The sequence below is a fragment of the Acomys minous genome (genome assembly GCF_964271855.1).
Source record: "Acomys minous genome assembly, chromosome: 8".
Classification (NCBI taxonomy): Eukaryota; Metazoa; Chordata; class Mammalia; order Rodentia; family Muridae; genus Acomys; species Acomys minous.
The window spans coordinates 80,410,531-80,554,709 of NC_140489.1; the positions used below are offsets into that span (position 1 = coordinate 80,410,531).

Here is a 144,179-nt window from a genome sequence, read left to right on the forward strand (position 1 = left end):
ACATGGTCTGCCTACTCACAGTTCCTGCACTCGACCTAATGTCCTCCCAACTGCTTCTCTTCTGCAGACTCAAGGGCTTTTGTGGGAGGTGGTAACCTGTGCCATTCAGAAATTTGATAACACAACAAATGTTTAGTCGCAGAAGAATACATGTGGAGCTGAAGAGTTGGCTCAGCACTTAAGAGCACTTACTGATCTTCCAGAGGACCTGGGTTCAATTCCCAGCACTGGCAACTATCTGTAACTCAAGTCTCATCTGCTGGCATGTGCATGCACTACATACACATTGTACACAGACATGAATGCATGTCGGCGCCACACCGTCCAGCGGAAATAAGACACCAACAACCAGACTTCTTCTTGAGATCTTTACTCAGGATTAAGCTCAGTGGGAATGGCCCCGAAGAAGGGAAGGGCCAAGCTTAAGTACAACTCAAGGGCCAATCAGCTCATGCCAGGCGCCACCTCCTCATAGGTCCGCGTCAGAGCAGGACTGCTCGTCATCAGATCACCAGTTACCCTTGCACAGCCTTTTGCCATATAAGGACTTGTTTATCTTAGAGAGTGCTCGCCATTGGGATGGCGGAAGGCAGAAGCCTGCGCCATGTTAAGGCGTGACACTTCGCAGCTCTCCACAAATGCAGGCAAGACACCCATACACATAAAGATAAATATGCTCTAATTTAATTGTGTGTGTTGGGTTTTTTGTTTTGTTTTTGTTTTGGGGGGTTTGGGGTTTTTTTGTTTTGTTTTTTTGTTTGTTTATTTGTTTTTTTGAAACAGGGTCTCTTTGTGTTAGCCTTAGCTGTCCTGGACTCTCTTTGTAGACCAGGCTGACCTTTAACTCACAGCAATCCACCTGCCTCTGCCTCCTGAGTGTTGGGATTAAAGGCATGCCCCACTACCAAGCCCAGCTGGGGTTGTTGTTGTTGTTGTTGTTGTTGTTGTTGTTGTTGTTGTTGTTGTTTTAAGACAGGGTTTTTCTGTGTAACCCCGCCTATCTGAGAACCCACTTTGTAAACCAGGCTGAACATAAACTCAGAGATTTGCCTACCTCTGTTTTCTGAGTTCCGGGATTGAAAGCAAGTACCACCACACCCAGATGTTTTAAAGAGTAAACAATTTTAAGGTCCCCTAACAATCAAATTACATGTTACCCTCTATCTAAAAGGTCTTGAACAATATCCAGAGAAAATTCTAGCATGCTCTCTTGTTTCTTGGTGGTCTTTTTTTTCCCTCATAGGCAAGTGTGCCCGGCTTCCTTTGTGAGTTGGTTTTCTCTTATTGCCTAGTTCCAACTAATTCTCCATTCATTCACTCAGCAAATATGTGTTGAGGACCTATAAAGTGTTAGACATGTACTGTGCTCTGTGGAGAAAACATACCACTCAAATCCTGGAGCTTGCAGTCTTCTGGAGGGACACTGATTAACCAAGGAATATAACAGGGACATGACTCCCAGCAGGAGCAGGAGGAAAGAGCAGTTTTGGTCTGCTGTGTGTGAGGAAGAGACCAACGTGCAGGAAAGAAGAGGAGGGAAGGAAGAAGGAAAGGAGGAAGATGCAGAAGGTCAAGGCATTTCCAAGATCCCACGTGGCCTCCTGATGTTGTTATCTCCTATTCAGTGAGGAAGAAAAGCCACTGAAGAGTTCTAGAAGAGGAAGTGTGTGAACTTACGGGAGCAGCCTGTCGACTACAGTGGCTGCCACCTCTGAAACTGCCCACAGGAGTGGGGAGACTAGTTAGAGTCTGTGGCTTTATCAGGGTAATGGCAGGTGGGTTGGGGGAAATCACAAGGGTGGTGATAAAACAGGGGTGGACTCAAGCCTCAGACACACTCTTCTAAAGAAATGGAACATAAATCCTGTGGGGTGTGAGAGAAAGTGACAATGACTCCAAGATGTCATCAGACCCAAGATGTGTCCGGCAAGCCTGGAAGTTCATCCTGTGGGATGCTGATGGTTGGTCAAGCCAGCAGGACAAGGGAATGTTCTAGATAGATGTGTGGATCTCAGGGTGGTGTGTCCATGATTATTATATTTTCTGCGGTAGCCTCCTTGAGTAGGTGTCTAATCTTTTCAGAACATGCACATGGTGATTTGAGATTTTAGACTTCCAAATGGAAAGTTACGGGATAGGATATAGGATACCAGCCTAATGCTCAGAAAAAGTAATACCAGAGACATCACATTGAGGGGTGGGTAGCATTTAGACACACAAGACTGACTGAGCTAGCTAGCAGACAGAGTGAGGATGAAGACAAGATCTCTATAGTGTACAGCCCTGGGGATTTAGAGACCAAGAGAACAGGTGGCACCAGCCAGCACAAGTCTGGAAGGAAAAACCCATTCCTGTCTCCTGGCTTCTGCACCCTTAGATATCCTTAATAGATATATACAAGAAATGCCCATCTCTTGACCAGCAGGGTGTGCTTGCCAACAGTCAGACCAAGGAAGTCCATATACCAGTAGGGGCCAGCACAGAGATCATGAGGGTGATTTGTTTGTGGCTGCTTGACTAGCCTTGGGGTGCCCAGATTGAGCATTACTTCTGGGCCTGTCAGGGAAAAATGTTTCTAAATTAGCTTCGAATGGGTGGACTCAACAATGCCAATATACCACCTAATCCACTGAAGGCCAGGGCAAAAAAAAATCAGAGGATGAAAAAATAAATCCCTGCTTGCTTCCTACCTGCCTGCTTATGCTAAGACATCTCTCCTCAGTTTCTTCTCTGGGCCCCTGAGTGAGAATTACCCAGTTAGTGCTCCTGGGCCTGAGCATTTGACCCACACTGGATTAAATCACCAGAGTCAGTGGGCCCCAGCAGTTCACAGATGGTGGGAGTTCTGAACCTGTGTAATCACATAGGCCAGTATCTTATAATAAGTTAATAATTCTCTCTCCTCTTCCAGCTCATGATCTGAGATACTAGTAACTGTCTACACAACTGGCTCTCAACCTTCCTAGTTCCTCATGTTGTGGTGACTTACAACCATCAAATTATTTTATTGCTACTTCACAACTGTAATTTTGCCACTGTTATGGATTATAGTGTAAATATCTGATATGAGGCCTCCAAAGGGCTTGTGACCCACAGTTTGAGAACTGCTGGGCTACACACAGCCAGAGGCCCTTGAGCCCTCGCATTCCTCACACATGGGATAGGATATAGCCAGAAGATGCCCAAAGCATGGGCAAGAACACTCTGGCCTGGATCTAAGGCTAGTAATGCCCGTGATGGGGACTTTTTGCTATTGTTGTTCTAGCCTCTTTAAGTAGCAGTCTAATTTCTGGAAAACAAAGTCTAGGAACAGCTCCAAGAAAGGCCCACTAATATGATTCTGTGGCTGGAGTTCCCAGGAATCTACATTATGAAACAATCAGTTTAGATGACTCATTAGAATTCAAGAACTGTTGGTGGATAACTAGAAGGAGGTATTAAGGGAGAATAGCAGCCCTGTAGCCCACGGGAGTAGACCCCTGCGTGAGTGGCGCCCATTCTAAAGCCGTGGAGTATAGTAGCCCTGTAGCCCACGGGAGTAGACCCCTGCGTGAGTGGCGCCCATTCTAAAGCCATGGAATATAGGAGCCCTGTAGCCCACGGGAGTAGACCCCTGCATGAGTGGCGCCCATTCTAAAGCCATGGCCATCCAGACAGCTTGTTGGTCCTCTTTGACCTGGACTCATCATAGTCAAATAAACGCTGATCACTCTGGCTCTGTAGCTCCAGGAGACCTATGACTGAATTCCTGGCAAGCTTCCAGACAACTCAACATGCTGTTTTCCTAGCCAGTCTGCCATCCAGTTTCCTGGAAATACTACAGCCTCCTGATGGGAGAGCTTTTCCAGGAACCCATGGCTTCCCAACTGAAATGGGACAGATTTGTCAATTGTTTGACCAGCGGCTTTTTTTTTTTTTGACCTGTCATTTTCCTTTTCACCTCCATTCAGCAGTTGGCAAGCAATATCTATATAAATCACCTTCAGGGTTGGATCACCCAGGTAGAACAAAATCCTTGGACAATAGCCCCCAAAAGGAGTGGCTGGCTTTGAGAAGACAGAGAGGATTGCTCCTTTTTCTTTCCTTTTTTTTTTTTAAACTTCAGAGACTAACTTTAAATATCAAGATCTCAATCCAGGGATTCAGAGAACCTTGTATAATCCTTGTGTTGGGATTCTCCAGAGAAATGTGACCAATGGGAAATGATGCATGGATGGATGGATGGATGGATGGATGGATGGATAGGTGAGGTGGATGGATGGATGGATGGATGGATAGGTGAGATGGATGGATGGATGGATGGATGGATGGATGGATAGGTGAGGTGGATGGGTGGGTGCGGAGATGGATGAATGGATAGCTGGATAGATGGGTGGGCAGTGTGGGCTGGGTGGGTGGGTGGGTAGGGTAGTTGGATGGGTGTGTTGGTGGCTGGGTGGGTGGGTGGGTGGGTAGGTAGGGTAGATGGATGGGTGGGTGGGTGGGTGAGTGGGTGGGTGGGATAGACGGATAGGTGGATAGACATATGAGTAGACAGATAGGACGATAGATGATAGATCCTATCTATAGAGTCAACTTAAACAATTAAGGAGTAAATCCCTCCAACTGTAGCCGAGAAGCTGAAGATCCAGAAGAGTCTAGAGAATGATTCAGGTCAAGTCCAACGAGATAAGAACTAGAAGCAACAAGGGAACAGGAGATGCAAGTGTCCCAACTCCAAAAACTCAGTAGAGTGAATGACATCTACACATGAGGGTAAGGGTGGTTTTCTTTTTGCTTCAAATTCCTTGTAACACAAATATGGAGAAAGAATTTTTTTAAATACCTCATTCAAAACTCCTTGTCGGGACTGGAGAGAGAGCTGCAGCTACTAAAGTACTCCGCACACAAGCATGAAGATATGAGTCCAATCCCTGGGTCCCACGTAAAGATGCTGAATTTGCAGGTAAAGCATGCCTGTACTCTCAGCACTGTGGAGGCGGAGGCAGAAGGGGTGCTGGGGTTCGCTGGCCAGTCAATCTAGACACACTGGCAATCTCCACGTTCAGTGAGGTAACTTAGTTCAGAAAGTCATGGAATGACACCTGACAGACCTCTGGATTCTGCATATGATCACCTTGTCATTTCTTTCCTGTTTATATTAATTCTTCTTTCTTCTGGCCTTTTTGGTTTTGGAGTTTCTTTTTTATCAATCATTCCTGTATCTCTAGGAATGAGTGCAGAGGCAAAACATACTGAAGTAATCATAACTTTAATAATAGAATTTTAGTTTTCAACATAATTAAACTCATAAGAAGAGAAAATTGACTTCAGTGATATGCTTTGCAAAGTTCATAAGTAATGGACTCTCTCCAGTTATTAGTCAAAACTAAAAGCTGGAAATTATGTGCTATATCATAAATTTTTAAAATTCAAGTCTATTTTTCTTTCATAAGAATTATTATCAATATTATATTTACAACTGCCTTTTTATGCACTAGTTTTTCTGTTGTACTCCTTTTCCATGAAGTTTGTCACTATCAACTGTAAAAACTGTAAAGATTTGATGAACTAAATCCATGGTCTTCAAATTTTTTTCTCTCAAATTTCTTAAAGGAACTTTGGAAATTTATGTCTTCCCTACACACACCCTACATATTTTCTTCTTTTCTCTAGGGACACTTGTTTCCCTTATGTATTTGTGTGTGCATATGGGGAAGGTACACACACACACACACACACACACACACACACACGCCAAGCATAGTGCAAGCATGGAGGTCAGAGGTCAGCTTGTGGGAATTCCTTCTCTCCTTTCACCTTATAGATCCCAAGAAACTAATTCAAGTCAAAAGCCTTGGCAGCAATCACTTTTACCCACTGAATGTCTAACCTCCTTTAGCACATTTTCAGTAGATAATTAAAATTTTAATCACGAGTTTAAACCACTGCAAAAAATCTTTCTATCATATTATAAATACCATGTTTTAAGTACATGTTTAAATGCATTGTTTTCTGTGAATTTACATGCTGACCTTTGCTTACTTAAAAATTCTTTCTTGAAAACCGGAAACTGTATACCTTGTCTTCTTGGAATTTTAAAGTTTTATAGATTTACTTTACAATAATTTTAGTACTCAACTGACAAAATCAACATAAATATATATATGAAATTTGATAATTAATTTTAAGCCCAGTAGTTTTATTAGAATAGTTACTAATAGAATAGTAAATGAATAGATGTATCTTGTTTGATCAGTTTGTTTATTTATATCTATTACTGGTCAAAATTAAACAGAAGTAGGTATCAGCTCTACTTCTGTTTTCCCTCTTATACACAGAAGTCTTAAGAAAGCCTGTTCAACTAAGTAAGTAATGGGATGCCAGGCATTTCCTAGGCATGTTTTACTCTTTGGTTTATTCTTTTATTACATCTTAGTTATAAGTCAAAAAGTGCACAGTTATCAAAACATTTTAAATTACATATTCACTGACAAGTTGATTAGATCTCATTTGAATTTCATTAAAAATAAAAGATTAAAAATCATCTAAATTCTGGGATAAGTAGATGATAGGTGACTGATTGAGATGGACAGACACAGATGATGAGATAGATATTTACAAGCCATTAGAGTGTTGTCGCTTTTGGTTTTTAGAAAGTATAATCTCTCCTTCAAAAAATAATTAATTTCAGAGTGTGGTTCAGTGGTAAAGCACTTGCCTAACATGCTCAAGGCCCTAGATTCCATCCCCAATACAGAAAAAAAAGAAAAAGAGAAGCCTTGAGTCCTAGTATGTGAGCGTTGACTATGCTGGTCTTCTTTGACTTACAAGCATTTTCCTTACCGGTCTAAACTAGATGAAGCAGGAAATAAAAAGAAAAGCATGGACTTGTAAATGGGGCACAATGCCAGACTTTATTTTTAGAGAACACTTCATCTTTATGTGACAAGCAGGACAAACAATGACAGTTGAGGACATGTCTACATATGTCAGTAATTTCTTCCAAAAGATGATTGAAGACAATTAGATTTATATAATTATGTACTTGAAATAATTGGACTCAGCATATTAACATCTGAAATGGAAAGATTAAGCCTGGTTAAGTCATGCCAGTTGCCTAATATGCTCACAGAATACTAGATTTGCATTAGAGAAATCATTTATTTGTTCTTTTTAAAAATACTTATTCTTCTTCCATATTTTACATCCTGACCACAGTTTCCCCTCCCTCTTCTCCTCCCAGTCCCTCTCCCAGCATGCCTTCCCCCATACCATCTCCCTCCTCACTCCACCCCCTTACCACCCACCTCCAACTACTCTTTCTCTGTTTCCTCTTCAGAAAAGAGCAGGTCCCTATGGATATGCCAAACATGGCATATCAAGTTTCAGTAAAGCTAAGCACCTTCCCTTGTATTAAAACTGGATAGGGCAACCCAGTATAACGAAAAGGGTCCCAAAAACAAGGAAAAGAGCTAGAGATAGCCCCTGTTTCCACTGTTAGGGGTCCTGTTGTTGTGCCAGGCTTAAATGAAACCCAACAAACACTAGGAGCCGATATGGATGCAAACACACAAGGGTCTTTTAATTTTCAGCGTAAGCTGGGCCCACACTATCACTGACACAGCAGATCAGGTGTGAGCCCTGAGTATAAGTAAGAAAGAACTTTTATAGATTGTAAGTGGGTTTCTTGCTTGGCAAGCATCCGATTGACTGTGCTTTGAACTAGTTGGTATTTGTCTGGTACAAGTCCTATATCAAACCACAGACAATGAACTTCTAAGGAATAATCCTTGGGAGATCTGGGGGAGCATCCGGACTTTTAGTACTTTTCTGTTTTCCAGCTGATTGGTATTCTATATTTCTGTGCCAAGTGTATCTTCTGTGGGTTTTTCTAGTTCTAGAGTTCAGGAGTAGGTCACCCAAATAAAGAAATGGGAATTTTAAGCAAAATGGAGTTATTTTGGTCTATCCCTGTAAGAAGACCAAGCTACACAACTGTAACAAACATGCCAAGGGCTGAGGGCAGACCCATGCAGGCTCCCTAGCTGCAGTTCAGCTCTCTGTGAGCCCCTATGAACCAAAGTTATTTAACTCTCTGGGGTTTTGGGTGGTGTCATTGGCCCCTCTTCATCCTACAACCCTTTCTCCCCCTCTTGCCCAGGCTATGGTTCTCTGCACCTGTTTCCATGCGTTGCTGGGTGAAGCCTCTAGGATGACAATTGGGCTAGATATCAATCCATGAGACTAGTCATTTCATTGACTTTTTTTTTCCAGTCATGTTTGATTCTATCTTGGATCTCTGGGCTATCCAGCCTCTGGATCCTGGCCCTCCAGGCAGTGTCAGGAGTTGGCACCCTCTTGTGGTGGTATGGGTCTGAAGTTGGACCAGTCATTGATTGGCCACTTCCACAACTTCTGTGCCACTTTTACCCTAGCCCATCCTGTAGGCAGCACAAACTGTAGGTCAAAAGTTTTGTGTCTGGGTTGGTGTCCCAATCTCTCCACTGGAAGTCTTGCGTGGTTACAGGAGATAGCCCGTTCCGGCTCTGTGTCCCCCATTGCTAGGAATCCCATCTAGGGACACCCTCATCGATTCCTGGGAGTTTCCATTGTACTAGCTGTCTAGCTCTTCCCCGAGATACCTCCAATTTCAGTCATCTCTCCCAGTACTCTCCCCTCCAACCTGATCCATCCTGTTTCCATTCCCCACTCACCCCCCAGTGCACCCTCAAAATCTATTCCATTTCTCCACCCTGGGGGTATTCATGTGTCCCACTTGAGCTCTCCTTGTCACTTAGTTTCTCTGGGTCTGTGTATGGTAGCACGATTATCCTTTACTTTATGGCTAATATCCACTTTTAAGTGAGTACATACCATGTGTGTCTTTATGGGTCTGGGATACTTCACTCAGGATGATCTTTTCTAGTTCCATCCATTTGGTTCCAAATTTTATGATGCCATTTTTTAAACAGCTGAGTGATACTCCATTCTGTAAGTGTAACACATTTTCTTTGTCCACTCTTCAGCTGAGCAACACCTAGATTGTTTCCAGTTTCTGGCTATTACAAATAAAGCTGATGAACATAGTTGAGCAAGTGCCCGTCTGATAGGATGGAGTGTCCTTTGGGTATATGCCCAGGAGTGGTATAGCTGAGGCTTGTGGTAGATTGATTCTCAATTGTTTGAGAAACCACTGTTTCCAAAGTGGCTGTGCTACTTAGTACTCCCATCAGCAATGGAGGAGTGTTCCCCTTTCTACACATCCTCACCAGCATGTTCTGGTTTTGATATTAGTCATTCTGACAGTTATAAGATGGAATCTTAGAGTCATTTTGATTTGCATTTTCCTGACAGCTAATGATGTCAAACATTTCTTTGAGTGCTTCTTGGCCTTTAGAGATTCCTTTATTGAAAATTTTCTGTTTAAGACCTTCTCACGTACTCTGGTGCCTCACCTTTGACCATGTCCCCTGAAGGGGGAGACCTGGTGGCACTCAGAGGAAGGACAGCAGGTTACCAAGAAAAGACTTGAAACCCTATGAGCATATACAGGGGGAGGAGGTCCCCCTCAGGAACAGTCATAGGGGAGGGGAATAAGGGGAAAATGGGAGGGAGGGAAGAATGGGAGGAGACAAGGGATGGGATAACCATTGAGATGTAATAAGAATAAATTAATAAAAAATAAAATTTAAAAAGTCTATGTACCATTTTTTTAAATTGGATTGTTTGGTTTGTTAATTCTAGTTTCTTGAGTTCTTTATTTTTTGTGTATCAGCCCTCTGTCAGAAGTGGTGTTGGTTAATATCTTTTCCCATTCTCTAGGCTGCTGTTTTGTCCTCTTGAAGGTGCCCTTTGCCTTACAGAAGCTTTTCAGTTTCATGAGGTCCTATTTTAAAATTGCCAGTCTTAGTGCTGCACTACTAGTGTTCTGTTCAGGAAGTTGTCTCCCGTGCCAATGTGTTCAAGGCTGGTTCTCCCTTTCTCCTCTCTCAGGTTCAGTGTCTCTGGTTGTATGTTGAGGTCTTTAATCCACTGGACTTTGGTTTTGGACAGGGTGATAGAATGGATGGATGTGTGTTCTTCTCCATGCGACATCCAGTTAGACCAGCACCCTTAGCTGTAGATGCTTTCTTTTTCCACTGTACAGTTTCTGGCTTCTTCGACAAAAAGCAGGTGTCCCTAGGTGTGTGGATTTACTCCTGAGTCTTCAACTTGGTTCCACTGAACAACATGCTAATACCATGTGGTTTTCTTACTATAGCTTTGTAGTAGAGCTGGAGATCAGAGACGTGGCTCCACTGCAAGTTCTTTTATTGTACAGGATTGTTTTAGTATCCTGAGGTTTTGTTTTTCTGTGTGAAGATGAGAATTGTTCTTTAATGATGTTTTGAATTGATTTTTGATGGGAATTACATTGAATCTGTAGATTGCTTTTGGTACAATGGTCATTTTTGCTATGTTAATCCTTCTAATCCATAAGCATGGGAAATCTTTCCATCTTCTTATATCTTCTTCAGTTTCTTCAAAGACTTGAAGTTATTGTCATACAGGTCTTTCACTTGTTTGGTTAGAATTACACCAAGATATTTTATATATGTAGCTATTGTGAAGGGTGTTGTTTCCCTGATTTCTTTCTCAGTGCATTTATCATTTGTGTTTAGGAAGGCTACTGATTTTTTTTCTTGAGTTAATCTTGTATCCAGCCATTCAGTGAAGGTGCTTATCAGCTGAAGGTGTTCCCTGGTAGAATTTTTTTGGGTTGCTTATGTATATACTAACTTATCATTTTCAAATAACAATACTTTGACTTTTTCCTTTCAAATTTGCACCCCCTTGATCTCCTTTAGCTGTCTTATTGCTCTAGCTAAAACTTCAGGTATTAGATTGAATAAATGGAGAGAGTGAACAGTCTTATGATTTTAGTGGAATTGATTTGAGTTTCTCTCCATTTAATTTGATGTTGACTATCAGCTTGCTGTATATTACCTTCATTAAGTTTAGATCTGTGCTTTATATGCCTGATCTCTCCAAGATTTTTATCATGAAGTGGTGTCGGTATTTTTTAACAAATGCTTTTTCATCATCTAATGAGATTATCCTGTGGCTTTTTTCTTTCAGGTTGTTTATATTGTGGATTTACATTGACAGATTTTTTTTATGTTGAACCATCCCTGTATCTCTGGGATGAAGCCTACTTGATCATGGTGTATGATCTTTTTGATATGTTTTTTGATTCAGTTTTGAAGAATTTTGTTAAGTATTTTTGCATCAGTGTTCATGAGGGAAATTGGTCTGCAATTATCCATCTTTGTTGAGTCTTTTTGTGGCTTTGGGTATCAAGGTGACTGTGGCCTCATAAAATGAATTTGACAATGTTCCTTCTGTTTCTATTTTGTGGAATAGTTTGAGGACTATTGGGACTAGCTCTTCTTTGAAAGTCTGGTAGAGTTCTGTGCTAAAACCATCTGGCCCTGGGATTATTTTGGTTGGGATATATTTAACAGCTGCTTCTATTTCCTTATGTAGTTATAGGTATAATTAAATTGTTAATCTGATCTTGATTTAACTTTGATAAGTGGTATGTACTAAGAAATTGACCATTTCTTATAGATTTTCCAACTTTGTGGAATACAGGTTTTTGAAGTATGACCAATGATTCTTTGGATTTTCTCAGTGTCTGGGTATCTGTTGTTGTCTCCCTTCTCATTTCTGATTTTGTTAATTTGGATGGTCTCTCTCTACCTTTTAGTTTGTTTGGCTAATGATTTGTCTGTTTTGTTTATTTTCTCAATGAACCAACTCTTTGTTTCATTGATTCTTTGTTTTGTTATCTTTGTTTTTAATTTGTTAATTACAGCCCTGAGTTTGATTATTTTCCTGCTGTCAACTCCTCTTAGGTGTATTGGCTTCATTTTGTTCTAGAGTTTTCGGGTGTGCTTTTAAATTGCTACTATAAGAACTCTCCAATTTCTTTATGAAGGCACTCAGTGCTATGAACTTCCCTCTCAACACTGCTTTCATTGTTTCCCATAAGTTTTAGTATGTTGTGCTTTCATTTTCATTGAATTCTAGGAATTCTTTCATTTCTTTGTTTATTTCTACCTTGACCCAGTAGTCATTCAGTAGAGAGTTGTTGAGTATCCATGAGTTTGTAGGCTTTCTGTTGTTTCTGTTGTTGTTGAAGTTTAACATTAATCCATGGTGGTCTGATACAGTGAAGGATGTTATTACAGTTTTCTTGTATCTTTTGAGACTTGCTTTGTGACTAAACATATGGTCATTTGAAGAAGAATCTGTGAGATGCTCAAAGAAAGTATATTCTTTTGTGTTCGGGTAAAATGTTCTATAGCTATCTATTAGGTCCATTTGAGTCATAACACCTGTTAGCTTCATTATTTCTCTATTAAGTTGCTGTCTGGATGATCTGTCCATTGGTGAGAGTGAGGTGTTGAAGTCTCCCATTATTAATGTGTGGGGTTAGATGTGTGATTTAAGCTTTAGTCATTTTTTTTCTTTTCTTTTTTTCACCATGTGAGTGCCCTTGCATTTGGGACATAGAAGTTCAGAACTGAGATGTCATTTTGTTTGATTTTTCCTTTGATGAGTATGAAATGTCCTTCCTCATGTCTTTTGATTAATTTTGGTTGAAAGTTTATTTTAGATATTAGAACAGCTGCACCAGCAAACTTCTTGGGTCCATTTGCTTTGAAAATCTTTTTCCAACACTTTGAAATAATGTCTATCTTTGATGTTTAGGTGTGTTTATTATATGCAGCAGAAGGATGGAGCCATTTGTATCCATCTGTTTTTGCATCTATTCTGTTAGCCTGTTCCTTTTTACTAGAGAATTGAGTCCATTGATGTTGAGAGCATTAATGACCAATGAGTAATTTTCATGGTGTGTGTGTGTGTGTGTGTGTGTGTGTGTGTGTGTGTGTGTGTGTTTCCCTTCTTTTGTCTTTACTGTTGTGAATTCATTTCTTTCTTTTTTGTTTTTTTTTTAATTCCCAATTTTTATATTTATTTATATCTATTTTTTCCAAGATATATATTATTTTATTAATTTGTTCTTCTTACATCTCAATGGTTATCCCATTCCTTGTATCCTCCCATTCTTCCCTCCCTCCCATTTTCCCCTTATTCCCCTCCCCCATGACTGTTCCTGAGGGGGACTTCCTCCCCCTGTATATGCTCATATGGTATCAAGTCTCTTCTTGGTAACCTGCTGTCCTTCCTCTGAGTGCCACCAGGTCTCCCCCTCCAGGGAAAATTGTCAAATATGAGGCACCAGAGTACGTGAGAAAGTCATATCCAACTCTCCATTCTACTATGGAGAGTGTTCTGACCATTGTCTAGATCTGGGTAGGGGTTTAAAGTTTACAGCCTGTATTGTCCTTGGCTGGTGCCTTAGTTTGAGTGGGACTTGTGTTTTCTTGGGGACAGTTCACCTTGTTGGGTTGGAGTTTTCCTTCTCATACTTTCTGTAGGGCTGGATTTGTGGATAGATATTGCTTAAATTTGATTTTGTCATGAAATATCTTGGTTTATCCATCTATGGTGATTGAAAGTTTTGCCTGGGCTGGCATTTGTGGTCCTTTAGAGACTGTAAGACACGTTTTCAGGCTCTTCTGGCTTTTAGAACTTCCATTTGGAGATTGGGTACAATTCTAACAAGTCTGCCTTTATAAATACTTGGCTTTTTCCCCATGCAGCTTTTAATATTCTTTCTCTGTTCTGTACATTTAATGTTTTTATTATCATGTGGCAGAGAGACTTTCTTTTCTGGTACAATCTATTTGTAAGCTTCTTGTACTTTAAGAGGCATCTTCTTCTTTAGATTAGAATTTTTTTTTTCTAAGATTTTGTTGAAAACATTTTCTGGGCTTTTGAGCTGGGAATATTCTCCTTCTTCTATTCCTATTATTCTTAAGTTTGGTCTTTTCATAGTGTCTCAGATTTCATGGACATAAAGTTTGCTAGTCACCAGAACCACAGGACACTCTGGCCAGAGGATCAGAAAGAAAACAGAAATCAAGAGAAAAAAAATCCAACAGACATAAACTCAGAAATTGGTACCTAACCCAAATCCCAAAGGCCAGCCTAAGGACACAGTCAACAACAGCCAGGGCAATATGGCATCACCAGAGCCCAGCTATTCTACTACAATAAGCCCAGGCTATTCCATCACAGCTGAAGCACAAGAAAATGACTTTAAGACTAATCTTATGTGGAAGATAAAGGCCCCTAAAGAGGAAATGAATAAAATCCCTTAAGTGAAGAAATCTAGAAAAATACAAACAGTTGAAGGAAATGAATAAAAATGTTCAAAAATGGAAATAGAAGCTCCTAAGGGGCTTTGACAGCCTGTGTGGCCTCTGGGTTTTGGGGTTCCCATGTTGCCTCTGAGGTTCTGAGGCCCTTGGAACAGGCATAGCTTCTGGGGTTCTGGATACCAGTGTGGTCCCTGGGGTTCCAAGATACTTGTGTGACTTCTGGAGTTTGGGGTACTGGCTTGGTCTCTGGTGTTCCTAGTACTGGCTTGGCCAGTTCTAGGCATCTTCCTCCATAGCTGTGGGCCAGGACGGAGATGAGAGGAGGGTGTGCTGTTGCCGACTGCTGGGAGGGCTCTAAGGAGTGTTAGGGGCCAGTGTGTTACCAGAACCTGTGTGGCCTTCAGTAGGGCAGGAGTCTTCTGCTAGAGCTGTGGGCTGGGATCTTTTATTTGTTCTTTAACCTAAATAAGTGTTCCTCTTTTGTCGTACAATTTAAATAATCTACGTACATTGTCAACAAGAGAAAGAACTTGGTCCCTACTGACTGCAGGCTTATAAGAAAAGCACATTAAGGTGGCAATTGAAGAATACACTCTTTCATGATCTGTGTCATCAGGAAACTTCAAACACCAGAGAAAACACTACTTGTCAGAACTTTAGGGGTACAGCAAAGGCAGTTCTAAGAAGTAAGAGTGTTCTTGCGAGTGTCTGATCTAAAAGACCAGAGACAATGCAAACAACTAACCAATTCAAGGACTTGCAAAGCAAGAACAAACAGATAATAAACATCAGGGTAGAAATTAATGAACCAGAGGCCAAAAGAACAATGCAAATAATCAACAAAACAAAGAGCCAGTTCTTTGACAACATAAATAAGATTTGGCATAGCCTTAGCAAAAAATCCAAAAGAAAAGATACAACTTAATAAAATTAGAAGTGGAAAGGGGAACATTAAACAGAAACCAGTGAAATTCAGAAGACAATGAGGAGATAATTTGAAAACTTTGATTTCAACAAATTGAAAACACATGGATAAATTTCTGAATAGAACTTTTTAAAATTAAGCCCAGAGGATGTAAACAACCTCAATAGATATATAATGAACAGTAATGTTAGAGCAGAAATATGGTCTCTCAGAAGAAACAAAAAATAAATAAATAAAAAATAAAAACAAAGCAGCACAGTAGAGATTTGCTTGTGAATTCTTCTTAACCTTAAAAAAAAATAGCTAAGATCAGCCTGGCATGATGGCACATGCCTTTAGTCCCAGCACTCAGGAGACAGCAGAAGGCATGCACTTAAGGCCAACCTGGTCTACAGAGTGACTTTCTTTCTTTCTTTCTTTCTTTCTTTCTTTCTTTCTTTCTTTCTTTTGGTTTTTCAAGACAGGGTTTCTCTGTGTAGTACCCCTGGCTATCCTGGAACTCTTTGTAGACCAGGCTGTCTTCAAACTCATAGAGATCCACCTGCCTCTACTGCCTGAGTGCTGGAATTAAATGCATATGCCACCCCACTCACCCTCAGAATGTGTTTCAAGAGAGCCAGGGCTACAAAAAGAAATTCTGTCTCAAAAAAAGCCAAACAAACAAACAAACAAATAAACAAAAAACCCTAAGACCAATGTTTCTCAAAATGAATCCACAAATATAAAGGGAGAGACTTTGAAAACTCACTCCTCAAAGCTAATATCACTCAGATACCAAAACCAAATAAAGATATAATAGAAAAGATAAGTAGATTTTCCCAATGAATAGATACACAATTTCTCAATAAAATAATTACAAATCAAATCCAACAACATATTAAAAAGATCATATACCATGATCATGTTATCTTTATTCTAGGGTTCCAAGGATAGTTCAACATATATAATTAAAGAAATGTAATATAGGACTTAAATAGAATCATAGACAGAAATCTTATGATCATTTCAATAGATTCAGAAAAAACTCTTGTCAGAATGTAATACTCTTTCAGGTAAAAGCCCTAAAGACACTAGGAATAGAAAATGACATGAGAGAGTAAAGCCTATATGTGACAAAATAATGACTAGTAATAATCTAAATATGGAAGAACTGAAAGCATTTCCCCTAAAACAAGGAACTAGACAACCATGCTGTAGTTTGAAGAAGAATGGCTCCCATAGGCTCATATAGTTGAATGCTTAGGGAGTGGCGCTATTTTAAATGATTAGTAGGTGTGGCTTGTTGGAGGAAGTATGTCACAGGAGGTTTCAGAAGCCCAAGCCACACCCAGACTCTCTCTTCCTTATGCCTGCTGCTCTGGAAATAGAACTCTCAGCTCCTTCTCCAGGACCATGTCTTCCTGTGTGCCACCATGCTCCCTGCCATGTTGATAATGCACTAAACCTCTGAAACTGTAGGCCATCCCCCAATTAAATGCTTTTCTTTTTAAGAGTTTTATGGTTATGGTGTCTTTTCACAGCAATAGAAGCCTGGAAGGCAGGGATGCTGAGAGAAATGTAGATTATGATGGCCCAGCTCAAGAGGTTTCAGAGGAGAAGAATATTAGTAAGTGGCTTAGAGACCATTCTTGTGATAGTTTGGCAAAGAAAGTGTCTGATTTCTGCCATTGTCCAAAACAAACAAACAACAACAAAAACAAATCAAAGGAAAAAACTGCCTGGGTCTAAATTGAAGAGTTTTGGATTAATGGCATTGGCAGATATTTCCAGGCAGCCTAGTAATGACTATGTCATATAGTTATGAGTGGCCACACCTATGCAAATCTATAACAAGAAGGAACAATCTGAGAAAGGAAAATTACAAAATCTACAATTTGAAGAGAAAAGGAGCACCAGGACATTTAATGGAGCTAAATCCATTTCTCAAAGAGATAAAAAGATTAAAGAAAAGCTTGATACTAAATGGAATAAAGGGAGTGATGACCTCAGGCCAAGACCCCACCCAGATAAGCTTAATACTTGTGGAAAGGAATTAAAGAAAAGCTTAAGCCATGAAGGAAGTAATCAAAAACAGAAAGATGATGAAAATGTGTCTGTATGAGAGGGCCAAGTTCTAGCCTCAGCAAGCAGTAGAACGTGGCAGTTTTAGCCACTTGGTTCTGGTTTTAGACTTAAGAATACAAGAAAGGGATTGTGGAATCTTCCTCCATGGCTAAGGAAAGTCCCTAAGGCCAGGTGTCTATTCCAGATGTCCCTGTATGGGGGCCCAGAGATGCTATTACATGAAGCTGTAAAAGTAAAGCCTAGATTTTTTTATTAGAAACCCCAAAATATAGGAGATAGCAGAGACATGGGATACCTGCTAAGGAGAGCTGCAGACGAGGTTTGGAGCCAGCTCAAGAGAGAGAAGTATGTTGTAGTCAACAAAGTTGAAAACGAAAAGTGTTTTGACATCATGCATGGAGATAAAAGTTTGGAGTTTACCTATTCAGGTTTTTTACTTGCTTTGGTCCAATTTTTTCTCACTGTGTTCCTTTTCCTCAGTTTTGGAATGGTAGTGTATATTCTGTGCCATTGTATGTTGGAAGCAGGTGATCTGGTTTTGGTTTTATAGGGAATTATAGTAACAAAAAATGTCTTGAGTTTCAGAGGAGACTTTGAACTTTGGACTTTTAAGCAGTGTTAAGACTGTTACAGGCCATGGGGGCTTTTGAAGTTGGACTTGACGTATTTTTGCATTATGCTATCATTACAAGACCATGGAGGTCTGGAAGTAGAATGGGGTGGTTTGAATAAAAAATGGCCCCCATAAGCTCATATATTTGAATACTTAGGGAGTAGCATTATTTGAAAGGATTAGTAGGTGTGGCCTGGCAGAAGGAAGTATGTCACTGGGGGAGGGCTTTAAGATCTCAGAAGTCCAAACCAGGCCCACAGTCTCTTCTCCTGCTGCCCTGAGAGCCAGATGTGGACCTCTCAGCTCCTTTTCTAGCACCATGTCTGCCTGTGTGCTACCATGCTTCCTTTCATGTTGATAACTGGCTAAATCTCTGGACTCCAATTAAATGCTTCCTTTATAAGAGCTGCTATGGTCATGGTGTCTTTTTACAGCAATAGAACATTGAATAAGACACATATCTATTCTCGTGACTTTTTTTAATTTCACTTTTTTTTACATTTACTAATTGTGTGTGTTTAATCACACACGTGTGATCAAGAAATTGAAGAAGACACTAAAAGATGGAAAGACTTCATCCATGTGTCATCAGAATTAATATTGTGAAATGACTACTCTACTGAAAGCAATCTATAGATTTAATGTAATCTCCTCTAGAAGTTCAATGACTTTCTTCACAGAAATAGAGTACGTACACACACACACACACACACACACACACTTCATGAAGAATAACAAAACACCCTGATTAGCTAAAGAAATCCTGCGTAAAGGAACAATGCTGAAGGTTGAACAATACCTGATTTTAAATTGTGCTACAGAGCCATAGTGACAAAATCAGCAGGTACCAGCATAGAAACAGAAACACAGACCAATATAGAATAGAAGAATCAGAAATGAGCTCACACGCTGAAGCTACCTGATTTTTAAATAAAAGAAAGAAAATGTCTTCAACAAATGGTGCTGGGAAAATGCAATATCTGCATGGAAAAAAAATGTCTTTTACTCCTCACAAAAGTCAATCCAAAACAGATCAAAGATGACAGAGGAAGTGAAACTTTGAAGCTGTTACAAAATACTTCAAGAAGCAAACTCATTAGCATAGGCAAGGACTATCTAAATAGGACCCCAGTGGCCTAGAAAGAAATAACAAGAAAGGACAACTGTGGTTGTATGAGATTGAAAGCTCTACAGAGCAAAGGAAATGATGGTGCGAAGAGACAGAATAAAAGAAAATCCTTTCTTTATCAGACAGGGGATTAATACCCAGAATTTATAACAAACACAAAATCTAATCAATAAATAAAGTATTCAATAAAAAGTCCTTAATTAAAAAAAAAAGGAAGGCGGCAATAAGCATTTGAAGAAGTGGTCAACATCCTTAGCCATCTGGGAAATGCAACTTAAAACTAAATTGGGATTTCGTCTCACGCCAGTCAGAATGGCTATCAATCACCAGGAACTCAGACAACGGGAGTTGTTGGTGGGGATTCAGGAGGAAAAGGATCCCTTCTGCTGCTGGTGGGAATATAAATGAGAAAAGTCACTATGGAAACCATTGCAGAAGTTCCTCAAAAAGCTAAAATTAGAACTATCCTATGCTCCAACCATGCCTCTCTTCAGTAAGTACCCAAGAGCATCTAAGCCAGCACACAATAGTCTAGCCACACGTCCATGTTTATTGTGTCACTATTTAGCCAGGTTATAGAATCAGCTTAGGTGTCTGTCAACAGATGAATAGATATAATTCATGAATGGATGAATGGATATTATTTACGGCTACAAGTAAGAAGTAAATATATTATTTTCGGGGAAAGGGATGGACCTGGAGGCCACCATATCAAGCAAAATAAGCCAAACTCAGAAACACAAGCATTTCATGTATTTTTTTTCATATGTAGAATCTACCATAGATTTTAAAATAATTAGAACTGAAAGCAGAGAGTATTTGGGGAGAGTGAGAAGACCAATAGAAAGAGGAGCTTGGATGGGAGATGGCCATGAGAAGAGATGAATAACATCAAAATATATAATGTACAGTTAGGAGACTGTCATAAAGGCACCCATTATTTTATAAAAAAAAGAATATACACTAATAAAAAAGAGAAGGTTGAATGTGACATTTGGAAAACAACATGCAATGTACCCCTGTTAAGTTACTGAAACCGAATGCTATATACTGGACTGTGTGTCCCCTAACTCATGTGTGTACCCTAATTCTTAGTGTGGTTATATTTGGAAATAGGGCCTGGGTTTATAAGGGTTAAATGGAGTCATAAGAGTAGGGCACTAAGCTAACAGGGCTGTGCCTTTTGAAAGTGAAAACAAGAGGATCAAAATGGCAGCATCCCTAACCCCAAGTTTTGAAAGCAGTGCCTGCTTGCAGTGAGAGGCCATGGACTCCCCACCCGTGGCCAGAGCACAGGCTGCCAGCCGCCAGCCATGGGGTTCTGTGCTCATTTGCTTCCTTTTTCTTTTTTCCTCTTCCTTTATTTAAACACAAAGAAGAGTTTGCAGGAGGGTAATATGCAGTAGAGTGGCCACCAGCAGAGGCATGGCAGAGTACACAAAAGAGCAAGAGACAGGGGCATGTCTACTGTGGCCTTACTTCCCGTGGAATTTTGGCTCCAAAGTCCAAAATTCAAAAAGGCAAAACATTTAAAGCTGTTTCAGGCTTTCCAAAAATTCTTTGCAAGCCAGAAGTCCCCATGTGATCAGGCTCCTAAGTCCCCTGACATCGTCCTTTAGGCTGTTGTTTCTTTCTTTCCTAAAGTCTGGGCTCTGTCCAAAACGAAAAGATCACCAGAAGGAAAAACAGAGAAAGGAACCAGAGGCCTAAGAGAGTGAGTGCAGGCCTCTGTTTGGGGGAGGAGGAGCCATAGTGTTCGGAGGTGTCTTTGTAGGGCTCAGCACCTTACAAACCGGGGTAGCCACAGGGCAGAAGGAGGCATTGGGGAAGGGGGTCAGAAGTTTCCTTTTCTAGCTAGCTGTTGGCCATTGCTAAGGGTAATGGTGAGAAGTCAATTAAAGACTATTAAGTGATTGGAAAACATCTTTCCTGGTAGCCATCACTAAGATCCATGGGGCAGGGCAGTCAAGGGTCTAGAGCAGTGGTTCTCAGCTTCCCAGAGCTCATGCTATGGTGACTGTAAGGGTGTGGAAGTTGCTGAAGGAAGACCCCAGACTCAAATAGTATGTAAAAACAAGGAGCATTTATTGTGCAGAAGCAGCCTGCATGCAGGGGTCAGCCATCCATACAAAATGGCGCCAACCCCAAAGGGGAGCTGGCAGGCTCTTTCAAAGGCTTCTGGGGGAACCCTGTCTGTAGCTACAAGAACTCTGACTAGGATTGGCTGTTGCCTATGGAGGCAGGCTGCCAACGGGACTCTAGCCATAGGCCTTTTAGCAATGTCAGGTCCTCTCAGTGACCCACTCCACCCCCGCCCCAAACATAAAATTATTTTCGTTGTCACTTCACCACTGTGATTTTGCTGTTATGAATCATTATGTAAATCAGATATGCAGGATATCTGATATGCAACCCTTGTGAAAGGCGCAAAGGGGTTGTGACCCCCCAGGTTGAGACGCACTGGTCTAGAAAATCATGTCATTTTACTTCCAGAAATCAAAATTCATAGTAACTAGAACTGTCGCAGTTCATTTGAAATGGAGGATTTTATAAATGGTGTGGCCCTGGCTCACAAAAAAAAAAACAAAAACAACAAAAACAAAAAAAACAGGCTTAAAGGGCCCATGAGCCTCTTTGCTATAACTTGGCTATCTGCCAATCTTTCTCTCTTCTCATATTCGAGTCTCTACATTTCTGACCCTCTGGAACCCAGAGCGTTCCAGACCATGAGGCCTTTCAGATGCTCTGGTTTTTGGAAAAGTGGCTGATATGGAGATAAATCCTGACTGTTAGACCCATACAAAACCAGAGCCAGGAAATAGTGAAATGATTCTTATGCCCATCTGCCCAGGCGACAACTGCTTTTCTTTTTGATTAAGCGTGTTCTTTGATAGCTGCAGACGTGTACACAGTACAGCGTTAATACTCCTCCCCCACACCTTCTTACCTCCAGTCAATGTCCTCTCCTTCCTGACAAATCTTTTCCCATATTTATGAGCCATATTAAAGATAGTGGAGAAGCAAAAGTAAGAAAAAAATAGTGGAGAAAAATGTGAGGCTGGAAAGAGCAAAACAGTCAAATACATTTTAAGAGAAAAAGATTGCCCCTGCTGAATTTTTTAAAATGTATAAAATCCTATGCATATCAGAAGGAAAATAAAAAATCAAAACATGAAATATTTTAAAACTAAAAAAAAAAAAACCCTGCCCCTAGAAGCACTGTGGGTGTGGCTGTTGTGCCACATGTGCACAGAAAGGAGAGAGGCTCTGTGTACTCTCAGTGTCCTGACCTGTGCATCTGAATGACTAGTAGCCTGACCAAGCAAGCCTGAGACAACCACCAAACCAATACCATAGAGCCTGGACAAGGAGCTAGCCTGAGATGACCTTCAGTCTCCAGTGCCACGTATTCCTCGAGGATAGCAGACCATGTCCAAAATGAACCCTCCCCAGGGCCATATGCACAAGCAGGGCGTAGCATCCCTGAGACACTCAGACACCCTAGCACTACTATGAGGAACAAGTAGGTGGTGGAGAAATGGAAGAGGAAGAGAAACAGAAGGGTGTGGGCACAAAGAAGAGAGGCAGAACTCGAGACCCAAGGGCAGAGAGGAACAGCCTGATGTGAGTGGTAGGTGATGCCACCTGTGGTCTTGGTGGGGTCCTGGCCTGTGCTGCTACTGGAGGCTATGTCTGGGTCTGTGTCCCTGCAGCTGGGGTCTGTTACCATCAAGGGCTGCTGCCCAGGGACATGTTGATGGCTGAGGGCTGTGCAGAACTTGTCCTACCTTCTCACCTGGGCATCCTGGGAGAGCTGGCCCTGGCGTCATGAATGTAGGAGAGCTGACCCCACTCCTAACCAGCTGCAGTACTGGGAGAGCACCCCACCCACCCCATCCCCCAGTACCTGCACATTGCAGAAGTTTCTGGTGAGCCATCCCCCAATGATATGAGCATGGGAGAGCTGGCCTTACCACCCTGCCACTTGTCTCCTGTGTGGTGGTGTGAATGAGGAAGAGATACCATCCTCCTCCCCTTGTCTCTCACCACCTGTGGCAGATGGGAGACCTGGCCCTGGGGTTATAAGAGCAGGAGAGCTGTCCCAGTGCCTCATCAGATGCAGCACTCAGGAGAGTGGGCACTGTACCTTGCCTGGTCATTTCACTTGACCCTAGTGGTGGGAAACACAGGTGAGCAGGCCCCAAGGCCATGAGAGAGCTGGTCCTGACATTCGTCTGCCATGTGGTGACATGGGAAAGGAAGAGATGCCCACACTCTTGGCCCTTGCCCTGTGAGGGCCCTGAGGGAGTGAGCATGGGAGAGCAAGTCCTGCCTTCTGTCTGCTGCCCCTTGTCATCTATGGCAGGCAGTAGATCTGGCCCTGGGAGTCATGAGAATTGGAGAACTGGCCATGTCCCTCACAGGCTGCAACACTCAGGATAGTAGGCTCTATCTTTCACCTAGACTGCAGGGCAGACCTAGCCCTGGTTGCCAGGAGTCAGGTGGAGGTTGTTGCAGGTGAGCTGACCCCAAGGGTGTAATAGCAGAAAAGCCCGGCAAGCTGACCAACTCAGATACCTCTCAGGCCCCAGTCCAGGGCTTTGAACTGACCCAACCCAACATCACCCATCAATGAACTGCTGGGGCACAGGAAGGGGCTGGTGTTACAGACCTGAAGTTTCAGGCTTTCCAAGACACAGGCAACAACAGGATATCCGAGATGAGTTCCACTGAAGTCCCAGTATAGATAGGGTAGCCAAAGCCAGAGGTCTCGAACCAGACACTTACAAGCAAAGAAGTGTGGACAAAAGGGTAAACTGTGGGACACACTGTGACACACTACAGCTTCTATAACAAGATTTTTTCCCCTTCTGTTGGAGGGAGGTTGTAAAGGCGGATGGTGGGTATGAGGGGAGGGAGAAATGAGTGGGACTGAGGTACATGATGTGAAATTCACAAAAATTAATAAACAAAAAATAAATTAATATACAAAAGTATTTTTTAAACTAAAATAAAAAAGTCAAAATTAATGCTACTGAAAGAACGGTAACTTTGAAAGGGATGAAAAACAAGAAACAAAAGAAAGAAGATGAGGGTTGAGCAGCTATTTTCCGGGCCCTGTAAACTTTGTGTCTACTGTGTCTAGAGTCTGTTGAGTAAGCTGTGCATCTGCTGAATTCTGGGCACTGCACAGACTGTCCTGGAGAGGTTCAGAGACCCTCCAGAGTCCTCTTCCTGGTAGCTCCTTTTCTCCGAGGAGCAGGGGCCTGCCTGTGCTCGCCACACTCGGCTTTGTAGTCTGTGGCACTTACGTGGCTTATGCTCTAGACTGGGGATGGGAAAAGACATGGGCGGGGTACAGGGAGACTAAAGGCACTGATATCCATTTGGGGCGGACCCAACTTAGTATTAACCTACTAAGCATAGAGCATCCACTGCTGGAGGAATGGCTACAGCCACAGTCAGTTTTCACTCTCTACAGCAAAGAAACTTGAGGCAGATAGGTGTCTCCAAAGCTTGACTTCATGCACTGGCCTACAGGCTATCAGACTTCAAAGAGATGCAGTCAGCTGCTAGCCACTGATGGGACCACCCACTGCCACCCACTTCATGCCTGAGCCCAGCCTCCTGCCTCCTACCTTTGCCTTGTCCATGGCCAACTCCTCCCAGTTGCTTTAGCTGCTTAGCAGCCTTTTTTCACCCTGGCTTCTGCTGCAGCCACTGATTTGGGTTCTCTGACTTGTAACTGGTCCTCAAACTCAGGCCCCCAGGGGATGGGCTCATGTCCCTTTGCCCTCTCATTGTCCGGGCTCTAGTTTGTCCCTCAAAGTGGTCTGACAAGTGGCCAGAACTGTGTGAACTATCTTCCTGCAAGACACGCTTCTCCTCTGCCTGGCACTAGGGTTGCAACCTTTCCCTTTTCTTGGCAGGAGATTCTTGGGGAAGTTGAAGTTCCTCGTTTTCATACGCTAGTAGCTAAAGGGAAGGGCACAAGTGTCCCTCTTGAAAATGTCTTTCAGAATGGTTCTGCCTCCTTGACCTCCTCTCCTCAGCCTCCATTTCTCCTTTGCCCTTTCATCATGTTAGTCAAGCAGGAATCATATTTACAGTCTCCACTCCCTATTCTCTCGTAAGATATAAAGGGGGGATAAAGAGGAAAGCCTGTCTGTTCTTTATGATCCTGTAATATCAGTAACTCCTTTCCCACATGCTCTTCCATGTCCACGTTGACAGGCGTGAAGATGGAGTGTGTATGCTCCAGCTAAGGCAGAGTCTACTGGTTCCCCAGATTCACACTCCATACCTCTATCCTCCTCAATACCAACAGGATCAAACTCAATGGAGGTTGACCCTGTGTATGTCACCACAAGAGATGCAGGGCTCTCAGGCTAAAGCTCTCCATGAGCACTGAGTCAGCCATTTTCCAAAACACACATTCACACATATTCCTCTTCCCTTCTCTCTCATCTTCTCTCTTTCCTTCCCTCCTTCCCTCCCTTCCCCCTCTCTCCATCACCAGTTCTACCTCATTTTTCATTTAACACTTAATGAGCATTTTGACAAACCCTATGTTTTATTTTCCTATATCTCATTACCACTGGTCTATAAAAGTTGGAATTTAGATCTGTTGTGTTCAGTGCTCTGTTGTTGTGCTATTACTGTATAAGAGTGCAATAAATATTTGTTCAATCAACAAATCCCCCGGACCAGCTTTTAATTCCTGAAAACAAACATTATAAAGTCCAGTGCAAGTCTGAGAAGACAAGAGCAAAGCACTATTTGTGGCAAGGAGCTGTCGGGAGCAGAAAGTTGAAAGAGAGGGAAGAAGCTCGAGCCTTTCAGGACCTTTCAGAAATGGCATCTGCCATTGTGAGTGTGGGACGGAAGAGTGGATCCAAGCACAGATACAGACATGCGCGCGCACACACACACATACACACACACATACACACACACACACACACACACACACACACACACACACCAAAAAAAGTTAAGTTTGAAACAAAGAATGGAAATGACTTTGTACTCTTGATGCACCAGGAATGTTGCCACTAAATTACAAAAAGCGCTATACGTGGTGGTGCTGCTCACCCATGTAGGAGTGAGGACACAGAAGCACCAGGACTTAGGAAGTAGGCAGCTGTCACATCTGATCTGACTGGGTCCTTTCCTGTCCCTGAGTGAGCCTGTCCTATCTTGAGGCACTCACACTGCACAGTTTGTTTTCAGCTAGAGGCTATTTCTCAAAGCCACAAGTAACACAGGATAGATTCATTCTCAAGTACTCGATAAAGAACTTTGTGACACAGACACACACATTGGCTACTGTCTTCTCCAAATCAACCTTTCTTTTCCCCAGAAACATCTTGAAAGTACATTCCATGATGAAATTTACTAAATAAGCAAAAAGTACCATGAAATGGAGTTCATCAAGACAGAGCCAACTGGCACACAGAATTGCTTTATTGAGTGTTGAGCGAGTAGATCTTGACTTCAGGGAGAAAATGAAAGATGCCCTGTTTAAATAGGAGTTGGATACTTTGTAACAAAGGTCTTCTTTGGATGGTGAAACACTTGAAACAGTCTGTTGGTGTGGCTTCCTGGAAGAACCTTAAAAAAATAGCTAACTCTGGCTGCTGCTTCTGTCCTTGAGAGGCTTGGCCCTGATGTCACAGCTCCTCGCTGTGCCCATGGTTAGGTGACTCTAATATGAACAGTGGTTGCAGACCTTTCCCAGGGCTGGCTTGACTGGGACAGTGGTTCTATGGGTACGCATACAGAACTACATCAATGTGTAATAACTGTGTCAATAGAATTCCCACACTCCAGAAACCTAACCGCTAACACAGACCCCCAGGATTAAAAGGAGAAAGGGCTAAAGGCATATGATGAAAGAGTGAGAGAATTGTTTCCTGCCTCTGGTAAATTACAGGTAGCTGTTACTTTCTACCTGCCCAGCAGGTGTCAGCATAAGACAATGTTCCTAAGACTGTAAAACTGCAATGTATGTACCGTTAGAAAGTCTCAAATTTTAAGACAGATGAGTAACGAAGGTAGGGTGACAAAATTTCCACATGAGCCTCTGAATGAGTTAATTTTCTCATTCTCTGAATTTCCTCAGACTCCAGAGATCACGAAGCAAAAGTGTTGGGAGAAAGCTGTACCTGCACAAAACACAATTTTCATTCTCTAGATATTTCTGGAGATGTAAGAGTCAGAATCTGGGCTGTGAAACAAGCTAGGTTTCAGCCACCTGTCCCCAACAGGCTAGTTAAACTACCAAGTAATATTGAAAACAGAAAAGGGAAGAAGAAGAAGTAAAGAAGTCTAGAGACCCCTGAGTCCATCCTCGGGATCTCGACATGAGGGTTAGGTTTAAACCGAGGACAGAGGGATAGCTAACTAAGCAGGTCTGCAGAAGGTGCATGAGGTCCAGCCCATCACTGGCCCGTTATTGTCTAGGCTCCATCTGCCCCTGCAAATCTCTTCCTCTAGCTCCAGGTTTCAGCCTTTCCCTTCCCGCAGCATGAGATTTCTGGGGAAATTGCAATTTCTTGAGATCCATTATCTCATAGACAAAAGGGGAGGCCCAGGTGTCACACTGTAGGATATCTTCTTTCCTGCCAGGATGGTTGCATAAATGATGCACTATAGAGTTATCTACACAGCATTCGCTGGCATGAGGTGTTGTAAGTAAGCAGTGATGTCTTTAAGTATACAATAGAATGTGTGTACTCAGGATATGAGCAAATACTGCTCCATTTTAAATAAAGGACTTGAATATCTCCCACAGGCTTTGGTTTCCTGGGGGTTAGGGTATCCCAGGGCCAATGCTCAGTGACCACCAAGGAATGACAGAACAGTAACTAGTGAGCAACCCCAGGGAGGGATTATAGGAAGTGTTTCATCTGTTTCCTCTGCACCAAACAACTGCCATTTTATGGAGTTTGACTGGGCCCTCTTGAAAATGAATTATCCCATGAGGGGCAAGGGGTGTCATGAAACCCTCACCTCGGTGTCCAGACACTCTCTGCCACCTGCTCTTTGCCTTGAAAGGGACTAGAGTATGTAGGTGGGGGAGGGGCACACCCCACACCCTTGTAAGTAATCCTTCACTGCGCTCTATCAAGAAACTCAGTAAAGTCATTGGGACTTCAGAGTAATGGTGTCTCAGTTTATCAATGGGACCTTAGGAGGAAGGGTAGTTGTTTCTGCTTCCTTCTGAGAAAGGATTTAAGCTGTACACGGTGCTACACAGTTTTTTTAAGGAAATAATAAATAAATAAATAAATAAATAAATAAATAAATAAGGCAGCATCTCTGCTTCTTGAAAGCTTGCAGTGTAAAAACAGAGACCTTTGGGCTGGAGAGATGGTTCAGCAGCTAAGAGCACTGACTGCTCTTCCGCAGGACCCTGGTTCAATTCCCACCACCCACATGGCAGCTCACAACTGTAACTCCAAAATCTGACACTCTCACACAGACATACATGCAGGCAAAACACCAATGCACATAAAAAAAAAAAAACAGAGACCTTTGATTCAGTCAACATAGCAGTCTAGGGATTACAAAAGCAAAGTAAGGAAAATGAGAAGGCAAATCATGGCTGTAAGAGAAGTCTGTGGAGGATGCTGGGACAGTTTGAGAGCACTTCCCGGAGGAACTGACCACAGGGTTGATGAAGACAGTGAACTGGTCTCCACTCTGGCCTCATATTTCTTCTCTGTATCCAGAACTCCTCCTTCAAATATAAATGCCCTGAATCCTAATCAAATGTGAGCAATAAAGAGAAAGGAATCAGACAATTCCAAAAGTCCACTGTACAGAGCTATTGCTGGCGCTTTTAAAGGGATAAGGAGAGGGGCGTGTCTGCTCAGTGTGTGACATATGCATGCTTTATACTAGGTGATCTTTACTAAAGTTATCAGGTGTAAGTGGTGCTGTTTGCAGCTTTGAGTTTTATTTTTGATACAGAGATTGGCTCTAGGGCCTCTTGCATGCTAGGCTAGGGCTCTACCACTAAGCTACCAGTGTGTTTGAACATTCTGCATAAAGAGACTCAAAAACATTAGATAACTTGACCAGGAATCATGGTGTTTAATACTCATGAAGGATTATTCTTCACCATATATGAAGCTATGCGCATTCGTAGCAAGCCAATCTGTTAACTAGCACTCTGGCTTTGAAAATGAAGGAATTAAGATTCTGCTTCCTGGGTCTCGGAAGCGTACTAGCTGGGCCTCGCTTTAAACCACAGTGTGCCAGCAATCAGGCTCTTGATAAGCCAAGGCTATGCATGGCGATTAGGGAATGCTCCTGGGTTAGCACCTGTGAAGTGAGGGTGGGAAGCAGGACCAGAGGTTCCTCTGCATTGGCTAAAATGCCAGGCTTTGCTCCACCTGCCCCAATCTTACTCACTGGCTATGGACCAGTGTGGCTATGGCAGTGTGGGTGCGGCAATCCTTGCACAGCTGCCAACTGATAACTGTCTGCACTCCTAGAGTTGGGATACTTTTCTCCTGGAAGAGCGCCCAACAGCACACCACCATGTCCATCATACTGGCATCTGCATCTTAGTCCGTCTGAGCTCACCGTGGTCTTTCTGCTGCAGCCCACTTGTGGAGCTAGGGCTGTCAGGGAAGTGTTTAATGGAGTTACAGGGTTAGTGTTTGCTGAATGGTGAAGCCAGTCTCCAGAATTCACAGGGACATGAATGCTTCTGCCCTCCTTCAATGTCTCACATAACATCAGCTAGAAATAGCGAAAGGCTGATAAGCCAACCATTAAACACTTGCTTTTCCTTTAATGGCAACCTCCATGTGGCCTAGAAAGGGCAGTAGGAACCCACTCCCAGGTGCAACTGTTGGTTCAGGTATTTGAGTTCTTTGTGACAACTTAGCCACTCCCCATGCCACACAATCACCCCCCCCCCCAAAGGCTGCAGAGCTGCCAAAGGTGCTGTTAAGGACATATGCTGGCCTCCTGGCTGCACTGCAACCGTACTGTGGAAAGCGCTGCTTTTCATTTGGAAATCAAGTCAGCTTGTGGCTTTCTCAAAGTAGTGAGAACAGCAGAATTGCAGCCAGAGCGGCAAAAAAAAAAATTCTTATACTTCTGCTTGGATTCAGAGAACCGCCGAGTTGACAGAAGGCAGAAAGCCAGCCAGTTTAGCTCAGTCCGTGACAAGAGAGCAGAAAGGGAAAATCAGCTTTGCACGCTTCAGTCCTCTCCAGTAACACATGAGAGCACGGCCTGGGTTGCTGCAGAACAGACCAAGACAGAAGGAAGACACAGCCCTGGCAGTTCTTGAAGTAGGTGGTTGATTGAAACAGATCACCCCTGCGCCCCGCCCCCCTGCTGTGACAACCACTGGCTCTCTATGTTTCTTTGCCTGGCCAACCATTTCTCTATCCTGGGATACTTCCTGGTTGTTACCCTACTTAATAAAACCCAGGCTAAAGCCTCAGTTCAAATTCTCCCCCTGAAACTATCTGTCCCCATTAGCACTTGAACCCAAACTTCACATTTTAATGCACATTGCATCCATGTAGTAGCAAGGATTCTCACAGTATGGACTGTGCAGAACTATTCAGTGAGCTCGGCTAGAGGACAGGTGCCTTGGTTCAGGTTGGAGCCATTCTGGGCAATAGAAATGGACTGGGCTGTGGTCTGCATTTTCATGCCATTTTTCATGCATTTTCATGGTTGGTCTTAGTTGGCAACTTGAAATACCTGGGAAAACAGAGTCTTAACTGAGTAATTGTCTCCATTGGATTTGCCTGCGTGGCTGTGTCTTTGAAGAACTTTCTTAATTGCTAATTGATGTAGGAGGGCCCACCCCACATCAGAAGGTGCCCTCCTGAGGCAGGTGGGCCTGGTCAGTATTAAGAAGATAGCTGAGCAAGCCAGAGGAAGCAAGGCCATAAGGAGTCTCTTCTGCTGTGGCGTCCAGCTCAGTTCTTGCCCCCGGGGCTTTGTTTCATCTTTCTTGATGATCAGCTATAACCTTTAAGCTAAGTACGCCCTTTCCTCTTCCCCAGGTTGCTTATGGTCACAGCAACAGAAAGCAAATTGGAGCAATATCCAACAGAATATCCCCAGTGCATCTGACCCATGAGAGAGCTTTGAGAAGAGCTGGCACCTTTCTGACTAGGGTAAGATGAAATCTCAAAGTTGTTTTGATTTGCATTTCTCCAGTTTTTAATGGTGATGAACATTTATTGAGATATTTCTTAGCTGCCTCTTCTTTCTCTTCCTCCTCCTTTTCTTTTCTTCTTCATCTTCATCTTGGTTTCCTCCTCCTCCTCCTTCTAACTGTTCAGATCCCAGGCCCATGTTTTGAATGGGTCATTTAGTCTTTGACTCTTCGTATTTTCTGTTCTTTATATACTCTGGATACTAATCCTCTGTCAGATTTACAGCTGGCAAACATTTGTTCCCATTGTGAGGGCTTCATTTTTACTCAGTTTACTGTTTCTTTAGCCATGCAGAAGCATTTCAGTTTTATGAAGTACCACCTGTCAAGTGTTGGCCTTAATTCTTGAGCAAATGGAGTCCTATTCAGAAAGTTCTTTCCTACACAATATTCTGTGTTTCACTGCCTGCATTTTCTTCTAATAGTTTCAGCATTTCAGGTTTAGAACCTAAATCTTTGATGCATCTATCATATGACCCAACCCTAACACTCCTTGGCATATGCTCAAAGGACTAGACATCCCACTTCACAGATACTCACCCAGCCATGTTCATTGCTGCTCTACTCACAAAATCTAGGAAATGGAAACAGTCTAAACATCCTTCAACTGATGAATAGATAATGAAATATATATATATTATTCAAACTTAGAGAAAAAATGAAATTTGCAGGTAAATGGGTGGAACTGGAAAGGTAATATTGCGTGAGGTAACTCAGAAAGACAAGCATTACACTTTCTCTGTCATCAGAGGCTCCTAGCTCCATATTTTCAGATGTGAGTACATACTCTGAGTAACCATAGAAACCAAGAAACTAAAAAGTGACCATGGTGGGGGCAACAGGAAAGAGACTAACAGGGTACAAATGATCTGAATGGAAAATGAGAAAAACAAGGGGACTCTATTTAGGGAGAGAGGAAAAAGATAAATACAGAAGAAGTAAGGAGGAAATAAATGTCTGAAAATGTTGCAAGGAAGTATACTATTATCTATCTAAAAATACTTATTATGCCCTTAAGGTAATATATGTACATATGCATGTACACACACAAATATTTATATATATATATATATATATATATATATATATATATATATATATATATATGTTTTCATTTGCTCTGACAATGCTCCCTTCAAGAGCCATAGACTATCTAACAAAAACCCAACACTAGGCATGAGAAATTCTATTTAGAGTTTTTGGAGTTGTTGGTTGTTGGTCAGGGTTGTCTAAGACATGCCCCAAACAGAACAAGAGATTGCTATTGCCCTTTGTTGCCTCCAGAGGTGGATGGTAAATTGCTGAAAGCATCAGACACTTTAGACATAGGGGCCAGAGTTCCTCCCCAACCCCAGGTGGATCTGGCCTGAAAGCCTCCTTTCTGAGGTCTAGTTTTCATGGTACCAGAAGGCACTATGCAAGCTTCCAAAGAAGGAAGCAACCAGCATTCCTATACAGCTACGATGTCTATGAACAACAATGACAAGCATGGAACAATAACCCTAAGTGTATAATAGTGGTATGGATAATTTGGAAGCAACCAACAGCTCCTTGATTGATTTAATACTCAATCAACAAGAAGGAAATTGTGCCTGGTATTGGAAACCTAGCCAACTACTCAGGATTGGTGAATTCATGGATCTTTAAGGAGAACCTACACCTATTACTTTTTAAAGTCAGCATAATTCCTAACTACATTATAAAAAGTTGTCCTTATATCCATAGGTAAATTTGGTCCTCACCCTTCCACAAGGAAACTTCACTTTACAACAGACAGAGACCATCACAGAAAACTCAACCAGACAAAATGCAGAGTTGTAAAGCCCAGTCCCAACCGATAGAGCAATAAAACAACTCCTGCATCTGAGGCTCAAGGAGCATTTCAGAAGAAGAAGTGGAAAGATTGTGAGAGCCAGAGGATCAGAGAGTTTGTTGTGAGATTCTGTTTCCTGCAAATGTCAGAGAAGCTATACTCATGGATCTCAACAACATGACTTCCTAAACAAGACTTGAACAAGGATAACACCAAGAGACGAATAGGCATGCTAACATGGAGGGGGAAACCGCATGAAACCTCAACCCTAGCCAATGAGCTACAGGCATCTAAGGAATACTAAGAACAGGAGAAATAATGTTCCTCAGGGAAGAATTCCACCTTGGGAATTGGAAATTGTTTATCTAATACCAAATGATCAGCCCTAAAAATCAATAGATGATAGATGATTGACAGATAGATAGATAGATAGATAGTAAGTAGAGATATAATACACACACACACACACACACACACACACACACACACACACACACACACACACACACACGGGGCCTGAGTAGAATGTATTCATCTATTTAGAAATGTGGTGTGAGGCAGATCCAAGATGGCGGCGCTGACTACGCATGGTGTCTGAGCGGCAGGACGGAGCCTAGGAACAGGGCTGGGAGCTACAGACGACAAGACCTGGAGAGCCCTAGGTGAGATGGGTCTGGACAGTGCAGAGCACAGGTGGGTCTGGCCTTGGGCCATCCAACTGGTCCAGGGAAGATGGATGCCCAGTCCCCAGAGACGGGCAAAGAAATGCAGGTGTGCTCCGTATCTTAGAGACTGAACTGTGGCCAGTGAAACACCAGCATCTAGATCTGCTGGCTCAGAGGAGGACCCAGGAGAGCAGGTGGATCAGAACCCAGACCAGCTGCGCCAGTCCACAAAAAGCCCATCTGTCCTGAGGCCGCTGGTAGGGTATCCAAAGCCCAGTCAGTGCAGTCGGGCAGTACCTGTACTCTCTCTGACTAAACAGTATGTTACAGAGTACCAGCCTCAGTGTCTGCTGTCCGGGGTTGGGGAGGAGGAGAAGAGGAGACAAGAGTGTGGATCTGGAATAGATCTGACTTCAGATCACCATGCCAGTCCACAGAGGGATCCAGGGCTCATGCAGGAGTCCCAGGCAGCTGCAGACATGTTCTCGGCTATGGCACGGTTCCCGCTCTCTCTGAACTGAGGTTCCTTAGCAAGAGCGAGAACAGGTGGAAGCATCAGGAGGATCTTGGACTCTTTGGTAGACTGAACTGAAGTTCCAGGGCCCTAGTGGCCAAGAGCAGGGTCTCCAAAAGCATATAGTACCTACACACTATCCTGGACTGAACCTTGGGCTGCAGAGCACCAGCACCAGGCTCTGCTAGCCTAGTGGGGAGGCCAAGGTATGCAGCAAAGTCCCCACCCTCCCTCCACCCCCCGGAGCTGAAACCAGGTCACCTGCCTGATCCAGGGAAGAGTTCCGTGATCCCCACAGGTGAGGGGTCTCGACCTATAGACACTTGCCGGAGTACAGCTCCAGCTGAGGGGCGGGCCCTAAAGAAGGGTGTAGGTAAGAGCGATGAGGGAAGAAAGAATCAGACACGGGACACCATTCAATTCTTTTGATGAGAGATGGGACAGAGAGGAAGCCATAGTGGCTTTACCTGCTCTGACAACTTGTGTCTCTTGTAAACTTACACAAAATCATCTCCTTAAAAATTTAATCATTGATTACACAGCTTGAAATCTTTTTGGTTACATAAGTATATAGGAACAAGGGAAACAAAGCAAGCAAACAGCAAATTTCCTGAGAACTAAAAATTTACTTTAGGATAAAATCAGCTTTCTTTTAACTTAAGACTTTCTTCCTTATGATTGGTATCTTAAAACCTCATGGGTACGAAAGGTATTAAACAAAATGACTCTATTTGATTTTGTTTTAAGTTGGCATATAGTTAATAGATCAAAGATCAATCCCTTCACCTGGTACCCTAAACCTGTCTCCTGACCCTTAATTAATCCGTTCTTTTCCTATTTTATATTTAAAATAAAGCCATCATTTTCAAAATATTATGTAGCCTTTTTACTTGGAAGCAGCTTGTCCTTATGTCTTTCCATAACACCAGGAAAGTCCTGGCCTGCCACATTTACTCAGAAGGTCAGGCAGTTCACTGAAACAACATGCATGTCTCTGTGACTTTGTCTTGAACTTCTATATCAATATAATTTCTAACTTTACTGTAGTTTTGTAAAGAATAGAAGGCTATCTGGACTTTAGAACTGTTTCCAAAGATCAATTCTCAACTTGATATGAAAAAACAAAAACCAGAATAGCTGAAACAATCCTGTACAATAAAAGATCCTCTGGAGGAAACTCCATTCCTGATCTCAAGCTGTACTATAGAGCAACAGTAGTTAAAACGGTATGGTACTGGCATAGCAATAGGCTGGTTGATCAATGGAAAAGAATCAAAGACCCAGAAATAAATCCACACACCTATGGACACTTGATTTTTGACAAAGAAACTAAATCTATACAATAGAAAAAGGATAGAATCTTCAACAAATGGTGCTGGTCTAACTGGATGACTACATGTAGAAAAATGTAAGTAGACCCATATTTATCACCATGCACAAAACTCAAGTCCAAGTGGATTAAAGACCTCAATTTAAAACCAGAGACACTGAATCTGTTAGAAGAAAAAGTGGGAAAGAGCCTTGAACTCATTGGCACAGGAGATAACTTCCTAAACAGAACACCAACAGCCCAGGCTCTAAGGTCAACAATTAATAAATGGGACCTCATAAGGCTGACAAGCTTCTGTAAAGCAGAAGACACTGTCAACAGAACAAAGCAACAACATAAGATCTTTACCAACTCTACATCTGACAAAGGTCTAATATCCAAAATATATAAAGAACTCAAGGATTAAACCCCACCAAACCAAATAACCCAATTAAAAATGAGGTTCAAAGCTAAACAGAGAATTCTCAACAGAGGAATATGGAATGGCTGAGAAACACTTAAAGAAATGCTCAATGTCCTTAATCATCAGAGAAATGCAAATCAAAATGACTCTGAGGTTCCATCTTATACCCATCAGAATGGCTAAGGTCAAAAACTCAAGAGACAGCACATACTGGTGAGGATGTGGAGAAAGGGGAACACTCCTTCATTGCTGGTGGGAGTGCAAACTTGCACAACCACTTTGGAAATCAATCTGGTACTTTCTCAGAAAACTGGGAATAGGGATTCCTCAAGACCCAGCTATTCCACTCCTTGGAATGTACCTACTCCACCACACAACAAGGACATTTGCTCGACTATGTTCATAGCAGCCTTATTCATAATAGCCAAAATTTGGAAACAACCTTGATGTCCCTCAGCCAATGAATGGATAAAGAAACTGTGGTACATTTAGACTATGGAATATTACTCAGCTATTAAAAACAAGGAAATCCTGAACTTTGCAGGCAAATGGATGGAACTAGAAATGATCATCCTGAGTGAGTTAACCAACCCAGACCTAGAAAGATACACATGGTATATGCTCACTTATAATTGGACACTAGCCCAACATTGATGTATTCTGAGAGTCTTCATTAAGCGGGGGATTGGGACAGATGCTGGGACTTCCTACTGGGACTCCAGGTGAGAGAGGTATGGGAGAATGGGGAGATAAAAGGCCCCAGATGTCCAGGAGCCCTAGAAGAAAACCATCAATACTGGCAGATCTGGACCCAGGGGGCCTGCATAAATTACTGTACCAACCAAGGACAATTCATGCAGTAAACCTAGACACCCTATTCAGATCTAGCCAATGGACAGTGCATCCTCCACAGTTGTGTGGAGAGCAAGGACTGACTCTGACATGAGCGATTGTGCCCCTATTTGACCACTTCCCCTTGGCGGGGAGGCCTGGTGGCACTCAGAGGAAGGGTAAGCCGGCTACCAGGATGAGACCTGATAGGCTGTGATCATATGGTGAGGAAGGAGGTCCCCTTCTGTCACAGGCCTAGGGGAGGGGAATTGGGTGAAAGAATGAGGGAAGGGGAACAGGAAGATACAAGTGAGGGGATAACAATTTAGATGTAATCTGAATAAATTATTTAAATAAAAAAAGAAATGTGGGGTGTGTGTGTGTTTGTTTGTGTGTGTGTGTGTGTGTGTGTGTGTGTGTGCGTGCGTGTGTATGTGTGTGTGTGCATGTGTGTGTGTGTGTAATGATAGAGGCCATGACTGTGAGAGAGAGCAAGGCAGGGTACATGAGAGGGCTTGGAGGCAGGAAAGGGAAGAAAGAAATGATATAATTGTATTATACAGTCTCAAGAAATACAAACTTTTTTTTTTAAATAGCATACTGCCAGATAGAATTGGCACAGGCCTTTAATCTTAGAACTCAGGAGGCAGAGACAGGCAGAGTTCTGTGAGTTCAAGGGGCCTGCCTAGCCTACAGAGCAAGTACCAGGGAAGCCAGGGCTAAAAAGAGAAACCCTGTCAACAATAGTAATGATGATGATGATGATGATGATGATGATGATGATGATGATGATGACGACGACGACGACAACGACCCACTTACTGTAAGAGCTGGCTCCCCCTCTCCCTTGCATCTGACCAGGGGATGGGTACATCATCTTAGTCAGAGCTAAACTTCCAGTACCTAACAGACATTTGCATACCACAGGTGCTCAGGTATTTCATAGTCAGCTGAGTCTTCTGTTGCTGTTCTCACTTTACTTTTACATTTTCAAATGATCAGAGGTTCTTAGAACACTGTGCCTCTCCCTCTTATTTCCCAACTAACCTCTCCATCCCATATGCCCCAAGGTCTAGAGGAGCCGTTAACACCTCTTCACCGCACTCTATCTATTCCTGGGACCCTTATTGGACTGCTATTTAACTAAAAAGCTTAACATGGTCTTTTATGTTTCTTTTTTTAAAAAAAAAAATATGTCTGGCTCTGGACATTTTTTGGAAGTACGTTTGTACCTGGAGCCTGGCAGTTGTGGCACATGCCTTTAATCCCAGAGCAGAGGAAGCAGAGGCAGGCAGATTTCTGTGAGTTTGAGCCCAGCCTGGTTTTACAGAGTTAGTTCCAGGACATCCAGGGCTACACAGAGAAACCATGTCTTCACACACACACACACACACACACACACACACACACACACACACACACACACACACGAGCGCGCGCGCTGCTACTTGTATAGAAGTAGGCACAGAATAGTGTGTGCACTGCTGAAATAAAGTCATCAGCAGAGAATGGGGCTTGGCAGGACTGTGTGTGTCTGCAGTGGAGAAAGACTGGCTGGAAAGGAAACTCAGAGAACTTTTCTAGGTGGTGTTCTCTACTTAGATTCAGAGCATCGGCTCCATGTATAGATTCAAAATTGTCAAACTACATACTTATACTCTGGGCAAGTCATTGGAGGTCAGTTATATCTCAGTTCAAAGGAAGTGAGGAGCATTGTGCAAGGGGAGGAGGAGAAATCGGCACTCGGGAAAACAGCCGAGAAGAGAAGTGTGCTCTGCAGGACCGCTTCCAGTTATGGTCACCACTGATGCTGATGTCACGTATGTTATTCACCCACCACAATCAGCTGAGCAGGCTCGGGGCAGGGTTGAAGCCATGCAGGGCTGTGGTTTTGCTGGCAAGGAGTGTGAATAGAGAAAGATGGAAGGGAGTGTGATGGCTGATACCAGAAACTGAAGTTTTCAAAATAGGGCTTCTTGTAGGCTTTTTTTTCTTTCTTCATGCTTTTTATTTTATTATTTTTCTTTTTTTACATAAACATTTTTATTCTTGTTACATCTCAATGGTTATCCCATCTCTTGTATCCTCCCATTCTTCCCTCCCTCCCATTTTCCCCTTATTCCCCGCCCCTATGACTGTTCCTGAGGGGGATTACCTCCCCCTCTATATGTTCATAGGGTATCAAGTCTCTTCTTGGTAACCTGCTGTCCTTCCTCTGAGTGCCACCAGGTCTCCCCCTCCAGGGGACATGGTCAAAGGTGAGGCACCAAAGTATGTGAGAAAGTAATATCCCACTCTCCACTCTACTGTGGAGAGTGTTCTGTCCATTGGCTAGATCTGGGTAGGGGTTTAATGTTTACCGCCTGTATTGTCCTTGGCTGGTGCCTTAGTTTGAGCGGGACCCCTGCGCCCAAATCTGCCTATCATAATGGTCTACTTGTAGGCTTCTAGGACCCTCTGGATCCTTCTACTTTGCCATTCTCCCATGCTTCTCTCATCTAGAGTCCCAATAGGATGTCCTCCCCTCTGTCCCAGTTTTCTGGTAAGTGAAGGCTTTCATGGGACATGTCCCTTGAGCTAATATGCAGATATAAGTGAGTATATACCATTTGAGTCTTTCTGCTTCTGGGTTAACTCACTCATTATGATCATTTCTAGCTCAATCCACTTATCCACAAATTTTGGGAATTCCTTGTTTTTAATAGCTGAATAGTATTCCATAGTGTATATGTACCACAGTTTCTTTATCCATTCTTCTATTGATGGACACTTAGGCTGTTTCCATGTTCTGGCTATTATGAATAAGGCTGTTTGAAAAAAAATTCAAAACTCTGAAGAAAGAGATTGAAGATGACATGAGAAGATGGAATGATCTTCCTTGCTCATGGATCGGGAGAATTAACATAGTAAAAATGGCCATCCTACCAAAAGCAATCTACAGATTCAATGCAATCCCTATCAAAATACCTACACAATTTTTTAAAGACATTGAAAGTTCAATTCTGAACTTCATATGGAAAAACAAAAAACCCAGAATAGCTAAAGCAATCTTGTACAATAAAAGGTGCTCCGGAGGAATCTCCATACCTGGTCTCAAACTGTACTATAAAGCAATAGTAATTAAAACAGCATGGCACTGGCACAACAACAGGCTGGTTGATCAGTGGAATCGAATCGAAGACCCAGATATGAATCCACACACATATGGTCACTTGATTTTCAACAAAGAAGCCAAATCCATTCAATGGAAAAAGGATAGCATCTTCAACACATGGTGCCGGTCTAACTGGATGTCTATGTGTAAAAAAATGCAACTGGACCCATATTTGTCACTTTGCACAAAACTCAAATCCAAGTGGTTTTTTTTTTAATCAAATCAATGGACAGAAATTGGCCTTGGCCATCAAAGCAAGCACTCGCTCATGGCTCTGTCTTGTAATCTGCGTGATCTAAGCTAGAAATCATCTCTGACTGCATCTCTTTCTGTTAAATTAATTCATTGCTTCTTGAAGTTAGCCTGTGCCAAGGAAATGGCTCTCTTGAGAGGACAGTCCAAAACACAGGCATGTTTTCTGGCTGTCTTCCATGGAAGCCAATAGCCCACTCTGCCTTCTTGGCTTTATGTAGCAAGTTAACCTGTGTTGTTTGCCAGGGCTAACCTTTCATATAGATGAAATCAGCCTTAGCATCCAACTCCAGCAATGCAGCCAACGCATATTCCTGAGTACAGACACTCTTGCCTAATGTGTTTGCTAATGTCCAAACGTCACCAGCATGACAATCTTCTAGCATAAAGCTTTAATAATAAACTGAAATTTAAGTGGTTCGATCAGTCAAGGGCACTCTACATTTGAGTTTATCATATGCTAGCATGCTCTCCCTCAGGTGTGCAGGATGGTGACTTTAAGAGCCTCACGTACCCTCACCTCAGGAGTCAGAACATTTCAACATTCAGGTAAAATCAGAGAGAGAGAGAGAGAGAGAGAGAGAGAGCGCTTATATGTGTTCAGGTACTATAGCCCATGTGTGCATGCACATATGCAAGCAAAGGCCAGAGGTCAACCTCAAGCCTTAGGTTGAGGTTGACCTGGAACTGGCTGATGATCCCTGGACTATGTCCATTTCTCCATCTCCAGGGCTAGGAGTATCAGCGTTCATGAACACATCTTCTTGTTTGTTTTTAATTTTGGAGATAAAACACAGTACTTCATGCTTATAGGACGGCCACTTAAGCTATCTCCTCAGTCTAAGAGGGTTTTTTTGTACATTATAAAAGTATTATTGAAACAGAGCTATGAGAGTTCATTCATGTACTGTCCATAGTTAAGTTCCTGCCTCAATTGCTGAGTAGCTGAAACAGAGAGTGTAGGGCCAGAAACCCTGATACTTACTATCTGGCCCTTAATAGGAAAAGTTTGCCAAGCCTCACCCTATTGCTCTATTTACTTTCATCACACTTGCCAAAATTTTCGTCAGTGTCTATATTCTAGCTCTCGAATGTAAGCTCCATGAGCGTAGACTTTTGTCAATTTAAGTTAAAAAACCCTCTAAGAGAAAACTTCCAAAGAATGGTAGCATTTGGGAATGGCGATGAAATGGGACTAGAAGGCGTTGCCATGGAAAGATATCTCATAGGCCTATCAAAGGGGGCGGGGCAGGGGGACTTTCCAGAGACAGGAGGAAGCTTGCATCAGATAGTTTGAAACAACCATCCTTGGGCACAATGACTAGTGACAAGAGTAGTGGTGTCAGGTCAAGATTAAACACGCAGTTACTGAGCAGGTGTCCTTGTGCAGTAATTTGTGTGAGGTTGTGGTGGCCTCTGTGCAGGCTACGGCGATAGCAGCCTTGTGAGCATCGTCTCCCGGCAATCGTGTTGGAGCCCATCTTTCATAACATCTCAGATTTGCTTCCCTTATGGACGCAGTAGTTGGAGTTGACACAAAGACTCCCTTTCGATTCTGACAGCATTCACATTTACTTAGCAGTTTTATCTGTAGTCTTCACCACTGTACGCATAGCTCTTTGATCAGTAGGTGATCAATAAATATTTGCTGAGGGATGACTGACTCAATTCATCCTGACTTCCCAAACCTCCAGCAGTTTTCTATTTTCAAAAAGTTAGACAAACCAAAGTGGGCAGATGGTTAGGATGTAAATGTGGGCAGTCTGGAGCAAGTTACCAACTTACAAAAGGATGAGCCTTTAAAGATGGTTGAATCGTGGCCCCTGTACAAGAGATTCACTCTGCATTTTTCTAGCACACTCTCTGCCTTCCATGAAAGCAGAAAGCACACCAGGCAACCAAACCTGTCAGTGCCTTAGTCCTGGCTGCCCAGGCTCCTGTGAGAAAGTAAGTTTTAGTTTTGGCTTTTTGCCAATGACTCAATTTCAAGTATTCTGTCATAGGAGCACTAAATAGAGCTGAGCACTGCAGTACATGTCAGCCTCCTTTTACTTTGGTTTTTAGAATGGTATTTAACTTTAGAGTTATGAATTATTAATATGTTGATAGTGATAATAACTTTTCATTGATGATTTTTTAAAACACCTTAACCTTAACCTATTGCGCTATCGCCCCAGACTAAAATTTCTTTTTTTTTTGTTTTACATTATAAATAAACTATTATTGGAACTTAGCCATGAGCATTAATTTGTGTGAATTATCCATATCTATTTTCCTGCTCCCATTGAAGAGTGATTGGAACATAGACAGTTCTATAAGATAATATATATATATTTTTTTTTTTTTTTAAAACAAAGCTGGAAAAACTTAACTATGAAAAAAATTACACAGTGGGACAATTTTTTTCTATACCCCATCTTCTCCCTTTCCTACTAGAAAGGACCTGAAACATTTCCTATGGAGCAGAATTTAAAAAGGAGCCAGAATCTGTGGCTGCTGACAAACAATGGTTCTGTCAGCTCCTGCCTCTTGTTCCTCTCCCCGACCTGAAAGCCGGAGAGAAATTAAGGAGAGATAAGGAAATCATTGCCTGAACTTACCAGATGTGACTTCTGGGAAAATAACTTAGAAGGGAAAATAATCTAAAATTACATTTTTCAGTAAAATGCCCCACAAATATAAGTCCAGAAGCTGACAGACAGACAGACAGACAGACAGTCATTTATAAGTTTTAGTTAGTTCAGTAACCTCTGAAACCAGATGCAATATTGGACTTGGCTGTCACTTCTGCAACAACATACCTTTCCTAAGGTCTTGGATTTTCAATTAAAAACATCAAAGATAGGGCTGGGGATAGTTCAGTGGTAGAGTGCTCACCTAGTATGCCCAATGCCTTGGGTCCAATCTCCATTATGTCAACCTCCCCCCCCACAAAACCCCATCCCCACACCCCACCACTGCAAAAACAACAACAACAAAACCAAAGGTATTTTCATGTTCCAAGATAGGTAAATACATTCCCTCCGGTTTTGCTATGTGCTGTTATCCCCTCCACACAACATACAAAACCATTTCCTTTTTCCATTGCTTTCCCAAATACCTAACTGTTTAGAAACAAATGTGTGTGGATGTGGGTGTTATAAATGTCATGTTTGTTGCTCTGTGTCAAGAATACCTATTGTGAAGGCTTCATTCACTGAAGGTTCACTTCCCTTCCACCAGCGCTGGTGAGAGAAGTTCCCAGGGCTCAGGGGGAACAATGCACAATGCACAATGCTCATACTTCCCCGGGGAAGAGTCCCATAAAAGCCTGAAGCACTTTTTATAGAATTTGTTTATTCGACCTTCCCCAGTTACTCTGTAACAAAGCACCTTGATCATTCTTTCTTCCGTCCCCTGATGCTGTTCTCCATGGCCCGGATCACCCTGGCGTGGGTTATTCCTGTAGTAAATTGCTTTCATATCACCTGCCTCTTCCCACAAGTATGGAAACCCCACAACCTCCTACTCCACTGATTTCCCAGAATTTTGAAAAGTATCCAACATACAGATGGTGCCTGACACAATCATGCCTTAGCTCCCTTGGTGGGTTAGTTCAGTGACCTCCGACAGGTATCAAAATTCCAGGATGCTCAAGTGCCTATGTAACATGGTGTGGTATTTACATATAACCTATATCGATCCACACACATCCTCCTGTATATATACATAGTCTCTGCTTTATTTATTGTACTTCATACAATATAAATATCTATATGATTGGAAAATAATGACAGAAGAGAAGTCTGCACATGAGTCTGCACATGCTCAGTACTGATGCTGCATTTTGTAAGTATTTTTGGCTTAGGCTAGTTACATACAAGGATGAAGAATACGCAGCTTCTAAGAGCTGTGTGGTTATTGAACCCAACAGATGTCCTCTGTCCTTGTTCCCGATTGTACCATGTTTTGTTCTCCTTTCAATGTCTCTGTGTCCTTTTCTTCATTATTTGGTTGCAAAGCGTCCACCCATCCAATTCATCTTAGTAACACAGCTGTGGGGCTACCGCAACTGTTTGCCAGCTCTCACAGTGTACCAGGATAGCTCCCCTGAGCCACCTGCAGCCCATGTCTGACTTAAGAGTGTAAGAACTCTCTTGACCACAGGTTCTGCCCCTGCTTCCGAGGAGCCTGGCCTGAAACATGACTGAGCGAGTCCACTGTGAGATTTCACACAAATGCAATTACCCCTTGAAAATGTCTCAATAATAACAGATACTTCCATCTCATCTCCATTAATTCTATTCAAAGTGGTAACAAATTGAGATTTACAACTTGAATCCGTGCTACATTTTAGAAAGGGGTCGCCTTCATAAGTAATTTCAAAAACAGTAATTTTAAACCAGCAGGGGTAAAGGGTAAGTCTTCTTTGGATTAAGCTTGTGATTTGAAAAGCATTGCTCTTTTACCAGTAGAGCTATGTAACACAGGACATTTTCAGTGCATTTGCTTTGAGTCTGCTTCTCAGAACTTCCTGCTGATACCTTCATTTCTTAGTTAAAATGTAGGTAAAATAAGTTTACTTTGCATTCTTCAGAGCACCATTAGCAAAGCCACACACAGACATTTGCATTTTTTATTAAGTTGCACAAGCTCTGCATATCATGTTTGCTTTGCAAATATTATCTCTAGGTTTGCCTTGTCTCCAGCAGCTCACAATGGCTTGTATTTATTCATGATTTTCCAGATACTTATTGTAGGCCCAAACTTCTCCAGGTGATTCAAATTGTTTAAAATATCTTTCCTTGACTTTTATTTAATTTCAGTTAAACTGAATTTCTTCTTAAGAGAACTATCCCTGTCTATTGGTCCATGAAGACATGATTCACAGTCAGTGAGGCTCAGGGACTTCTCTGACACCAGGTGGGGCTGCCTGCCACTCCCTTATGATACAGTGGTATGAGCTTGCTAAAACTGAGAACTGAAGTGAGCCTGCTTAGTAATTTCATAGTATTTGAGATACACAACTAAGACAGTGGTTTGGAAGGAAATGTTTACAATAATTTGTACATACTGTGTTTCTGGGTTTTTTTTCCTACATAATTTTCTCATTAATGCAAACATTACGAGCAGGTCAGCCAGATAGCTCAGTGAGTAAAGGCCCTTCCTTCTTAAGCCTGACAACTTGAATTTGATCCTATGATCCCTGAAACACATGAAAGGCAAAGGAGAGAACCAACTCTACAGAGTTTCATTTGACATTCACATACACTCCATGATAAGAGCATATTCATGCACACACACACACACACACACACACACACACACACACACACAAATGATGAACTAAAAGTAAAAAAGACACGTATATTATAAATGATGATTGCTATATGTCACATATATTTGCCTATCTTTACATATTTGTATGCTATATATAAATAGCCATCAGTAAAGCAAGAAGTAGGTAGTAACTGTTTCAAACATATAGGCAATCTTACTATTAATAAGAGTCTCATAATTTAGTGACGCCTATAAGCAAGATATATATATATATTTTTAAATTTGTTGGAGGCATATTTGGGAAACTAGGTCACAAGATACAGAATAACTCCAAGATTTAATTTCATCTGCTCTTCTTGTAATTTGACAAACATTTACTAAAAATAACCAGGCCTCTCACAACCAAGTACACCATGGCTCTTAAAGCTTAAGAGAACACATTGACTCAGAAAGAACATTAAATTGCCCCAGTATCATATAATCCTCTTCTTCTTCTTCTTCTTCTTCTTCTTGTTCTTGTCTTGTTCTTCTTCTTGTTCTCCTCATCATCCTCCTCCTCCTCCTCCTCCTCCTCCTCCTCCTTCCTGTCTCCACTTCCCACATGGGAACCACAGAATCACAGGCATAAACCATCAAGCCTGGTTTCCTGTGGTGCTGGAGGTTGGACTTTATGCATGATAAGTGAGCACTCTACCAACTATGCTACATCCCCAAGCCCCAGGGGCACCATTGTAACTTGGATGTTTCAGCCAGGTGCAAGACACCAAATGGTCCTACTGTGAGTTGTAGTGATCCACTGCCACCAGGATCTTCAGGCAGAGACAGGAATTGCTGACCAGCTAGAGCATTCACTCTGGACATTTCATGTGCCAGCAAACAACTCAACAGCTTACATTTTTAAGTCTGCAGAAACTTTGCAGAAGTCCAACAAAGAGCACCTGAAGAAAGCTGAAAATCAAATTTTGTCTTTCAGTAGCATGAGAAGCAAACAAAATGGCACTCAAGGGGATGAACAAGCTAAGTGATAGCAGCACTCATGGACTCGCCTTATCTTCGTGGATCTTAAGCGGTTTCTCCTGGGCAGTCTATATTAATCCACCTGCCTTTCTGAAGCAGTAATTCTAAACCACAAACTAGGCCAAGCCTGGGTATTCTTACAGTGCAAATCCAACAAAAGATGTGGCTCAGTGTTGATTAATGAGTGGTGTGAATTATGTTGTCTGTCACACCCTCTCAGCAATGGTCCTTATGTAGGAAACTATCCTCACGTTTTTTTTTGCTGATATTGAAACCTTATGATTCCTGAGAAACGTTTTGATGGTGCTTTAGTGGGAAAAGGATACCAATATTTTGGTGTTGCAACCATGAATAGAATAATTTGATCAATCAATAACCATCATGTCAGAAGTAATCAATGCTGTATCCTCTACTAACTCACCTCAAAGTGCATGTGTTGGCACATTAATTTTTCCCCTGTGTATAAATATACTAGTATCAGAAGCAAAACTTGGTTACTCTGAGACATGTCTCTGCTGTTGTTGGCAATATAATTGTCTGAGAATAGATTTAAGGTAATTTACAATGATTTGGGAAAGATATATAAGAACTGTCTAGACAGAAGTGTTGATGGCCATTTCAAGCAAAAATCACACACGGGTGCATGCACACGCATGTGCGCATACACACACACACACACATACACACACACACACACAAACACACACACACACAAACACACACACACACACACACACACACACACACACACACACACACACACCTCTTGAGGAAATGAAAAGGATGACGTATTCAGAAGAGCATAGAGAGTTCCACACACTGGGTGTCATGGTGAATGTTCTAAGGCAGAAAAGGAGTGGGGGAGGGAGAGCTCACTAGATACCGAGGAATAAAACTTTGAATACAGATCCTGAAGGCTACAGGTAAGACTAGACCCAGGCAGGAGCAACACAGGTGCAGGAGCCAAACACAGACACTCACAGGATCACCACCTCACTCACTACAGACATCTGAATTCGTGACCTCATCAGAGAGGTCCTTTCTACTCAATTCACCTGATTAGAAGTGGCAACCTCCTTCTATCATTCTCTTTGTACCCTCTTACTGATTTATTTTTCTTTCTAGCATTTCCCTCACTTTATATCTATAAATATATATAATATAAATATATAAAATATGTGTGTAATTATGTATAAATTTAGGAAATGTATGTTAAATATATGTATATAACATATTATATATACTTATAAATGATATAAATAAAACATAAATATAGCTTTGACATTTTCCTACAGCTCTATGTTTCTGTATCTCTATTGCCTATGGAACATGAAATATGCTATCAGATAGATGGAGATACAGACATGGAGGCAATTGCAGGAAAATATTAAAACCAGTTATGGATAACCTGGAGACAAATGTGGGTGTTGGACATCTCCAAGATCTTCTCAGTTTCTAGCTCAGTTGTTGATGTCATCAAACAAGAGAGGCAGAACAGGCTTGGGAGGAAACGAAGTGTCAAGCAAGTAGAGAGATTGTGCTTGGTCTTGGACTTAGCCATATTCAGGTCACTTTCAGATAAGTGGCTCAGTGTTCAGCAAGGAATATGGATAGGTTAGGGGTTTTTGCTATTGTTGGCTTAGCTTTTTGCAACGAGGTGAGGGCCTCACATAGCCCAGACTGTCCTTAAAATCACTATGTGGCAGAAAATGAGCTTGGGTTTTTAATTCTCCTGATCCCATCACCCAAGTAGCAAGGTTGCAAGTGTGCACAATCATGCTCAGCTGGGTTTATAAAACTAGCCGTATAGAGATGATCTGAGTCCTAATTCTAGGCAAAGGTATGGGATGTTCTCAGAATATGCTTGAGGTGGGAACAGTGTCTGACTATGCTGGCAGGAGGGAAGCGCCCTCTGAAGAGTCAGCAGAGAAAAGAGAGAGAAGAAGGCTCAATGGAGGCATCAAAAGGGAAGGAACCCAGAGAGCCCTGAGACTCTGTGTCTCTATGTATGTATGTATGTATGTATGTATGTATGTATGTATGTGTGTATGTCTCTGTCTCTCTCTCTGTCTCTGTCTCTCTCTGTGTCTCTGCCTCTATGTCTCTGTCTCTGTCTCTCTCTGTGTCTCTGCCTCTATGTCTCTGTCTCTGTCTCTCTCTGTGTCTGTGTGTGTGTGTGTGTGTGTGTGTATGTCTCTCTCTCTTGTCTCTGTCTCTCTCTCTGTCTCTGTCTCTCTTTGTGTCTCTGTCTCTGTCTCTCTCTGTGTCTCTCTGTCTCTGTGTGTGTGTGTGTCTCTCTCTCTCCTTTTTTTTTCTTTTTTCAAGACATGGTTTCTTTATGTAGCCCAGGCTGTCCTGGAACTATAGTTCTGTAGACCAGGCTGGCCTCGAACTCACAGAGATCCATCCACCTTCTTCTGCCTCCTGAGTGCTGGGATTAAAGGCATGCACTGATGTGTTTTCCGTTGAGAACATGGCCAACAATTTCAGGTGCCATGAAGGTTGTCACAGAAGGACTGGTGAGGGGATCCAAAGGTAATGTCTACAGTATCCCAGTGAGGACTCTTATTAGCATTGCATACAATTTTCAGAATTCCTGTAATTTCTGAACCTTGTTCCCATTTAAAGTTTTCCTTCTGAACTTTATATATATATGAAGTTGGCAACTTCTGCCATCTCCATGAACAGACAGCACCATATTTGAGCAGTGAGTGCCCAAGATGTTTTAATAACACCACACTAGAAACTTCCATGAGCAGATCATCAGTGTTAGTCACTGTCCAATGAGCTGCTGTCTTGGGGGAGTTAATAGAAATAATATATGATATTGTATATTATATTATATTATTGTTATATACATCTATTATGTAGTTACATATAACATTGTTGAATATGATTTACAGCCAGCACTAGTTTGCTTGTCACTGAAGTAAATGAAGCATTTCAAGGGAATCAACAGCATTTCCCTTGAATCTGGGCTAATGGCGGTGAAATGTTTTCAGAATTGCAGCCATCTTTATTTTCTCCTCCACTCTCTCACAGCCACACATCTGCATCCTCCCTCACCTCACCAGGATGTCATGTCTCCCTGCTGAAATGGCTTTATGCACATCAGGATGAAACACTTCCCCCCTGAGTTCAATAAGCTATGCCCTCTGCCTCTCCCCTCGCCCCAACTCCCCGATCACTGATCACCTTCTCTGGGAAAACTCACAGCACCACAGTGGATGTTGTGTCCCCAGCCGCAGCCTCTTCTGGTGAAATCCTAACTGCTACTTTGCTAGGGGATAGGTCCTTTGGGAGGGCGCTAGGATGTGAGTGAGGGTGAAGCAGATTGATCTGGTCTGCTTCACTGTGAGGTGGGGAGAGAGCTCATCAAAGAGTCACAGGTGAGCAGGATAGGCCTCTCTCCTGCAGCCTGCAGCTGGTGCCTTCTTATCTCAGAACTCTGAGAGCGGGGAAGTTGCAGGCCATCTTCTTTGTCAATGAGCCCATGATTTGAAAAGGGGCAACCCCAAATCCCAGGATACTCATTAGATAAGGCTGTACACCCCAAAACAGTAGGATGGAGAATTTGGGATGGGGGCCCTGCTAGAAAAACACGAAGTTGAAATTGTGTGGAGTGTCAGCTCATGGAGATAAGAGGGGAGAAATTTCTTTCTTTTTTTTTTTTAATAATCCTGCTTTTATTTTTTATTAATTTATTCATATTACATCTCAATGGTTATCCCATCCCTTGTCTCCTCCCATTCCTCCCTCCCTCCCATTTTCCCCGTACTCCCCTCCTCTATGACTGTGACTGAGGGGGACTTCCTCCCCCTTTATATGCTCATAGGGTATCAAGTCTCTTCCTGGTAGCCTGCTATCCTTCCTCTGAGTGCCACCAGGTCTCCCCATCCAGGGGACGTGGTCAAATATGAGGCACCAGAGTATATGTGAAAGTCATACCCCACTCCCCACTCAACTGTGGAGAATGTCCTGTCCATTGGCTAGATCTGAGTAGGTGTTTGAAGTTTACAGCCTGTATTGTCCTTGGCTGGTGCCATAGTTTGAGCGGGACCCCTGGGCCCAAATCTGCCCATCATAATGTTCTTCTTGTAGGTTTCTAGGACCCTCTGGATCCTTCTACTTTGCCATTCTCCCATGCTTTTCTCATCTAGAGTCCCAATAGGATGTCCTCAAGAGGGGAGAAATTTCTTGAGACAGGGACTACTGTCTCTTAACCAGTCAGCACACCAGGCACTTTGCCTTTTGTCTATGCCGGTGTCCCTTTTGGCAGAATTAGTATTTTAAAAAATTGTTTCACTGGTCTCTTGGATTTGTCATTGCAGAGTGAAGGTCTCTCTCTCTCTCTCTCTCTCTCTCTCTCTCTCTCTCTCTCTCTCTCTCTCTCTCTCTCTCTCTCATACACACACACACACACACACACACACACACACACACACACACACACCTCAGATACTTTAAGAACAGCGCCCTCCTTCACACATGAGTTTTTATGACAGGATCTCTCACTGAACCAGGAGCTCACAAACTCTGTTAGAATAGCTAAACAGCACACCCCAGAGATCCTTCTATCTCTGTTGCCCCCCACCAGTACTAGTTTTACGTGCATTCTGTGCTGCTCAGCTTTGCTTTTTTCCCACACAGGCTCTGGAGGGTTGAACTCTGGCCATCTTGCTGAGGCAGCAAATACTTACCAACTGGGCCATCTCCCCAGCCTAGACTGATACCTTTATAAAAGGAGTGGAGAGCTCACTTAGTCCTTTCACCATCCAAGGGCAAAGCAGCTGCCATCCTGTCCACAGCCTTTACCAGTCTGCGAGTAGCTTGACTTTGATCTTGAACCTCATAGCCTCTATGATCATAAGAAATAAACTTGTGTTGGAAGGTTCTCAGCTCAGGATGTTTTGTTATGTGATAGCCCAAATGGATTAGATAAGTGTCCTGGCTCTATTCACTTGCTTATTTTACTACATGCTTCAACTTTATGTCATTGAGCATTAAGACTCTTAAGGGATTATATGTCTTTCATACTCTGGAATATAAGTAACAATTATCCATTTCTAAGAAGACTTAATTCTCAGTTATATCTTTTAAATGCCAATTTTATTCTGGTATCATTGTCAACAAATCCATAGAAGCATATAAATCACTGGCTTTTTTTAAAGGAGTGGAAGATAAACGGAGTCAGCTGATGATGATAGAGTCAGCTGATGATGGATGGAGTCAGTCGTGTTAGCCTTCCTGCTCAGATGGAAGGGCACCCTGGGTCTTAGAAACCTAGGAACAACACAGCTTTGAGGGGAGAAGGCTTCCTAGTGGAAGGGTATCCTGAGGCACAGGAGCCCAGGAACCACACAGCTCTGAGGTGGGACAATGTCCCAATGGGAATGCATCCCAGGACACAGAATCCCAGGAACCACACAGCTCTCCCAGGGGAAAATATCCCCAACTGAGCTGGGGAGCTCAGGACCCGCAGCCCTGCTCCACTTCTTTGCTTTCTCTCTCCTTCTCTTCATTGCTTCTTGGCTTCTTCCAAAGAGAGAGTCACACCAGGCAGAGGAGATTTATTGGAGGAACAAATCCAGGAAAAGGAGGGACAAATGGGGGGGGGGGGTATGGAGCTTTCTAGAGCAGTGACTTCCAAAGTGAGGATTGGTGGAATTTCAAGTCCTGAGCTTGGGGGATCTCAGGGATTGGTGAGTTTTCGTGTTCAGGGATTGGTGGGTTTTCCTGTTCAGGGATTGATGGCTTTTGTTCAGACTTTGCACCTAAAATTAACATAATCTGAGATGGGCCCATATATCACATTTTCTTTATTATATATTAATAAACAGCTAGGTCGATTCTGTAGATTAGCTATTATAAGTGGTGCTACACTGAGCGTGAGCATGCAGTATCTCTTTGACATGCAGTTTCATTTCCTCTGAATATATATAGTGGTATTTCTCAATCATAAGACAGTTATATTTTTAACCTTTATGGAACATCCATACTGTTTTCCGTATCAGCTGTACTAATTTGCATTCCCACCAATGGGATGCTAGGGTTCCCTTTTCTTCATGCCCTTGCCAACACTTGTTATCTTTCATCTTTTTGAGAACAGCCATTTTTACTGGGGTAAGATGGTGTTTCATTGTTACATTTTTATTGTGTCCTCCCTTAAGCCACATTCCCCAAAGGCCCTACCACATCCCAAGAACACCATAGGCTGGAGACCAAGACTTTAACACACAGGCATTAGGGGTGTATTCAACGAGACCATGCCATCCTGTGGTGGTGCCCACAGCCTAGACCAGATGCTAACTGTGAAGGCAAAGGTCACGAGCACTAAGAACAGGTAGTCTAGTTTCCTTTTCTGTGAGGAAGTGTCTTGGTTTGATGTGTTAGTCTTATCATCATTCTGACATGAGCAATTTAAAAGAGAATTTGCCAGCTCACAGTTTCAAATGTATTAGGGCGGCACTTGGTGTCTCTATCACAGAAACAGAAATGAAGATGTGAGGGCTACTTGCCTCACAGTGGACAGGGAGCAGAAAAGCACACAGAGGGGACTGTTCTAGCCCTTACTTACTTACTTACATCCTTTAGATAGGTCCCAGAACTTTCCAAAACAGAGCCCCATCTGCAGGCCAAGGATTCCATGTATCAGCCTTTGGGGATAAATGTACTAAAACAGGAGCCCTTGTAAGTAGCCACCCCGACAGTGGGAGCTGCTATGGTGAGTAGTCTGAGGGTCAAGATCTCATGGAAATTCCAGGTAGCAACACAATCTAAACATGGCACTCCAAAGTTGTTGGAAGGGGTCAGGGTCTGACCATATGACTCAGGCTGATGGCAGCTTGGGTGCTAGAACCACCCTCTGGGGCTGCACATCAGTGTGAACCTGATGACATGCCTGTGGCAACTGTGCAAATACCCTTCTTGCCCAAGTGTTAGGTTTCATCAGCCTAGCACTCATCCCACAGTAAAGCATGGTGCTGACTGCCCCGCCCACAATGGGGGGGATCTTGCATCATGTTGGCACCCCTGAGGTTTGGGCAATGTTAGTGAAGGTAGTCACTCCATCCATCGCCATGCTAGGCTGACCCCTGATGGGTTGTAACTGACTCTCACAGCTTCAAGGACTTGTCCAGTCACTGGGGTGCACTGAGTCCCCATATGGACGCTGGATGTGAAACAGAATGAAAATGGAGCCAATTGTACTGGACACAGGGCTTCTGATTGATACTGGTGCCACTCTGAAGGCCCACCTGAGGACCACTAACCTGGCAATAGCAGTGGTTCTAGAGTCTGGAGGACAGGTGGTACAGACAGTTCCTTAGCCATCGAGGCTGACACTGTATTGACACTGCACTGGGTCATTCTCATTGTCACAGAGGTCTATCTAGCTCATGAGTAGGTATGTACCAGACTGTTTCTAAAGCCAGAAATGATGAGAATAGTACTTGAGTCTGTCCTGATGCCACAAAGGTGATACCAAGGGAACTGAGAGGCCCCGTCTGTGATGTCCACCCTGTCCGTGGTTTCTACGAGCATTGAGTCTCAGTGTAATGGGTCTGGCACTGGGCTCCTAAACAAAGCATGTGCTAGCTTTAATGCCCTCCTCCCCAGCTCTTCTACCAAGACAGAGAAGGCCTAATGCGATTCCAATGGATCAGTTTAAATGATGGTAGTAGAGTCCCAGACATCTTCCCAGCATTGGGTTAAGCCCTGATGGGCAGCCTGGAGGTGAGTTCCAATTCCAAAGTCTGAACTCAGTCCTCTCTTCTTCTCCCTAAGTGGCATACTGGACTGCCTATGGCTGAAAAAGGATGATGCAGGCAATCCTTTCCACCTTCTTCAATGTGTCCTCTCATTTCCTGCTACTGGAAGTGGGCACTATGGCCCTGATTTCCTCGGCAGCCATGGAGGTCATTTGGTGTATATGCAGATGTTGAACTTGATGCTTCTGTGGAGAGGCTCTTCCTTGGTCGACATCTTGCCCGCCTCTCGTACTACAACTTGCAGACAATAGTAGGATTTTCAAAGCAGAACTGAGGAGACAAAAGGAGAAAGGACAGGAGAAGGAGATTCTGAGAAAAGCCACACAAAATCCCTGTAGGTAAGGGGAACAGATATCATGAAGAAAAAAAAAAAAAAAAAAAGAACTTGGTATAACTTAATTTTGCTAAAAGCTACCCAAAACCGAAAATGTTTACTCTTTTTAAAAGCCAATGGTGAAAGGCATATGCTAATTATTTTTATTAAAAAAACCATTTGCCTTAAATGCCACTTAAAATGTTTCTCTGCTGTAAATATCAATTTATAGCACTTTCTTATGTGCTTAAAAAGAGGTATTTTATTTAATAAATAAATAAACATTTTTATATCCCTTAATGTCAATTTTAACAAACCTCCACCAAAAAGGCTTTAAATCTCACCAAAGGAAAACTAACCTTATCAAAGTTGGTCCCAGACACGCCAGGCTATTTCTTCAAGAAGAAATGACCTATTGTGTCATGCTAAATTAGACCACAGTTTCAGAACAAGTCACATTTTCAGTGGCTGGACAAACTTGAATACATTTTTTGATCATAGATGTTTTAAGCATGGGCCAGCCTAGGAACTCTGTGGATCCCTGTATCCTACAATGTAAAGGCCACAGTTCTTGCCATGGTTTTGTCAAGAACTGGTGACCTAGGCTGGAGTGATGGCTCATTGGCCAAGAGAGAGCATATGCTGTTCTAGAGAACCTCAGCTCAGTTCCAAGAAGCGAGTCAGGTGGTTTACAGGAGTTAGAGATGGCCACCAGCTCCAGGGCATCTGACACCACCTTCTGGCCTTACCCAGCAAGCTTTGCTCATCTAGCACAGGCCCACACAGAGGCACATGATTAAAAATGCAGTAATTAGGAAGAAAAAAAACATGGCAACTTGGCTATAGTCCAATTTTTGCTTCTCTTAGATTATGAATTTCTTCTGTGAACTTTGTTCTTTCAAGAACTGGCTGTCTTTCATGATTCACTCTGCCAGAATGTTCTTTCCCACTGTGTCTGCCTACTCCTATTCTACCTGCTTTCTGTGCTACCTTATTGAGGAGTTCCCTCTGATGGGTTGACTGAAAATGACAGAGCCCTGCTTGGCACCCCTAGCCCTTTCCCTGGGTGGCTCCATGGACATCTCATGTCCCGTACTGAGTGATAATGACACCAAAGCATCACTGTCCCGCTAACTCTCAAGTTCTTTGCAAAAACTTTCCAGCGTATTAAAGCTATTCAATAATCAATGCTAAAAGAATTCATGAACAAGTGGAAATGAATTCGCTTGTCAATGGATACGTGGATGGAGCTCTACACCTTGAATGGAAGGCACCCGTCCCCATTTCCCTCCATATGAGCCCAAAAGTAATCCTGTTCCCTTCATGATACCCTTCCTAGCCCCATGGGTTTGCAGCTAATACAAAAATGTAGCAACTGTGTAGAGGTCAGGGTTGGTAAGAATTACCCCCCACTTGAAAAAAAGGACTCATAGAGGAATCTGCAAGAACAGGGGGTATGCAAATGTTTAAGAAAGTTTGGAAGTGGCTTCCTGACTGGGCCTCTGCCAGTGAATAGACCTGGTAAAATGACTTTGTGTCTAATACTCATAGAGAAAAGTGGCCATTGTGAGTGTGGTCAGATGAAGCTTACTTATCACCAGTGAAGGCAGCATCCCATCAAGAAACCACAGGACCACTGACCCAAAGGGCTCTTCCCCTTCAAGTCAGATCATACCACTTTAAAAGGAAAGGAAGGAGGAGAAGGGAGGAGAAAGGAGGGTGGACACTACAGAGAGAGAAGAGGGGCTACAGTTGCAGGAGGGCAGCTCTAGGAACCTGAAGTACACACACAAAAAAAAAAACAGAGAGAGAGAGAAAGAGAGGCAGAGACAGAGAGAAAGAGACAGAGACAGAGAGAGAGAGGGCAGGAGAGAGAGAGAGAGAGAGAGAGAGAGAGAGAGAGAGAGGGAGAGAAAGAGAGAGAACTTTCTCACATGACCAGATAGACAAAGAGTATTTCCAAACTTTTCTTAGCCGTGAAGAGGACTCCTTCTAGGTACAGTTCAAAGCAAGCAGGTACAGAGAAGGCCTTGGCCCTTAGCTACCCCTCAGTGAGTGGCTCCTTCAGGGTGGATCTCACAGTCAACTGTATTGCAGAAGGCCAATCTGGCTGTTGATGGCGGGGCTGTCACCTTCTCAAGGCCAGGAAAGTGCAGCTTTGACTAGCACCATCCGCCACACCCCAGCCCCAGCCCCAGTCACTCCCTAGAGCTCCTTTTCTGAACCTGGAGAGGCTGCATGTCTGGCTGGCTTCCAGACTCCTGCTATAATCCAAGCGGAGAATCCAGAGAGAATCCTTCTGCCAACGTCCATAGATAGGAAAGACTCCACTCATGAAGAAACCATAGCTGATTTGGAAACTACAGTCCCTTCCTACAGTTTTGTCTGTTGGGGAATGAGTGAGCAAGGGAGAGAGGAAATGGCTCAGAGGGGCACGTAAGCAGGCAGGTAAAACCCTTAGCACACTGTGGATAATCTTGAAGGCGAAGTCCCAGGCGAGTCTATGGGAAAGCTTTGACAAGGAGAAGTGTCTCTTGTCCACAGGGTATAGGAGCTGCAGTTTGGGGTCTTTAAATTCAGTCAACATTAACAGGAGAATGGCATTGAAATTTGTCAGCTGGGATGAACACAAAGGCTTTGAAAGGCTCATGGCTCCTCATAGTGTTAGTCCAACTGGGTTTCCTTCTAATTCCACAGGTTCTGACACTGGAAAGGGGGTGCATAGTGGGCCTTGAGAAAGATGCTTGGAAGGAAAGAAGGAACTATCTGGATTTTGATTGGTCTGAAAGATGTGGAACTATCCCTCACTATCCCTCGACACTCTTGTACGTACATCGAAGTCTGGTGACCTTCCAGAAATACAAACTATTCATTCTGAAAATATCTATCTTTGTATCAAACACCGGGAAACAATGGTGAACACAGCAGACACTCATCTTAAAGACGTCAAGCGATTGGCGGGGATAGAAGGATGGCCGCAGTGGAGTAAGGAGATGGCTGCCCATGGGAAAAGCAGGAGGGTGACTGCCATTGGTCAGCTGCAGAGCCACTTGACCTCTCGGCACCTGGTTTTCATCTTCAGTAAATGAAAACCATAGTAGCACTCCTCTCCTCGGGATGATGGAAAGGCTACAGGGAGGAATGTGCCGAGTGCTCACAACTGTGCAGGACACGCACAGTCAGAGGAGTCTACTCTTGCGGGGTCAGCATTACTGTTATTGCATTCACCACTGTAAGGAAAATATTCTTAAACAGTGTGCTTTGCTAAACCAGAAAGCCTTCCCAGAAGAGGTTACCCAACCTGAGCAATGACTAATGGCTAGGGCAATTAGGGAAACTGAGGCAGGGGAAAGGGAAAGGCGAGAAGGGTCAGAGGTTGCACACACAGCTGGGATGTGCAGGAGCTTAGCAAGTAGAAGGCAGAGACCAGTTTGCTTTAGTTGTAGGGGCGCTTTTGAAGATGAGGCAAAGGGCTAAGGAGAAAGAGTCTAACAGATCATGTTAAGGAATTTGGATTTTTAAAAATCCGTTTACAAAACAATTATTTCTGAAGTGCTCTTTAAGCCGTGGTAGGAAAACTGAACGGAACAAGGAAACAAAGGAAAGTCTACTTCATGGTCCATTTTGCTAATAAGAATGGAAAACTAAAGATTCAAGCGAGGGGACAACATTCAGGATGTAATCTGAATAAATTATAATAAATGAAAAAATTCAAAAAGAATGGAAAATTCAGTGTGATTAATGTCCCAAAGACACATGCCCGTGGCTACTATAGATCTCTGGGGTTTGGTTGACAATAGCTGCTTTCCTGTGTGAGTTTTGTTGTTGCTGCTGTTGTTGGGATTTGAAGTGGCTCCCCTCAGCCCACATGCCATGATCATAGCCTGCATCTCCGGTGGGTATTGTTGTATCTACTAATGGCCTGGACAGCTGGCCACTCAGGGAGAGTTCCTAATTTACTCAAATCATTTTAACAATCATCCCACTTCCTATTGACTGGCTGCAGTAAGGACGGGTACTTGCCATAACTCAGACCAGAGACCTGAGGGAACAAAGGAGCTTCTGGGAAAGTGTTTCTCACTAAAAACAAAGCACAAGATGCCACAATTTTTGCTTCCTCTTTATACTATGACTCTCAGAGTCATGTGTCCTTTTTCACACCCAAAATTTGCAAGATATTATATAGGTATAGTTAGATTAGTTTTGTTCTGTGGAAAATTAAAGGTTTCTAGCAACTTCCTAAAATGTAAACAGGGTATGTGTGTGTCTGTGTGTCTGTGTGTCTATGTGTGTGAATTTGAGCAAATTAAAAAAGTTAAAACAAATGAATTGACATACATTAGCACCCCCCGAAATGAGCAAAAATAATTATATACCACAAAAATCAGTGCCCTCGTGGTACCAGGATGACGGTGGGGCTACTGTACTAATGACATTGCATGTACTCATTTTTTTCTGCATGATGAAAAAGAAAATGCATTTGAATGATATTCTGCCTCTCCAATAATGCTGTAAACAATCTCTGGGGACCACGTGGTGCAGAGAGCCTTCCTTATATCGAACCATTTTATGCTTAACCTGTTTCTTGATGAACACTGCCTACTGTGTCTTCTGATTTGAAGCTCTTCCATCTTGCCACTCCTGTGATAGCTAGGTGACGTGTAGAAGGACAGGGTCTCTGCATTTGTTACTTGTTTGATGTCTACACTCAGAATATAGTGCTAGATGCACGAGACTCGAAGAGTGTACAGAGCGGAAACATGCTAGTGGAAGAAGGAGGAAGCCTGGGGATCTGATGACCCAAAAATTCTAGAGATAAAATTTCCTTACTAGGAGAATGAGGCTCCATGTGGAAAAGTACCCACGGAGAAAGGAGGCATGAGGTATCTCATTGCCTCTGCCCAAAAACAGTCACTACAGATAGTAAATTTTAGTGATTATGTGAGGAACTGGGGAAGATCAGGGCACTTTTAACCTCAAATCACCAATAAGCCTGAAGTATTTGAAAGCTTAGTCATAGAATTGACAATATTTGCATAAGTGAACTTAACTGAATAGTCTTCTCTGAAGAAAAGGAACCCAAGAGCTTAGTCTCAGCATTTCTGAAATTGTGTGTGTGTGTGTGTGTGTGTGTGTGTGTGTGTGTGTGTGTGTGTGTGTGTGAAGCCCAGAAAGCCAAGGCCAGCTTACAGTCCCCTCAGCAGGCCAGCACTCACTCTGAAGAATCCTACTCACATCACCTGCTGCCATGGCCCTCACAATACTTGGGGGAGGCATAGCTTGGCAAGTCTTCTCCCTTAAACAAACAAGACTACTTTGAGATGTGTAAAGACACCAATACTTTCCCAACACACAATCTCAAAGAAGTATTCTTACAAAGAAATACACTTTGGGAGGCTGCGATGCGCCCTCTACAGATGTGGAAGGCGGCCTTGGAATTAAGACTTAACCTGCTGATGTTGACTCTTAGCCAACTGTTTTAAAAGCTGAGACCAGAAGCACCTATGCTATTTTTCCTGTTGCTGTGACAAAATACCCAATAGAAGCAATTTAAGGAAGAAAGGGGTTTATTTTGGCTCCCAGTTTGAGGGCACAGTTCATCATGGTGGCAGGAAAGACAAGGCAGCCAGCTCGTGGAGCAGCCACTATCTGTCAGGAAGCAGAAAGCGACGAACAGCTGGTGCTCCCCTGGCTTTCTCCAGTCCTGAACTGCAGCTCATGGATGGTTCCACCCATGTTTAGAACGGATCTCCCCACACTTCACTTAATCCAGTCCAGAAACTGGCTTACAGCCATGCCCAGAGGTTTGTCTCCTGGATTCTAGACCCTGTCAGATTATCAGTCGTATCAGTCACAGCAAGGACTGTGTGAGAGGAGGTAGAACAGATCAGAGGCCCGTTTATCTTGATATCAGAGTAGTTCAGAGATGCTGTGCTTCCAAGGGGCATGTGAGGCTGCCTCTGTCCTTCTTGCTCTTCCTTGGGACAAGCTGGAATCTGTGACAGCCTAGTGGGGGAGAATAAGCTTTGGTAGAGATGCCTGAGACAGGGGAGTTAGCTTAGGGTTCTAGAAGGAATGGAAGTCACTTGGAAGATATAGGAGTGCTTCACAAAGACTTCAGAACCAGGCTCCTTCATGTTTTCCAAGTCTGCGGGAACTGGAAGCTATCTCTCAGTCATTACCTGCCTGGTGCTGACAGGCTTTAGCTCCCCCAAAGTCTCAATAGCAACCTCCTCCTATTTTGTCTGATTAGTAAACAATGCTTACAGTAAGCCCCACCCCCACCCCCACCACACATCAGCATGCCCAGCAAGACAGCAATTGGTACACACATGCTGCAGAACTTTCAGTTTGATATTTTGAGACCTAAATGGTGAGAGAGAAGGAGAGGGAGGGAAGGCAGGAGAGAGAGAGAGAGAGAGAGAGAGAGAGAGAGAGAGAGAGAGAGAGAGAGAGAGAATACCACTATTCGAAGGGAGAGAGCTCACAGACATTGCTCTTGCAAACATCCAGATTGAGCCCACCAGTTCACAGTTAGAGCACACACACCAGGGTTTATGTGACCTCTCAGCCGGTAACAGGTTTTTCTCAGCTCTTAACAAGTTATCTAATCCTGTGCCTGAACAGCCGTTTCTTCTACTTACAGCTGGCTACACACACACTTCATTTGTTCATTCCTTGGGTATATTTTTGGTTTGGATTTTCATCATCTGTCTGAGTCGCCCACAGTCTTTGAAAACTTAATTCACAGGGTGAGAAAACAGCAAGGTAAACAGTGCTCTCTGTTGTGAGGCTCCTCTCCGTGTGCTTCTGCAGGAAATGCATTTCTGACACTTTTAAAATGAGCAATCACATGTATAATCAACTTGGTTAAAACTTCCTTCCTGGTAACTGCAACACTTCCTCTGCATCTGGATATGAAGGGAGCCCCAGAAAAGCGGAAGAGTCGAGAGGTGCCCCGGGTAGGTTTGAATTTGTTTTCTTTTCATAAAGTAAACAAATGACCCTTGGGCAGTGTCGTCTGCAGGGCTCTAGCAGGTACTGCCGCTGTCTGTTGTTTGCTCGGGCTGACTCAGAACAGTGACGCTTCCTTCTCAGCTGGGATATTTTTGTCTAGAACCGTTGCCGGTTCACAATGAGCCAAGCGCTGACCGTCCGAGTTTCCTTGTCTCACTCAGCCTAGACTGTGTGTATCCACAAGGTTCCGGCGAGGGCCCACAGGTGCATTATTTCTCTCTGCTTTTGTTTGTGAGGAAGGGGGAGGCCTCAGAGCCCATGACGGGCAAGCTCGGTAGTCTTACAAGTGCATGCTTGGGAATTCCGTACAGTGTTTTTGTAAGAAGACAAAGCTGCTTAGCCCCAGACATGAGGAGAACCAGTGAGTATTTGGTCAGCCTCTTTTCTCCCATACCTTGTATCATGACAGAGTATGAGTTCTTGGTGTCACTGAGGCAGATCCTGAGTTATGCTTGTATGCTTAAATTTGGACATGTTTTATTTTAAATCTATGTCAGTATCAATATAGCTCATGATTCTTTTCTCTCTTAGCTATTCTATAATGTACCAAAAGACCAAAGCGACAGTTGTGTGGGACAGTTGGTTCCATTTATTTGCCAAGTATAACTTCAATGTATTTTAAGAGGAGGGAGATTGACTTTAAAAATTACTTAACCCACCGGGTGCAGTGGTGCATGCCTGTTAATTCCAGCACTCTGGGAATCAGAGGCAAGCAGATTTCTGTGAGTTCGAGGCCAGCCTGGTCTACAAGCAAGTCCAGGACAGCCAAGGCCACACAGAGAAGCCCTGTCTCAAAGTAAATAAATAAATAAATAGCTTGACCTAAGAATTGAATATAAGTTGAGATCCAATGAAACTTGTCTTTTATAGCTTTTAATTAAACTCTTCTTTGGGCATATAATTAATACTTCCCTATTTTTCAGGAAATAATGAATTATGGGTCTTATTAACATCAGTTAGAGAGTAAATGATATTTTCTGAAATGTTTTGTTTCAATATTTGAAAATGGTTTAGAATATAATGTTGTGCCAATGAAGCAATACTAAGTAGTAAAATCAAAATATTTTATGAATCAATTTTTGCTTTTAGTACTCTGAGCATTTCAGTCATTACTTGATGGGTTCCTTAGCTGGAAAGGTCATAGTTGCACTTAATCGCTGTGTAGAGGGCAAGTACTTATATATGGGTAATATGATGGGAATAAATTTATAAATTCTTGGTAAGGAGGTGAAAATATTACAACAAAAAGAAACTGAATTATCATTTAGGATCTGAACAGCAGGCCATTGGAGGGCAGCAATCATGTCCTCTGCCGTGTCTTCTCTAATGCCAAGGCAGGTCAAACCAATTGGCTCAGTTACAATTACCTAAAAGTTCACAATGGGGACATCCAGGTATGGGGACCCCTCCCTCAGCTGTAGTGTAGCAAGGATAGCTGGAATGCTCCAAGTTCCGTGTGTCTCCAAGTGGCTTTGGTTACGACCTTTGCCAATTTTGCTATTTTTGAGTTTTATGAATGAAATGACTTACTGTCTTATATAGAAAGGGAAAAAAATGAAAAGAAAAAAAAAAGACAGGAAGTTGACTAGGGAGAACATTCTGGGCTCAGACAGTTTGAAAATAGAGAAGATGAAGCAAGATTGGGTGTCTGGGTTAGAGAAGTGTGAGACTGAACAAAGGAACCACGTTGACTTGTTTCTAAAGTGACACTCAGGGTCTCTTGCACTGCACCTTAGAAACTGGGACTGTGTCCTTGGCTGTGTTGTCTCATGCTCCTGTGTACTTCGGGGTACTTAATGCCCCCTCAAATGGTGACCATTTGAGCCAGTAAATGTCAGACACTGCTAGATGAGTGTTTTTTACATATTTTTGTGCACGTGTGTGTGAGTGGGGTATATGTGTGTAGTGTAAGCACACATGTGTGCATGTGCACAAGTACACCTGAGAAGGACAAAGGAGACACTCTTCACCTTAGTGCTTTCAGACAGGGTCTCTCACTGAACCTAGAGCTGGGCTGGTGGCCAACAAGCCCCAGTGATTTCTGTCCTCCTCCCTCCTCCAGAGAGAGGGGGAGGAGAGGAAGAGGGAGAAGGAAAGGGAGAGGAAGGGGGGGAGGGAGAGGGACAGAGAGAACTGGGGTTACAGGCCCATGGTGGGCAACTTATGTGGTGGTGGGATGCAAACTCAGGACCTCATGTTTGCACAGCAAGCATTTTATCCAACGAGCCACCTCTCCAACCCGGTAGTGCTTTACAACTTTTAAATGAAAACATTACACACACACACACACACACACACACACACACACACACACGAGAAAATGTGTTGGCATGTATGCATTACCGGATGTTTTAAAAGTACGCTGCCTTATTTAACTTCTGCCTCCACTCTCTTAAGTGTAAATAACCAAACCAACATATAAGAAATAGACTCAGGAGCCGACCACGGTGGTGCACACCTTTAATCCCAGCACTCAGGAGGCAGAGGCAGGCGGATCACTGTGGAGTTCCAGGCCAGCATGGTCTACAAAGCAAGTTCAAGACAGCCAGGGCAACACAGAGAGACCCTGTTTTGAAAAGTAGAACAAAACAAAAAAGAAACAGGCTTGGAGCTGAAGTAGGCCGCGTCACCTAGGCGGTAGGCGACTGGCTGAGAGTCATGTTGTTAAAGACAGCGCTGCCTCCGGCTTACTTGGTCCCTCTAGGCCTCATGTTCACACCAACCCCACTGTACCTTCTCCCTGCCATGATACAGGAATGTACAGGGAACAGCATCTTCTAGCTCTGTTTTTCCACCCGCAGGTTGCATAGGGCATGGAGCTAGAGGACTATGAACAGCCCGTGGTTCTAAGAGAAGACAACCTCCGCAGGCGCCGGAGGATGAAGCCGCGCAGCGCAGTAGGCAGCCTGTCTTCCATGGAGCTCATTCCCATTGAGTTTGTACTGCCGACGAGCCAGCGCATCAGCAAGACTCCAGAAACAGCGCTGCTGCACGTGGCTGGCCACGGCAATGTGGAGCAGATGAAAGCTCAGGTGTGGCTGCGTGCACTGGAGACCAGTGTGTCCGCCGAATTCTACCACCGCTTGGGCCCGGAACACTTCCTGCTCCTCTACCAGAAGAAGGGACAATGGTATGAAATCTATGACAGGTACCAGGTAGTGCAGACCCTAGACTGCCTACGCTACTGGAAGACGATGCACAAGAGCCCGGGCCAGATCCACGTGGTACAGCGACACGCACCTTCCGAGGAGACCCTGGCTTTCCAGAAGCAGCTCAACTCCCTGATTGGCTACGACGTCACTGACATCAGTAATGTGCACGATGACGAGTTGGAGTTCACCCGCCGCCGTCTGGTCACGCCCCGCATGGCTGAGGTGGCTGGCCGGGATGCCAAACTCTACGCCATGCACCCTTGGGTGACATCCAAACCTCTCCCAGACTACCTGTCAAAAAAGATTGCCAATAATTGCATCTTCATCATCATACACCGCAGTACCACCAGTCAAACCATCAAGGTCTCAGCAGACGATACTCCTGGCACCATCCTTCAGAGCTTTTTCACCAAGATGGCCAAGAAAAAGTCCCTAATGAATATCCCAGAAAGTCAAAGTGAGCAGGATTTTGTGCTGCGAGTCTGTGGCCGCGATGAGTACCTGGTGGGTGAAACGCCCCTCAAAAACTTCCAGTGGGTGAGGCAGTGCCTCAAGAACGGAGATGAAATCCACCTGGTCCTCGACACGCCTCCGGACCCAGCCCTAGACGAGGTGAGAAAGGAAGAATGGCCACTCGTGGACGACTGCACGGGAGTCACCGGCTACCACGAGCAGCTGACCATCCATGGCAAGGACCACGAGAGTGTGTTCACAGTGTCTTTGTGGGACTGTGACCGAAAGTTCAGAGTCAAGATCAGAGGCATTGATATCCCTGTCCTGCCTCGGAACAGCGACCTCACTGTGTTTGTAGAAGCTAACATTCAGCACGGGCAACAGGTTCTTTGCCAAAGGAGAACCAGCCCTAAGCCCTTCACCGAAGAGGTACTCTGGAATGCGTGGCTGGAGTTTGGCATCAAAATCAAAGACTTGCCCAAAGGGGCCCTATTGAACCTCCAGATCTACTGCTGCAAAACTCCGGGACTGTCCAGCAAGGCTTCTGCAGAGACGCCAGGCTCTGAGTCCAAGGGCAAAGCCCAACTACTCTATTATGTGAACTTACTGTTAATAGACCACCGGTTCCTCCTCCGCCACGGGGACTATGTGCTCCACATGTGGCAGATATCTGGGAAGGCCGAAGAGCAGGGCAGTTTCAATGCTGACAAGCTCACATCGGCAACCAATCCTGACAAGGAAAACTCAATGTCCATCTCTATCCTCCTGGACAACTATTGTCACCCCATAGCCCTGCCTAAACATCGACCCACGCCAGACCCAGAAGGAGACAGGGTTCGAGCTGAAATGCCCAATCAGCTTCGAAAGCAGCTGGAGGCCATCATAGCCACAGATCCTCTTAACCCGCTCACAGCGGAGGACAAGGAATTGCTCTGGCATTTCAGATACGAAAGCCTGAAGCATCCGAAGGCCTATCCTAAGCTATTCAGCTCAGTGAAATGGGGACAGCAAGAAATTGTCGCCAAGACGTACCAGCTGTTAGCCAGAAGGGAGATCTGGGATCAAAGTGCCTTGGACGTTGGCTTAACCATGCAGCTCCTGGACTGCAACTTTTCTGATGAGAACGTAAGAGCCATTGCAGTCCAGAAACTGGAGAGCTTGGAGGACGATGACGTGTCTCACTACCTTCTCCAGCTGGTGCAGGTAGGGGCTGGTGGTGGTGGCAGGAACTGCTCTCTCAGAGAGCTTATTTGCATGCCCACAGGCACCCTCCTCAGTAGTCATCCCGTATCCTTTGTTCAGTTTCATGATCACTCAGCTGAGCGCTGGTGAAGCCACGCCAAAAAGTAGTAAATGCTTCCATTGACTTTTTTTTTTTTTTTTTTTTACTTTTTTTCTTCTGGGTTTGCCAGCAAGTATTTGAAAGACACCAGTGCTGTACTTCACATTTTAGAACTGCCCATGTGGAAACAACACTGTCCTCACTGGTTATTTTAATGATGCATTGAACTAGTTGCAGGCTTCCTTGTGCCAAGGCCCCACTGATTTACATGTTTTTTGTGTATTGTGTCATTTGATTCCACTAATAACTGTGGTGGTGGTCAGACTAGAATTTGGATTTGTGCTTTATACATATGGAAATTGAGATACAAGGAGACAAGTTATGTGTCCAAAACCATACATTTCTTAAAAAAGAAATGGACCAGAATTAAAGGGCTGACTAACTCCAGGCTTTATTCTTTTTACGGCTTCCAAATATCCTGCATGAATCCAGCAGCAGGATAATACAGGCTAGATAAATTCTTAATCTCTGTCTCTGCTTATTACAATTCATAGAACAACATCTAGGTAGAATTTTTTAAATGTTTTTTTTATTCTTGAGAATTTTATACAGGTACATATTTTATGAAACATGATCCTATATACCCTCTATTTCCCTTCAGATTCACTTCCTGTCCTTATTAATATGTCTGACTCTCAAGTTAATGTCACTTTTTCCCTAATATCTGCTAAATCCACTTGGCACTGTCCAAGTGTTCATGGGTATTGGGTCATCCGCGAGAGCATGGGAATCCTGTCGTAAGTGGCCGCATCTTCTGAAGAGAATGATTTTTTCCTCGCCTAGCAACTACCCACTGCCAATAGCTTCTCAGTAAGAGGTGGGGCCTGGAGATCCTCCACCCCATCCATGGCAGAAGTTTGGCTGCTTTGATCCTACACAGACTGTATGCAGGTGACTACAGTGACGTCACAGCTCATGATGGCTTTGAGGCCTGTTCCACAGGAGGAAAAGTCGTGCTTGGTACTGTATTCCTGGTCAGAGGCCCATGGCTGGGGGAGTCATAGGCCCTAGAATAGAGCGTGCTCTTGTTATTTTGCTAACTGGTTGTGCTGAGTAGAATCTGGACAGCCCTCCTCTTGGAACAGGCACGAGACTGGGTTTCACTCAGCTCCCATGATGCTCTCTGGGGTCCTGTGGGGTCAGCGATATGCCTGCTATTTAGCTGGGTTGTTAAAGGGTGACCGTCCTGCTCACTTTAGTTCTCAACTTACATTGTATTGCTTGACAAGGGGAAGGAAAGGAAAACCAAAAAATAATATAGAAAGGGGAGTGTACAGCACAGATGAACTCATTCAGTAGTTTAACAGCTTCTTCAGTAAGAAGACAAACTTTCAGATTTGCTTCAGTGCACACAAATACACACACACACACACTGTATTTAATAACAAGTTATAAAGTTATAACAAGGGTTTCTGGGAAACCCAGAGTACTATGAGCAAACTGCGGGGGGGGGGGGAGGGTCAGGTGACACTTAAATTTGATTATTGCATCTAGGGAAAGTTCTGAGCAAGCAATACTTGATCTGACAATTTTTTTTTTCATTGTCACTTTCCAAAGTAAACTTTGCAGAATTCCAAGATGGATATTTTTCTTGAAATTTTTTTTTAGGTGAAAGAGGTCAATTGGTCTTATTAAAATTGGACCTGTGGGCTTAAATTTGAAGAGTGGTACTCATCTGTGCAGCAATTTGAAACATTTTCAGGTCCAACTAAATGACTCATCATTGGTTAAAATGGCCTCTTGGTTGCGATCTGCATCATTGCTGTAGAAGTGAAACACGAAGAAAGGCCAGCTCTAAGGCTAGAAACTTCAAACACATTTAAAGAGAGTCCTGTTGGCTGAGTAACCACATTCTCAGAACTCGGCTCAGATGCAGCTCTATGGCACCTACTTGACCACACCCAAGAGCAGCACTTTTGAAAGGAGGGCTAAAATTTAAACGCTAAGATTGTATTGATTAGATCAAATTGGAAACCCAAAGTGAGAAATGTGAAGACTTCAAGGCTCAGAAACATATGTGAGGGTGGAAATGTCTTCTGTAAGCTAGTTAATTTTAGACGTATATACACTACCTACCTTCTAACTTAAGCTATGCATTAATGATTAAATAACATTGTTGCTTTCAAGATTGTTAGCTATTTTTTAAACTTGTTGAAAAATAAAATATGGAAAACATACAGGCACCCACCAAGATTTAGTTTACTTTTCCCATTTTATCTGTTATCTTTCTTCAATAATAGAGCTGTCATTTCGCTTAATAGTCAACCCAGAACCAACAGTGTGAAAACGATCCAACACTAACCATGAAGGTCTAGTTCTGCATAGAAAATCAGGGATACCCTGACACCCAGCTCCATGCCGCAGTGTGGGGGGGCAGGGGCTGTGGCTTACCTACAGTAAGAAGGTGGGATTTCCCAAAAGGGAGCAGCAGGGTTTTTTGGATCTTAATACTTTTTGGCCCTTCCTTGCAACAGCATTCTGAGGAGTATTGAGTTTCCATTGTCCATTTGCTTTGTAACAACCGCTCTTAAGTTTTTGGATTGTGAGCCTAGACTTTAACAGCTGAGCCATCTCTCCAGCCCATAACACCTTGCTCTTTAAAGAATAATTACAGCCGTGTCTACCTCTCCCCTCCCCCTTCCCATAACCTAAGTCATTCTAACTTAAGAGCAAAAGCCTTTGCGACTTCAGCTCTGTCGGTACCCAAACCACAGCACTGTGCACCAGAAGTTCTGGCTTCCAGTCCCAGTTTGGTCTTTATCTTCTCTAGGATGCTAAGCAAGCGCCTCCTCTTGCCCTCAGTGTTCGCTAAACAGGGAACTGGATTTGAGCGGTCGGGGAGATTCTCACCACCTTAGCTGGAAAGACCCATTCGCGTGGAACCATGGGTTCCCCCCATTTCCTTTCTCCCGACTGACCACCGCAGAGCAGAATCCTTCAAATGCCAATGTGCTCTTCCTTTTAGGCTGTGAAATTTGAGCCATACCATGACAGCGCGCTGGCCAGATTCCTGCTGAAGCGTGCCTTGAGAGTAAGTACTTCCGCTTTGATAGCAGCCTAACAGTGTAGGCCACCAGGAATTGCCCGGTAAACCTACAGCATTAGTCATCATGATCTCAACCATCTTGTACCCATCTCAGAACAAAAGAATCGGTCACTTCTTGTTCTGGTTCTTGCGAAGTGAGATAGCCCAGTCCAGACACTACCAGCAGAGGTTCGCTGTGATCCTGGAAGCGTACCTGAGGGGCTGCGGCACGGCCATGCTGCAGGACTTCACACACCAGGTCCAGGTGATCGAGATGCTACAGAAAGTCACCATTGACATTAAATCTCTCTCTGCTGAGAAGTATGACGTCAGTTCCCAAGGTACAGTGGCTGCATTTTCTCAGTTCTCTTTCCAAATGCCATAACTGTTTTGATTCTTCTTTCTGGAATTCAAGTTGTATTTTGCTAAAGTCAGCCAAGAAAACACTGTTTTGGCATCTTGTCTGCATGAAGTAAGAGGATTTAAAGCACTCCTTCTATAAGACACGATGTTGATGACCATAAAGGTATATATTCCCAAAACAATGAAGTTGTGTATATGGAACTTGGAGAAATTCAAGAACCATGTGTGGATGGAAGAGGTAATCTTCAGTAACAGTTTCACACACTAGAGGTTATTTCCAAATATTCTCCTCTTCCCCATCTTTGAATATGTGCATACTGATTTCAAATTATCAGAATTGTAAGATAGTATTGAGACATTAGGTTGGTTTTAAAATGTTGTCATATACATGTTTGCATCTCAGAATAATACATATAGGTATATGTATGTCACCTTCACATACACATACCCCACTTCTCTGTAGCCATTTCTGATCCCTTGTCTCTGCTCTAGGAAAATTAATCACTCCTATAAGGTTTGGATTGATATCACTTTAATCTGTTGACGAATTTCTCTGGGATGATGAAGTATATGAAGCTTGAACCTAGAGAATATCTTTTATTCACTTTATAAACCTAGATCAACTATTACAGCTTAAAACAGACAAACATCCCTGCCCAGTGATGTAAGCTTTTGAGGATTTTTAATTTCTCACCTTCCCTCTTGACTGCTTCCTAGCTCATTGATCATGCCTTTCCCCCAGACTACGAATGGTAGTAATAACTGTCTTCCATTCGGACTGGCCTCTGTGTGTAGTCTGTACTCTGTGTGTTTGAGACTTTTGAGGTTGCCACATCTTTGGTACACACCCTAACTTCCTCTTTTGAGAATTTGCAGAACTCTAAGGCAGCTCTATTTAAGAGTGCGTTCAGATGTCTGCTCCACAAACCACATGGCCGTTGAAAATCTCACTGGCTGGAAAGACGAGGGCAGTGCTTATTCCTTAGACTCGCTCTCAGCACATGCTTGTGACTGAAGGAATTTCCACATGCTTTGACATATGTCCTCTGCCTGTGAAGGGACAGTTACAGTTAAGTTGCTCACTATAATCATGACTTACTTTACTTACTTGGAATTGTTAGATCCCCAAAGGGGGTCTATATCCCTTTTCCTACTACCAACTTCCTAAATAAGATACATGGAATACTAAGGAGATCTGACCTTAGGAAACATTGAGATAGTAGATAATCCTGTTAATGCCTTGTGCTCACTTAACTCCTGTATGCTTTTGAAAATTGCAGTTATTTCACAGCTTAAGCAAAAGCTTGAGAACCTGCAGAATTCCAATCTCCCCAAGAGCTTTAGAGTTCCCTATGATCCTGGACTGAAAGCAGGTGCCCTGGTGGTAGGTATCTGTGGGATGTCTCTGTGTGTTCCTTATGCCTTGCAAATGTCTAGTATGCTTTGTAGAGCCAGGGCTTCACAATGCATCTTCAGTAGCCACAGGAAACTAGAGCAACCCCATATGGGCTTTTGCTAAGATCCTCTCTAATCTCTAGTACTCAAAGCCCAAATACAGTGCCCCAGTGGGAGGGCAATTGCCCTTCCATTGTGTTTTCAATCAGCTTATCAGTGAATTCTTTATATAGACAGCTGTCCATAGTGTGAAGTTCGGTGAGTTTTTCACAGATAAATGCTTCCATACAACCATCAGAAAATTCAAGACACTTAACATCTTTTTGGAAATATAACATAAATTCTTCAAGTTAGTATTAGCTGGCCATATTGTAGGTGGGCCTGTGCCTTGGCTCTCTGATCATTTCTGTTGATTAAGTGTTAGTAGCACACACTGTAACAAACCACTTTGTATGCATGTAAGACTCTTACAGAGGCATGCCTCCATTAATGCACCTCTTCTGCATGTATTGTAAACCCCACAGGATATTTTTTCCTTAAAGAAAAATAGATGTATACCAAATAGATTAAGCAATCTTAAACATTTGTCCACATATTATTATGCTGAGTACTCTCCCAATATCACGTTTCTTTGATCTTTAACATGCTATCCTGCAAGCTGTTAGCAATACATTCTTTCAGAGTTTACTTAGCCCAAAATGTTTTACATGCATTTATTCTCACTAGGCAGAGATTCCTAGCTTACCATTTCTCCTCTGGCTGGCCTATGTCCTGATGATAACACTCCTGCTTTGTCTTTGAAGTTCTATTTATAATACATCTTTTCTCCCTATTTCTTTTCAGATTCCTTTCCCCCCTGGTTTTCAGTGGGTTGATTGCAATGTGTGTTGGCACAGGTTTCTTGTGATAAAGCACCAGGCTATGTTGCTTCTTGGGCTTGTGGTCATCAGTTCTACCACATTTGGAAATTGTTTGACTGTTATTATTTTCTGTCCCTTTTCTGGACTTTCTTTCAGAGACTCCTGTTCCTATACTCTAGACTGCTAGGCCATGAGCTCTGCATGGTGCCTTTTTTTCCATGCTTTCTTCAGGAAAGAGCCTCCAGCAGTAAGCTGAGATGCCTGCAAGCACAGTTACCTTCCTTGTCTTCTTTGCTCAGGGGCCACAGCTTTCCCGTCTGCCATCTAATGTGTGACAAGAGTTGTCCATGTATTTTTCTGGTCTAGTTGCTTACAGGAGGACAGATAGGCTTCATCAGCTAAATTTCATGAAAAGAAGGGGAAACACCTCCTTCACATGTCTAACTCTGTGAACAATCACTAAGCCAGGTGTAGTGGCGCACGCTTTTAATCCCAGCACTCAGGAGGCAGAGACAGGCAGATCTATATGAGTTCAAAGCCAGCCCCACCTACAAAGTGAGTCCAGACAGCCTGTCTTGAAAAAAACAAAACAAAACACAATTAAGAGAAAACGCGTATACAATCCACAGTAATCATTTAGATATTAGTAGGAATTATGATATATTAATACAGCTTTCAAATTGTTTGCCTTTCTTTAAAAATGACATCATATTTTTATTTATTTTTATTTTATGAGTATGAGTATTTTGCCTGCCTTCCATATACATGCAATGCTTGAAGAAACCAAAAAAGGGTGGTGGATCCCTTGGAATTGGAATTCCAGGCTGTTGTGACCTGCCCTGTGTGGGTGCTGAGAACTGATCCCACATCCTCAGCAAGAGTAGAGATCTCAAGTGCTGAGCCATCTCTCCATCTCTACATTACACATTTGATTCATAGTGCATTCACTTTTGTTTAAAACCCATAAAAGGTCTGGGTTGGTTTTTATGACGACTGTCACTGTGCTTTGTTTAGATATGGGGGAGGGGCCTGGAAGTCCTGTGCTCAAGTGTCAGGTTTTCCATTTCTTCCTGTTAAGGTTCCCTGAGTTAGATATGGCCTACATCTGATTCTGGAGTAATAGCATTTCAGACACTGTGGTAGCACTGGAACTCTTTTTTTTCAAATTAAATCTTAGGAAGGTAATGCATAAGCAGCTACTATGAAAGTGCTCTGAATTAAACACTTTTAGTGAGAGTACCAGTGCACCAGGGAGGAGTAGGATGGGCAAGATGGTACCAGCTTTACCCCATGGGCTCTCCACAGACCCTTGGAGTTTCTTGGAGTACAATCTGAGAGCCGTTGTTTCAAGGGTTGTGAAGTTTTTCTACACATAGATAACATTTGCAGTTTAGGTGAGAACACCGTCTATATCTTTATCCAAATATTGAAAATCATTTTCCAGCTAGTTCTTCGCCCCTATGTATAGTAGTAATGCTTTACAAGAGAACCAGCACCTCCTCAGTGTATCTTTGTTGTATGTGACCGTGTGACCACTTTCTTACAGATTGAAAAGTGTAAAGTCATGGCCTCCAAGAAAAAGCCCCTGTGGCTTGAGTTTAAATGTGCTGATCCTACGGTCCTATCCAATGAAACCATTGGAATCATCTTTAAACACGGTGACGATCTGCGCCAAGACATGTTGATCTTACAGGTAGGCTGATGTGAAGGAAGTGCGGGTTTTGGCAATTATCTAATGAAAGAATTCTATATTGATCTAAAGCATGACTTTCTTTCTTTTTTTCTTTCATTCTTTCATTCTTTCTTTCTTCTTTCCATAAGATAAACAGCAATCAGAGAGTACTTAACAGACAAGTTTTTCTTGGTGAATGTAGCTGCTATAGATCATCACACATGCCATCTAGTGAGCACCTTATTTCTTTCTGTCTTCTCAAAGATGGGTACTCAACATTCCCTAGTGGCCAGATACACTTGCCTTACCTAGCCTCTTTTTAAGCATCATGTTCTAAGCATGTTAACATAGACTGTGGGATGACTTGCCTACAGTACCTAGTTTATTCCTGTTCACAGACTATCAACACACCAGCAGGCATACTCCTTAAATGCATCTCTTTTTGGTACCCATATACAAACTCAAGCCATAATTTGATGCAAAGGAGAAAAAAGATGAGGATCTTGGTGGCCACGTAGCTGAATGACGAGGGAAGGGGACAAATGGTCGGGGCATCAACACCCTCATTGCTTCGGATTTCTGAGAATCTATGATCTCCAGCTTCTAGTGCTTCATCACGGAAGAGGTGAAGTTCTGAAACCTAAGGCAGTTTATTTATGACAGACAAAGCATGCTAAGCTAAAGGCAGCCTATTCAAAAACACGTTCTCAATTTGTCTTAAGGTTTTGTTTTGACTTATTGCTAATATAGTACTCAGCTTTCTTTTCCAGGATGGGTTTGTTTCCTTGTTGAAGTTGTTTTGCTTTGCCTTTTGCCCAAGAACAGATTTTTTAAAAAAAAGAAATAAGTCCTTTAATATTTTTAAAGATCAAGTTAGTTTTAAATAAACCTATAGAGTCTTTTGAATTGTTCAAAGACGAACAGTTCAAAGCCACAAAACAATCGCTCTGCTGTTCCTTTTATTTTGAGAGATAGTTTGCACTTAGACTTTGTTTCTTTTATTGTTCTATTGTTGTTTATTCTATTTGTTTATTATTGTTTGGTGCTTACTGTAACTCTCAATGCCTTTGTTCCTTTATCCACTGGGTGGAAATAGCAGTAATAGTCCCAATATAAGCTTAATACAAGAAATCATACATAAAGAGCAACCAGTTAATGTTTGGTCTTAGTATCACCACTAGTGATTTCACTGCCTTGGTTGTAGCATGGATCTTGTAGATGTTTTACATAAGAATATTATAGTTATTGTGGGAAAATATACATAACAAAGTGGAATGCTTTGATAAGATAGATTATGAAACATGGCAAAAAGCCACCTAAGTGAAAACTCTTTATGCTTTTCTTCAACGTATACCCCAGGGGCTAAAGTTAACAGGTCTATAATGACAGGAGAATTTTGAGTATCAGACTGATCAATGAACACTGAGCTATTACTTACGTATTTTTACATTTACTCATATACTGTAACCAGATAGGATTACTGGCTTTTTAAGAGAGAAGAAAAATGCATTGGCCAGCATCTATGCATAGTAGGAATGTGTGTGTGTGCTTTGGTTTCCAGATTCTACGCATCATGGAGTCCATTTGGGAGACGGAGTCTCTGGACCTGTGCCTTCTGCCATACGGTTGCATCTCAACTGGTGACAAGATAGGTACGTAGCTGCATCAGCACATGCACGTGCCACTCTGCTGGCTTTGAAGGAACATCACTCCCTCAGTGGGACCAATCCATAACTGGAAAGCTATGCTTGTAATCAAAGAGGAGGCGATACTCTCAGGCTAGCGAGAGCCTCTCAGTTCAATAAGGACATGTTGAAGACACACGGTTACCTGACTCAGGCCTGTGCCCTCAGGTGGGAAGAATCTGCCCACGGACTTGTTCCTTCTCCTGCTGTCCTCCTTCTCCGAACTGCAGCTCCATCTAAGTGTTTCTCTCACAAGTAACATTTAAAATTAGGCAGGAAGAACTGTCACTTCTTTTTAAATTCCAGAATTCACAGAACTGAAGCTATTACACACTTCACTCAGGTACTTTTATAGACATTTAACATTTTAGTTTTAATCACACTTATTTTTATTCAAGGTTCTGATATGAGAAGTGTACAAAATGTGTGGCCTTGTTACCTGTAAAGAGGAAAGTATCAACCTCCAAACATGGCCCTTTCCTCTCCTTAGTCAGGATATTGGGGTTTGAGGGTTTCTCCTACGGGCACAGCTTATCTGTTAGGTAGTGTCTGGTTCTAGACTGTACAACTTCTGGAGCTTGGCTCTTATTAACTTCCCTGAAATCAATCAATCAAACAACAACAACAAAACAAAATAACTAAGACCTGGAAAACAGACCTTTGGCAAAAAAAAAAAAAGCATCAAATAAAAAAACCTTCCACTTTTCACGTGGCCAAGACTTTGCAGTTTCAGCCTCCAGTGAATTCTGTGTCTCCTCTCAGGGATGATTGAGATTGTGAAGGATGCTACAACCATCGCTCAGATTCAGCAAAGTACCGTGGGTAACACGGGAGCGTTCAAGGATGAAGTCCTGAACCATTGGCTCAAGGAAAAATGCCCTATTGAAGAAAAGGTGAATTCTTGCTCTCTCTCCTCCCCATCCCAGGCCCGCCCTCCAGACAGCTTGTCTTCTGTCAGACAATAGTGATTTCTGGCCTGGGCAGGCTCTCCTAGTGGATGTCTCTGTTTCCCAACACAGTGGTGAAGTCTTTTGTTCCTGAGGGGGTTTTGAGGGTTTTCCCCTGGTGACACAGCTTCTCTGTGAGACAGAATGCCTAGAGTTCTAGTACTGGAAAACGTTTGCTTCAGCTTTGATTACCAATCAGGCTTTGCATAGAATTTGGTTCTATGAAACAGTCCGTTGGCACTTCTTATGGCTATTTTTGTTGTCCAACCTGAAGATACATTATCTCATACCAACAAGATAATTTACAGTTCAGTCCTGTGGCTCTCACTGGTGAATGGTGGATGTTGAAAGTGTCCATCTTGCAGAACTGTATACACTGATCCTTTGCAAACTGGCTGGCTGGCTGGTCTGGGTTCTACCACACAGGAATTAGCACTTCACATTTGCATGGCTGGCAGCCTTTGGTGGGGGAAATATAATTAGTAGCTTTATTAATCTGTTACATATGAAGACTTGTGAAACCATCTATACCCTTAAGTGGTCACAAGCGAAGTATCACTGCAGAAACTGCTATGAGTTCTGTACAGTTGTGGGCAAGTGACACAAGGAAAGGTCAGGAACTTAAGTTACTGTGGCCCTTTCGTTCTTGGGTCATGTCACGGTGTTTGAGTGACTCTTCACTGAAAATACAAGGAGAACAGCATGACAGTCAGCACTTCCTTGGTACATAACTGAGATCGGGTTCAACCTTCTTTCTGTCTGAAATGGCTTTTAGAGCACTGTCTTTCTGGAAGGCATTTGTAATTGAGTCGGGCTGCTCTCTGTAGCTGGAAAGCAATTAACAGTCATTGCATCCTCCTCAGTTTCAGGCAGCAGTGGAGAGGTTTGTTTACTCCTGTGCAGGCTACTGCGTGGCCACGTTTGTTCTTGGAATAGGTGACAGGCACAACGACAACATTATGATCTCAGAAACAGGTGAGTTTGCCCACTGTAAGGATAAACATTTTTATTGTAGTAAAATATTTAGAATGTAAAATGATCCGTTTTAATCACTCCTAAGGGTGCAGTTAAGGGACTTTAAATCATTCACATTATTTTGCTGGCCATCACCAGTGTCCATATGAAACACTTGTCCTTGTGAAACACTGCCTCCCCACCATCCCGTCCTCCTGGAGTAGAGTAAGGGTCTACTCTGGAGCTGAGTTAGAAGTCATTGGTACGGATGCTGGTCACTTTAGACAGACCACCCTTCTTCAGGATTGATGGGTGAGAAAAGGCGCGGCAGAAAATACGCCTACAAGAGAGAGAGAGAAAGTTGCAGTGAGAAGTAAACAGGGAGACTTGGGAGTATATCCTAGAAGGTGATAACGATAAGAGGGACCGACTGTGTCAAAGGTTCCAAAAAGCAACTGGAATAGATAAAAATGCCTCCAGTGTGAGCCGCTGTAACTCTCTGAGCCTTACTGGTTTACACTCTACTGGTTTACTCTGACAGTGGCCTGCAATGGCCACCATACCATGAAATGTTCATATACGAAACCTGAACCAATTTTCGTAGCCAATGCCTGCAAGTCCAACATTCAGGAAGCCAAAGGAGAAGGATCACAAGTTCAAGGCTAGCCTGGGCTACAGAGAAAGACTACATCACAACATTTTTTAAAAGAGTAGAGTTTAGGGAAAAGTACAAGGGCTCAGAGTGAATTGCTTGTTCTTTGCAAGAACAGGGTTAACAGAAAAGAGTAGTGCATTTGTGGATTACAGAAATGATAAAAGACGAAATAAATAAAAGCTAATAATGCTGTGCTGGTAACGATGGCAATACTGGTAGAAACTAACCCAAAAGAGATTCAAAATGGTGTTTCTATCATGTTACTTACAAGTAAATAGTTAACACCCATCTTGCAAGACAAAATACAACATCAGTTCATCAGTTACATGAGGACATTGAGCCTCTTAAGCACAATGGGCACATATTAGTGACAGTCTTTATTTACCTGTCTAAGAATATTTTGGAGACAGGGATTTTTTTAAATGACATTTTGGTATCATCTAAAGAACAAACCTATCAAAACCACACTTGGTTCAAAGAATGCTTTGTGGATGCTATTTTCATACACCTATTAAGATAGAAAATACCAAAGGCTAATAAGAGAGTATAAAAATGCTCTTACTCAAAATAGTTCATTTTCAGGAAACTGAGGTTTTGTTTTGTTTTGTTTGTTTGGTTTGGTTTGGTTTGGTTTTGGTTTTGGTTTTAAGCAAAATGTTCATAATCCCTTCTGCCATGTAATGATGCCAGGCATTGTCCTCTCTTAAGGGAACCTATTTCACATAGACTTTGGACACATTCTTGGGAATTACAAGAGTTTCCTGGGCATTAATAAAGAGAGAGTGCCATTTGTCCTAACCCCAGACTTCCTGTTTGTGATGGGGACTTCTGGAAAAAAGACAAGCCCACACTTCCAGAAATTTCAGGTATGTCACCTCCTTCTCCCTCACCACACCTACTGCTAATACCAACCAATCACACCATAGATGTCACCTCCTCCTCCCCTTATGTTATGGTGACCCTCTCCCTCCTCTTCCTCCTCCTCCTCTTCCTCCTCTTCCTCCTCTTTACCTCTGCTCATGCCCACCCCCAAGTACATGCAAAGTGATGCTTTCAGGGAATTGTTCACTAAACTCAAACAGCAAGTAAAAATGTCCCATATGGGATGGCCTTGGGGAAGACCAACCCCTGAGGTGATGCTGGTGCTGAGAACCTCTTGAGCTTCAAGGAAGGACAGCCATGGAGATTGATCTACTCCAGACTTTGACTAGAAGTCTCAAACTTCAAGTATGTTTCAGGGTCGCAAACAATTGTGAGCTTCACTTGGGCTTTGCTACAGTTGTGAGCATTATCATATTACAAGAGGAAAAATCTCATTGCACATGCTGGTTTTGTTTCTATGTTTTGTTGGTAATCTCATCAGCTTGCCCACAGGCTGGCTGTGCAGTGAGCTCTGGTTCCACTTACGGGCAAATAAGCCCCCACAGGCATCTACCTGGGAGTGTTTAGATTCAAACACATAATGAGAGCATTTTATATTTGCAAATTTAATAGCTGTGAATGAATACAATTCAGAAAAGCTGTAAGTACTCCTACCTATTTTATAACAAAACAAACACAAAACAGAAGCTCCCTTAGCCTTGACTTGTCTGCACATAGCCACCTGCACAGACCACCTTGTGGTCTGGTTTGCACTCCACATCTCAGGGACAAGGCTTTTTCTAGGGTTTCCTTTGAGTCCAGCATGATCATGGGAGATGACATGAGCCTTGAACGGCAGGGGAACAGTGAAATGTGCAGAATGATTAGCCCATCTCAGACCACAGCAGCGGCTCGCTTACTACCTGTTTAGACATCAGGCAAGTCTTCCAAACTTTGGAAATGTTTAAGAAACTGCTTTTGAAGGAAGATCTCAGGAAATACACACACACACACACACACACACACACACACACACACACACACACACACACGACAGTGAAGTAGCCTGTTATACTTAAAGAGATAGTTGAATCCCACCTTTATCTGTTCTCACACCATCTGATCTCCTCACTCAACGCCCACTCACCCTCTTCACTTACAGAGAAAAGCTGACCACTGAAGCAGGAAGTCATCCACACACAGTATTTCCAAAGCTTGACAAAGATGGGCAGCCAAGCTCCATCATTTAGCAAATCTTCCTTTGCCTTTTCTTTTTTTCCATTTCTTTTCTTTCTTTCTTTCTTCCTTCCTTTCTTTCATATTGCTAATTCAGGATTTTGTGTTTCTTATTTTGTTCTTGTTATTGGAAAAGTTCTTCTATCTGTCTACCCCTGGGAACTACATGCATAAATTCTCTCAGCAATGTCTCAGAGGCTGGTGGAATAAAGTCATCATGTTTAGGCAAACTAGGAAAGGTACACATTCGCATTTTGCACGACAAGTCCCCTTTGCTAGTTCGACCTCATGATGTTAATCAATGCATGTATGAATAACCCTTTAGACAGGCTAGAGAACAGCTGGCCCGCTGTGGGGTGAGCCTCTTCCATATACAATACACACATGGGCAGCCATGGGACCGGGGATCGCAATGTCGAACCAAAAGAGGAAAGCTGGGCTTTATCACATTCTCCCCTGTCCGAGAAGGCTGGCCCAGCCTGAGGTCATTTCATCAGTTACTTCTAGAGTGGGGCAACATTAGGAACAAGCTGTGATTAGGCAGTGACACAAAACTGGAGCTCACACTTGGATCTATGAACATCTGCAGCCTTCAGGGCAGCCTCCCACAGGCAGGGGTTAAGTGTATTTTAATGATGACAATTTCCATCTCCCTTTGACTAAGAAGATTTTTTTTTTAAACAAGGCAAACAGTTTTTTTTTTAACACATTAGCGACTTGTTTTATATTAACAGCTGTTTCAGGGATAGAAGCACGGTGCAGTGCTGTGGGTCAGCCTAAGCAGCTCCCTTAATCCTTAAATGGTATTTTATTTTGTTATTGTTGTGTGTGGTCATGCCACAGCATGTGTATAGAGGTCGGAGGACAATGTCTGGGAGCCGCTGCTCCCTTTTCACCTTCATGTGGGTTCTAGGGTCAAACTCGAGTTGTCACACATGCGGGGACAATACCTTCACCCACTCAGCCATCTCTCCAGCACTCCCTTCATCTTTAACGGCCAGCAATTCAGACAAAAACAAATCTTTGACTTCACTGCAGAAAATATGTTGAAGACAAGCTAGGATGAAACAGAGTTGTGGTTTATTAAATGATATTTTAATGCAGACTTTTAAGCATGGATGTTAAGAAAAGGAAAGGCTGTAGTGTAATGACAATTCTGGAATTTTGACTTCTTTAAAAACACAGAAATATTATAAAAATGTGCTTTCATTTTAATGCCAGGGGTAGCAATGTGGGGCTGTTTCAGACTGTCCACAGCAGCTGACTATGATTTGCCTCATGAGCTCGCAAAAGCATGGTCTGCCAGCTGCAGATAGTTTCTGAAATTGTGTGATGTTTGGAATTCTGGGAACTTTTCAGAGGATACATAAATGCTAGAGCCTCACTAGGAGGTCCGTGGTTGTTGGTCGTTCAGGGAGGTTGGTTGCAGTTTGCTAGTAGCCATGGTAACAGTGGGGGGGAGGGACAAGGGGGCGATAAAGGGTAGAAAAAAGAATCACAAAGTAGCCAAGCCCAGCCTTACTGTAGAGGCAGGAAGACACATCCTTGAGCACAGATACGAGCCTCTCTAAGCGCTGACTTTCATTGACGTCATAAATACATATAGGATCTGTAATTCTTGAAGCCGGTGTGTTCTGAGGTTGCTAAGGGACCTGAGATCATAGGGTGGTTCCTGAGTTGTGTGTGACTGTGGGTGAAGTGAAAGTCAGCAGATGTTGGGACAGCATCATCATACACTGGGTCTCCAGCCTGGTTCATTGCTTTTACTTAGCATAAGACGTCTACATATGAAAAGAATACTGCCTGTAAGCCAGTAACCTTCACAAGAAATATTAATTATGCTGTAGTTCTTCCTTGTCATCCAGGAAGAGGCTTCAGACTCTAGGATGAGAAGTTCCTTTTTGTTCCTATGTGCCTGTAATTTTCTCTCTTTCCATCCTGCCTCAATAGCACTATATTTTAAATTTCAGTGAATAGCTATAAACATATATAACACACAATTTTACTTAAGGCCAAACAAATTTAGATTCCTATTTATTTAATAAGAATTGTATTACCATTTTTCTGAGCAGTAATTTTTTTATTAAAACAAAAAAAAATAACCTTTTTGGTTTATTTGCTTTGCTTTTTGAGACAGAGTCTCACTACGTAGACCAGGCTGTCCTCAGGTCACAGCGATGTGCCTGCTTCTGTCTCCCAAGTGCTGGACTAAAGGCAGGCACCACCATGCCCACCCAAAAGCAATTTTCATTTAAATATCAGACATTAAACCTCATTATCCCACCTTCCAGAGACAACACTATCAGCATTTCATAGCCTTCCTACCGTTCATATTTATCTTTTCAAAGGTTGCAGGTAAGTCGGAATTTGCTTTAGAACTTATCGTAAGAAGTAAACATGGGTGATTGGGGCAGAAGACTAAGGGGTTAGAGGTCAGCCTGGACTATCTGGACTATATACCAAGATTCCGTGTGTGTGTGTGTGTGTGTGTGTGTGTGTGTGTGTGTGTGTGTGTGTGTGTGGTATGTTCGCGGGGTGGGGGATGGTTACAGCAAACTGCAAACTGAGGATGGCTTTCTACCTTCCACATGCCGCACATTCATCACCTGAGTGCTCTGCAAGGCCCGTGTTGTGCATCTCTGTCCCTGCAGCCTCACCCACAGCAGTCCCCACACTCCGTTACTTTGCAATTTTCCTCCATGTCTCCCAGCAACCCACGCTGCTCTACTGCTTTGGCCAACCACTAAGAAGATCTGCCCTCCCTGTAGGTCTCAATGAAAATATCCTACCAGAGGGCAGACTGCTGGCACAGGTCTTCCTGCTGGTCTTTTGGCGTTCTGCCCACCTGGGCTCCTGCATGGCATCTATTACAGACATTTGTCCTGTTTGCTGCTCCCTTTGCAGATGTCAGCAGAGCTGCGTGAGTTCTGTGTTTATCATGTGGGTCTGAGATACAGGAAGCTCTTGGAAGATATTTGCTGAGCGAAAGAGCAAGAGGTCAAAGGGCAGTTCCTTCCAAGGGAGGAGTTGATCAGACTGAATCACCTCCAGGGAGCCCTGATTCCCAGCATGCATTTGTACTGTGTGAGTGCAGGAGCTATTAACACACTGACAACCACCATCAAATCAAGCCACCTAGAAGGCTTTAGTATGCACATAGTATACCCATGCCAGGAATGACACCCAAACGTTAAGAGGACATTAATAATATAAATAGGTGGATATCAAGTGATACCTACCATGTTTCTGTGGAGAATTTTTTTTTTACTGGAATGAATTCTTCCTTTCTGTGTGTGTGGGGTGGGTGGGGGGTGTGTCAAAGAAGCCATCTATACACAGAGCACAGGATGTGGGATACCTTCCTTTAGGACATGGTCAATACAAGTTCATTTCATGGAACATGAGCAACTTGATCTCCCAAGACCAGCTCTTTGTAAAGGAAGATGGTCTTTGCATGCTGCAGGCACTGAGGGCTAATGCTGATCATCTAGAGAGCCAAACCGCATTCATTTGTGCAGAGAAGACAGTTGGAGGGGTGTCCCTAAAAGCACTTGCCCCTAAATGTCACTGTTAAGAAGCATTTACTAGGAAGCCCAGAGCTGGTGACTTTGATCTACACTAAAGTTTTCTTGCCAGTGTTACCAGTCTGCCCTGTTTCCCAGATCCACCATCTTGTCCCCAAATCAGAGTGCACCAGGCCTTCTGCCTACAGGCCCAAGTACACGTCCAAGGACAGAGCTCTGACTCAGAAAGTTGCTAAGAACCTAAAGATCCTCGACTGAAGTCCACGTCTGCTAGAATCAGGCTGAACCCCCGGCTTCTGGTTGTTCTAATTGCTTCTGCCTCAGTGTCCCCACCAGAGGCACCTGCCTCAGCCTCCCTCTAGGGGTGGAATGCTGCCTTCTTCTTGCTTCGCTTCACTGAAACACAATTGTTCTCCCTAAGCCCAGCCACAGCATGAAGGAGCCCCTACCATCAGACAGTCTTCTGTGGCATCATCAGACTGTTGGTCCCTGTTACCCCTCTTGGGCTTCCTTTCCTGCCTATAACAGGTCTCCTGCCTGTGGATGTCTGTTACCTGCTGACTGCACTTCCCAGCCTCCTGCTCTATCCTGTTGTTGTCAGTAAGCTGTGTTCACCGTGTGTAAGACAGGAAGGACATTGGCACTGGGCCAGGTCACAGGCTCCAGCTGCTGTTCTTGCAAAAGTGAGGGCCCAGTTAATCCCCTCCAATAGAACTATTCTCCAACCCTTATCGTTTTGAAGTAGTGAATCTTTCCCAAGACCTAACGTAGCTTTTGTATGGAAAACTTGCAGCCCTCTCACGTGGGCAGGTTATCTGCAGTGCTCTGAACATTGTGCTGGCCACAGGTGATCCAAAGCAAAGGCACAGCAGCGTCAGAAGTCTGACTGGCACCACTCCACGCTAAGGAATGCTCCGTGTTAGCAATGTACTGAGAGAGGTCTGCAGAGGGAACAATTGATCCTGCCTGGAAGATAGAAAAGGGCTATTCCTAGAAGGAAGCCTTTAGGGATGAATTTAATTTCATCCTGTCTGAGAGATGCAGGGAGGGGAAGGAACATCCAAGCAGAACAAAAAGTACAATTGCCCAGTCTGGGTGCAACATAGGTCTCTGTGGAGTGTGTCTTGGAATCTAGTCGGGAAAGAAAATGTACATACATTGAAACAGGACCCCAGGCTGGTAGGGAGGGAAAGAGTAGAGCAAAGAATAACACTTGGAACACAATTGGTTAAGCACAAATTACCCTAATTACTGCCTAATATAGGTCAAGTAGGAGATGACAAGTGTACCTAATACATTAGATGTACAGAACTGGCAATGGGTTCCCTCTTGGGATTTTCACTCTGGCCAATTAATGAGGTCAGGTGCAGCCTCCTTCATCCCAACACAAAGACCAAGTACCTCCCATCTCTCCGTGTTACCCATAAGTAGATGCATACAAAACAGGGTAAGAGTTTGAATATGTTGATAAGGTATTTTCCCCAAGATGAAGACTCTCATTGGGGTTTTCAGATTCTTAGGACTTGGTTTATCTGTTAAATTTAATCTGGAAAGCATACAAATCTAATGCTGGAGGCATGGTATTGGAGCACCAGTAAATTCATTTATGGGTTATTCCACCAGCATGAATGCTCTTCAACACCTGAGATATTAGAGCCTGGGTGTTGGGCTTCTAAATACTACTCAGTCAACAAAGCCATCCTCTTGATGGCTCATTCCTTTTAAAGCGTTGCTGTGTCTACTGTAGCAATGCTATAAGGTATGTTTTCTATTATCTTCCAAGTGAGCTCTCTACAATAATCCTCCTGGGAAATTTCCATTGGTCTCAGTTTCTATAAAAGCACTGCTTCTCATAAATAAGGCTTGGTTTGGTTTTGAGCTTTTACTTCTCAAAGTTAGATGGAGAACTGGATTAGGTAGTTCCTTTGGCTAGAAATGTAGCTGAAAATCACTCTGTAAATATACATGATCTATGGGTTGGTGGTGGTGGGTTTTTTTTTTCTTTCTGTGACCTATTGTGAATATTTTTCCTTTTTCATCTACCTTTAAGTTACATTATTTCTACTTTTATATATTCAAATAGATCACCTCAAATCTCCTTGGTGCAAGGCTGGAAGATACACACACACACACACACACACACACAGAGAGACAGAGAGACAGAGACAGAGAGATGGACAGAGACAAAGAGAGAGACAGGGACAAAGACAGAGGGACAGACAGACAGAAAGAGACAGAGACAGACAGACACACAGAAAGAGAACATTCTTAATATAGACTAAAAGAAAACAATGTAATCCTAGCCTTTGTACTCCTAATGAATTTTATCTAAATATTTTATAGATGATCATATATCCCTTTTGAGAATCTTGTTCAAGTCCATAGTTATGAAACTACTAATTCTACCTCAATAAATGACTAGCCGAGGATCAGACACTCTCTGTTCAGACTTCTACAGAGTGCTTCTTCCTGCACTGTCAACCTTTCCTGTTTGCCAAGATAAATACTAAGAACGTTAGCTGGCCAACACATTGACTGTGTGTGTGTGTGTGTGTGTGTGTGTGTGTGTGTGTGTGTGTGTGTCTGTATATACATACGTACATATACATATACATATATATAATGTATGCCTTGGACTAGACTGTTGTTTTCTCCACTATGTCACTATGCCCCTTTGGCAGGCAAAGGCAACATTTTTTTGTTCAGTGATGAATATTTTTCCTATCCCACCCCCCCCAACCCCCCGCCTCCCAGCCTTAGAATCTTTCCCTGGAGTTTCTGTTTCATGGTTCTGATGTCACTTCTTTACTTAAGTGAATATGTCCAGTTCATCACTAAGGGAAAGGGAGTCTGGGTTGTTAAAAAAAAGTATCCATATGACCTTGAACACCCTAGAACTGCTCTTTGGTGTGTAAGGTTAGTTGGTTTAGTGACTGGAGTGGCTAGGAAGTCAGCAGCTGGGAGGGTTACTATATCAAGGCAGAGTTCGGGGCCTGAAATGGTAATGAATTCCTTTGTTTCCAAGATGTGTGGAGGTGGTAGCCTACAAAAACATGCCTTCCTTTTAGGGCTTAGAACCTACAATTAAGGCATTTAGACAACAATGAAATTAAGAGCAGCTGTGCTCTGCAAGCTCGACCTATTTATTAGTTACTAATGCAGAGTGAGCCACTAACGCCTTCATTGGTAATGGAGTGTTTTCCACATTAGGTAGTACACAAAGCCAAGCCCCCCAAACCAGACTTTCTTTCTTCTTAACCCAGTAGCACACAGCCTCTCAAAGGCAGTTGCGAAGAACAATGTTTAAGCCCAGGAAGGAAAAAAAAATCACTTTCAACAACCAACAACTTCTGTGTTCTGGGTTTTCCCCTGAGCTCCCCAGCCATATCCTTGAAGCCACTCAAACCACAGTCCCCTGGGCTGAAGTAGTGTGACCAGGACATGCTCACAAGCCTTGTCACTGAGTCTAAAGGAGAGAAATGAAACTTTTGGGGCTTGAGTGGGTGGAGCACTACCCAAGCATGGTACCCAAAGAAGCACCTGTAGATACTCTTTGTGTGGCATCCTAGGTACCCCTCCTGGGTGAGCCAGTGTAAAGACAGCCCCTTCCTACGTGCTGTAAAAACAAACAAACAAACAAACAAACAAGAGCTAATAACCCACTTGCATACCCATTAACTGAACTGTCTAAGAAACATTTTTGGCAGATGGTCTGCATAAGAAACTGATGTCCTTAGCCTTGGGACATGTGTTCAATGATGCATCTCTTCATAGTATTTAGTAAGGAAAGTCAACCAGCTACCCAGCACTTATATCTCACCACAGCCATAAGTATTGGTACTGCTGTTACTATTGGACTCATCCTACAAATGAAAACACTGAGGTCCAGAGGCGTCATATGACCTCTCTGATTGTCAATAAGACAGTGTGTAAATAAGAAAGGCAAAATTTGAATTCATACAGCTAGGTGTGACCCTTCTGTTAGTTTCCACTCCACTCTACCTCCAACAGAGGACAGTAGCATCTACACTCAAGTTCCAAGTCTATGCCGCCAGTCGGAACTTGCACATCATGTCTGCCAAGTATGGAACATTGCAGGTAATTTGGGTGAAGAGGTTTCTTTCTCTTAGAAGAGCCTGCTTTTGAAAGTTAGAATTCATCGAACAAACTAAAACCAATACAAGTCAGTCATGCAGGCCGGTAATACAGCTCGGTAGGATGGTCCTCACCAGGCAGGCATAAGGCTCCCTCCTCAACATACACCAGAAGATGATGTCAGAGTGGGATGGCCTTCAAGAAAAGTGGGCTAGCTGCTCCTTTCCCTCTGTGAATCTCTTTGGGCACAAGGATAGTTGAATCTATTACTATCACCTGAAAGTGTTTGCTGAGCACCTATGGATTGGTGTGACAATAACTTTGTCTGGGTTTAATTTCCATTCTGGAGATTTTTTCCATTAAAAGGAGATTGACACATAGTGGTCTCGTGCAGCAAGATATTTGCCTGGAGCCCCTAGTGTATAGAAGGATAGAAAATAATTAAAAATCAAAATGTGCTTTGCTCCCGAATCAAAAGATGCCCCACCCACCCAAGTCTGTGTGAAAATCGCAAGAGTTGGCAAATTAATGACTCTGTGGCCTGAGATAAAGTCTGCACTTAGCTCCTGTAATTACTAAAATGCCTCAGTGGGTTGGATGAGCAAAGAAAATGATTTCCGGACATCAGAGGCGTCATTTAGAATGCAAGGGTGCTAATGTACTGGGGCTGCTGCCAGGGGACTGTTAAAACCTGGGCTGCAGCTGGAACAGCCCGACAGGCTCTGCAAGCTACCGTTAGCCCCTTCCTCCATGGTGAGCAGAAGAGTTCTGACTCCTCGTAGGAAAGGAAGGGCCTGACACGACCAGCACCCTCAGTCTCTGCGGCCCTCTGTGCCTGTGTTTTATATAAATTGCCTTCCTTGCATCAAAACGATCTATGACATTTTACTTAGATAGGGTAATATGTCCACCTTCCACTGTCCGGTGTGACACAGACCTGACCTCTAAATCATTGTGGTTACAGTGCCACAGGCAAATGATACAGTGTTATGGCTTGAGACTGAAAAGTCCCTCCCCCGCAGGTGTCTGAACACTTAGTCCTGGGTTGACAGCACTATCTGGGGGAGTTGCAGCACCTTAAGGTACAGCTGGAAGGTACATGCCACAGGCTCTTTGAAGGTTACGCCTGTTTCTGATGCCAACCTGCGTCCTCATATTCCTGTCCACTGCAATGTGACCAAACAGCCACCTGAAGCCCCTGCAGTGTTGTCTTAGCTTCTCCCTCGGAAGCCATGAACCAGGGCAAATCCTTTCTCCCTTAGGTTGTGGCCATTTTGCCACAGAAGCAAGGAAAGGCTGGCTGGGAGATACAGACAAAGCCATGGGTATTAATTGGCAAAGCTAGGAAATGCTACCTGTATTCTTGTGCCTGCTTCATAACACACTTCTACATGCTTATGACCCTCATGTAGCACTGTTCTCACAGGCTCAGAACATGTGTTCGAGCTGGCTGCCTTCAGCCTTCCTATCCGTCCCCTGTCACAGGACACTGAGTTTGCTGTCTTCTTGCGCACTGTTCACAAGAACTTTCTCTTATAGGTAAATTAATGGGAAAGGTGCCCCCAACTTTTTATAAGTTCAATTTCCTAGCCTGGGAGAACCTGGGGATAGGCTTACAGAGTCTCTCAAAGGCTGAGCTTTCGGAGCATGCTCCAGCCAGAGGTTTTCACCTATTGAGGTGTACAGTTCTGCGTCTTGACAAATGTGGCGTTGTAACCACCACAGCTGAGGCCTGTCACGACTGCAGCTATGTTATCACGTGGTCTGCTGGTGAAGCCACACTTATGCCCTCCTGTCGTCTATGATGGATGAACAGGTTCTATCTGTAAGAGGCTAAGAGGTTTCTGTCTTTACTTCATGCTTTGTTTGTTGGCGACTAATGACACTCTCCCTCCTCAAGGCTTGTCATCCACTCTCGGGTCTGACTGTGGGAATTGTCACACATCCTTGCCTGTACTTGGGACTGAGGAGTCATCTTTGTGTAAATGCTTGCCTTGTTATTCCCTCTTACTAATCGCTTGTATGTGTTTACGTTTCTATAATTTCTCCATTTTTTCTACCTCAGTAAAGTGCATTCTTACTCCCGATTAGTTCAGTATTTGCCCTTTTTACGTATAAGCCTTTGATTCATCTGGAATTTCTTTTGGCATGGAGTGAAAGTTTGATTTTCTTTTCCCCAAAAATGAATCAGTTATCCAGACCCCATTTGTCAAAGAACAGATCTTTCCTTCACTGATCTCAGAGCTTGTCGTAATTACACTTTGTGTTTGTTGCTCACTTGTGTCTCCACACATTTTACTCTGTTCCACAACATTCCTTGCCCTTGTTTTTAAAAAATAGATACCATTTCACCCTTCTTTTCGCCTCTAGCTTCATAAAATGTTTTTTGGGTTTTGGTTTTTGTTTTATTTTGTTTTGTTGAGTTTTTTTTTTCACATCTTAGAATTGGAACCAGGGATGGTGGTGAAACACCAGGTGAGTGCTGGGAATAAAATTCAGATCCTCTGCCAGAGCAGCCAGTGCTCCTAACCACCGAGCCACATAAAATGCTGCAATGTTTGTTGTAGCAAGCACAGGTTCTCGTTACTGTGACCTCAAAATGTCTTCTCAGACCCTGGCTATGCGAGATGAGCTAAAACCCCTACCTGGATTTAATTAGTGAGACATTTTACTGAAATATCCCTGCTTACAGATTAACCCAAGAATAATAAATACCCTAAAAGGAGTTTCATGCTATGTTTTTTCATGTATTGAAGTTCCCCTTTATGTAGCTCACTAGCACTCTACAGTTTCTTTCCGTGGGTTCTGCATGGCTCTATGATGTGTTTGCTCTAGGCATAGCATTCTTCTTGTTATCAGTATTCACAGCAGCTGTTGTTTCTGTTTTTCATGATACTTGCCAACTGGTGGCCACTATTTGCATTACTTTTTACTGTCTTGCTATCCGTTTTATAAAAAGTTTGCATGGCTGGATAGATGGCTCAGTTGGAAGGTACTTGCTGCACAAGCTCAAGGACCCAAGTCTCTCCCCCCCTCCCCCCCCCCCCCCGCCGGCATACTCCACACCCGCGTAAGAGATGATCATGGTGGCACAAGCCTGTAACTTCCCAGAGCTGATGGGTCAATGTGGAGGGTCTGCTGGCCAACTAGTCTAGATGAATTGCTGAGCCCCAGGACGGTGAAAGACTGTCTCAGACAATACGGCTAAGAGTGACTGAGGAAGCCGACCAGTGTCTTGGCATTGACGTCTAGCCTCCATATGCATACCCACACACAAATATATAAAACATAATTTATCAAAAACTGGTTATAATAATATCTGAATTTTCTTTTCATCAGAGTTCCAGGGAAAAGAGCATATCATTTATAACTGCTAATAATTTTATCTCCACTTCTCTGATTTTATACTTTCTTTTCTGTTTTGGGGGGGGTATTTTTAAATTTAGAATTATGTTTTATAATATCCAGTACTTCACAGCATTACATTTTAATGTCATATTAATTTTCACATTTTATAAAAGTCAGAAATGAATGTTAATATAGTTATGGTCAGAAAATATTACAGTTTGGGCATAAATCCTATCTAGAATAATGTAGGAGAGTTTTGGGGTTTTTTACCTTTTTCAGTTTTTATATAAACTGTATCTATAATCACTAGCACTAGTTCTCTGTACATGCTCTTTTCAGGACATGCTGTTTAGGTTGAGTCCTCACTAAGGGTCTTCTGCCTTCCCTATGCTTTAAAACAATGGCACAAATGAGCCTGTTGCTTAACAGGTTGGCATGACTCATCATCACCTGCTGCAAAGGCATTTATGAAGGCAGCAGCCTTTGATTCTTTCTGTCTGCCTCCCTCCCTCCCTCCCTCCCTCCCACCCTCCCACTCCACCCTCTCTCTATGTCTCTGTCTCTGTCTCTGCCTCTCTGTCTCTCTGTCTCTGTCTCTCTCTGTATCCCTCCCTCCCTCCCTCTCTCTCTCTCTCTCTCTCTCTCTCTCTCTCTCTCTCTCTCTCTCTTTCTCTCTGTTTCTTGAAGCAGATCTCACTCTAGGCCAGAGTTATCTGGAATTTATGCTGTAGTCTAAGCTTGCCTCAAACTCACAGTGATCCTCCTGCCTCAGCCTCCAGAGTACTAGGATGACAGGCATAAGCCATTTTGCTTGGCTAGTCATAAGTTTTCAAGCACATTCTTTTGCTCAGTATTGGGAATTTGTATTAAAATTCCTAGGTTCATTCAACAATTTAGAACATCAGATGGTGAAAAGCAAATTCATCTGTTTCCTAAAATACAACAAATGTAAAAAATAAAATAAAATAAATATGAGGGCCAAATCCAACACATTTCCTGCATTTCTTTGGATCTCATTAGCTCTCGGCAAACATTACTTTCACTGACACAAAGTTTACTGATTCCAGTATAGTGTTCAAAAGTGTCTTGGACCTCTTTAGATAGGACCGATGTTTCTACCTTCAATTTCCTGGGAAAGACCTTGAATCTGAGAGGTAGACTTAACAACTAGCATGAGGCTTGACTGAGTCAGCTGGCTTTCCTTGCGTTCATTGGCTGGAACACACTTGCTATGTTTACAAGATTATAAAAGTAGTTTAAGTTCTCCGTCACACTTTTTACCTGCCACAGAGACCTGCCTTGCTCCCAAAGAATTCTTTTGCATGAGCGGTAACATGTAAATTCCAGCACAGCCCAATGTCCTCAGAAACCCACCTTGCTCACAGCCAAAAGGCACCATCCACCCAGAACACTTAAGCTCCAGCCGGAACGCTGATCACAGCATTTCCCTTCTTCTCCTTTACCCAGGACGTCTGTGTTAGGGCTTATCTGGCTCTGCGCCACCACACGAACCTGCTCATCATCCTGTTCTCCATGATGCTGATGACAGGGATGCCCCAGCTGACGAGCAAAGAAGACATCGAGTATATCCGGGATGCCCTCACAGTGGGGAAGAGCGAGGAGGATGCTAAGAAGTACTTCCTTGACCAGATTGAAGTTTGCAGAGACAAAGGATGGACTGTGCAGTTTAACTGGTTCCTACATCTTGTTCTTGGCATCAAACAAGGGGAGAAGCATTCCGCTTAATATTTGGTGAGAGAGCCAAAAGCAATTTCACGTTCTAACACTTTTAAATCAGCGTGTCAGTCATCAGACTTAGATTTAAAGTGCAGTAGGACTCTCACTGAACACTGCACTTCAGAAATACAGCTCTTTCCCCAGCTGAACTCTTCTTCACCGGAGGAAAAACTGTTGGCATTACTGATGGTTTGGTTAATATTCCGTGTGAGGCTCCTTCGCTGCTTTGTAACCCCTTCTCCGTCTCCATGATGTTGAAGAATAGTCTAAGTTTAAAGAGCTTAGACTATGCTTGCCTATTATGCCTGAAGATCTCGTATTGAGTATCTCACCTGCTATCACACGTGTTCACTGTGCATTTTACCTCTCTTTGTGTTCCTTAAGCTCTTGGCAGAAAAGGCCATGAGCATCCTTTAAAGGATGTTTCTAAGCATCCCCTCTGTGCCCACAGATGTTGGTGATGTGCTAGAAAGCAAGGAGTGCACATTAGCTTTCAGAGTGCCTTCTGCAATTAGCCTCACATAGTGCGCAGCTGAGATGGCACGGACTCTGAACGCAAACTCAGAGCCTGAGCCATGACTCTCCCCTGCTGGTATGGTTCTAGGGCAATGGATATGAAAAATGGAGGCAAGACCTTTTACCAAGAGCAAATACCTTAGACTACCAGTGTCATCTTATCCAGCACAGGAATGGAGGAGTCACTAACTGGACCCTCTGATGCCCGCAAATGTCATCTTTCCTGATTGGCCCACTGCCCTTCTTCCTGCCCCGCTCCCTCCAGCACTTACTTCTTCCTGGACTTGGGCAATCTTCATAGAGAGCTCAAAATGACTTGAAAAAGAAAGTCTACTCTAGGCTTATGAGAATTATAGGTACTTATTTGTGGAGTTGCTCCATGGTGTTTTTTAAAAATTATATTATTATTAAAAGATAAGTCCCTGAAAATATTAGTTTCTAAATGCTTTAATTTTACATTTTGAATCTGAACAGTTTTTTCTATATTTTTAAATGGAGGGAGATGCTTGCTATTAAATGTATCCTAAGCTTATAACAATACTTGCATATTCATTTTTTAGCTTAAAGGACTTTAAATTTTTCAGGCATTCCAGAGTTCATAAAAACAATCAAACCATCTTTCTTTAAAGTATTTACTCATTTCTTAAATATTACGCTGTTTGTTATCAATGTTGATCCACCTTCGAGAGTGATCAGTAAATTATTTAATCAAATATCTTTACTTATTATTATTTCCCTAGAAAAAAACTATGTTGATGATGTCTATATTTAAATACAATCAGATGTAACTTTTTCTGATTTTTAAATTTTCAAAATAGAAACTCAGATTAGATGGAGCCCTTCCTTTTGTGAATGCTTAAGCCAAGTAGCACCTAACTCTGCTGCAAATAAGAATCATCACGGACACTTTTTAAAGGCCCTGGCATTTTAAAAATCACCCCACTTTCAGATTATAATTTCATTAGTATGAGATGAGCTTGGGCATAGTTTTCTAGGTACTCACGTGAAATCTAACACACATGCAGGGGACGGAGCCTTGTGTGGCCAGTGGAGGCGTAGCTAACCCTGCCTCCTTGCTCACTGGGCCTTCCCTGCCTCATAACTATCTTCAAAAAAACTCCTCATCCCTGGAAACCAGCTGTTATAAAGTCATGCTGTCTCCCGTACAGAGGGCCATGCCCTGTGCTGGAATTATGTTTCTCTGTCTGACTGGAAGTTAGCTATTTCGTGGCACTTCTGGACCTTGTTTCCTGCTAATCTAAGCGCAGGAGGAGTGGTGTGTTCTAACTCCAAACAGGAAGTGTTCCCACGCTTCCAGAGAACCAGTGCAGACTTGGCCTTCCACCTGACCTGCTGACACGATGAGATTGATGAAAAAGCTGTTAGAATATATCCAGCTTTTGACACCACACCCACACATGTTAGTTCTTCAAATGAGCCAGCCTTTCCATAAAGCTGAAATACATGGCACCAGAGACCCGTACTGAGTTTCACTCGTCCATTTCCCAAAGAATGCAATTTAAACTCCATAGACTTGCATATAATCAAAAATCACCATCACATGCTTGCTACCTTTGTGATTCTACCTTGGAATATATTCTAGACCTAGGGTCCTCTTGCCAATATCTCTATGAGGTAAATAGTTCACAGGACAGATGGGTCAGATCGAAACAACTTACATGTGTATCTAAGACTGGTCACACACACACAAAAAGACACAAAGCAGCTGCTGTAGACTTGGTCCAATATGACTGTACTTCACTAGCTTTGATGATGCTCTGAAAAAAAAAATACAGAAAGACATGGATAAAATATATCCACTAAAAAAAAACCTCGTGATTTGCAAATTAAGTATAGTAAGTATATCTCTTTCTGGAAATGTGTTGTTATATTTTTATCAGTTCTTTGAGAATTGAGCACAGTGAGTTTTGACCATATGCACCCACTCCCCCAATTTCTCCAAGATTCACCCTCCTTCCTTACCCATCCTGTGTCTTCTTTTTCTTTTCTTTTCACCCATCAATGGCAACAGTATTAAAGAAAACTTGTTCTCCCGGCAACTATCAATTGCCAATAGTTCTTGGCTAGAGGTGTGACATCATACCCACCTCCCATCTCCATGCTGGGATTTGATGTGGGTGGAACTTCCCTGGAGCTTGTCATATGGCTGAGATCATATCTGCAGCTGCCCTGTCATGTCCAGAGGATGCTGTTTCCTTGTATTTGTTCACCACCTCTGTCTCTTACAGTCTCTCCCATCCCTCTTCCAGTGATCACGGAGCCTTGGGAGGAGAGGGTGCAGTGTAGATGCTCCATTTAGGGCTGTTTGTCTCTGCACCATGGCCAGGTGTGAGTCTCTGAGGTATTCATCATCTACTGCAAACAGACACTTCTCCAGTGTGGGTTGAGATATGTTAATCTATGGGTACAATAATGAGTCATTAAGGGTCAGTTGTGGGAATTCTATACCATGATTTGGAAGCTGTTAGTCCTATAGTAAAGGTAATTGAATATATTTAAATAAGAAATTAAAAAAATACATCTCTGAAATTATTAGCAGCTATGACTAAAAAGACAAAGAAGATAAAATAAGCTGGAGTTTCTTTAAAGATTCTGTTGAGTTATTTCCAGTTTTAACCAGCCTAATAATTCTGGTGAGCACATTCGATTCAAGTTTTAGTGCCTGTTCACATGTTTTCAAAGGCTTAGTTCAGGACAGATGCCAAGGAATTCTAAAGCACATGTGTGGCTAGCCCTATCTGGAAGCTGAGAGAGTCTCCTGTATTTTAACTACAAATGTTAACTTAAATAAAAAAAGAATTTGACATCTTGTGTATCTTTTAATGTTTAAACTTCCGAATGTTTCTGAAACTAGAATTCTTTATTTTAAGAAACCATTATTGAATGTTCATTGCCTACAAGAAGCTGCACAGTGTGCTGGGGAATTGAGTGCACAACAAGATGGACCGAGTCCCAGTTTTTACAGTGCTCATCATATGCTGGTGATGCAAATAATTCGTGTGTGTGATATGCATGTGTTTGGGCTCCTGTGTAGGCATGCACATGTATGTTCTTGGGCATGCACATATGTGCACCTGTGTGTACATGCCAGTGATCAGGACTGGGTGCTTTTTCCCATTACTCTCCATCTTAGTTTCTCAAGACAGATTCTCTCTCTAAAGCTGCAGCTCACTGATTGGCTACAATAACTGCCCATCAAGGCCCCAGAGGACCTCCTGTAACTGCAACCCATTCTGCCATCCCCCACCCTCTAATTCCATGATGGGGTTACACATGCAGCCCCTGCACCCTGATTTTTTGGGGGGGCTAAGTGTAAAAACTCATTTCCTCATACTTGTGTTGCAAGTACTTTATTGACTAAACCATTTCCCTACCCCCAAAGTAATATTGTCAATGAATTTCAAGTCAATGGTTTCCTTTTCAGGGGCAGCACTGGAGTTCACACATACTAGACAAGTTCTGTATGGCCAAGCAGTAGTCTCAGTGAGTAATATATTTCTTAAGAGGTTTGTTGTGAGTTGAAGTGTGTCCCACCGCCAAAACACACATTGAAATCCTAGCTCCAGTATCTATGACTGTAATTTTTAGATATGAAAAATAAGATATGAAATATGCACCACATAACAAATATGATTCAGAGAACTTTATTATATGATCATGGGGGGAGAAGCAAGGGAGTAGTGCCCCAGGGAGAGAGAGAGAAAGAAACAGAGAGAGGTAAAAGAGAAAGGGAGAAATGAGAGAGAGACAGAGAGAGAGAGACAGAGAGAGAGAGAGAGAGAGAGAGAGAGAGAGAGAGAGAGAGAGAGGGGAAGTGGTTTTGTCCTTTTATAATCCTGGAATCCTGGGTAGGGGGACACCCAGTTGCAGGTAGGTAATGACATCATAGGTTGCTAGGCAGACTGGGGCAGTATGCTAACAGTAATATTATTTGGAAATAGAATATGTGTGTATATATTGTAATGATGATATAGATACATATACTCTATTTCAAATAATATATTACATATAGTAGCATATATTATATATGTATAATATATAATATATATATATTCAAGTTAAGATTAAATTGGCATACAGGGCAAGCACAACATTGGAATGAGGCTTCTGCAGGCCGAGGAACACGCAGAGATAACAGAAGCTGGAAAACCCCGGAAGGATGCTCCTTTAGACCCTTCCAAGGATGCATGGCCCAGTCAACATTTTGATTTTGAATGTCTGGTTTCCAGAACTGTGCCAAGATCTATTGTTTTAAGCCACCTAGTCTATGATACTTGGTTCTGTATCCCTTGGGCACTGGTATCAAGTGGATAACAATATTCCATGGAATTATATGGGGGTGGGGGGATCACAGAACTTACATAGCAACTTTATTGATGTTTTCTGCTGTTCTCAGAAGGATTTAAACATATATAAAATGTGACAATGGTAGTAATGATGGGAAACTCTAATCATTCAGTGGGTAAAAAATAAATATTTCTGAAAATACTGAATTTCCAAAGAATAAAATGCGCATGTACAGTAGCCATTATGGCAAATCTAACATATTGTTTATTAAACATGTACAATGTTAAGCTCATTTTCCCTGTCAACAAAGATTGGTTACTGCCCACAGCTGGTGCTGACTTGAGGGAAAGGATCCTCTGTCACACACCAAAAGCCATGAGAGTTCATAAATCCATGTTTGCCAGGGAGTTCATAAATTCATGTACAGCATCCTAACAAAAAGTATCAAACTTCCTGTGCCTATTCTCTGCTTCAGCCAGTCCATGTTGGAGTGCTTTTAAAATCTATTTTTATTTTGGTTTCCCTAAATCTTTCTCCCTTCTTCACCCTTCCAACACCCCAACACCAGGTAGGAGAGAAAGAAAGTTAATGGGTAGAGGGGCATAGTTTTCCTTAGCGTCTTCCTGCTCTTTAGGGTTGTCGGGTTCCTTGGGGCAAGTCCAATCTTAGTTTCAGAATCTCTCCAACTTCTTCTTGCCACACTGCATCAACAGCAACCAGGAGCAGCAGGGACTGGGGGTGGGGGGGAGCACCAGCAGGGTTTTTCTTTCTCAGAGCTCCCATTCTCTCTCTCTGGGTCTGGCTTTTATCCCTACTGACAAGGACCATGCTACCACATGAGGTAGTTCACAGCTGACAAAGATCACGTGCACTCTCGGGAAGCAACCATCAGCTGTGGACAAACTGGAGCAGCCCCCATATCCCAAACCTGGGTTTCAAACACAAACGTGTTTACATATAAGCCAGCACTTCTGCAAGTCCAAATCCAAGGATTTGTCCATCAGAAAGGGTGAAGCATGTGAAGACTAATGGTCAGAGATGAGGAGATGGCTCAGTGGATAAAGCTGTGCACACATAAGGACCTGAGCTTAGGCTCCAGCACTCAAATGAAGGTTGGGCATCATAGTGTGTGTCAAGCCCAGTGCTGAGGAGCAGACAGGTGGAGACAGATCTCAGCAGCTAATTAGCTAGCTAGTTTAGCAAAATTTGAAAAGGGGTGGTCCCTTGTAGGCTTTACGAATCTTGAATGGCCAAGAAACAGGGAAAGAAATGTTCAGTGGCCCTAGTCATCAGGGAAATGCAAACCAAAACTACTCTGACATTCCATCTTACACCAGTCAGAATGGCTAAGATCAAAAACTCAAGTGACAGCACATGCTGGTGAGGATGTGGAGAAAAGAGGAACTCCTCCATTGCTTGTGGAAGTGTAAACTTGTACAATCATTTTGAAAACCAATCTGGTACTTTCTCAGAAAATTGGGAATAGTGCTACCTCAAGACCCCGATATACCATTCCTGGGTACATACCCAAAAGATGCTCCACCATACCAGGACATTTGCTTGACTATGTTTATAGATGCTTTATTCATAATAGCCAAAATCTGGAAACAACCTAAATGCCCCTCAACTGAAGAATGGACAAAGGAACTGTGGTACATTTAAATAATGGAATACTGCTCAGCTATTAGAAACAAAGAAATCATGCAATTTGCAGGCAAATGATGGAACTAGAAAAGATCATCCTGAGTGAGTTAACCCAGACCCAGAAAGACCACACATGGTATGTATTCACTTATAAGTGGATTTTAGCCGTTTAGTACAGAATAAACAGAGTACAGTGCACAGACCCAAAGAAGAGAAGTAACAAGGAAGATCCAAGGGAGGGAACAAGGAAGGAGAGGGAGTGCAGAGAGATAGGAGGGTGGAGATCAGACCTGTGGAGAGTCAGGGGAGAGACAGGAGGTCTCTAGAGAAACGAGGAACTGTGGGCGGACAGGAGCATCTCTGTGACAAGCTGGAGACCTAAGTCAGGGTGGGATCCTAGGAGGATATATGGGGCACTCTAGCAAAGACCCCTAGTAGCAGGGGCCATAGAGATTGAAGAGGACAACTAGACAAGTCTCCTAGTAGAGGGAAGGAAACAAAAACTCTTACCCCAAATGTACCTTCCCTACAAGATGTGCAGGGATAAAGATAGAGCAGATAGAGAAGAGAGTAAGGGAATGTTGAGCCAATGCCTCACCCAACCTAAGACCTACCCTACGGGAGAGAGCCAACCCCTGACTGTTAAAGATACTCTGCTATGCTTGCAGACAGGCCCTAGCAGAGTGGTCCTCTGAGGGGCTCCACCCAGCAGCGCTTCAAGACAGATGCTGAGACTCACAGCCAAATATTGGGTGATGCACATAAGGAGCCTTGTGAAAAAGTAGGAGGAAGGAGAAAAGGACCTGGAGGTGACAGGAACTCCACAAGAAGACCAACAGAGCCAACCTACCAGGGCCTAGAGGAGCCTGTGGAGTCTGAAGCACCAACCAAGGACCATGCATGGGCTGGACCTAGGCCTTCTACACGGATGTAGCCAGTGCACAGCTCAGACTTCATGTGGATCCTCTAGTAAGGGGAGCAGAGCTATGTCTGACATGGTCTCTGTTGCCCTTGGTGGAACTACCTTCCCAGGCCACAGGGGAAGAGAATACATTCGCTGAGTCCTGATGTGACTTGATGAGCTGGGGTGCATGGGAAAGGGGGTTCTCTTTTCTGAGGAATAGGGGAAGGAGGGGGGAATATGGAGGAAGGATGGGACTGGGAGGAAAGGAGGGATGGGGCTATGCCAGGATGTAAAGTGAATTTAAACCAAGAAAGAAAGAAAATTAGCTTGGCCAAATTTTACTGTAACTGCCTTTGGACCGGGACCTCTAAAATCTGGCCCAGATCGGTTTACTTTAGCCATATTTAAGCACAGCACCATTTTGGCAGGAAATAAGAATTAGCTCAGTCCCAAGTGCATAACAATTTAAGACATGTTTACATTGAAGCTTTTTGAAAAATACATATGGCTTCATCCATAAGATGGTTTCTTGTTGACTTAGAAACAGTGATCAGGAAAGGGTCTAAGGAGAATCACTGAGGTAAACATATTCCTGTGGGAGGCAGGACTGGCCTGACCCTAAGACAACACAGAAGTCATTTAGGCTGTTGTAAAGCACAAGTGATATCACTCACAAGAATGAGTCATATGGTCTAAAAGCACTGCTCAAGACTTAGGGGGGGAAAGGGTCTGGGATAAGTAAATTCTGGGAGAGGTGGGCAGCACCTGTCTCATCAGATCACAAAGGCTCATCGGGTTGAGCAGCTTCATCCCTTTGGAAAAGTAAGCTGTGTGTTTAACGTTCCCGCCTTCTCTGGAGCTTATCTGTGTGCACAAGGTCTTTTTGACCTCTACAGAATTGTAAGCTCCGGATGGTAAAAGGCCTTGCCTTTAAAAAAATACTAAGATGAAGAGTAATAAAGAAGGATGCCTGGTGTTGACCTCTAGTCTACACACATGCACATACAAACACACTCACAAACAAGATAATAATAATAATAATAAGAATAAGAATAAGAAGAAGAAGAAGAAGAAGAAGAAGAAGAAGAAGAAGAAGAAGAAGAAGAAGAATGAGAATAAAAATAGTTACCCATAATTCTTTATAGTAACTAAAATTTTCAAACAGCCTAAAAGTCTCCTTAAAGGAGATCAATTAGCTGAGTGCCATTGGATTATGAGCTGGGGCTGTAGAGCATGTGATAGTGTGCACACAGGTGTAGATTCAACCCGTAGCACTGAATAAACTAGATGTGATGGTACGCACCTGTAATCCCAGTGTGAACATTCAAGGCAGGAGGATCAGACGTTCAAGGTCGTTCTAGGCTACTCGTGGAGTTTGAGGCCAGCCTGTGCTGGATACTCTGTCTCAAAAACAAATTGATTAAAAAATGTAAATGGTAGTGTGTGCATACATAAAAAGGTTAGGAGGAGATATACGCACCTCGCTGTTCTTTGTGTGAGGGTACTGGGGAATCGAACCTGTGGAAGACAAGCACTCTACCAATAACCTGAACCTCCAGTCATTTTTTTTGTTTTTTGTTTTTTTTAATTTCAAGATATAACTTCGACCGGGCGGTGGTGGCGCACGCCTTTAATCCCAGCGCTTGGGAGACAGAGGCTGGTAGATCGCTGTGAGCTCAAGGCCAGCCTGGTCTACAAAGCGAGCATAGGACAGCCAAGACTACACACAGAGAAACCCTGTCTCGAAAAACCAAAAACAAACTAACAAGCTATACAAGCTATAACCTCACTAAGTTATACAGGCTCGCCCTGAATCACACTGAAGCCCAGGCAAGCATTGAGCTTGTGGTCCTTCTGCCTCAGCCTCCCGAGTGTCTGGGACCTACAGCTTATTGGGACTTTTTGTTTTTCTGTGCATTTACTTTTTTCATTTGGATTTAGGGGGGGAGGTTGAGTTTCTTAACCAGGAGAACGCACTAATAGTGTCATGTTGGGAAAAAAAAGTGCACGCTGCATGAGAATCATCCCTTTCACTTAGATCTGGCCTCACTGGGAAAAAAAAAATCTTCCTCAAAAGAAAATTAAGTTTCAAGTTGTATCCTCAAGCTGTGGCATCAAAGCTATTAATGGAAATTGGGGGCATGAAAATGACCAGGCTGAAGCCTGCAGCCTTATCCCTACCTGGTGGTGATCATTGACCACTAACTTGGCCTTGACTTCTCTCCAAAGTGGACCTGCCAGGTGTCACCATCTCAGCTAGGAATGTCCTGCTCACTGCTGCGGCTCTTCTCAGCTGCAGTCCTGGTGCTGCCTGTACGGTCATGCTGAGCCCGCCAGCTCACACATGAAGTCCCCCTAGGAGGTGTAAACAACCATTTTCCCTTCTTATGAATGTCAGAGTCTTTTCTTAAGATTTTGCTCATTAACACAAATGAGTTAATCTCCCTGCCTGCCTGCTGCTTTGGTTAAGAACTATTTCTTCTGCAGGCTCAGGACGGTTCTGAGTCAGGCACTTGGAGGGTGTCCTGGGGACCAGTGGCCCACCAGGGAATGCAAAGTCACTTTGCAGCACAGAACAGCACTTCTTGGTGCCTCTCTGCAGAGACACAGTCACCTGACAATCACACCCAGAATTGTCTAGTGATACTTTAGAATTAAAATAGCTTCCTATTGTCTGGCAGAAAGCCACCCACCATTTCCAGCCATTGCAAGGTTTACAGCAACAGTGCTTTCTGCAACCAGATGTGTTTGGTGGCCAAGTCTATACTATACACTAATCCCTGTGTGCGCGGGTGTGCACGCACACACACACACACGCACACCTACCTTTCCTTTTGCATCACCACTAAGCACTCGTTCTGTTAGGTCCTATGGCTACTACTAAGGCCTTCCCCTGGGGAAGTCTCACAGCCACAAAGAAGTGCCAAGTCTTTGACTCCATCACCCCCATACCACCACCTCATCCCCACCCCAGCTCCGTTCAATCCACAGTTGCTCAGTTCTAAAAACCAGAGAAAACAGGCTCTTGTTTTTAAAACAACTTCTTCCTCAGGCACTAATTGTTCAATGTGAACAGAAACATTCCCAGGCTTCCAGTAAGTAGATAGGTTTGGCACCCTAAATCTCCAGAAATGTAAAAGGTTCTGAGACTCATACAATTATGATGTTAGAACTGTATAACGCTCATGAGAAATTATATTTTCAGAACAAAAGAACCAGACACTGATGCTTGATCAGACCTGACAGGATTCATTCCTCTCAGGATGCTGGATGCTGACATCCTGCATCCTCCATGTTCCAGCCACAGGCACCTCAGCTGCTGTTACCCATCAGAACAGGACAGAGTCATAGGAAGTTTCTGATCCCAACTGGTCCAGCATTTCAGACTGTCCCACACAGGACTCCTATTAAGCCTGGACTTTCTCAACACTTAGAAAATGGACCACAAATGTTATCCCTGACTTGCTTAACCATTTTCCTCAATTTGGGGGGAGCCTTTAAAAGTATTATTCACCCTAAATCAGCCTAAAGAAACCTTAAGAGAACAATGTCCCATTTCCTCTAAGGGGGTTGGGTAGGTTTCTGTTTGCTCTCTTGGTCTACAGATCTTTATTTTCATTGGGAGGTGGTTATAAGTTATTATTGGTCTTATACAGAGAGAAAACTAGGTTGGACTCAGTGACATCTCTCTTTTTCTTTATCTTTCTTTTGTAGGTAAGGAGATAGGAGCTGAAAAGAAAGAAAGGGGATATAGAAATATAGAAGGAGGATAGAACAGAAGATAGATTGTTGAATCTACTCCTCAACTCAGGGCCTTGTAACTCACAAAGAAGGTTTTATTTTTAATCCATTTGTATAGAATTTTGTATATTGATGTAAATCATGGTCATGTCAAATACTAGTCAAATTTTATCACAAGAATATATATCTTAGGTCTAACACATAGATATGATCCTATAGATATATAAGGTAAAATAGTTTTGAAAAGGTCTTCAAAACCCTCAGAGACTCACAGAATACGGCATATAAAGATGTTTTTATTCTTCTAAAGATTCTTTGACAACAAGACAAGTTAACTCCTGACAACACTCAGCCTACCTCAAAGAAGATGATGAGCATCAAAGAACCTCCTTATGGAGTTGGCTTCAAATGTGGCAAACAAGCCACTGGGCAAAATGTCCTCATTTCTGCCACAGACAGAATTCTGCCTAAAAATGGGCAAGCTTGGATGCAGGCAGAGTTGACGGCCAAACTCTGCCAAGACAGGGTAAGCAAGTCCTCAATAGTTCCTGCCTTGCAAATATGTCTGTCAGATATGTTGAGCTAGAAGGCCAAAGATGATGCTCCGATGTTACAGAGGGTGTTGGGTGACTGTTCAGGCAGCAAACTGTCTCTGTCATTTTTTTCATTTTGGAAGCTGCTAACCTGCACTTCCGGTTCACTCGGGTATTTAAGTTTTATTCCTTCTCAAGACTCTGATGGGGATGAAAACCAGATAGTTTCATCTTACAATTAAGCTTAGTTGGTTAGGGGTTAAGATGTTTTTACATCAAGATAGATGTTTTAAGTTAATAGAGATGAGATATCATAGATATTTATTTTTATTCAGAAATTTAGAACCAACAAGATAGGAAAGATGTTTACTTCAAGTTTGCCAAACGCAAATAGCCAAATCACTATGAATGTAACATTTATATAATTCCTGATTGTCTTGTGGTTCTTCTTGATATATGTAGTTTATTGTATATGTGTGTAATAATATAAATGTATATGTTAAAAAAGAAACCAATTTTTAGAAAATGTTAATGAGACTCACAAGGCCCTAGAAGGGATGTAGAATAAACAAGTAAGGTTATGGGCACAGTGTATAGATCCTAAGCCAGTAATTTAGGAACAATCAATTTCGAGTCAGAGCAAGTGAGGCAGTAGCAGTTTAAAATAGCTGGGACAAGAAAGAGAATGGGTACAGGCTTTGGTGTTAGGTCACCCAAAACCAAGTGACAAGTTTCAGTTGAACAAGTCATTCAATCTATGCAGTGTTGACTCTTGTACTAACACTAGAGTAAGACATAGAGGCAGCAGTACTGACTCTACAGGTTTGTGGTGCCAACTAAATGAAAAAAGAATTGCGAAGCACTGGTAGGCCCACAGTCTGACCTGGAGTTGTCACTTAATAAATGTTACCTGAGGTTTTGTTGTTCTTTTTCCTAGAAAGATAGAAGAATCAAAGTATTCAAGGGCTCCGTCCTCAGCATGTGACTTGCAGGAGTTCTTTACAGATGTCTCTTCAGTAAGGCTTCAAAGCAAAGATAATTTCTGTTCAATAAAAGATAATAAGAAATCTTTGAAATAACATCAAGCTTCTCTGAGGAACTATTCTAATCAATGCAAATTAGCTCCTGTTTCTAGGCCTAAGATAGATTAAACAGAGACACTGCAAGCAAGTTTAAGTGCTACTCTCATTCACTTTTTTTTATCAGCTTGATGGAAGATTTACCTATGTAAAATTCATGAATTTTTAAATGTATACTTTTGGGAGTGTTAATAGACCTATATGCTCATTACTTATTACCATGGTCAGGATAAAGTATAATTTCCTCAGTCCAGAATGTTCTCTCATACCTTTTTACAGTTAGTCCTCATCTATATCTCTTTTTTTCTCTCTTTTTGAGGGCTTATTTACTTTTATTTTATTGTATGGATGCTTTAACTAAAAGTATGTCATGTATCATGTGCATACAATGCCAGTGAAGGCCAGAAGTGGGCATTGGATCCCCTGGAACTGGAGTTAGAGAAGTTCGTTGTTGAGTTTCAGCACTGAGATGCCTATTTAGCCTATTAAAGCAGACCTGGCCTCCAGATTCTCCCAGCATCCCTCAGTCTCTACCTGTTACAGGCCATGGCTGGCATACTCAGCCCTCTACACTGAGCTTTCCAGCCCAGGAGCAGGCAGGGCCCTCTTCCCCCATCCTCCCTCCGCCTCCTTTCTCCCTCTGCATGACATGACAACTTCCCTGGCCTCATTCCTTGGGACCTGTGAACCCACCCAAGAGCTGGCCCCCAATAAACCTGCCTCTATGCTTTAATTTGACTTGAATTGGCTCATTTCGTTGGCAGAGATAACCTATCAGTTGTGAGCCACCATGTAGGTTCTGGGGAATAGAACCCAGGTCCTCTGGAAGAGCAGCTGGTGCTCTTCACTGCTGAGCCATATCTTTCACATTTTTTAACACTTAAGAATGAATAATTGAAATGCTATCAGGATAATTTTGCTATATATACTGTTATGTTTCCTGTAACATTGTCTTTAGTGCCCAGCCTATTTCACATAGTGTGATGCCTTACAATCATCTATGTTTCCTAAATGAAATATTTCTTAGAAGAGCCCACTTTCCCATGGCTTTCCTCTAGAGCCTGACACCAGCCTTCAGGGTTAACTGCCTGCTGTACGGGATAAGCCATGCCATTGGCTTGCGCTCTGTCTAAGATTATGAAGGAGGATCTCATTATTGCTTTTACTTTGTTGTGTTTACATAACATAGACTGTGCTCATGACCCTCCCTGCACTGCACATTTGGGTCGCCCAGGTCAGGTGTGATGGTTGGTTTTACTGTAATTTGCCACTAATTAGAACCACCTGGATAGGGAATGGCATCTGAAAAATTGTCCTGGTCACCTAAATCAACATGGGACAGCCAACCCAAGTGGCTAGTGGTAGCAAGCCAGGTTTGTTGTTGCTGCTGTCCATTTGTCTGTTTTGAGACAGGTGTCTCTGTGTAGCCCTGGCTGTCCTGGACCTCACTCTGTAAACCAGGCTGGTCTCCAATTCATAGACCTACCTGCCTCTTGCCTCCTGAGTGCTGGCATTAAAGGCACATGCCACCAAAGCCCGGAACAACCCATATTTTTAAGAGGGTGTAGTGGAAAGAAAATTATTGCCCTTTTGCTTTCTTGGGATCCTGCCCTTATGCCCAGTTTATTTACCTGTTACTTCTGATAACAACTCCTTCACTGACATCAGAACCTGCGTCTCCAGGCTTCCGTACTTGTCCAACAGCTCTCCAGGAACTTTGCAGGTTTTTGGTCCCAGATCCGGACACTTTGATACCCATCTTTGCGGACTGAGACTACAATGTTGCTAGCCTCCCCGGTGTGGGGCTACTGAGGCATCCAGCTTCAAGGACCAAGCAGCCACCAGAGTCTTGGTTTCTTCAGTGGGAAACAATTGTTGTTACTATTTCAACCTAAGTCAGGGAATCTCTCCTCCCATAGGTTGATGTTGGTCAGTGGCCTGAGTCCCAAGAGTCTGGTTTCCCAAAGGCTCTCAGGTGAAGCCAGTGCTACAGATTTCTAGGACTCAGCAGAACAAGGCTCAACAGATATCTAGCAGTCTGTGAAGGAACAAAGTCAAACAAGAACGTTGAAGACATATCCAATCTGTGCTTAAGAAACACTGTTCAAAGGCATGCTTTTCAGTATAGATGAAAGCTACAGACCTCAGACAATTCCATGGTGCCTCAGGTGGTACGTAGAAGATCTACCTCAGTGACAGGCACTATGGCCTCCTGGTACTCCTGCCTTTGTGTGACCCCCTTGCCTTGAATATGAGCTAGGCTTTGCAACAGGCTCCCAACAAATAAACTATGGCCACGGTAGCATGAAGTCATTTCCAAATTAGGTTATAAGAAGCTGTGCGTTTCATCTCACGGGCATTCTTTAGCTCTTTTATTCTCATGTTCTCAGAGTGATAGGATTGTCCTCCACATTGTGAGGTGCTCTATGGGAAGGTCTGGGTGACAAGGAATCCAAAGAGGGCTCTAGCCACTGGCTGAACTCTGTCAGCAGACACATCCATGAATAAGGACACAGACACCTTCAAGTAGAAGCCTTAAGAGAGCCAGAGCCATTGGCACATCTAGCTCATGCTTGGAGCTCTGACCCATGAAAACCCAGGGCTTGGTAGTGAGGCTCAGCCTGAGACCGTGGGGTCCCCTCTGCAGCCCTACAAGTAGGTAAAGAAATAATTTGACTATATTAAAATGAGAAAATGGTGAGATAATGTTGCGGCTTTCAAACCATTAAGTTTGGAGATAATTTGCTGTGTCAATAAATAGCTAATATGTTTCAGAGTTGTTTTGAAGATTTAGAGAAAAAAGACAAAGTAAGTAATGAAAGAACACGACAGTTCCTAGCAGAGTCCTTGCCTGGTGATGTCACTCAGATCTACACACATCAGAGTCACACAGCTGCAGCCAGTCCAGCAAGCTTACACACAGTGAGCCACATTTCACAAAGTGACGTTGGGGCATGGTCTGGTGCTTTGTATTTGATTGTTAATTATTTTCTCCCCTGAAGTCTGCTTGCTGCCTTTTCTGAGCAGACATTTGTAACTTTGCCTAAGACATTATTCCTGATTGGATGATTAAAAGGCCTAAATCTAGGCAGGGCAGAATGAGGTAGGTGTGGCCAAAGTTCATGGGCTTTGGGAGAGAAGGATCTTGGGAGGAGAAAGGTACCAGAGGAGAAGAAAGAAGAGGATTGCCATGGGATAGGAAAGACCCATGCAGGCCAAGAGAAGGAACTCTGAAGTTCCACTTGGAAAGAAGTAGCCCAGATGAACGACATTAGCAAGTATTTTGATACTAAGTATAGGAGGTAGCCCAATTAGACATTATTAGAAGCAGATGGCTTAGGATGGAGGCTGGGATACAATGGAAGGTAGCTTAGGAGTTAATATCTGCCATGTCCCAGGTGAAGTAAGGCTGTTCTGAAATATATCAGGTGTCTGTGTTTTTATTGATTGTTAAACTGGGTTAGATAATACCACCGTAGTAACTATAAGCCTGATAATTAACATTTTAGGCCATACTTTTAGATGAACAGCAACAGAGTGATCATTCCCCTCTGTCATACTCCCTCTTCTGTCTTCAGGTTTGTTAGATGCAAGTTCACTGGCAAGCATGAAAGCAAATGTAAGCTAGCAAGAACCATCTACGGGCGCCCAGTCCCCAGGCTCAGAGCACTGCTCTTCACAGGTGGCAGCCCTTTACCTCAACTAGAAAGAGGCAAAGACGATCTGAGCTGCGTGCAGACACGTCAAACAATTGAAGAATTGCTAGGTATGTTTTGCTGCTTTTGCCTTCATTGTTGATTTTGGTCACCACCACCACCACCACCACCACCACCACCACCACCACCACCACCACAAAGGCAACCAGAACAGGCTAGGGGGCAATTTTAGTGGCAGTACTGAAGGGATGGGATGCAAAGTCACAGGTCATTGAGACCAATAGCTTAAAGTAGTTGGTTCAGTGCCACCAATACCTATGTGGAAATGGCTCCTGAGACCAAAACCACTCTCCTCAGGGGAGTTAATTCATTGTCTACTGTGAGTATGAAACATGGCTGTGCTAGAAGACACTGGGAAACAAGCATAAGGCAGGCACCATCTGGTAGAGGGACCAGTTCATTCACCCCTGACTACAGGAAGGAAATGTGTGACAAGCAAGCAGGCTCTGGTGTCCCCTAAGGTAGCTTTGGAGTGTCCAGGGATACCCAGATAGGTCACTAGACTACAAAGACAAGAGAGATGTGATGCATTACAAGAGAAGTTTAAATAAAGAAAATACAACTGTGGCAAGAGTTCATTCTGATTAAGGGACCAGAAAAAGGTCTTATAGGGGAGGTGGCTTTTGAAATAGCTCTTAAGATACTAATAGGATCTCAACACCCAGAAAGAGTGATGGTGGAGGTGGCAAGGCACAGGCAATTACAGCTGAAGTGCAAACTGAGTCAAGAAACACCAAGGAAGTGCCATGTCAGGAGTGCCAACTGAAGGGCAGAGAGTGGAGGCAAAGGGGACAATGGGGAAACTCTGGGCCTCTTGGCTGAGCAGAGAATGTTGGATTCATTTGCAAGGTAACTGGAAACCATGAGCAGTTTCAGACATCTTGGCCATGCATACATGTAGATGACAAAGATCGCCCCCTCTCTATTGAATAAACTTGGTCCCACCCAAGATTTAAAAAAAAAAAAGAGTAGAAAAGCAAGAGCAATTGTTTAAGGCCCACAGTGATACAGCTGGGCCTGAGTACCTGTGTTAGCTCCTTTTGCATCATTTTTCACAGAGCACCTGACAGATGTGACTCAAAGATGCTCAGGATGTCAGAGGATTTCATCCGTACTCACTTGGTTCTTTGCTCCCAGGAGGAGTCTGCAGACGTTCCTTGCGGCAGTGGAAGTGTGTAGCAAAGGCTGTTTGCCTCACGGTGCCCACCGGATGTAACTGTCAAATGCCCACTTCCTCTCCTCCAGCTAGGCCCGCCTCCCCAAAGGGCACAGCCAGGTGAGGGCCAAGCCTTCCGCCCAGGAGCTGTGGGGGTGGTACATGTCCAACCATAGCAGTAGGCAGTAGGCTGCAAAAGACTGACACTCAACCCAAAACGGCTTAGAGAAAAATGAATGCAGTGGTTTATTTAGGAGATGCTCAGAGAAGCATCTGGCCACAAGCCAGGAGGTCTGAAAGATACACAGAGGAATTGTTTACACAAGGGCTGTAACTAGTGGAACAGGGCACGTGGTGCAAGAAACCAGATTGCTGTTGCATATCCTGTTCCTACCCACACTAACACAGTTTCAGTGGCATTGGTGTGTGACCAGGGTTTGCAGGTTATCAGAATAGATACAACTTATGGTAACCAGGTTCGGTTAAACACTGTAACATCAGGATTACTGAAAGAAAAAAAAATCTCTCTCACTGTGGGCTCCCATTTTACCTCAGTTGCTTTAAAAATAAATACCTCCTAATTTCCTTATGTGAGATCGACAGCCTCATGTGTCACAAGACAGTTTATTCCCAATACTTCAGAGCATAGCCTACATACATTTCGTTTATTGCAGCAATAGCCCAGAGCAGAATAAAACGGGACTCTAAACTGTCTTTTCATTAAGAAAATACCCGAAGTAGAATGTAGTTGGGGAAAGAACACAGGCGGTGGGGAGTTGGGCTCCTGGCCAGCAGAAGCCTATCTGTCTCCTCGCTGCTTCATGATTCTCATACAGAATAAGAATAGGTGGAGGTGAATTCTGCAAAAGAGCCCCTCTCTAGTGACCCAAGAGACCACAGAAGTGTGGGAGAGCCTTCCTGGACAGGCTTTGGATCTCCCCCACTGCGTCCCTGCCTGGTCAGCCTGCCCTATGTCAGGTCTGTAAAATCCCCATGTGCATTCCTGTCTGAAACCATCACCTGTCCAGAGAGCAGCCTTCCGGTGTAGGTCACCTGCCCACGCCTGTGTGAAGAGGCCAACCAGTGGCCAGTGTAGAGGACATCCTCACAGCCATAAAATGGGCCTTGACCACAGTACCAGTTCACACCACAAGTGGCAATATTAATTCACAATCCAGGGCCAGTTGGAAATAAATAAAGTAAAGCTGACTCTGGAAAATCTGGGGGCGTTACAAGGGGCGTTTTGGCTGGAAGTACTACAAAACCCTTCTAAGGAAAAGCACAGTGGGGTTTCCTTGAAGGGTATAAATCTGACTCACAAAACCCTCAACCCAAAAATATCCTCAGCTTCCAGGTAGAGAAAAGGGAACCAGAATCCATCAAAACCCCCTTCCAGACACTGTCCTTATCTCATTGCTCCCCCACATCACTTGATCTTTCACTGGGTGTCCTTTCATCTTTTTCCCTGCACAGTAGCTTTCCTCTTTGAGAATGAGCAGGTAGCTTCGTGTTGCTGCCTCTCAGCTCCCCGTTGGCTTATTTAGCCTGGATTATACTCCCATCACTGTTTTATTCCAATTCAAATCCCTTTGCTCCATTTGGTCAGGAATCTATCCGATGATCTGCATGCGGACCAACTGGGTGGAAACATGGCCGCCACAGCCTATCCACCCTCTACACTGGAAACACAGACTGAGAGGCAGGCAGTGTATCTCAACAGTCTTTCATGGATACGTATAAAAATATTGGGGTCCAGTTTTCTGTGATGCTGTACATATATACTTACATCTATGTTATTGGGGTATCAGCATCTCTCTGCATGCATGATGGTGCCCGCCTTTAGTCCCAACACTCAGGAAGTAGAGGCAGGCAGATCTATGTGAGTTCAAGGCCAGCATGGTCTACAAAATGAATTCCAGGATAGCCAGGGCTACACAGAGAACCCTTGTATCCAAAAAAAAAAAAAAAAATCAAGAAATTGGATATAAGGGCATTGCCTGGTAGTCACATTCTCTACCATATAGCACCTAACTGGAAAGACACACGTGCTCAAGCTAAGCATGACTAGCATGCATTCTAACCGCCATGACAGCAAGGAAGAGAAGGGGATCGAGAGAGGAGTTAATTCTCTCTCTCTCTCTCTCTCTCTCTCTCTCTCTCTCTCTCTCTCTCTCTCTCCCTCTCTCTCTCTCTCTCCCCACAAATGAACCCAGGTCATCCAGCTCTTCCCTGCTGAGTGTGCTGCTGACATTTAGTCAGGGAAGGAGAAAAATGATCTCTGGGTATGTGGGTGTGTTTCAGGCAAATACTTTTCCCCAGCAGCTTCTGATTTCCAATGAGAACCCCAGGCACACACCGGCACGTTTAGTGCTTAATATTCTTCAAGGAGGAAAGAACAAAAGTGACATGGTTTCCCTGGAAACCTTTTCTACAGGGTTTGCACATGTGTTCTGTCAGGAAGCGGGCGAGACAGCCTAGGCATGCTTCTGGGCCCTAAGCCCTTCATTAAAGGGTCAAGGCGATGTCCCTTCCATTGTCTCTGCAAAAGCAATAATTGAATTTATTTTTCTCAAGGTTATTTAATATCAAGTCTCTCTTTTGCAGTGGGTTTAATGAGAAAAAATATTTTCAGCTTCCTTTTAGCATCTTCTGAAGCATTTGTGAGCTCTGATACACAAAAGAGAAATGAAGAAATTCCTTTGTGTATGTCAGTAAGAGAGGGCATTCCTCAGGACACAGAATTCAATAGCTCACTGATTATAAAAATTATTTTTTGCTTTATTTTGAGACAAGGTCTTCCTATGCATCCTTGACTGTCCTGGAACCCACTATGTAGACCAGACTGATCTCAAACTCATGGAGATCCACCTGCTTCTGCCTCCTGACTGCTGGCATTAAAGGTGTGTGCCATCATGCCTGGAAAAAATGCTAACCTAAATTCTCACTGAAGTTATATTCAGACTGCCTTGCAGAACAAAGATCAGTCCCAAGACTTGTTTATATATATATATATATACACACACACACACATACATATACATATATACATATATATAATTTTATTTTATATGTATGGCTTTTTCTTGTCTGCTTGTATGTCTGTGCACCATATGCCTGTGCCCATGGAGACTGGAAGAGAGCATTGGATCCTGTAGAACTAGAGTTACGGACAGTTGTGAGCCACCGGACTGTCCGTGATAGTTGGACACTGAGCACCAAATCCTGATCCTCTGTAAAAGCAGCCAGTACTTTTTAACTAGGCCATCTCTCAATGCCCTAAGTTTAATCCCAGCATTTTGGAGGCAGAAGGCAGGCGAATATGAGACCAGCCTGTCTACAGAGAGAGTTACAGGCTAGTCACAGTTACATAACTATCTCAAGAAAAAAAAAAAGGAAGAACCATCCTCGCCTGGATTAAAAGTTAAGTATGCTTATGAATCTGTTCGGGATACTGTGGTGAACTAACTGTCCTTGAAAGAGTAGCGTATATGCAACCAAAACTCACTGCTCAAACTTCTAGAGGCTGGGAAGTCCAAGATCGAATCTGACGAGGATGCATTCTGCTGTTGATAAATGGTACCTCTCAAGTGTCCTCACACGGTTGAAGAGATGAAGGGTCGCTTTTGGCCCTCCTTTTAGAGGTCACTAATATTGCTCATGAAGGCCCATGCCTCTTCTCTGATTGCTACCACTCTAAGGATTAGTTTCACTATATGAATGTTAGGACACAAACATCTGGATAACAGCCAATGAGCAACTCTCCTTCCCCCACACTCCATCTGTTCTCTTCCCACACCCTCCCTTCTCAGCTGAACACCCTTGGGCACTTTAGGGACCAATAATCTCCTAAATTCTGCAAACCTGGTGGCTCCTTGTGTCCTTCCTGTCTTCGTAACACCAGAGTTCTGATCAGGAAGAAAGTAGCCTGTGACAGTGAGCTGTGTGCCTCTTCACTGGGAAGCCTTAGCTTGGGTTTTTATTTCATGAAACTCTGGCATTTTGGGGCTTCAGCTGTAGGTCCTGGCGTTAATCTCCTCGTGTTCAACATCAGTAGAGCAGCCGAAACACCAGGCAAGTCACACAGGAAAAGAGGGACTTTGTTCTCAGGTATGAAAGACACTGCCTGACACTAGGTGACACAGGACCCACGATGCCACTGGAACAGATCTGTCTCGCACAGGAACAGAAATGGTACCAGCCCAAGCTCCCCACGGCCCTCACTTCTTTAGTATCTGAGTCTAAAACAGCATCCTCATTTCTACTTGAAACATCCCCAACACTTAGGGTTGTATAAAGTTCTGCTGATGGTCCCCAACTTTTTCAGGAAAAAAAATCTTTCATTATGATTAGAAGACATCTGTGTGCCAGGAATCACGGGAGATCTGTGGGATTCGGACAACACATAATTCCTCTAGATGGAGGGTAGTTTGGGTCTACTTCCTGACTCACTTTCATGGCTCACTTTCAGGGAAATTCAGTCCTGTTCCTTGAATTAACCTGGATGAGATATTATTTAGTATTCGCTTGCTTTCTTTCATTCATTCATTCTTTCTTTCTTTCTTTCTTTCTTTCTCCTTTGTTGTTGTTGTTTTGCTTTGTTTTTTTTTTTTAAGAGAGGGTTTCATTGTAGCCCTGGCTGTCCTGGAACTCCATCTGTAGACCAGGCTGGCCTTCAGCTCAGTGATACACATGCCTCTGCTTCTCAAGTACTGGGATTAAAGGCTTGTGCCACCATGCCTAGCTAGTGTTGCCTTTTTTGAATCAGCTGGTCTTACTAAATTTTCTAAGACACAAAACCTATATCTGACAAAGGTCTAATATCCAAAATATATAAAGAACTCAAGAAATTAAACACCACCAAACTAAATAACCCAATTGAGAAATGGGGCTTGGAACTAAACAGAGAATTCTCAACAGAGGAATATCAAATGGCTGAGAAACACTTAAAGAAAATGCTCAACCTCCTTAGTCATCAGGAAAATGCAAATCAAAACAACTCTGAGATTCCATCTTACACCCATCAGAATGGCTAAGATCAAAAATTCAAGTGACACCACATGCTGGCGAGGATGTGGGGAGAGAGGAACACTCCTTCATTGCTGGTGGGAATGCAAAGCCACTTTGGACATCTATCTGGTGCTATCTCAGAAAACTGGGAATAGGGCTTCCCCAAGATCCAGCTATTCCACTCCTTAGAATATACCCAGAAGATGCTCCAGCACACAACAAGAAAATTTGCTCAACCATGTTCATAGCAGCCTTATTCATAATAGCCAGAACATGGAAACAGCCTAAGTGTCCCTCAGTAGAAGAATGGATAAAGAAACTGTGGTACATATACACTATGGAATACTACTCAGCTATTAAAAACAAGGAATTCCCGAAATTTGTGGACAAATGGATTGAGCTAGAAATGATCAAATTGAGTGAGTTAACCCAGAAGCAGAAAGACTCAAATGGTATATACTCACTTATATCTGCATATTAGCCCAAGGGGCATGTCCCACGAAAGCCTTCACTTACCAGGAAACTGGGACAGAGGGGAGGACATCCTATTGGGACTCTAAATGAGAGAAGCATGGGAGAATGACAAAGTAGAAGGATCCAGAGGGCCCTCGAAACCTACAAGTAGACCATTATGATAGGCAGATTTGGGCCCAGGGTTCCCGCTCAAACTAAGGCACCAGCCAAGGACAATACAGGTGGTAAACTTCAAACCCCTACCCAGATCTAGACAATGGACAGAACACTCTCCACAGTTGAGTGGAGAGTGGGTTATGACTTTCACATGTACTCTGGTGCCTCACATTTGACCATGTCCCCTGGAGGGGGAGACCTGGTGGCACTCAGAGGAAGGACAGCAGGTTACCAAGAAGAGACTTGATACCCTATGAGCATACACAGGGGGAGGAGGTCCCCCTCAGTCACAGCCATAGGGGAGGGGAATAAGGGGAAAATGGAAGGGAGGGAAGAATGGGAGGATACAAGTGATGGGATAACCATTGAGATGTAACAAGAATAAATTAATAAAAAATTTTTAAAAAAAACTCAAGGCGCCCTCATGTTTGTCGCTGATGAGGGTGTATAGTTGCCCGCCTGACCTGTCCTCTTCTCAGCACCAACATTAATCAGGGGATCTGTGTAAAGAAGGAATCTCATCCGCCTCTCTGCAAAGTTCAGTAGAGAGCGTCTCCTTTACACAGAGGCCCCGCCTTCTGAAGTTAATCACAGATAAAACATGCACTGGGCTCACAGTGAAACCCTGTATTTCCTTTTCCTTGGAATTCTCAGAATGCTCCCAAATCTTGTTTTAGCTCAGTGAAGTAGTGGCATTGTATCCTGAGGACCCAGAATATCTTCTCTTAACAAAATCTGTCAACTGGTTGAGGATAGTTTGGAGTTGCATGCGTCCAAGCGCAGACACTACAGAGTATAGAGCTGAGAGGACCCGGGTTCGGTTCCCGGCTCCCACATCCAGGTGCCTGACAGTTGTCTACAACTCCAGTTTCAAGAGCGTCTGATGCCCCCTTCTGAACTCCGTAGGTGCCTGCATGCATGTGGTCACGTATGATAAGCAGAGAGACATACTCTGTCTGTAGGATAGATCAGATATGTTTAAATCTCTGATTTCTGAATATGAGTTCTAATGAGATGCTTCAATCTTCAGAAGAAAATGAAGTTACTGTCTGGGCTATAACATATTATTTATATTAGCATGATCTATTTTAAACAATATTTCTTATAGCCAGCTGTCTTCTGTTCCCAGCTTAAGAGTTACCTCAAAATAAAACTATGTTGGGTAACAAAATCAATTTTAGGTGTACATACCTGCAATGAATAGTCCGAAAATGAAATGAAGAAAACAATTCAATTTATAATAACAGCCCAAAGAACCAAATAGTGTAATAAGTTCAAGAAATATGAAACGTGAGCTCTTAAAACTACATCGCAGTGTTGAAGGAAAAATTTTTTAAAAGAACTGAGTAAGTGAAAAGGCATACATATTCATAGATGACACTCTCATTGGTTAGTTGTCAGTTGGTCCAGAAATAATTATGCAGGCTCAACACAAACTTCACAAAAAATCTGCAATCTGATACTAAAGTGGAGGAATATGGACCTAGAATAACCTCAATAATTTGCTAAGAGCAAATTTGGATGATCCATACTTTTTTACTTTAAAATATACTACAAAGCCCTGTGGTACTGGAATGATGATGTGTAGATAAATCAAGGAGTTATGATCAAGAGTCTAGGTGATTTCCAGGAGGGAGGGTAAGACGGTTTCATGAGGAAAGAATGGTGCTCTCAAATTGCACTCAAACAACTGGATATCCACATGAAAATGATGAGTAGGCCTGTCCTTCAAAAACACACCAAAATTAACTCAATTTAAAAATAAAAGCATAAGATTTTTGGGAGGAAACTTAACTACAACCTCATGACCTGACACTGAGCACAAGCTTTTAACACTGACATCAAGAGAGAGAGAGAGCAACAAACGTGTCACAATAAGAGCATTTTGCTTCTAGTGTCACCCCAAGAACTTAAAGAACAGCACAGAGGAGAGTGATTGTTTTAAGTTTTTAAGATCTATTCATTTTACTTTATGTGTACTTTGCCTGCAAGTATGTATGTGCAGTACTCACATATGTATGTGCATCACATACGTATTTGGTACCTGTGGGGGTCAGCAGAGGGTATTGAATCTTCTGGAACTAGAGTGATTGATGTCATCATGTTACTGCTGGGAATCAAACCCGTGTCCTCTAGAAGAACAAGTGCACTTAACAGCTGAGCCATATCTCCAGCCCCAGCAAGTAAATATTTTCAAATAGTTTATCTTATAAGGAACTTGTATCTAAGACATATAAGGATCTCTCTTAGCAATAAGAAGAAAATTCCAATATTAAAATGGATTGGAATACATAATTATTAAAATGTCAAGTAAAATAGAAGATGTGCAACATAATGGGCCACTGGGGGAAATGTCACTCAAACCCTGATAACATATTTCTTCACACCTACCGGGATGGCTGTAAAATGAAAGAAGAATGTGTGCTCATGGGGGTGTGACAAAGCTAGAACTTTATATACTTCTGGTGGAAAATAAAACTCAGGCCTGCTTTGGAAGAGTCTAGCTGGTCCTTAAAAGGTTAAATATCAAGTTATCTGATGGTCTAGCAGTTGTACTTGTGGATGTACAGGAAGAGAAAGGTGTGGTGGTAGGACAAAGATGGCCGTCATGAGCTCATATAGTTGAATGTTTGGATTCCAGTTGGTGGGTGTTAGAATGATTAGGAGGTGTGGCCTTGTTGGAGGAGGTGTGTTGCTGGGGGTGGGCTTTCAAAAGCCTATGCTGTACCTAGTCTCTCTCTGTCTCTGTCTCTGTCTCTGTCTCTGTCTCTGTCTCTGTCTCTGTCTCTGTCTCTCTCTCTCTCTCTCTCTCTCTCTCTCTCTCTCTCTCTCTCTCTCTCTCTCTCACTGTCTCTCTCTCTCTCTGTCTTCTCTCTGTCTCTGTCTCTCTCTGTCTGTCTTCTCTCTGTCTCTCTCTGACTCTCTCTTTGTCTCTCTCTGTCTGTCTCTGTCTCTGTCTCTGTCTCTCTCTCTCCTACCTGTTTCTAGCACCATGTCTGCATGCCTGTCACCATGCTCCCTGCTGTGATGCTAATAAACTAACACTCTAAACCTGTAAGCAATCCCCTAATCAAATGCTTTCTTTTGTAAGAGTTGCCTTGGTCATGTTGTCTCTTCACAGCAATAGAAACCCTAAGATAAAAGGTAAACCTATTTTTTTTTAAACCACACAAACAGCAATATTACTCATGACAACAAAAGTGAAAGAAACCCAAAGGCACATCGGTTGATGAATTAGTAAATAAAATGTACTACAGCTTACAGTGGAGTCTGTCACAAATAAAAAGGATGAAGTACCTTGAAAACAGTAAAAGAAGATCCTCACAAAAGGCCACATATTGTATGATATCACTTATATTAATTTTCAGAATTGATAAAAGTATGGAGACAGAGGTAGATTAGCAGGTGCACAGGCCAGAAGTTAAGGATGACTGGGGATAAATAGGAAGTGGCTGCGAAGCAGACCAGCCTTGTTTCCAGGGTGTTCTAAATGTTCTAAATGTTGGTTGTGATGAATACATGACTATGAATGTGCTAAAAAGCCTTAGATTTTTGAGTGGGTGAATTGTATAGTAAGCCAGTTATATCTTAATACATTTTTAAGGCAGGGTCTTTCTATGTAGCTCTGACTGTCCTAGAACTGAATATATGGATCAGGCTGGCCTTGAACTCACAGAGATCCACCTGCCTCTGCCTCCCAAGTGCTAGGATTAAAGGTATGTGCCACCACACTCAGCCAATTCTTTTTTGTGTTTTTTTGTTTGTTTGTTTGTTTTTAAAGCCACCAGAACCAATAGCAAGAAACATCAAGTTTTCACCATGGTCAGAGGGAGTCCCTCAGAATTTAAGTTGATTAATCCAGCTTGCTTGTAGGTAACCACCTCTTGTTAAATTTTAGGCTAAAGTTATTATCCCTTGAAGAAAAAGTTTAATATATTAATGACTGTGTTGGTTATTGTTCTCCGTATGCTCAAATAGACTCTGGTACTAACATATGGTGCCTTGTCTCTACTGGCCTCATTTCATGTTTTAAAAAAAAAAGCAAACAAAAAAACTTATATTGAAAAGAAGTCATTTAAAGCAAGAATGACATGGTAACAAAATGAATTCATTTCCTCCTGCTTCTGTTTCTATTCTTTCTATTGACTTAATAAGATGTCATGTAACAAATGAGATAATCTTCCAAAGGAAAAGTACTAATCAATAGCAGTAGTATTGATTTCAGAACGCTATGATACAGGCATGAGGAGAGTGAGTAAAGTGATTGCCTAGCAGCATGAGTCTTAGCTCTGAACCCTGGCACCCATGTAACAGGCCAAACAGTGGATGCCTGCGGCCAGTGCTGAGAAAATACAAATAGGAAGATCCTTGGGCCTTGCTGGGCAACTTGCTTAGCCAAGCTGGTGAGCTTCAGCTTCAGTGAGGGACGCTGTCTCAAAAAAAATTAAATTAAATTAATTTTAATTTTAATTTTAAATAAAAAATCAAATGGGGGAGGGGGAGATGGTTCAGCAGTTTAAGAGCATTTGCTGCTCTTTTGGAGGACTGAGGTTTGCCTCTCAGCATGCACATAGTTAGAAAACAAAAACAAAAACAAAAAACAACTATCTGTAAATACAGTTCCAGGAGATTCAGCACCCTCTCCTGACCTCTGCAGGTACTGACACATGTGGTGCATAGGAATACAGGCAAGAGAAGCACCCATACACATAAGAATAAAACAAATCTTTAAAAATATAAAATGGAAAATGATTGAAGAACGTAAACATCTTCATCTTCTGCCCTATTCACGCTTGCACATGCACGTACACACATGCACATGGACCTTCATGCACACATGCACTTACATTCAACATACATACATTCATACAAATGGTACATGAATTTCTTTCTCCTCCCCCTCTTCTTCCTCCTCCTCCTCCTCTCCTCCTCTTCTGGTTTTTCAAGACAAGGTTTCTCTGTAAAGCTCTGGCTGTCCTGGAACTCACTCTGTAGACCAGGTTGGCCTCAAACTCAGAGAGGTCCACCTGCCTCTGCCTCATGAATTTCTAGTTTACAGTATTTCCAGACCTTGAAGCTCATTCTTTCTTTTAAGGGCCCTAATGAAAGTTACTAACTTCTCTTTGTCTGACTCCTTGTACCTTATTATTAGCAGATTTTAAAATAGCTGAGCCTGCTGAAGGTCTGAACCAAGTGACTGCAGTACAGAGGAAAGGGGCTGTAAGGGCACATGGGTTGGGTGGGGGTGTTTCTATAGAAGAAATGAAAAATGGGAGACAAAAAAATCTGTACATGGACTGGAGCGAGGTGTGGTAGTAAATGGTTTGTAACCCCAATACTTAGGAGGTGAAAGCAGGAGGATTATGATTTTTGAGGCCAGCTTGGGCTACATAGTGAGACCCCATTCCAAAAAAAAAAGTCATTAGCAGGCTGGGCATGGTGGTGCATGCCTATAATCCTAGCACTTGGAAGGTCAAGTTCAGTGTCATCTTCATCTATATAGTGAGTTGGCGGCCTGCCTGTGCTACATGGAATCTTGTCTTTTTCAAAAGTCACAAATAAACAAATAAGAACAGATGTATATCTCTTTTTCATTGGGGTCTGTATTGATAACTTTTGTATCACTGTGAACAAATATCTGACAGAAACAGTTTAAGTAAAGACAGGACCATTTTAGACAAGGATTTTTTAAAAGGGAGATTTCCATCCATCATAGAGGCGAAGTCAAGGCAACAGGATGGTTCAATCCAAGGTGACAGAAGCATCTAGGCAACCCCGTCGTGTGATGGCTATACCAGGAAGCAGTGACAAAGGGCCACAACTAAAGGCAGTAGAAACTGTCGAGGCTAGCCAGTAAAGATCTACTCCCACCAGCCAGCTCCTGCCTTCTAAAAGCGCGACAGGGTTTCAAAATAAGCCAGAAGCTGAGGGCTCATTCAAAATAGGAGCCTGTAGGAGATATTGCTTTCAAAACAGGAGGTATTTTAAGATTCAAACCATACAAGAATTATATCTCTCTTCCTGTCTTCTACCCAGCATATTTAGATAGTGGTCTGCCCCTAGGTTATACTTTCATATTATGTGGCCTCAGGAAGCGCTTCTGGAAAAGTTCGGGCTGGGCTAGCTCTCCATTTAGAAAGATTCAATAATAGATAGTGGAGTTATTGCACATTATTTTAATTCACTAAGAGCTTGTCATGTTGAGAGGCTTTTCTCTGGATTGTTCTACTTTGTGCTTCTTTCATATTTCTGGGCTGACAGGATCTTACTTTCCCTAAGATACTGGCATTTTCTTTCTCTCTAAAGGAAATTCCGTTCCAGCACAGTGATTACTGAAGTGCTGGGGGGGTTAAGGCGATGACTCAGACACAGCACCCAAGGTTCTGAGACACTAATGAGATGAAGGACACAAATAACTTGGATACAGGACAGCATGAGTACTGTCCATCAGCTTCCATAGTCAGATAATGATGTATTTCCCAAAGCTCACTGTAACTCCTAAGAATTTGAATAAAATGCAAATATTAAAGCCTTCCTGCATGAGGTCATCTACTCACGGTCAGTATCATTTCCCCCAGTTCCCTGTCTCAGTGAAGAACATTGGAATCCTCCACCACTCCAGAATTCAAATCTGCTTGCCAGGGGTGAGGTGTCTTCTGTCAGCAAGAACAATGCGAAGTTAAAATTACAGGAAAACTTTAAAAAGGAAGCCACAGACTGGTGACCAAAACTCTTTCTTTATGATCTTCCTTCCTTCCTTCTTTCCTTCCTTCTTTCCTTCCTTCTTTTCTTTCTTTCTTTCTTTCTTTCTTTCTTTCTTTCTTTCTTTCTTTCTCTCCTCTCTCCCCTATTTGGAAAAGCTCACACTGGAGGCTTCCTCAGCCACTCCAAATCAATAATTTCTCTCCTTTCCCCAACTCCAGCTCACCTGTGCTTCTGTCCACCCCCATAGCTTCCACATAAGACACTGTAATCATCAATAAGCAATCAATGTCCCGTACTGGAGCGTGGGAGCCCTCTAAGCAGAATTTTGGCCTGATAGGTTCCTATGCTGAGTCTAGACTACAGCCAGCCTGTAGAAACCCCTAGGGGAGTGGTCTGTCACAATGTGCTTTGGTCATGGCAGGTGGGTACAGTCTTGCTGCCCTCTAAGCAAATCTTACTTTCCTTCCCTCTAATTTTGAGAAGCCTTGTTTTCTAAGTCCTGAACCCACTAAGAGCTTTCCTCACACAAGCTCTATTTTGTCGCTCTAGCCTGTTTAACATGTCCACTCCCCTCTCTCCTGTTTCAGTGACAGCGGTCATCAATGTTTACTGTCATTTATTTCACTCCTTCAATATGTTATTGGTTTCATTAGAGTTGGGTGTGTATTTAGCACCCATGCCTAATACAATAGTTAACATTTTTTTAAAGGTTGAAAGAATGTTCTGGAAAGCTTTCCAGTTTTAATTAAGTTCTGTTTGATTGTCCATTATTTAATTTCTGGGGTCAAACTAAGTGAAAAATTCTGCAGCAGCAGTCACAGAGTTCTGCTTGTCATGTCTGTAGTCATATCGGAATTTTTCCTGCCCTCCCTTTCCCACAAAGAGACCGTGTTCACCAACCACCTGAGCTTAGGGGTAGTTCTGTGGTAGCCAGATTTCTCCTGCAAGCCATCGCTGAATATCTGAACTAACAGAGGTAATTTTCTCTGAGGGTTTTTAAGAAGATGCTCTCGAAGTAAGGACCCTCTTCACATGATCTGTGATTGGATCTGATTGGAAGGTCTTCGGTCATTTCAACTGACAGCCATCTGTTTCCTTATGAAGACATGACACCGGTGCAGTTCACCTTCAGCCTTCGCAAGTCCAGGGAATTACCCTCTGCTGGGTCATTCCAGTCTGCTCACATTTTTTGGACCTTTACATTCTCATGCTTGTTTTGCCTTTTTAAAGTAAAATGACAAGTTAACATTTTTACTTCTACTAATTGTATGTATTGGCAATACAAGTGTCTCCAGAGTCCTCACCCCATGTTACACAGACCCTATGGAAAGACATTTGCCTGTAGCTGGCACACAGTCAGTGCTTAGTAAGTCCTTAGTGTGTTTGTTTGTTTGTTTGTTTGTTTGTTTGATGACAAGGATTCCCTGTGTATCCCTGGCTGTTCTGAAACTCTCTTTATAGACCAGACGGGCCTTGAACTCAGAGATCCACCTGCTTTGCTTCCCAAGTGCTGAGATTAAGGGAGTGCACCACCACGCCCAGCTAGCAGTCCTTAGTGTTCTTAAGTGAATGTTTGTCTCATGAATAAAATCAACAAACATATATATGATTTTGTCAATAACGCATTCTTATCTGGGTCATGATAATTGCCAATAAATTACCAAGTTCTTTGTTTGAATATATTATTTTAATGTATTTTTTTTTTACCTTTTTTAAAATTAATTAAGTTATATATTTACCTGTTTAACTTTTAGGTGCCCTCTAACGGCGCCGGTCCTCTCTATTTTGTCAGTTCCACGGGTTCTCCCTAAGGCAGCGCTGGCCTCCTCTGTCACGTCTGTGAGAACCTTTGTGGACTTCAGCGGTTGCATTTGCAGAAAGAAACCCCCAGGGGGCAGAGTTAACAAACTGGAAGCGTCTCCAGTAGGCATTAACTCAGCTCGGTTTCTCTAGCAACCTCTTCCCACCTAGGAGAGAATTTGGCTTTTCCTCATGTGCTCCTCCTTACCTGGTGATGTAAAGATGACTCTCGAAGGCAAAAGGAGAAGGTAACGCCAAGCTTCTTGTGAGCTAACAGTAGAGCCTTGTGTACATGGCAGGAAAGCATTCCTGGCTGGACAGTTTTGACATCTATTTAAAGCCCTCCCTAATCCTGTAGCAAGAAAATTCCTTGCTGATTTCTAGTCTAGACTAAATAGGTTCTATATTCACAGTGCCAGTATGTATCTCTATAGAACTAAATCATTTATTTTTTATTTAAACATTGACCAAAATCTCTTCAGAAAACCATTTTTTTTATATAAAAGTACATTTGTATCTGACCTCAGCTCTAGATTATAGTGAAGGCCAAAACAATAAATTGTAATAAGAAGGTCTGATTATTGGTTTGTGGCAGGGGATGGGGAATGGCTCGGTGTGTAAAGTGCTCACTGAAAAGCACAAAGATTGAGTTCAGGCTGTGAAAAAGTGCAAGGCATGATAGTTCATACCTGCAATCCTGGCAGGCAGGAGGCAGAGACAGGTTTCTCCTGGGGACTTGCTGGCCAAACAGTCTAGCTAAAACAGTTAACTTCAGGCTCAGTTAGAGCCTGCCTCAAAAGATAAGGTGAAGAGCTTTAGAAGTTATTTTATGGCCTCCACATATGACAGCTTACTCCCTTCCCTGTATGCAGAAAGCTATGCATGTGTGTGTGCATGTGCATATGAGCGTGTGTGTGTGTGTGTGTGTGTGTGTGTGTGTGTGTGTGTGTGCAAATGCTTATGGTATTAAATTTTCAAATTAATATCTTCTGCAACATCCTCAGAGGATATTCCTATTAGAAAGAGTTGTTTCTTTGGGTTGGAGTGAAAATTACCACCTTAGGGGACAAACAAATGTCTCAGAGTTTTCTATGATCCAATTGACCTCAGTTTTACCCCATGCAAGGACATACAATAGCAGAAGTCACCATCAGTGCAATGGACAACCATGAAGACTAGCAGAATCCCAACTCCCATCAAAGCCCCAGGAATCCCTCTGTCAGCCCAGCACGCTGCCCACTTGACAGATCCTTCATCTAAGCCCTTCTATTCCAAAGACATAACTTTCTAATGTTCCCCTTCCTAAATCTTACTGCAGTGGAATCTTCAAGATAGCGAGCAATGTTGGACATTATTCTCAGCCTATTCAAAGGAAGTCCCTACCCTCCTTGGTCAGAGGCGTGGAGGTCTTTATGACCACAGATAAGCACTGGGAGAGCCTGGAGTGATAAACACGCGGAGCTGTTCCTTCAAAGGAAGGGGTGCATACCCTGTTATCATCCAGGAGGCCGGCAACAGATGTGATTAATAGCCTGGTGACGTTTGCACTATCTGTGTGGCTAGACCACACCGGATCCACCCCCAGACCCTTATTGTGAGCTTGTTTTTCTCAGTCAATATACAGAACCCATTTTTGTGGAAGGTGGCCCAATCAATAAAGCTCATCTTTATCTTTATGGAAGGCGTCACATGAACTTTACAAAGAGTTTTGATGTAGTCATGTCCAATCTTTATTTAGCTTACTTGGTGCTTTATTGTGCGCACAGGATTGGAATAAGTATCACCAGGAAAGTTTTCCCCAAATTGTGCCATGCTTAAATATGCCTAAAATAAACTACTTGGACTCAAACTCCCAAAGTTTGAACCAATAGTGGCTACTGAGTACTGTTGAACCAAATCAAACTGCCTTCTTGCTTCCCACAGGTGGTTACTTTGCTGGCCATATTGGTCACAGACAAGCGAGCGCACACATGCGCACACACACACACACACACACACACACACACACACACATACACACACACACTTTTCTTTCTGCACAGTGGTAAAGTTCACTCTTCCAAGCATACAGCTTCTCTGAAGGCCTCTAGGGCAGGCTCTTCTGTATTTTGAAGGGCTGGTATTGCAGGAAGGCAGAATTCTCCTGTCTCTCCTTCCAGGTCATTAACTAATCCTCCCTTGAATCCTTCTCTGTTGTTTTCACCTCTGACCTCACTACAAATCCACTGTGAACTCAGCCACCTGGGTCACTATGCCCTGGAGGACTTTAATCTTTCTACATCATCCACCTTTGTCACAGTGCCTTGAACTCTCCTGACCACAAGCCGAGTTGAGTTAATTACTTCCCTGAATTACTCTACCTCTGAAATTCTATACTCCGATACTCACCCCACATCTGCTCCATCAGATGCCAATGCAGGTGTCATCCAATCACACTGCTGCCTCCAGCTGGATCCCACCTGCTCCCGTAGCCCATCAAGACTAGTTTGTGTTCCTTTGCTGTTATTTTCCGTCCTAGACTCTGTGCTCAATCAACCCAGTCCTTTGTGTCTTGCCTGCTTTCTCCTATCCAATTCCTCGCCTATTCACGCCCTCCTTGCCTTCTCTCAACTCTTCCTCCTTGTCTTTACACCACATCTTCTTCCTGAGGGACCTCATCAACTCCCATAGTTCTAACTGCTACTGATAAACTGATGCTTTCTAAACATCTGTCTCCACCCAGAGCATCTCTGTAAAGTCTAGAGCCATGCAACAAGTGTCTATTGGGCATTCCCGAAAGCATTTCAAACCCAGCTTGTCAAAACTGAGTCACTCACCAGTCCCCTGAGGTGGGAGTGAGCAATGAGATCTCCCTTCAATATCCTTCAAGGAATGAATGGTGGGCGCATCATCTCCATAAGGTTTCTAAGGAAGGCCAAGAGCCATTCACTCTTCTCATTACTTTGGCTGCATGTGCTCTTTTAGCCACCCGGGTTGACCAGTTGTACTTATTCCCAGTTATCTAAGAAGTGCATCCATTTTATGAGCCTGACTCATTCCTTACATGATTACGGTTCTTTGGTTGTAAACAGAAGCTAGCTCTCAATATTTCTGAGTGTGTGTGTGTGTGTGTGTGTGTGTGTGTGTGTGTGTGTGTGTTCAAAAAGGTAGGAAGCCTAAGGAACAGCAGTAACTGATTCAGCTCCAAGTAGCCTATGACACTGTGTAGTAATGTCTCAATCCTTCCCAAGCTACCTCGACACCTTGGCAATTCAGTCTAAATGCAGTAGCTAGTAATCTCTTTTTATAAAATAGAAATCCAGTTTTATCTCTACCCTTAAGGTTTTCCAGTGGCTAATCAGGGCTTTCAAAATACAAACCCCAATCTTCAGCATTCATGAGCTGCCATCCCTCAGCCCAAGCCCTGCCCATTCATCAGCCCTCCTTCTGCCTTCTACCTTACACTAGCTGGGACCTATTAAACTACATTCAGTTTCCCAAATGTGCAACCCCCTCTCCCACCTCCATGCTTTGGTGCTTGTACCAATAACAGCAGTGAAACATATCCAAGATGGTTTAACTGAAGAACTACATTCAAAGGCACAAGAAGCACTGAGTGAGGGGGGAAAAAGGAGGGTAGATGTAGCTCTCACAGCCCAGGAATGATAGGAAGTGATTATTACCACAGGCTGAAGACATGAAGGGAGAAAGTCCTGACAGCAGAAGACCTGGTTTCCTAGAGAGGAAGGCCGACCATTAGCACTTTCTGTTGTGATGTAGCTGCTCCAGGATCAGGCTGCCCACTATACCCTGTGTCCTTTCCACCTTGTCTAATGTGCTGTCATGAGATTTCTCCCCCTGTTTAGCAGTTGAGGATTTCCCTACCTTACCATCCCAGTGCACGGACACAGTATCTGGCACAGAGGGTGCTCAGAAGATGGCTGCTGAATTGATTTTTAAGGTGATTTAAAATCACTTTTACATTTTGCAACATAGGCTGAAGTCAGTTTGTCTAGCGGCAACATAAGAAAAGCAGAGGGTTTCAGGTATGGTTTGTGGAGATATTTTTTAGGGTATTTTTAAAATATTAGTTTGTTTTTTTATATGTGTGTACCCTAGTGTATGTATGTGTACCACATGTGGGTGCCCCTGGAGGTCAAAAGATTTTGTCCTAGAACCAGGAATACCAGTGGTTTCTGGGAACCTAACACGGGCTCCTCTACAAAAGCAGCCAGTGCACTTAACCACTGAGCCATCTCTTCAGCCACCAGAGATGTTTATTGAGAGAAGAAAGCTGCCACTGTGTTAGCTTCCTTCTGTCTGTTTAGGAATCCTCTCCCCCAAGAAAACCAGCTTTATTCAGTTACAATATAAACAACAGTTTCTCTGACTTTTCACAGAAACAAGGGAGAACACTGTATTAACATAAGCCAGGAGGTGAGGTGTAGCATCTGTCTTCCCACTAGAGGCAAAGGAATCCCAACCCAGGAGGATGCCTAGAGCAAGGGGAGGGGTGAGGCAAAGCTTCACTGAGAATGAACAGACCTCCCTTGGCCCTGTAACTGATGTACGGACATGACAGTGCAGTGTCCCATTAAGACACAAAAGTAGGTTTGCCCTCTGAGAGAAAATTTAAGCCAAGACATAAGGCATGAGACTGAAGACATGGAAAGCTGCTATCTCTTACTTAGATCTATACAATTTGACTGGAATCTGATATCTTTCAAAAATACATAATTCAGGGGCCTGGAAAGACAGCTAAGTGGTAATGAGTGCTCGCTGTTCTTCCAAAGGCCTGAGTGCGGTTCCCAGCACCTGGGTCCAGAGCTCACAACCACCTCTAACTCCAGCTCTAGAGGATCCAGTGCCCTCTTCTGGCCTCCTCAGGTACCCACACTCACAGGGCACACATAGACATATATACAAACAGGAGTAAATCCTTAAAATACACAGTTTAGGAGTTTAGGTAGGGTATGTCCAGCCATCAGCATCTGGTCAGCCCTGGAACATTGGCAAGGGTGAGCCTGTGAGCCTTCAGATCCAAGGGACTCGTCAGCTATTGGACCAAAGTGAATTCATTAAGATGGAAACTGTGCTAGGAGCCAGACTCAAGATCAATTTCAGCTCTAATTTGAATTTTATCATAGATTCTAACCCAATGGAGATTTTTTTTTTTTAATGAAAAAAATCAGTGTCATGGCTCAAGGACAAATGTGGAATCCATGATCTTGTGTTTGTTCTTCTATAAAATGGGAGACAGTCCTCATTCTTCCAGGCACTGTTAGGACAGTCCATGCCAAAAGACTCTCCGGAGACATGGTAGTGCCTTGAAATGTGAGTGTTGTGTTGAGCAGCGAGCGCTGCCTAGCTTTGACCCAAAAGAGGTCTGAACATTAAGAATACCTGCCTCTGGTTCTCTTTTGTATCCAGGAAAAAAAATGTTATCATAACTCTGGCTGAAACAATTAAACGAGGACAGTTTTCCAACAGCAGGAAGTCTTCAGACAATATGAGCAGGGGAGGCCAGCGGAGGACCCTGGAGAAACTGGGAACAGGGAAAGGAGGACTCAAGCAAATATGCAGTTTAAAAAGGGAAGGAACTCAAAATTTCAGAGAACTCCCAGAGGGGAAGGGAAGCTGTTTAACGCCTGTGTCTGTGGGGCACTACAGGGAGAAGGGGGCTGTATGTGAAGACTGAATACAGACAGCACACTCAGACTGAGTTTGCACAAATAGGAAAGATCAAAGAAGAGAAAAAGGCTAAGACCTGAACTTGGACAAAAGTAAATTCTGTCAATACGATTAAGTATACACATGACACAGAGCAAACTCAGGAGCCAGGACTCAGGCTCCCCATTCTGTCTGGGGGCTGGGTAAAGGGGTGCCAGGCCAGGGGCCTGGTGTCAAATCCAAAGCAGCTGACAGAAGCAAAATGACTCCTAAGTCAACACTTATGGGTTTAACTCTTGCTTCTGAGGCTCAAAGTCCAGACGCAGATGACCCGATTTTTGTGGACTGTTTTCCTCTTTATAAAATGGGTTTTTAATACCCTATCCCTGGGGGAAAGGTAAAGTATTTGATGCTCAGGGTCAGGGCTCTACAGCTATGTCCCCTCCTTGCAGGAGCATGTGTGCATGTTACATGAATGCTAGGCCTGACACACCACACACACACACACACACACACACACACACACACACGCAGGCCCATGAGCGCACAGCTTTCTTCCTTCTTTCCGGTGAGCCCAGCTGTGGCCCAGCTGTGGCCTGATGACGGCAACTTCCTACTCATGCTTCTCTTCCTCTCTTTCCTCAGAGCCATGACCAGCCACAGCCAGATGCTAATCTTAAAGGCTCCGGGAGCCCAACCTGTTTCCTCCTGCTGAACTGCCCTGCTCCCTGTTTCCCTACAAATTACCTCACTTCCTGGAAAACTGGCCTGGTGCAGTGTCCTGGCAACACTCCACCTTGCTGCACCCCAGTGCAACGGAAAGAAGCATTTTTTTTTCTTGTGGCTAGGGGATATGTGCTGCTCCTTAGCAAGATGTGGAGGAGGAGTCTGTGCTGGGCTAGGCCTTTGCCAGGCTCTCTGGAAGCTCACAGAGGTAGGCACAGTGACAGCTGGGACCTTAGGTGCCATCTTAGAGGAGGCCTCATCCTGTCTGTGTTCCCTCCATCCACTCAAGGCTTGTGGCCTGGTATCTACTTGCCCTCTGCCCCAGCGTGGCAATGCTTTCCTGTTCTCTGCCTCCCAAACAAGACATGAACAGTACAGATGATGAGACCTCACAAAACCCCACCCCAGATGAAGAGTTACAGGCAATTAACAGATTTTGAGGGAGGGAGAATCAGTCTTTTCCAGGAGTAAGTGCCCTAAACATACATCCAAGCAATATTAAATGGACTTACACAGGTGTATTTAGTGTCTGTGTGTGTGTGTGTGTCTTTCTGTGTGTGTGTGTGTGTGTGTGTGTGTGTGTGTGTGTGTAACAACATTACAGGAGAACAGGTCATGAATTTGAGAGGGAGTGGAGGAAAGACAAGGCAGGTATGATGGTTTAAATAAGAATGTCCCCCACAGGCTCATATATTTGAATGCTTAGTCTGCACGGAATGGCACTGCTTGGGAAGGATTAGGAGCTGTGGCCTTGTTGGAGTAGGTGTGGTTTTATTGAAGGTAGTGTGTCACTTGGCTTTAACGTTTTATAAACCCAAACCAGGCCCAGTGTCTCTCTCTTCCTGCTGCCCGCAGATCTGAATGTAGAGTGCTCAGCTACTTCTCCAGCACGTGCCTGCCTGTGCCACCATGCTTCTCGCTAACCCTCTGCAGCTGAAAGCCTGTCCTGGTTAAATGCTTTCCTTTATAAGAGCTGCCATGACCATGGTGCCTCTTCCCAGCAATAGAACACTTCACTGAGACAGGCAGGAGAGGTGTAAACACAGCATTCATGTATGAAATTCTAAAAAAAAAAAAAAAAAAAAAAAAAGGCTAAGCAGTGGTGGCACACGCTTTTAATTCCAGCACTTGAGAGGCAGAGGCAGGCAGATCTCTGAGTTTGAGGCCAGCCTGGTCTACAGAGTGAGTTTCAGGACATCCAGGGCTACACAGAAAAACCCTGTCTTGGAAAAAAAAAGAGAGAGAGAGAGAGAGAGCCTTAATATCATCTAATTTCACTCGAGGAGGCAGAGGCAGGTTGATCTCTGTGAGTTCAAGGCCAGTCTGGTCTACAAAGTGAGTTCAGGTCAGCCAAGGCTACACAGAGAAACCCTGTCCCAAAAAACAAACAAATAAGCAAACAAAACTATATAATTTTTTTTACTTCATCATTTTTGTGGATACATTATTTTATTATTTTTGTTATATTTTATTATATATAACATAGAGTTATATATTTTATTATTATTATTAATCAAGTTCTATAGAGCCCATAGAGGTCAGATAACTTGACCACCAAATACTCAGCTGAATAGAGATGGTTGTGGAGACAGAGCTCACTCCTTGGGTCCTTTACACCTGTTGTTCAGTGTAATTAGACCCTGTCCCAGTTGCCCTGAAGGCTGAAACCATTGCCTCTTCAGTGCTGCCTTCTGATGTGGCCTTACTAGATCTATTTTATTTTTTTTTCCTCCTTTATTAATTTATTCTTGTTACATCTCAATGGTTATCCCATCCCTTGTATCCTCCCATTCTTCCCTCCCTCCCAATTTCCCCTTATTCCCCACCCCTATGACTGTTCCTGAGGGGGATTACCTCCCCCTCTATATGACCATAGGGTATCAAGTCTCTTCTTGGTAACTTGCTGTCCTTCCTCTGAGTGCCACCAGGTCTCCCCTTCCAGGGGACATGGTCAAAGGTGAGGCACCAGAGTATGTGAGAAAGTCATATCCCACTCTCCACTCTACTGTGGAGAGTGTTCTGTCCATTGGCTAGATCTGGGTAGGGGCTTAAGGTTTACCGCCTGTATTGTCCTTGGCTGGTGCCTTAGTTTGAGCGGGACCCCTGGGCCCAAATCTGCCTATCATAATGTTCTACTTGTAGGCTTCTAGGACCCTCTGGGTCCTTCTACTTTGCCTTTCTCCCATGATTCTCTCATCTAGAGTCCCACTAGAATGTCCTCTCCTCTGTCTCAGTTTCCTGGTAAGTGAAGGCTTTCGTGGGACATGCCCCTTGGGCTAATATGCAGATATAAGTGAGTATATACCATTTGAGTCTTTCTGCTTCTGGGTTAACTCACTCATTACCAAACCAAATAACTAGATCTATTTTAAATATCTCTCTCTTTCTCTCTCTCTCTCTCTCTCTCTCTCTCTCTCTCTCTCTCTCTCTCTCTCACACACACACACACACACACACACACACACACACACACACCACCACCACCACCACCACACACTGCAGACACACACACACACACACACACACACACACACAACCACCTTTAGGGCTCCTTATTCTCCCCTCACCCTGCTCCACCTCATCCTTTTTCTATAGCACTAACATTCTTAAAACACAGGGCATAATTTACCTGGCTTTTTTTTCTCTCTCTCTCTCCTCCCGCTAGAACATAAACTGCACCAAGTGTTGTTTGAGGTAGGCCAAGTACCCAGGACAGAGCCTGACAACTCAGGATGCTGCAGAATGCCTTGCTTTGTGTTCCAGATGTCCTAGTGCCCCAGCCACCCAGGAACCCTCCCCATACACAAGCACTCCACGACCCCCCACAGTGCTGCCCTGATCTCGTCACCACCGTCATCCAGCCTCTTAAAGCTCTTCCCTCTTCACCTCAACTCAAGCTTGGCTCCATGTTGAGAATGTCACTCAGCTTGAAGTCCCTTCTCGGGGAGGCAGCCTATTCTCACCCGAGGTCTACCCACAGAGGCTCCTTCCCAACCACACCGCCCATTGCACACCCTGATCCCTGTCCACTGTTTTTCTCTCTCAGATCTTCCTTATTTCTTTTCTTTGAAGGCCTTCAGCACAAGGCATAGGCACTCAGAGAATGAGGAAGGGAGGAGACGGTGAAGAGAGAGGGAGCGAATTACACCAAGACTCTCCTTATTCACTCCAATCCCTTCTACTTTTTTCAGGTGCCCAGGAGAAAAATGACTCCAGTGGGCCTAGAGTCTATTCTATTTTAGGAAATTAGTCAAGCTTGAGGTAAGTGGGAATTGAGGATATAAAGGGAAGCTGGCACCATATCCACCAGGAGCAGGTGGGACCTGGCTGTGGAGGAGATGGAGCCCTGTTCAGGAGGAGCGACAGTGACTAGTGCTGGGTCCCAGCCCACTGGTGTATTCCCACCCACTTTGAACGGCTTCTCCATCTACATAATAAATCGAATTGAGTCAAATTTATAGTAAGAAAGCAGGTTTATTGGGGCAACTCTAAGGCAGGTTCACCAACCTCACAGGAGGAGGTCAGTGAAGACACAAAGCTGGGCTGCTGGAGAGGATTTTTAAGGGTGGTGGGGTGGGGTTGTGCCGTGATGGTGAGGCACTAGGGTCCTATAGTGAGTCTTAGGTCCAGTAGTCACTTTGGAATCTGGAACTAGGAGCTGGCTTTGTCCAGTGTTTTGCTTTCTCAGGCTCCTGGTCAGAAGACAAGGGCAGGGACCTCTTGGCTCAGGCCATCCTGTCTTTGTCCCACAACCTCTGGCCTAACACCCTTGGCTAAGAAATTCACAATGGCCGATTCCAACATCCATGCTGTGGACACAAGACAGCAGCCAACTAGCTAGCCGTCCTAGCGCAAATGGTGGCCACACTGTCTCCTGGCCTTCCAAACAGAGCCTAACCCTGACTTCTGGGCCACCCCAAATGCAATAGCCCTTTCTCCACAATCCGAACAGCGCTTGCTCTGGGCCCAGTGAGTGTAACCACGCCTGTGCCGAGGAGCAGTGGTTCTTAAACTGTGGGTTGTGACCCCTTTTTTCACAGGGGTCACATATTGTGAGTCCCCACCCCCACCCCCATTGCCTTTACACACAGGCAGTCTCAAAATGCAGAAGAGCTGGGCATCTGGGTCTTGGGCCACGGGCAGTGAGTATGACAGATATAAACCACCCGGGAGACTGCCGGAGACCAATCTGTTTGTTGAAATAGTGGGGCTAGCTTATATAGTCAAGTGGGGGGGAGAGGAAAAAGGACAAAGGAGGAAATGCACCTAATTTGCATATGCAGACCTGATTGAAGACAGGCAAACGTCAGTGATACACCAATTCCAAAGACTGAGGGAGGAAGGCAGGGACTTTCCAATCACTTAGATTAGCAGACTGCCAGTCACATGATATCCGAGAAGTCAGTTCTCTGGTGGGGAGACAGAAGCCTAGCTGCCTTTATCATGACTTTGTCGCTCTGTGGTTAAGTAGGCCCAAACCTGATTTAGGGTAGGGATCAGGCCACCCCTGCCATGCTCTCTCAGTAAGTGTCCAGGGTATGAGCTGCACGCTACGGTCCCTCATCTGGCTTGGGAACCCACAGCATAGCCGATATCCTGTACACCAGATATTTACACTGCAATTCATAACAGTAGCAAAGTTAGCTATGAAGTAGAATGAAATAATTTTATGATGGGGGCGTGGTCGCCCCAATCTGAGGATCTGTATTGAAGTGTTGCAGTGTTAGGGGGGTTGCGAACCACTGGCTTAGAGGGATGCTCTAAGTGTGTGGTGGAGTATGGATTGGTGGTCAGGCAACGTGGTCCCAAGGCTTGCCGGCTTCACCGCCGCATTCACCTGCTTCCCTTCACAGCTGCTCTTCTGAAAAGAGGACTTTTTTTTTTTTTTTTTTTTGGTGGAGGGGGAGCTGGTTTTTCAAGACAGAGTTTATCTGTGTAGCCCTAGCTGTCCTGGAATTTACCTGTAGACCAGGCTGGTCTTAAATTTAGAGATCCACCTGCCTCTGCCTCCCGGGCCCCCACCCGCACAGCTGCCTTCATCCTAAGATTCTATGTGCTCCTCCAGCAAACAGCCCAGCACCACAGTGTTCAGACCCAAACTGTGACCTGTACACAGAGCTGGCCCTGCAGCTGTCCGTGCCACTGGGGTTCTAGTTCATGAGTTAGCAGATATTAAAAAACAAACAACAATAAAAACAAAACAAACAAGCAAACAAAAAATCGTCAACAACTGCTGCTCTATTGGGAACCAGCTGGTCATCAGGTGTCCCTGTTCGCATGGGGCTCTTGTGAGCAAGGCCCCCCAGCTACAAGGAAAATCAAGTAGCTGAGAATATTCTCCCTTAGGAAGACCAGCCAATATCAGCACATCTCTTACTTCTCCTATCCAAAAATAGGACTTTTGTACAGACCAACTCTTTCTCCTTCAAAAAGGAACTGCGTTTGGATAAAATATTAAGTGCCACCTGCAGCTCTGAGGTGCAGGCACACCGAGGTTTCTCTCAGACGAGGACAGACAGCATGAGGCCAAAGTTTCAAAGCAGGTTCACTGCAAGATGCGCCTTGAGATTCAAGCATCCTTGTTTAACATGTGGCCTTCCATGAAGGAGACGCTGCCCAATCCTGCCCTTTACCTATTTGGACAGTATGTGTCTTAGAGTTTCTACTGATGTGATAAAACACCATGACCAAAACAACTAGGGACGGGAAGAGTTTATGTCACCTTACAGGTTGTAGTTTATCACAGTGAGGCGCTAAGGAGGGACCCTGGAGGCCAGAGCCGATGCAGAAGCCATGGAAGAGTGTGGCTTACTGGCTGGCTCTTCATGACTTGCTCAGCCTGCTTTCTCTTTTCTTTCGTTTCTTCTTCTTCCCCACGCTCCACCCCCACCCGGAGACAGGGTTTCTCTGTGTAGCTAAGTCCAGGACTTACCTCTGTAGAACAGGCTGGCCTCGAACTCAGAAATCCACTTGCCTCTGTCTCCTGAGTGCTGGGGTTAAAGTCGCCATATCACCACCTGGCTTCAGGCAAGGGTGGCCCCACTCACAGTGAGCTGAGCCCTCTAATGTCAATCATTAATCAAGAAAATATCATAGGCTGGTTCACAGGCCAATCTGGTAGGGATATTTTATCAATTGAGGCTTCTTCTTCTTCTTCCAAAATGACTCTAGCTTGGGTTGAATTGACACAAAAATAGCTAGCCCAATATGTAAGCCAGAGACTCTCAGAAGGGTGTGGTCTTGTCCCTATCTGTACCTGAATCATCTAAGGATACCTGTCCTGAGTCCTTGGCCCAACTCAGATCTATTGTTATGATTCCTTTCACATTGGGAATAACCACTACTATTATGGGTTAGTGCTACTTCAGAAGTGTGACCTCTGGGAGATAACTGGGCCATGAAGACTCTGCCCTTGCAAACTAGTGCACTTGCATTATTAATGTATTATGTATTAAAAAGGTTGTCTAGCCAGAGAATCACTTCATCAGAAAAGGGAACTCTCTGGCTTCTTTATACCTGTGATGTCATGGGTGGCCTTAAACTGCCTTGGGACTAAGCAGAGAACACCCACCAGTGAGAAGGTTCTGTGTGGATGCTGACCTTTGACCATGGACACCCTGCAGTGTCTGAAACTGCGTTGAATAGCCTCATTCATTCACTACAAATTACCAAATCTGTAGAATTCAGTGATAGAAAAACAAAATGGACTGAGATGCCAACTAAAGTAGACTCTGTGGAGGTAGGATTAGGGAATTTGAACTTTGTAGATTTAGAGAACTCTGGAACATACTGAGATCTGGCAGTCACTAGATTTGAAAAAATGAAAGATTCTAACTTCTCCTTAGGAGAGTGTAACCCAGGTAGGATGAAAATAGTTCAGAAAGGGATTTTTTTTCAAGTGCTTTCCTACAACAGTGTTAACCACCAGCCCCCCACACATCCCCACCCCAGGAGTTGCAGATCCATTACAGAACAAAAGGTCTGTGAGCAGAGCGGTGGCAAGCAGAATGCTTCTTAAATGTCTCTCTGCCTTGCTAATAATGCTGGCTGCTGCTTAATGGGAGTTGGCTCTGAACAAAAGGAGCAGAAAGATGAGGTGTGCAGGTGAATCTGCCATTGCCATGGAAACCACAGCCATTGTCTCTAGAGAGGATCCCCTCACGGGCAATCCTGCCATTCCATTTCAAACCTCTGGTTTCTGTTTACTTCTGACTGGGTATCCTGCTTTCTTGGTGGAGGATTCTGATGTCTTATAAATGTGTGCCCAGAAAAGAAGTAAACCAGGGACAATAGTTTTCTACCAGTCTGGTTTCTTCCTTAGTGTGTCTTTCAAAAGCATTCTGGTAATAACCCAAGCAGGGTGGAAGTTCTTCTCAGCTCTGGGCACACATCACATGTTTAGTGTGTAGGGGATGGGGAGACGGAGTGAGTTTGGAGTTGAAACAATCCATTTCTCCCCCTTCTTCTCTCCATCTTAATTAGTAAGCCCAGTAAAAATACAGCTGCATTAGGATTTTAATTAAGTTAATATTTTTAACACATTGTTTTATGCTGAGTTGGGAGAACATCCTTTGGTGCCGTGTTTCTGTCCGAGAAGCCTTCATGCTAATGTTGAGCATGCCATGCCCAGTGGCACCGTGCCTTATAAAGGTGATGTAGCATTTCATCCTTGCCCCCAAATGGTCAAACAATAGCGACTAGAGGCACTTGTGTTTACCCCATAGAGAGCAAGGCCAGACAGGCACGTCCTTTGCAAGAGAGCTCTCCCCACTTCTTATCTGTTCTTGCCCTTCTGGGCTCAGGAACTCAGCGCTCTTTGAATCTATTAATCACCGCCCCGGAGTGGGCAGCACACATCCATTCATCTCTGGAACTAAATGCAAGATTTCTTTTATCCATCTGTAATAGTGGTTGCTCGTAGGAGCATGCGCACTGAGAGAAAGATAAACCTAAAGAGGAAGGCAAATAGTATAGTGGTCAAGGAGCTATTTCATTCACTTATGATGGGGGAAAAAAATCTCTGTGATAAAAAAAAAAAAAAAAAAGAAGACTAAAAGCCCCTGAGTACCAGATCCATTCCCAGAGGCTGAACTATGGAGGGACTGAGATAACAACAAAGATGAGTGGAAAGAAGGAAATCAGAACAAAGAGAGTTCTTTAGATAAGGTAGTGCTGAGAGGTGCAGCGTGGGTAGCCGAAGCCTTCCTCCTACATCCTACGGTTGCTCCAGCTGCCAGGCAGCCTTTATTCCCTCCTCCCTGATAATGTTTGGGAGGACTATTGCAGTCTGTGGGGCTCACTGCTCTGTGCTTCCATGCTGGTCCCATGCCTCTGATGTTCACATTTTATCTTTAGCTATACTTAATAGTACCTATCAGGTCACTGTCATGCAGTGTGATGACGATTGTCCTTTAAGTGGCTTTGCATGTTCTGCATTCTGCATACTTTTGCACTGATATCATAGCTTCAGTCTGTGCCAGTTACGTTTCTTTAATTTCTTCTGAGCATCTTTTCTAAAGCTCCCCATAGGTAAGCTATATTGCTGAGCACAGTGTCATTTTTTCCGCGGATTGCAAGGGATTCAGCTTGTTCTTGGGAAGACATCAAAACATGCCTATTCCATCTCATCCTTAGCATGGGTTTGGGACCAATTGGACAAGAAGCAAGGCTGAGCCACCTCCAGATGCCACTGCTAGGATGTCATCGGTTGCTGTGAGATGCCTTCCCACTAATTGTGCTTATTTGCCTTCTCTAGTTACCAACTAGCTGGACACAGAGAGAGAGAGAGAGAGAGAGAGAGAGAGAGAGAGAGAGAGAGAGAGAGGAGGGAAATGAGGAGTAGGGGGGAGCTGAGCAAAGGAATGCAGTTGGGCATTGGGGGTAGGTAGCACACAGAAAAAGTCCAGTTAAGAAATTTGATTCTCAACTTGTTCTGTTAAATGTTTTATTTGTTACACTGAACATCTATTTCATGAATGTAGTTTTGTATGTGATTTATTCATTTTGAAGAAAATTCCAGCAAAACAGAAGAAAAAGGAGAGCAAACCCTTTGTGTAATCCCCAATGGCCTTCAGCTCTTCTTGGGAGCCAAGGACTCTGGTTCTTTTGAAAGTTTTACCCTGGAGTGAAGCTACCATTCAAGAAAACAGTCAACAAACAGAATGAACGGAAGCCGAGCAGGGCCACCTGGCCTCCTAGATTCCAAAAGAGATATGGGGACAGGAGGCATAAAGGGCTGGAGCGCCAAGCTTTCCTGCTCTTTGACACTTTTTCCTCAAGCACAGGATTCTCACAGTACAAACCAGAACCTGGAGCTTTCGCTGCCGGAGCTTCCTGAGGGTTTCTGCAAGAACGTACTAACTGAGATTTTGCACTTTGAACATTCACACTGGAGAGACAGTGCCTGCCTAGAAAGGTCACAGCTCTCTCTGGGAGGAATCTGTAGGCCTTGCAGCAATGGAAGTCACAGGGAATTCTGGCCTGAGTGTCAACCCTCTCCAGAACACCCAAGAGCCCAAGATGCTTCTAGAAAAGTTTGAGACTTAAAAAGAAGTATTGTTTTTTGTTTGTTTGTTTGTTTTTGTTTTTGTTGTTTTAGCCTGAGCCACTGTCTGTGTTAAGAACTCCTCTGGTCCAAGCTGAGCAAAAGAACCAACTCCAGGGAGCTTCATCAGCTTCACGTATTTGCCCAGCAGATTCTACTAGTATCAAGAAAAGGGAAAGAGGTAGCATCTCAGAGCCCCCTCCCCTCAAAGGAATAAACTAGAACCCAGGTAGAAGGGCTCTAGCAGGCAGGAAGGGAAGAAGTAAGGCAGCATTCAGAGTTCCTGTTGAGCCTTAAAAAGAACCTAGCAAGTTATCTCTCTGAAGTATTGTTAAGCTTCTAAACAGAGGGAAAAAAAACACTGTTTCATTGGAAGGCACTCAAATGGTATCCCTTTTTAAAAGACTGGAATCAAGGAATCCTTGGAGTTACTAGGTTCCCACTAATTTGTGTGGGGTGTGTGTGTGTGTGTGTGTGTGTGTGTGTGTGTGTGTGTGTGTGTGTGTGTGTGTGTAAATTTGGGAACATAAAAGATCTGGCTATCATTAAGCATGAAACAACACCCAATAAACTCCAGTATTTGTGTGTGTAACTTCTTACAAAACGTCTATGAGAATGACAGTAGAGCATCCTTCTCTAAAAACATCATGCAGCATAGCTTTTTTCTTCTCCTTGGCTGACTGAGACTTCAGACCAATATGCATGGCTCAGTAACTATCTGGACCCTTGAATTTATCACCAAGCAACTATATCAGAGTAAGTAAGGGCTATCAACGCCCTTCCCGCCAGGAAGGAAAGCTGCTTAAGAAATTTGAGGGAATGGTAAAAGCTAGCCAGAGTACCACACAGATGTCATCTTTGTATTTAGATTCAGGGCTCATTTTGATGATAAGAAGACCAGGGTTTGGGCATGACCCATGATTCCTGGGACTATACAGAGAAATGGGCTACACTCGGACTTACAAAATATGGCCTGTGTGAAACGACGGAGACCTCAAGAAGACAGCTAAAAGAAAGGACAAGGACAGACAGAAGACTATCAGGGAGACTGGGAAGGCCAGCCCTGCTGCAGACAGAAAGAGAGCTGGAGCTTGGATAACAGTAGACTAAGGCAGGACTGCTGCAGCTTGACCCACAGTGGCCTTGCAGATTCCTGAGGCGGAGCAGGGGTGGGAGGTCGGGGGAAGAGGAGGGAGTGGGGAGGTGGGGGAGGGCAGATGACACCACACTACTAATAAACTGTAAAAATTTACAAGGCGGCCTTAAGCCCCTCCCTGCCTGTGTGCTCTAGCTGGGGAACTTTTCCTACGTCATTTCATATTCAAATTTTAGAGAGTATCTTCACTTCTAGTAAAAAAAAAAACAGTTTTGGGGTCATTAATTGAAAACATAAACTGTCAGCACTGGGACTGAGCTAGGTAATCCAGAAACAAAGTGACTGTAATTATTCTCAAAAAGATGAGCTGTCCCCAACCCCAGGTCAAGATGCTACAGAAGGAGACAGAAAACAGGGAGGATCGTAAGAAACTGATCATTACACATTTAAAAACGCCAACATTAAAAAGACAAAAAGACAAGGGACTAAAATAAGAACCAAGACAACTTAATGCTTTGTATAGTTTACCATACTTATTTTTTAGTTAAGAAACAAGCTGGAGAAGTGGTGTGTACCTAGAAATGCCAGTACAAGGGAGGCTGAGGCAGGAGAGTCATGAGTTTGAGGTCACACTTCTTACAAAAAAAAAAAAGTGGTAAGACTAGTCTGTGAAGTCTGTTATTGAACAAATCAAAGTGCAACTGAAACAAACATAATAAAAAAGATAAAATTAGCAAACACCTAATGGAATCACTGAGGCTGTGATGCCACAGGTCTTTAGGCTGAAGCTTTTTTATCACAGGCACTCCTGGTCACCCAGAAACTGTCCCTGCTCAGCCTGCCACACTGCCCCCAGTCTCTACCTTCTGCTCAGTGGTGGACCACCAGCCATGGAGTGTCTGCTTTGAAGGAACCATTAGCTTGATGGGATGACCTACTGCCCAGCGGTGAATGTCTGAGACACATTGTGGGATGTTAGTGACACAAACACAAAGCGTTTTCTTGTCATCAGGACAAGGCTGGGAAAAAAGCAGACGAAAATTACCCTGTGAGCAATTCTTTCCGCTATGGTGTTTTGAGGCATTCAAATCCTAGCATTTTATCACTTGTAGGTTTGCGGAGCTCAGCAAAATCAGAGAGGCAATCAAGAAAAGAGGATGATGTGGAATTCAGCAAACAGATGCAAAGAAAAGAACGAAAAACAGTGAAAGGAAACTCTATATTCCCAGAATGACAGCCATAGTGCAGGCATAGAAAAATCTACTGGAAGACAGGAAAATGGAGTTCTCCAGAAAGAGGGAAAATTAAGTGAGAATGGCCCCAGTTAACAAGGTGATCTTGATGCTAAAGAAGGTATAATCTGAGGGCCAATATGATATGAAGGATTTACTGAAGTAGGGCTTTAAGAAAAAAAACAAGGAAAAGAAATAATGAAAATGAACACACTTTTGTCAGACCAATTGTCACTTAACATGACCTTAATGTCTAAGGTATCATTGTCAAGAAGAATCTCAACTTACACTAGTGAGGCAGTCAGGAGGTGAGCACAAATCTGGATTGTTAACTCAGTGTGCACATTGTTTCCCGGCTATGGAGGGAAGGGGTTCCTGCAGCTTATTTGTGGGTATAGGCTTTCTTATTTTATATTTGTTATTTTCCAAGAGACTCAGAACCAGTGGTCCTTTAGTCTCAATAACAGTCTTTTTCAAAATTAGCCTCCAGAACCAGAATAACTCTTTAATTCATGTCATTAATGTTTTCATTGGTTCATGTTTAAATATATATATGTATGTATATATGTATGTGTGTATATATGTGTATGTGTATATATATATGTGTGTATATATACACACATACATATATATGTATGTATATATATATTTAAACATGAATATATATGCACATACACACACACATATATATATCCTGTTTTTTGGAAAAGAGAACAAGGAGGGAAGAGTGATTCAGAAAGTTAATGACACTGTATAAGAAAAGGCTACCAAAATGTGTAGCAAAGTCAAATGCATAATGATTTTAACACCACAAAGTATTATTCACAAGGAACAAAATTGTGTCATTTGTAGGAAAACAGATGTAAGTTGATGGCAATGTAGCTAGTGGAATAAGCCAGACTCAAACAATGTGTTTTCTCTTATATGCAAAATCTAGAATTATTTTAAAAGCATAAAAGGTTATTATTTGAGAGGAAAGAATCATGGGAAAAGAAAGAGGCCCAGAGAAGGTAAAAGAAGGCTTGAATGTGATCGAAATTCATCATGTATGCCTGTATGAAAATGTCATTATTTTGTACAAGTAATCTATGCTATAATAAAAATGCAATGGAAAATGAATGTATTAATAAATAAGTACATTCATGACATCATGCAATAATTCCTATTTTAATCTAGCATCAAGTCAAATACAAACAGGTAATGGAGAAGAAGAAATGAAGAAGCCATTTGAACTGAAGGGGAAAAAAACAAAAACATCTCTCATGTATGACTGGGCTCAGCCTTGCAGAGGCCTAGAACACTAAGGTCGCGTCTGTGGCTCTCAAGGGCGGTTTGAGGGTGGGAGTAGGATGGAATTCAAATTGACA

The 144,179-nt window shown here is 43.2% G+C and overlaps 1 protein-coding gene and 1 long non-coding RNA gene across 6 annotated transcripts; one reads left to right on the forward strand and one right to left on the reverse strand.

The window, feature by feature from the left end:
* The first annotated feature begins 30,181 nt into the window (after positions 1 to 30,181).
* On the forward strand, positions 30,182 to 96,167 carry PIK3CG (phosphatidylinositol-4,5-bisphosphate 3-kinase catalytic subunit gamma). Of its 5 annotated transcripts, XM_084792154.1 has the most exons (12): positions 30,182 to 30,301; positions 31,031 to 31,144; positions 64,324 to 66,330; positions 69,435 to 69,500; positions 69,610 to 69,835; positions 71,138 to 71,241; positions 73,659 to 73,805; positions 75,346 to 75,436; positions 76,232 to 76,362; positions 77,280 to 77,391; positions 78,734 to 78,891; positions 92,557 to 96,167. In XM_084792154.1, the coding sequence occupies exons 3-12, from the start codon at positions 64,336 to 64,338 to the stop codon at positions 92,833 to 92,835; spliced, it is 3,309 nt and encodes a 1,102-aa protein (XP_084648280.1). In that variant the 5' UTR covers positions 30,182 to 30,301; positions 31,031 to 31,144; positions 64,324 to 64,335; the 3' UTR covers positions 92,836 to 96,167. The 5 variants fall into 5 exon arrangements, with proteins under 5 accessions (XP_084648280.1, XP_084648281.1, XP_084648279.1 ...); XM_084792155.1 differs by lacking the exons at positions 30,182 to 30,301; positions 31,031 to 31,144 and adding an exon at positions 61,417 to 61,467; XM_084792153.1 differs by lacking the exons at positions 30,182 to 30,301; positions 31,031 to 31,144 and adding an exon at positions 61,475 to 61,883.
* LOC311603213 lies at positions 54,093 to 81,736 on the reverse strand. Its single transcript, XR_014780998.1, has 3 exons — positions 81,645 to 81,736; positions 81,073 to 81,179; positions 54,093 to 54,462 (listed from the first exon to the last, which is right to left on the reverse strand). It is a non-coding gene; the product is annotated as an uncharacterized lncRNA (long non-coding RNA).
* Positions 96,168 to 144,179: the final 48,012 nt, after the last annotated feature.

Bases quoted from the DNA above. Each gene is read 5' to 3' on its own strand.
- PIK3CG (XM_084792154.1), top strand. From the start codon at position 64,336: ATGGAGCTAGAGGACTATGAACAGCCCGTGGTTCTAAGAGAAGACAAC. The intron at 69,501-69,609 runs GTAAGTACTTCC...TACCCATCTCAG, and splicing joins TGCTGAAGCGTGCCTTGAGA to AACAAAAGAATCGGTCACTT. The intron at 75,437-76,231 runs GTACGTAGCTGC...GTCTCCTCTCAG, and splicing joins CTCAACTGGTGACAAGATAG to GGATGATTGAGATTGTGAAG.